Raw genomic sequence first — 144179 nt, forward strand, 5'->3', positions numbered from 1 at the left:
GGTCACACCACCATGAAGAACCTGCATGGCATTGAGGCCTTGGCCACAGCACACACAACTGCTCTTACACAGTGGGTAGTGATGGTGTCCTTAGAGGACAGCCCCATGGCTGTGACTGTCAGGTATACATCAGAGGAATTTTCCCTTATCCAGCTACAAGGCTGATAGGGCCTATCTGTACTACTGCGGCCCTTTTGCTTGTTGTAAAGGGGCCATAGCTGGGGTGAGGATCCTGCTCAGAAAGTCTGGCACAGGTGGAGGGTAGAACCGTGCCTGGTTTGGACATTGGCAGGGGCAATTTTATGGGTCAGTGATTCCCTTTGGGCAGAAAGGAGGAAAGACTTTCTAACTGGTTAATTTTATTTTTTAAGTGGTAGGTACAGAAACTTAAAGACCCAGGATAAGTTAGTGGGCAGAAGGCAAGTCAAGACAGCAGAGATGCGTAACTCAAATCATCACATGGCTCTACAATTCCTCACATGGTATTACCTCCACAGGATGTGGTGTATATCTTTGCCACTGCGCTTGCACACACAAATATACAGCGTATGCAGGTACATAGATCTGATATTTCAATAGTGCACATTATCAGAGTTTTTGAATAACACTGCACGCAACTTGGTATAATGTGTCATATGAATGGTATCAAATAAAATAATGCAACCTCTGTGTGATATGCTCCAAACATATCATATATATCCAGGGATAGATTCTCCATAGCTGGCAATTTTAAAATTGAGATTGGATCTTTTTCTAAATGTTATGCTCCAATTATGGTATGCTTTAATTCAATTAAGCCTACACATTTTATACAGGAAATCAGGCTACATATTTACAGTTATCCATTCTGGCCTTATAATACATGATTCTTCACTTCTGATCAAATGAAGTTTTTCCTAGTCATCCAACATGAGGTCCTCTCTCCATTGTGGTTCCTGTGCTCTACACGTTCTAATTTCAAATCTTAAATGCACTGCAGACAGTTAATGAGTTGGGAACAGTCATCCCAGGATTGGCTGACTGAGTTACTTAGAAGACATTTCTTAAAGAGCAAAATGCTGCTGGGCAAGCACATATGCCCTCTAAAAGACACCACACAGGCACATAATGCATTGGGCAATAATATTCATAACTAGGAAGTCTGGCATCTACTTTTTTTCCATTAAGAGGTGGTTAGACAGCCAGGCATACTGAAAATGCTGTTATCCCCTCCCACTACTTGCAGACTTGCCACTGTTTCTTCTCCCGCTCCAATGTAGGACCCATCTTTGGAAGGATGCTGTGGGACTACATGCTAAAATCCATGAAGGCCACAGTGCAATTCTGTGCAAACTTACCACACAAACTCCCTGGAGGAGAGGGGAGAGAGGCAAGGCAGGACAGGGCAAGAAACAAGAAGGGAGGGATTGTGGGAAAAACTGTGTGTAAAAAAAGTGGGGAGGCAGAAATCTGGCAATGTGGAGACAGCTAGGAGCTGGGGAACAGGAACAGGAGGAGACCAGGAAAAATATAGGGATAGTATAGGTAGAAGTTTGTATAACCAACCACTAGAGCACCCTTCCCTAGAGTATCTGGAAATAATCCTATTATTCCTTAGTGTCAGCATTCCTTTATGGCTTGCAGATGTCCATTTCCTTCAAGTGGCAATTACTCAGCTTAAGTAGTAGAGCACTGTAGTGCTGTACTGTCAATCTGAACACCCTAACCCTACTGATGTCTCAAATGGGTGTCAGTGTGATCCCATGCGATAGAATTTTTAGTTAAGATTTAAGAAAACTGTTAGGAAATGACATAAAATGTATGTTAAAAGTATACTAAAATCAAGTTCTGAAGTTAGAAAAACACTTCAATAGAGGTTGCCTATCAACTCTCAGATGCCCACTTGAACTCAAAATATCAGCTCAAGACCCCCAACATATTGTCAGCTAACCACCGAGAAACACCACTGACATTGCTGCACTGAATACGAATTAACTCAGTAGCTGGACTAAGAGACTGCTGTGCCTTCAAGTAACTCAAAGCTTTAAAGTCCACCCAGAAGCAGCTTACTAGCTGAAATGTAGACATCCCCGGGTTAAGTAGATCATAATATTTTCTTGCAGAATGTATTAGTGCATGCACTACATGCCAGCAAAAGCCTGCTTTGGAGGAGAGAAAGATCACAAAAAATGAATTGTTTTCCATTTATTTTCTCTCTCCTATACAGTGGTTAAGAGAAATGAAGAGAGCAAACATTGCACGACCATGGACAAGTTTACAGAAGTTATGTACAAAATAATAAAGCATCATAACAGAAGATTAATCTAGCAAATTAATTTAAAAAAGAAAGGATGCATAAACATCAACTTCAGTGGAATTGCAAGGATTAATTTAGTTTGAATTCTATGAAGTACTTTCAAAGCAGGAGCATACTATGAACAAATAAGAGTTAAAAAAAGGGCAATATCACCGAGGCAAATGAGAGGCTCATATGGACTTTGATGAAAGTCAAAGCAAATGTACAACATGTGAATACAATGTGGAACTGATTATTAAATAACATCAAAGTATCTCTAGTTATGTACACACTTATTACCAGAGAATGAGAGAAGCTATAAACAGCCTTACAGCTTGATGAACTATGTGGAGATTACCTTACCACTGAAATACCAGTTTTTCATATTTATACAGTATCTTCCATTTGAGACTTTCAAAAGGAACAGCAATAGTGTTGTTTCTATCTGATTCTTAGATACCAGAGGGCTTAGAACAATTTAAATACCTACCCAGACAGGAAAACTGAAGGCACAGACTTGTAAAGCAATTTAGTTAAGCATATACAGTGAGAAAGTGTGAGGAATAGAACAAGGGATCTTGATACTCAGTGGCCTAGTTTAACCATGATGGAAAATTAAGGACATGAACATGTGCAACTAAACAATTCAGAGCAAAGTAGTAAGCAAGAGATGTTATAGTCTACAATGGGGTGGAAGAGCAGGGAGGGGCACAAAATACAGCCCGTGGGCCATATCGGTCTGCCAATTGATCCTATTCAGCCTGCCAGCCACTGCCAAAAGCCTGAGGACAGAGGGCTGCGCCCTGCACTGCTCTGCTCTATTACAGCTAAGGCTGGAACAGGCTGCACAGTGTGCAGACACCCCCACCCCACCCCACCCCTGCTTCCTGTTGGTGCTGTGGCTGTGCAGACCTGGTACTGCAGCCACTAGCAGCCAGGCCTGCATGGGATGGTGCACAATGCGGTATGCTGAATAGCTGTCCCACCCAAGCACCTGCTGCAGTGAGTTGCTGTCGCTGTGGCACCACTAGGAGATGAGCTGGTACTGGCTGCAATGGGGGGTGGGGGGGCTCAGCCTGGAGCAGCCACTCCCAGCTTTCCTCCGCTGTGGACGGGTGGAGCAGGTGGACTGGCTTCTGGGCACACTGCATTGTGCCTTGTCCTGTGCAGGTCTGCCTGCTGGCAGCCGTGGTGCCAAGACTGTACGGTGCCAACGGGAAGCTGGTGGGGGGGAGGGGAAAGGATGGATGCTGGAGGACAGGAGTCTGTGTGTTGCATGGCCCAGCCCCAGCTGTGGCAGAGCAGGAGAGCAGCGTGGGGTGCAGCCCTCCCTCCTTAGGCTCTGGACAGCAGCTAGTGGGTCAGATAGGATCAGCTGGCATCTCCTTGGCCCCCACTCCCCTGGCACTCAAAGGTCACCAAAGCTCTAAGTGGCCTTCTAGCCCAAATAATTGCTCACCCATGGTCTACAAGTACTTAAGGTACAGATGGGAGAGATGAAAACAAGCAAAATATCTGAAAGCTAGTCTGAAAGGCTAACCCCCTTTCAGTAGACTGCAGCCAACAAGACAGATACAATGAGACACCAAACAAGTCCCTGTGAAACACTCTCTGTGACTTTCCTGTGTACCCACCTCTCTACAGTTGGTGGGAGTTTCGACTGTAGCAGACATCACCACCCCAAGCCAGGCAGCTTGCTGGCTCTTTTTGTGTGGTTACATTCTAGAAGCTTTTCATTGCAAGAGGCAGCCCTGGTGGTCTTTTTTACTCTTCCCTAGCCCATCTCTCCATGACATCTCAACTAATGTATTGTGTAGCTTCATATCTTCCTGTGAGCTCTTGGAAGCATGGCTCCATTTTCATTAGCTACCAGCTTTTGTGCATGTCAGAGATGCGTACATGGATCTCTGATGCATTCCAAGCTCCTGTAGTTTTATTTATCACTGGATGTATGATAGTCAGCTCCCAATCTCCCTGCCATACAGCAACTCTCGGAGGTCTAGAAGACATTAAATATTCTCATGGGACATTCACTGAAAACTGAGTTCTAGTAGATTTTTAACTGAAGAGTGCAAAATGGAGTGATTCTCTCCCACTTATGATGTAATATAGTGCATAAATTTTTAGAGTGGCACAAGAAGCTACAGTTATCTATAATGGGATTAAATTGAGAATGGCAAAATGAAGGCTGAATTGCAGGAAATACTTCCTGACAGTGAGATCTATTAGTCTATGAAGCAGTCTCCCAAAGGAAGCAATGGGAGGATACAGAGTGCTCTGGCAGAGCTAATATTAAGTGCTCCAAGTGAGGCGACTCCTAGAGACTGTCTGAGAGAGAGCGCATTCAGCTATACAGGACACTCGCCATTAGCTTACTAATGCACATCCTGGCTCAGCTGATTGCTTTTAGAAAAGAGCTCATTGATTTTAAATTTCATTAAAAACCAAAATGTTAGAAAATAATTTTTTTGAGGGTGGGCACACTTATGCAATATATCCTTCCATTATAAAGCAAACTAGCAAGACAGGAGAAAACAAAATCAGGGGAAGCTTAAGAGCACTTCTTCCACTAGTATTTTAAATAGATTTTCTCATTCACTTTTTCTAAACTAGATTAAAAAAGGTTCCTCAAATGTTTGAATCCATGATCTTACCTCTTTGCTGCCAGAAGCCAGATGCTTCTCTATCTAGACTTTCCAAACAAAAACTACATTACAGTGAGTTAAAATTGACAATACATATTACTAATATCTGGGTAAATAACGTAACAGGATGCTGTAATTATCTCAAAAGCAAGCATGACAAAGCTAGGACAGTTAGAATTAAGGTTACACTAAAAAACATAAGCACATTAAAGAAACATATGCACATTTAAGATACTTAAGATCTCACACAGTGCTAACCCTCAAGAAAGAAGTGCAGATTGATTGATTGAACATGTGGCATGTTATCATACAATAAAAATGGCAAACCAGCCACAAAGATTAAACATGGAACTTCTTTGTGGCTGGCTTACATAGTACTTTAATTTGAATATGTTACATGGAACTTCCTGACCCCTTACTCCCAGCACATATCTAGCCAGCTGTACATGCACCACATATAGGTTCCCAGCTGCCTATTTTGAGCAGACACATCATGGGATCTGAGGAACTTTATCCCAGATCCCAACTGCCATACATCCTGCCATGCTAGATCCTGAATGTCTAGCATGGCAGGATGAGCTCTTTTGGGGGATCTAGAATAAAACTCCTCAGATCCCATTGCATGATTAATGTCTGCCAGGGGCCTAGACAAAATCTAGATTAATTTGTTTTTAAAGACACTGATATAGGACTACAAAGATTTAAATGTCTTAATTGTAATCAGTATACTACACGTCACTACAGGGTAAACTAAAAGACATTTGGGATCCTTAACAGTGTATTTCTTACTTTAACATATTTGAACTTAAGTATAACCTTCATTCTGAATTTTCTGGGTTTTAATGTTTGCTTTTGGAATAATTACAACAGCCCTATTGTTGTTGGGTTTTTGTTTTTTTACCCTTTGTTGCTGGTGTATACTTTCAGTTTTAATTTAATTTAACATTGTTATCTTGTCTTGGAATTATCTTAGCTTTTAAAAGTGTGACAGCGACATACCCCCACAGGCTCAAAAGGAGACGAGGGAAAACACCGGGGGGCACAAAACCCAGAAACAGACCCCCCCAAGGGGAGTACTTACCTCCGCCCGGTTCAGCAGCACAGGAGCTGGGACTGCGGCAGCAGCTGCAGCTGCGGCCACACAAGCCGGCATTACGCCAGCTGTTTAAGCAGCTGTTCCCCGTGCGGGGAGCAGCCAGACCAATTGCAGCGGCCAGCATGGCTGCTGTGGGAAAGTTTAAAAGCCCCGACAGCACCCACGGGGACAGGAAGCCAGAGGGAGAGAGTGTTAGCGGACAGCATGTCCGGCGTGCTGAGGCTCCTGCTGGAAAGAGATACCACATAGCCAGCGCAGCACCAGCAAGCGAGGCAGGGGAAACCTGTGAGCCCCTACGCCAGACAGAGCAGGGGAAGTATGGCAGCTTCCTGTGGGAGGCTTGCCAGGAGAGACAAGCTCTGCCCCTTGAAGAGGTAGAGCAGGGGAGGGGACCTGAGCCCCCTGTAGACAGCTGGGAATGAGGAGGTGGCTCCATATCCTGCTCCTTCCCAGGAGAATATTATTTCTGAAGACCACAGGAAAAGAAATAAAGGAAAGGAGGCAAGTCCAAGGGATAGAGAGAGAAGGGACACGAGCCGGCTAAGTCATTCAGCTGCATGCTCTTCCCTCCACCCGAGGCAAGCCTGCAAGATCAAGGCTAACATCAGACCAACACGTAATTGGCTGGTGAGTGGACAGGGTGTAGGGGAGGCGAAGCCCCATGGAACACCGTGCCTAACAACCGTGAGTACAGCTGTTGTTGGGAAACCCCTCTGGGAAGATCTCCACTGAAACCCTCTCGTGATAATTTAACAGCAAAGTCGTGGCAGGTGAGTCGAGGGGAGGGGCTACCTTACTGACAACCTGTATTACCCATAAGGCAAAAGATGTCACAAAAGTCATTAACAAAATAATGCATGGACACTAAACAAGACACACAATGAAAATCCTAATACATACCACCTGATATTTCTAACATTTTGAAGGAATGAGTACATGCCAAGACATTTCTTAAGGGTACCTTCGCTGACATGACACAGCAGCTGCAGTGCATTGGTGAATTTGGTTCTTCCCTTATTTACAAAAGTTATTGGTTTAGAAGGTAGTATTAATGGTGATCATTAATGAAGGGAGGGCAAGCAGAGGCAATCCCAGACTCCCTCTGCTTTCCTTTCTCACCTTCTCCAGTATGACATGGCAGTTCCCAAGGGGTCCTTTCAAGCACTGATGTGTGAACTAGTATGCAAACAGAACCTCTAAGAAGCAGTAATTATTGGACTGGTTAATCTGCCAAAGAAAACTCAACAAGTGTCCAATCTTCCCCATACCAAAGTCATTCCAACAAATGGAAGAGTTGCATACTATTGAGAAAAAGGGTGGAGACTGGCTGAATTACCTCTGATATCACAATGACCCCACTTTAATTTACCTGAGCCTGTCTGTAGGCTATATAGACAATAACGAGTAGATCCATCATTAACAATCTAGCTTAATTATATCTTTTTTTTTTTCAGGCATAGGCTTTGTGTAAGATTTCAATCGTCTTTAATTATATAGAAAGTGTGAAGATTCTTTTATTCCATTGTTAAGCTAGTCTCTTCTTTTTTACCCAAACTGATGGAGGATCCTACTTTCTTTGAGGACCCAGTTTTTAATTCATGAAATAATTAAGGGGTTTACTTGTAAATGCTCAAAAAACATCACTCTGTACCTCAGATAGTGTCATACATCTGGGGAAGATGTGTTGTCTTTCCTCAACATGAAATTAAGAAGCTAAACCAATGCTTTGAGTAAACATGGGATTCAGCCTGATCTACTGAGTCACAATCAATGACTCCATAAGAAAGGAGTGCCCATTTCTGGAACCCTACCTCAAACAAGGAGCAAGGTAAGATTCAAAGTTGGATTTGGAGGGGGAAGGTAGGCGACATCTAGAGCTAAGAGAGACCACTGAAAGATAACCAGTTTTGAAACAGAGGATGAGCTGCATACTCCAGCTTTTAAACCAACCTTTAATTAATAGTTAGGAAGAAATTTGGTCCGATGGCAAGTTATCACCCTACCTGCCATCTGTGGGGTTTCCTGAAAAAAAAGGAAAAACCTCGGAAGCATTCCCTGTTGCCAGAAACAGGATATTGAACTGGTTTGGCAATGTTTTAAATGCATTACAGAACTCAGTTCTAGTTGTTGGGTAGAAACTACTGGGTTGTTTCCATCTACCTTTTTTGAAAAAGTGTTGGTGCCAGGATCACTGTCCTCACTAGTAGTCTTAGTACAACACTCCATGCAGGCAGGACGGTGTTAGTGTTGTAGGGAAATATTTTCCATTCAAGATTCCAGTAACATACTGAAAGGCAGGAAAAAAAATTAAAGCAACTCTGGCCGTGAGTGCTTTTTTAATAGCATTTGCCAGTGGGTGCTGCCAAAAGCCTTTTCAGAACATTTTTTAATAGTTCTTTTTGCCAAAAGGTAACAGGGGGCCCTCTAGAGGCAGGAAATACAGAGACCTTTCATAAACCTCTAGGAATGTACACATGCCTCTTGCATACCAAAGGCCTTGTTCTGCTGCCTCAGGAAATGAATAGCTTCCATTGACTTTTATAGGGGCCCAGAAGCTCTTGATTGTATTCTGTTTCATTCAAGTCTTCTGATTTGCTTAATGACAACTGCTCTGCAGTCACGGCTAGGAACACTGAAGTAATTAATTAAAGAAAACCAGATGTTAGGAATACAATTCATCTTACATGAATCTTGCAACAAACTAACCCTCAACCTTGGCAATAAAAATGGATTCTTAGCTCTTCTTTTTCAATTGGGTGATATCCTAGTCTGGTGAAGTTTGTGGGAGTCAAACTCCTCCCCAGGGTGATTTATGGTTTTTGAGTCACTGATATTCATGAAGAGCTTTGAGACACTCAGAGTGAAGTGCCAATTATTACATGCTGGCATTTTTTAAATTCTCTTTACTAAGACTAAGATAGAATAATATGATGTGTCTGAAAAATCTGACACTGCTAAGTAACAAAGTGGAAACTCAGGGCTCTTGCAGTGAAAGCAAACAAGCAATATGCACAGAAAGTTCACTCTGAATAGAACTGACGGGAGTGTAGGCTATCCCATGTAACTGTTTCCTGAAGGTATTTACTATGCAGCCCAGAGTGAGTTAGAAAATATCTCCTTTTACATGACAGTAGAATCTATTTCAAGATCAGGAAGACAAAATATCAAACTTCATGCCCAAATACTGTAGCTAATCTGCTCCATTAGGAAGTGGTTAAAATCTTTTTGGCATATACAAAAAAAGGCAGAGACATTTTTTCCTGAAGGGAAAAAGGGACAATGCACCCTGGTATAAGATGGCCAAAACTATTTTTTCCAAGCCATTCAGAACACTTCTTTCCAAGAGCTGTTTCTTGTTTGAAATTTAAACAACAGCTGCACCATTTTAACTAATATCTTCCTCACCCTAATGAATAATTACATTCAAACCCCATATTCAGTTCTAGTAAATAACAACCTTAAAAAATTATTTGACAGTTTAATAAAAAGTAGTCAGCCACCATGCAAAAGGGCCACATTTAAATACCTTTTTTGAAGACATCTTGATTCTAGACACTGGAACGTAGACTGCCTATTAAGAGATCCATTAAGAATTTTGAGTATAACCCTAGCAATTGGACAGTTGATATCGAGTTGTCTCTGTCAGTGACATGACACCCAAGGAACCTTTCACTTGATATGATCCTAAACTAAATCACTCATATTAAAGCATATTATCAAGGATGATTGTAATCCATACGAATTAAACCAGAACTGTCTGTATGACTATCCATCACAGCGTTTTCTGGAAGACCTTTTCCCTAGTCTGTAAATGGGAATATAAGAGATCTGAGGGCACTTTGTCTATGGGAAGATCAAACAAACATGATTATTTGTTAGCATCTTGACCAGGGCAAAAGGTAAGGTGGATCATATTACACTGCCTTGGGCAACATGCCCATTTAATGTGCTGGAATAAGTCAGCAGACCTGCCCACATTTGGCTACACATTGTTTTATTTCAAAACTCACAATGTTTTCTTTGATAAGGAGACTTCGTTTCTTGCTTGAGTTTCTCAGAGCTGCAAACTGATTGCAAGGTGAGAAGTTAGCTGTGGGCCATGGTTTTGCTAGTTGTAGTTAACACTTGGCCAGGAAAAGCCGTCAAAAAGGGGAAGCTAGCACACTGCTAAAATCAGCAATGACTGTTCCCACTCTGGCCAGCTGGAAAGCCAGATTAGCTGGGAGAGCAGAAGCCAGGCACCAGTAAGAAATAAGAGTGCTGAGATCTGGGGCTACTGTTCTTGAGGTCCATGTCTGGCTGCAGCAATGGGCTCAGAGCAGCGCAGGGGAAGATGGACCACTCTGGAAAAACACGCGTCTGACATGGCATGCCGTTGCCTATGAAAACTTAGGCTTCTCTGAACCAGTTAGTTGATAAAATGCAATTCTGCCTTGCCTTCCTAAGTTTTATAGATGCACACTCTGTTTCATCATCCAAGTCACTGATGGAAATGTTCACTAGAAGCAGAACCATGACAGTCCCCTGCAGGATCCAATCTGAAAGTGTCCTCCCAGCTAAACAGTAAACTGTTGATAACTATGATCTGAGTGGCTTTTCAACTACTTGTACAGCCACCTGATGGTAATTTCCTTTAGACCACATTTTCTAGTTTGCTTTTGAGAATACCATGGGTCAGCTCCAAGAACCTAACCAAAGCCAAGACAGATAACATCTATTGCTTCCTCTTATCCACTACATCAGCTGGCTTGTCCAAGAAGGAAATTAGATTGGCAGTGCCTGTAGTAGATATTCCAAGTTTTTCTTTCTCTCCCCTTATCCTTCTTTCTTTTCTCATGCCCTTGTGACAAGGCATTTAGCAGAATTTGCACATTTGTTGAAATCTGACAGGGCTGTACTATGAGCACTTCTCCTATGGCCTCAAACTTGCAAACTCTGGGCTGTCAATTTAGTGCACACACCACCCCAGCCCCCTCTCCCTTTATCACTTCATAATTATTTAGGTGCTTGTAAATTCATAGCGTGCTCTAGTATCATTCCAGGTCTGAAGACAACCGAGCCTAGCTATGCTTCACAGGCGAGTGGCTGTGCCCTCTTCCTCCTCTCCCACCCTGTTAAAGATGGAATCTATATTTGCTCTTCTCGAGTCCTCTGGAATCTCTGCTATCCTCACATGGTTCTTAACAATAAATCCCAATTGTTCAGACATTGCTTTGACCAGATCCTTAGGTACTTCATGTCACAAACCCAACTGCAGGAGGCCCCTAGTCTGAGCCCTGAGTTTCTCCCTTCGGTGCTGTCACTTGCACCAAGGAACAGACTGAGGGGGGCCGGAGGTAGCTCCTTACCCCAGTGAGCCTCAGCACCACTGCCCTTGTACCAGACCTTGCAGCTGCAATGAGGGAATTGATGTGCCCCAGGTGGCTGCCTCATTGTTTATGAAAGCATTTTTTTAGGCCCCCCTCTCTGTAGAGGGCTAGCCCGGAAAATCACTTGCCTAAAAATCACTCCTTCCACATGCAATCGGTAAGGGGCCAAACAACAAAAAAAGGTTTATTACACAGGATACAAGGATGACATGAGCAAAACTGACTATAGAGACAGAAAAGAAAAACAAGAAGAGGTCCTTACCCTCTCATCTAGATACAGTGTAGCTGTCCTGAACCTCTTGCCAGCATCACCAGAAGTCAGGCTTCCTGCTGATTTCTTCCAGCCCTGGCCATTGGGGTGTCTCTGACCCTTTGGAGCCCGCAGCTATCTGTCCGACTCCTTCCAACCAGCTCCCTCCCCAACCCCAGTACTCTCTAGAAAGTTCTGGTTTGCCTGAGGTACCTGGCATTCCTTTGGCTGGATGGGCCATTCTTCAGATGCCTTTGCTGTAACGGAGTTGATTTCCCCTTTACAGGCAGACAATGCCTTGGAGCCCAAACCCTTCTGCCTGTATCTGGGAGTGGCAATTCTTCTTGTCCTACAGTCACAATAGCAAGAGAAATTTAGCCATTCTGCCCATTTCCTTTCCTTGACTAAACCATATCGAAAGCCATAAAGACAAATGCAGACAGCATAACATAAATTATATAGTGATAAGTTATACATTGATACAGGATAATGTTGAATTTCCACTGAGACCGCATGTGTCATATCAGTACAATAAAATACAATAAAATACAAGAAAACATTCATGACACACTGCAAATTTCCAAAATGTAACAGGGTTCATGACAGTTCAGAGTGAATTTCACTAGGCCCCATGAACTTGAATACATCTATACATTCTCTTCTTCTTTCCCTCTTCTGGTATGCATTCCTATCCTCTTGGTAAAATTATTTACCACAAGAATCTGGTCCCAACTGATCTTCTGCATTAAAGCAAAAGGCAACAAATATTACAGCTTTCTCTGTATCCATTAATTTGCTCTCCTTGTCCAGAAAATAATGGGCTTTGTTTTCCCTGTTTGCCTCTTACCTATAATGTATTCATAAAACCTTTCCTCATTGCTTTTTGTCTCTTGATAGCTGTAACTTATTCTGTACCTTAAGCTTTCTGATTTGATCCCTATTTGCTTGTATTATTTTGTGTATTTATCCTTATTCTCAACTTCCAGATGAATACAATAATTTGTTTGCAAAAAGCTAGTTGGTCTAATAAAAAAAAATATCACTTCTACCATGAGTTTTGATTCCTTTTGCCTCTAGACCAGGGGCCAGCACCATTTTTGGGCAGTGCGCCAAAAACACCTGTGAACTCGACTTGTAAGATATCAGTGTTGGGGCAGATGGTGGGGGAGCCATGAGGGCCCCTGATCCTTGTTGTAGCAGTGCAGCCCTGGCCCTTCCCTGCCATCTGCCCCGAGGCACGTGTGCCAAGAAAAAATGCCTTGAAGTGTAGCTTCAAGTGCTACACTTTGGCACCTGTGCTGGGGGTTGCCTACCCTTGCTCTAGACCTATATGGGTACAACCTGACTCCTTATTCACGTATTTTTTCCCTACTGTTTGCTCAACCTTTTTGATTTTCAAGTCTTTTAGGAGCCCAGTGCAGCTGTACTGATCATATACTGTGCTTATCTTTCCTCCATAATAGAATAATAACGGCTGTTGTGCCTTTAATATAGTCTTTTAGTGACTGCCAGCTCCACTGTGGAGCTTATCCCTTAGGTTCTGCTATCTTTCCAAGAGATCCTGACCACCAGATACCTCAGTTTGCTGAAGATGAAAACATTACCAATATTCTGCTGTGCTCACTCCTCCTTTTCCTTGGGATAGTGAACTCTATAGTTTGGTTATCACTTTCATCCAAATCGCTTTCATATTTTATTTTCAACCAGTTCCTCATTAGTCAGAATCAAATCTGAAATAGCCATGCCCCTACTAGCTTCCTTTACCTTCTAAAGCAGGGGTGGCTAACCTGTAACATGGACCACAAGTGGCACAGGCAGCCTGTGGCACATGGCATATCAGGGAGAGGATAGGCAGCAGTGACAGATGGGGCAGGGTAGGAAGCAGAAAGCAGAGCAGCAGATAGGGAAGGGACCACAGGATAGGAAGTAGAAAGCAGAGCAGTAGATCAGATGAGGGAAGGGAATTGGAGTGGCATTCAGGGAGGATTCAGGGCTAATTTGTGGCACAACTGCTAAAAAGATTGGACCCCAGTTTATTCCAAGGACTTGTTTGACCTTGTGTCTTGCACTGCTGAGTTTGAATGACTCTCCAGGGAAGGAATGCATCAGAATATTAAGCGACAGTAATTTTTAAATAGCTACTGATTTCTCTAGCACTGCAGAATATTAGCTAATTGGGTTAGTAGGCCAACCTCATTCCTGGGAGCAGTATACATTGCTAGCTTCTGACTACAGGGAAACCAAGAACACACATACCGGGCTAGTAATAGAAGAAGAACACATGTCTGAGGACAGAGTTTGACTCACTGCTCAATAGCGTAACAAAAAACCCACCAGATTAAAGCCTTGGATTCTTTTTTTAGCTTAATCATGTTCTTTGTAAAAAGTGACGTCTAAATATTGTTCTCTGAAGTCCAGGTATTACTGACGGTCAGTTCTATGCAGGCCTTAGCTATGGTATTTCTTCATTTGCAAAACAGTAATTAAAAAAAACAGACTCTGTATTGCATGGGTTTTTTCCTTCTATTGTCTCCAGTCTCATCTCTTCCAGGACACGGATTACTGCGAACAAACCAAGACTTGGTCACATTCACCAGCCTGAATGCACAGTCTTGGAAGTCAGTCACATGACCCACATTTTTAAGCCACTTCTAGAATTAAAATGAAGACTGAAAAAAGAAAAATCTGTGAATCACTGTAGTTTATTAATACTTCAAAACAATATATGCTACAGTAAGAGCTCTTGTCCCCACTCCTATTTCCAATTACTGCTTTGAAACACTTTCTTGCAATATGCAAATGGATACATGAGGCACTGTGTGAATACAAAAGTGGCAATACAAAAAACCCAAGTAAACCTCATGCAATACATTTAAATACAAGATAATGTCAACACACACAAGCACAGTCAGAACAATCCACATAAGTGAACATACAATATGCATATAATGTAATGATTAATAACAACAGGTTTGTGGCTCATGCACAAATAATCAGTTAGCTTAAATTGGAAAAAAAAAAAGTCTTCAGATACTGGATAATTAGCTGAGCCACAGCTTTAAAAGCAAACAAACAAACAAACAAGCCACTGTATAGAAGTTTCCCCACTCCGGTTTGCAAGTGCAGGTTAATATTCAAAATAAATAAGGATTATGTTTAAGACACTCCGTTAATGGCTCCCTTATATTAAATCATTGGCCCATTTTGTTTTCATCCAAGGTTCATTAGCCAATAAAATGGCAAGAGGCAGTTGCAAAATACATCAACAGCTATGCACTCTTCAAACTACTTTAATACTGATAAGGATATGCATTTTCATCAAATTTGAGTAGTCACAAAATTCTTAACATTACTGTTAGAAGCTTGTAGTACTGTAGTTCTATTTACACCAGAAAATAGATTGCATGGGAAATTTGATCAGCAGCTTAATGTTGTTAGAGCAACTAGATTGTCTTTTCAGTCATCCTACCATTGGAGTAGGAAGGCAATAAAGAACTATACCAAAGCTGTCTCTTTAAACCAGTGTAAATGTCAAAACCAAAATGGATTCTCCAAGAGGCTGAGTGATATCAAAATGTGCAGCAGATAAAAGTAAAAACAACATCGCTCTTCATGTTTCAAGAACGAGACACTTCAGCTGCTGGAATCAGGACGAAACATCACCTGTTAGCAGGTTATTTCCTATTTTAAAAACTCTCTCAAGCTTCTGGTACTGTCCAATACCAGATACAGACCAATGGTCCACCTGGTATCCTATATGTGGCATTTTTTATGCTCCTATAAACAGGATCAGACCACAGTTCTGAACTCTGCCAGCAGAGTTTGGGAGCAGACCGACCAAAATTATGAGAGGGAACTGAACTGACTCAACTTCGGACTAGTTTCTACTCAGCGCCTCCCACAAGTTTCAAAGCTGTTTCCAAAGAAAGACCATTTTGATTTTCTAATTGAGGAAATGCATGGGAGAATGGGTGGGGAAGGAAAAGGATGGACTTCGATTTTTAGGACTAAGTAGTAAAGAGAACATGTATGAACCCTTTTGTGCCAGTAAAATACTCCCTCCCATCAAAGAGGACCTTTAGCAGATAAGGATGACTTTCATTTTGTAACATTCAAATACTAGAGTAATGAAAACATGAATAGTCTGGCACTAAGAGCTGAAAAGAGACAATATGGAAACAGAGACAACTACAGAAACCTGATGCCTAAAAAAGGCAGGGCTGGGAGAGGTCAGGGGTGGGAAGGGAAAATGTCCTTCAGCAGCCCTTTGAATCCCTCCCATCTTTTAGCAATAGCTTCTCTCACCCTTGAAGATACTTTCCTTCTAACCAAGGAATGCATAATACTATCTTGAAAGTCAGGGAAGAACACACCATCCCATGTATCTTTAGGAGCCAAACATACCCTGCTGAGCTTTGGAGAGCAATCCTCTCAGGCTGGAGTTAAGTCTAGGTTGTTATGCATGGCAGTACATACCAAAATCACCAAGTTGAGCAAAGGCATCAATTTTATCAATAATAGATCACCACTTATAAAATTAAGATCTCACTGAGACTTTATGCAAACTGGCTCATTAGCTATGAAAGCAAACAATAAATCATATATGAACAAGTATAAACAAACACAAATACACAGAGCTCCTTGGAAAGTTAAATATTTGTCTACTCCCTTCATACTGAAATGTACATATCAGCAACAGGACATGAACCCCTGAGTGTAGGAGCTTATTAATAACATAAACAGACATTACAAAGCAACCGAAATGCATTGGCTTAAAAACAGTGGTTTCCTCAATTACAATACATTCTGACAGTGCTCTGCCAACTCTCTAATTTTTTTTGCATTCCATTGTTGTACTCCAAGAAGCTTGAAAACATTTCTTTCTCTATTTATTTTATTCGCCTCTGTTTGACAAACGTTGCCTCTCACTAAGTTTCCTATGCTGCCAACACAGCTGTCTTCTGTTTACTTTCCTATGCACCAGCAACAATATAAACAGCTTGGAAAATCCACGTATAAAACTGGTTTTGTAGAGTGACTTGGTTAGGGACGATGATTTTTAAGGTTTTTTGGGCCATGCCAAATTAGGAACTTTAAAATTACATATTGAACCCAAGGGGAAAACAACAAATTAAAATATGGAATTTCTTAGTCACATCACGGTTAAAGGCAAATCAAGGATCCTGTCAGGGTTGGATATTTAAAGGAGGACCTAAGCAAGGCAAGACTCCAGCTTCCTCCCCATTATTTTTGTAGGAAGCACAGGACTAACTTTGCCTTGTCTGTGTAAAGCACAATTTTCTCACAGAGTATCACCTTCCTGGTAAGAAACAGACTGGGTTTTGCAGCAGATATTCAAATGGAAACATTCCCAACTGCCACCCGTATGGAAATGAAGAATAGTGGTTCCCAGCTTTTTCCATACCATGCCATCATGTTACAGCAGATAACTTTTGGAGACAACTCTCTAAACAAGCAAGGAAAAGAGCTGCCTCCCTTCACTGTGCCCCCAAAGACCTCTTCGCCATCTTCAAAATGGTTTCCGAACCTGAAAGGGTATTATATACAAATACCTACACAGGGAAAATACCGGTAAATTGGTGCAGCTTCAGCAATTTTACACACTCTCAAATGGAAAAAAAAACAGTTTCCAACAGACAGAACAACCCTGTATGCATAACACAGACAGCAAATACTTTACAAACAGGCAAAAACTTTCTTCTGATAATGTTAGTAGCTCTTTACCACATAATGTTAACAGCTCTGGGAAGGCTCTTAAAAAGCAATAACTCATCTGACTCTGAATTCAGATAAGTGTCTATTAAATGCTATTAAAGTCATCACTGTGATTAACACTATTCAATTGCCAACTCTGCTGTAATGACTCCGTGGCCAATTACTCATCCTATGAGGGCTTACCAGCAGTATCAATTCATTAACACACTTCATGGCATTCACCTACAGTAGCAACTGCATGGTAACTAATAATCTGGGTGTATCAACTGCTCCCTCTTACTGCTACTTTGTACATAGTATGTGAAACAAAATCCATTTGTCAGTATTAACATTCAAGAAAATCCAGAATATCCCAGAAATCTAGGATGCTTTTACTTTGACCCCATTCAGTACTTTCTTCCTTTTCCCCCCTTCAACCATTGGAAGACAAGGTTACCACTCTCATCGTCATCTTTAAAAAGCATTTTTTTATTCCTTCCAGTTCTGATAGTTCTCTATAAGGAACTGACATTTGTAGCTCCATTTTCCAGCCCACTTCCCTTTTAAAATAAGCACTAATAATACTTAAACACATTTCTCTCTCTCACACACATTCTTCTGTCATTGTTGGAGGGTGGATTTTACTTAATTCCCCCTCCCCCACTGTTCTAAAAATTGTTCTGCTTTTCTCTCCTCTCAAAGGTTCTACAAAAAACTGCATGTCACATGGAAATGAACAGGCTGTGACAGGAACGCTTTTCGCCTTGAACAACTCTCCTTGTTTACAACAACGAGTTATGAATTTCTGGTCTTCTGTCTGTTTAGGTCAGACCTACAACATCTGACTTTTTTATTTCTTTGTTTAAAGAAAAGGGTGGGGGGAAGGAAATAAACTCAAGTGCTTATGCACAAAGGAGATTTTGTTTTGCATCTAAACAACATGACCAGAGCAGCTTTTCAAGTCAGAGAGAGGCTTTTTAGAGTACAGGCTGCTGTTGTGGTTCAGTGGTAGAGTCCTTGTTTGCTGCGCAAGAGACCAGGGTTTGATTCCCTGGCACACATATAACAGCCAAGGCACCAAGTGTCCAGACTTGATCTGACCTTTGGATTCTGTCTCCATGGCCTAAACAGGGGGTGGAAGGTCCTGGCAGCCTCCGCTCCTTCAGCTTTTTGCCTAGACATACATGTCAAAGATCCTGGTGACCTCTTACACATGCACCATAGTTTCATAGTTGTTAAGGGCTGTAAGGGACCTTACAGATCATCCATGATCCAGAAGGATTGACGGTTGCCTACTACTACTAACTACAGTGGAGCAGCAAGAGCTGCATTTAGAAAACAACTTCTCTCTCACAAATTTAAAAAAAAAAACTCAGACTACTGCATTTTGATACCTGGTTTTCTTAAGCTACTTGGTAGAAGGGACACCATTTTAAACTACTTTTAATTTAACTAATTAGCAGACATGACATCTTAGTTGCTGAACCAAACTTTCTTGTTTCTATTCTAATACTCTCCATCCCATTTTCCCATTGCCGTGTGAAAAATTTGCCATTTTTTTCCACAAACAGGGAAGCTGAACTATATACAAACAGGTGTCCATTGGTTTGGTGTTGCACTTGAGAAGACAGACAAATGCATTTCGCCCTTTCATCTTGAGACAGCTATAGTAATCTTGGATTGTTATACAAGGAGGTAAAAAGTTTCAGATTAAAAGCATGAGAAAGATGTTGAATATAGTCCTTTGAACTCCGATAACTACATCTGGAATGTCTGATGTTAAATATTCTTATAGCGCACTGAGGAATAAGCTTTTATTTTGTTTGTTTCTTTAAATCAAGGCCCTGCCCAGACAGTGCAAAAACTGAACTAAACTCTACAGCAAGACCCTTGGATGCTGCAGGCATCTCTTGAGTCAGACTGGAAATTCTGTAGCATTTTCATTTATAGGGTATGTACACAAATACTATTCACTTTTGTGTATGTTTTCTTAAACTAAGCTTTAAGCTATCCTGATATTTTCAGACTTTTAAAAATATATAAAAGTAAGTGACAGTTAATAGTTATGACAGGTAAACAGCAAACAGTTTCAGTTATGGAGATAAATACTTTTGCTACATTCATGTCTGATAAAATGATAAGTAGAAATAATATCAACAGAGTTTATACCCTAATAAGATGAATAAGCTAGTTGATGTTTCTTGGCTGCCATTTTTAGACAGTGTACAGTCTTAAGAAAAGAATGGTAAATTTCTCAGCTGCAAAATAATGTAACCTTTTGAGCCAGAGGCTCCTGTTACTGTACCAGGAGAACTGCAACAGCTAAGGCCCACAGGCAGAAGCAGGCAGATGAACTGGAGCTAGCTGCAGAAGAACAGACAGCTGAGGAGCTGGAGGGTAGCAGTCAACTCCCAGGTAGCTAGCTGTAGAGCAAGAGGTCAATAGGACAGGGCTCCAGGTAGGAAGGAGAATAACAACCGTGGCAGGCAGAAGAACACCAGTAAACTCCTCATTAGACCTAGGAGAACATCTGCAGCTGGTCATGGGGGCACCTGACCAGAACAGGAGAAGCTTGGGAAAAAAGCTTGCGTCCCGGAAGCAGAAGGACTGGTGCTGCCTTGAACCCCACAGATGGAAGAGCTCTTGCTAGCCTAAGCTGTCAAGGAGCTGAAGTTGCAAGCCAGCCCAGGAACTCCCAGGGGCCAAGGGAACCAGGAAGTGGGGAGATGGCTTCAGCAGTGATATGAGGGCCCAGAGTGGGCTTTGGGTTTCTTTGTTAGGAACAGTCTGCTTACATTTGCATTGCAGTTTAAACTGGAGGACTGGATAGGCATTCAGGGATGCCAGAGGGGCATTTCAAGTTCTGAGTCCTATCAGGGGTGGGTCAAGGGCCTGGACCAAAAGCAAGAGGGGCCAAAGGCTGTGAGGGCCAAGGGCCTGTACCCGAGAAGAAGAAGAGAGAGAGAGAGAGAGAGACAGACTCAGAAGTCAGACCAGAGGAACAGTGAGAGCAACCAGTGGACTAAAGCCAAGAGGGCTGAGGACTGTAGAGGCTTGTAAAGAGTAATACCTGAGAGGCACAGTTTAGTACTTGTGGGCAGGACTGGTGCCAGCCAGGCATGAGCCAGAAAGAAAGGAGGGAAGAGTAGACTGAAGCTTACTACAGGGCCCCGGGGGAGCCTCCCAAAGAACCAGAATATTCATAAAGGCACAGCAGGCGAGAGAAAAAAAAAAGGGAGGGTGCCCGAGGAGCTGAGGTGAGGCAGGCATAGCTTGGCCATCAGGGCATGTCACAGCCACCCTTGGTGGGGGGGAGCGAGAGCCTGCTACACATTAAAAAAAAAAATGCTCTAGTTGTAAAGAAAAGTATTAAATTTGAGTTAAAAGCTTTGAAGTTAACATTTCCTTTGTAACAAAAACTATTAAGTCAAAGTTTACAATATGGTGCACAATTCTAGTCTTAAAACATACAGAGTCCTTTCTATAAATTAAGATCTACAGATCTAAAATGAAAATTCACTTGGACTCGGAAACAATTCTGTTAGCTAAAAATCAACAAGAGAACCTAGACTATGTAAACAATGACCGGGAAAAAATAGCGGTCAGACAAATTAACAAACTAAAAGAATTAATCTGAAAATGTTCACACCCTTTCCATTACTTGGAGTGAGAGGGTAAAGGAAGGGCAGGGAACCTTTAAGCTGAAACATACTGGTAAGGGTTAGTTAACACACTGATCTGAATATTACATCTGCCCGTTTTTTTTAGCCTTGCTGGTTCTATTTAAATCTGTAGAAGCTGAAAATCTTTCAAAAGCCTTTAAGAGGCCTCTGCAAAGGTTAGAGGGTGACATTCTGACCTCACTAACGTAAATGAGGCCAGGATTTCACACAAATCTCCATAAACCCAAAGAACTCAAAAACCATAGCAAATGATCCTAAGCAATATGGAATTAGCTATACTCCCCAAGGGTATGATTTTTAGAATACAGAGTCTGAGCCCTCAGCCATTTTCTTTCTGATGACTTTCTAAATTGGGACCAAATTTTAACTGGTATCTCATTTTTCCTTCCATACCTGAAATACACCGTATCTTATTCACTTTAGATCTGGCTAAATTTGACCAGAAGTTTTAGGTGGATTTATTTCATTTTGGCAAAATTATTGGGCAGAATGTTATAAGGGCAAGACAGCTATCAAGCGCTTGGCTTTTAGAGTCTGCATGCTTGCCATAGTTCCTACAGTATGGGGGAAAATTCTGAAACCAGATTTAGCAGCCTGCCAAATGTTATGCATGCTTTGTGGATTCTGCTCATTCTGCCCGTAGTAAACCAAGAACCCAAGATGTTTAGGAATTCAGAACATTCTAGGTCTTCTCATTTCAAACTATCAGCACCACTCTTCAAAATGGACAAGCTGCAACAGACAACCCAAAGATAAAGTTTCTGGGTTACATACTGCAGAACACAAGCTATGACTTAAACTCAGTGAAATCTGCAAGTTTGGCACAAATCCCCTTTCTTTGTGCAAGCACAAGGAAGAAGGGGGAGGGGGGGAGCAAAAAGTATAATGGAAAAGTGATTATAGCCTTAACTATGGAGAGGCCTTTCCATAATACAATACCTGAGACCTTTTAAGTGATGTGGAGAGTTCATGTGGTAACTCCCTCAAGAAGTTACCATATTCAATTGTGCAGTCTTCTGAGGAATGCTAGCAAATAGTTTGAGTCACTGAATGATCCTGTATTAGCAAACAGCTCAAAGATACCATTGGTCCAAATTAATGCTGCTCTGCCTCCACTTCCCTAATCCCTTATTTAAGGCTGAACGAAGTAAGAAAACTTACCTTTTGTATAAGGGTTTCTTCCTTTTATATTCCCACTCTGATCCACCTTTAAAATAACCATTTAAAAATACTGCAGTCATTTAACCAAAATAAAAAGTAATATTGCAATCCTACCACTGGGGGCATTACTTCTGTTCAGTACAGAAGCTGACTAATATTTTGTAATAGCGCTTTCAGATCCTGTTCAGAATCATGTTGCTAATGCCAGCAAACCAGGATGGGGTTTGACTAGACATTTCAGAAGCGCTGATCATGACTATCAAAAGCCTACTATCCATGAGACTATACGTGCAATTATCAATGCATTAAGGGTCTATTAGTAGCTCAACTCATACCTCCTGAGAAAATTGCTGCATCCCAAAAGTCTTGTTAATACTACATAGTTAACTTTAGCATGTTAAAAATCAAGCCTCAAGCTCCAAAAAGTCTTGTAAAAAAAGTACAAAAAGTATTCTTTTTTTTAATTGAATGGGGCACTTATATCCTGCTGTTGGAGCATTTCGGGTTTGTATTTTCAAGCTTTTTCTACAATCTTCATTTAAAAAACGTTAAAATGAAAGATAAGATCATCATCAAAAATACGCTGATGACATCAGTTGGGGCATTTGAGAAAAATGGCAAATATTGAGACTTGCGATAAAAATCACAAGATTTGGCAACACTGCATGGAAGAAAAAAAAAAAGCATTCCTGAAAAACAGTTCCTGCTCAATCACACAGAAAAATTAAAGAGCTCTAAGTGCATTAAACATAGTAATATTATAAAAAAAAAAAAAATTAAATCACATTTTTTAAATATTATAATAGGCTCAATACAATAAGATAGAAAGACAGCCATTTCCATCCTTGGATGAAACACTTAAGGCACTTGAGGGCAGCCAGTTTTTTTTAAACCACTGACAATAAAAAAAACTATATATTTTTAAATTCCATTTTAAATAAAACCCACAATAAAATACAATCATACTACTACAAAAACAGTTTGCCCAACTATGAAGATCAACAAATTCGCAACAAACCCGCAAACTTTAGAATAAGAATAAAATACTAAATTTTGTTTATAGCACACCATGAAGAAAAAATGTGGCAGCAACAGAGCCTACTTAACTGGCAGAGAACATACACATTCTCTCTGGACCTTTTTCAAACACCACCAATAAATGTCCTTCTTTTTTCAGGTTAGCAAATAACCAATAAAGAGTGCGTGGTTGGGGGAAATAATCCAGCTTTAGGATAAGGTTATTTTTTCCCTATAGCAGTGCAAATAAATATTGGATTAAAGATTCATTCTCCAGAACATCCCAGAAAGGTAGTTGGATTGCAATCTCTTTCAGTTTGGGTCTTCCTTAATTTGTCCTCTTCTTCTCCTGAAGCATCCGATTTTATTTCCCACCCACATGAGCACACACAAATTTATTATCTTTCTTTAAGGAATGAGGTCACATTTGACAGTATCATCTTTGGTATGAAGTGATGAAGCTAATAGCATGTTACAGACAGTAACAGGATCCACTCCTGGACACCCAATTCTCTAGAACACTGGACCTATCCACATAGGCCACAAGCAATAACAGCTTCTTTGCAATGGAGGCAGTTCTCCCACCAGTCCTGTTAGTAACAAAACAATTAAGCAGCTGTAATTTTTTAAAGCACTACTTTAAATTATTCTCCTCCATTAGCTTATATGCATGTTCCCCACCACCTCCAGGACAGAGGGATATGAACTGAGAACCCTGGCAAAAACTTTAAACTGCTGTTTCAAAGAGAGAAGTAGCTGCACAGAACTTCAAGTCTATTTTGCTGCATCTGAGCAAGGAGGACCACTTTAAAGAGGGGACCAGAGAAAGGACTCTGACATTCTTGTGTTTTGAATTTTAGTCTTATTCCTGACATTTTGCTCATTCATACTTCTTCAGGGGAAAGAAATTCTTTAGTGGAACAATATTTTAAAGTCCTGGATTAGGCAGATCTTGTTGTTTGACTGTCACTCTGATTGTTTGTCTCAGAGCTGAAAAAGTTAAATGGTGAATCCTGTGCACCTTCACCAATCACAAGGCTTTTAGGGTCTCTGAGAAAGTCTGCCAAGATGTCTTGGGGGTCCCTTAGAAATACCACCAGGACAGTGATGTTGTCACTGGATCCATTTTCCTTTGCTGCAGCCACCAGTCTTTGTGCTGTCTTGAAACCATCTCCTTTGTTTTTCATTAAGTGATCTAGGACCAGGTCCATCACATCACATGGTTTAACAGTATCAAAGAATCCATCGCAGGCCAGCACCAAGTAATCTTCAGAACCTGTCAGCTCAAACGAATCAACGTCTGCGCTGCCAGAGACATAGGGCTTCTGATATATATCACCTAAATAGAGAAGTACAAGTCTTACTGTGTTAGTATTAACTTGTGCCTCCTCACCAATGAACTGCTGCTATGATTCATTACAACTTAAATGTTTTTCTCAAGAAGAGAGAAAATCTCAGAGCCAGGCACAGGCCTCCTGCAGAAGGTAAGCAGATGGAGGCTAAAGGGTTTGAGGCTCATACCATGGCTCATTATATCACTGTGCAAGATTTTGTGGAAACTCTCCAAGGAAATCCTCACCAAGTTTTCCTATCCAGGTATGTGTGTGGGAGAAGATGCTCTAGGCTTTATTTTGCCAAATATGCATCTTGCAAACTCCTTAAAATACTGGGTAAAGAAGCTCCTTTTCATTAAATGAAGATGACACGGATGCAACAAGAACATCCCCTTTCATATACAGTAGTACAGTAACCAAAATTATTAGTTCAGCAGTTTCAGCAATATGCATTCACTGCAACTCAAGCAATGACTATTCTCCTCAAAAAAGTATTGTATATATTATGCTAAATTGCTTCCGTTCTGCATTCAGGGCTCTGCCCAGGGTCTTTCCTCATTTTACTGACTTTAAGTGGCAAGCAGCCAAGAAAGATCTTTCCATGGAATTTGGGAATATTAGCATTTAACTGCCAAAATTTATGCTAAAAGTTTGCCATTTGAAGGATGACACAGCAATGTCAATTTTGAAACATTATAAAGAGAAGAACTGGTGAATAACAAGATGATGAAATAAATTATTGAAAGATATTCAGACATCAGATCTGTGGGCAGAGTGAAAATTCCTTTGCTGTTGTTTCAAGTACAACACACACTGCCCAAGCTTGTTGGGCAATTTTAACATGATGTATTAGTAGTTTAAAAAAAAGGAACTGAACTAGTTTTCCTCTCTCTTTCAAAATCTGCTAAGACTTTGCTGATCAAATAATTTAATATAGCATTACCCCAGCAACAACAAAGGCAATTTACTGCTTGGCCCAAGTTGAGCAAATAATCATTTCCTAAGATTTTACTAGTTACCTATAGAGCTGCAAGTTGCATGTTTTTATATATAATTCAGTTTGATTAACTTCAGTGGCTTGCTTACCAATAGCTCTGGAAACAGCAAGGGTTCCATTGACCCGCCAGCAGTCCAGGTAAGTTACATAGCCACCTAGTGCCTCAATACGTGTTCTTTCATCCTAAAAAAAAAAAAAGATAACATTCAGTTTTTAAATGCAGAAAAGCTTATTCCAGGTCTTGCTAATTTAACTGCTAGCCAGTGTTGCAAATTAAAATCTCAAACCTCTTCAATTTGCATACTTATGACAGGGATGCAAACAGCAAAAACTTTTATTTAAATAAATGGATATCAGAACAAAGTTCAGAGTAAGTGTGCTTAATGAAGCTTGAATTTCTTTTACAGGGTTCCCTCCATTTATGCTGTACATGCACTCCTGGAAAACAGTTAATAACTTTAATTTGCATAAAGGGAACAAATAGGGATATGTTCCAAGACCTTGACAGTACTGACCCCCAGACCCATTTCTACCACTTTTACAAGACAGTTTTGGTACTCACCAAAAGCAGACAGTACACACAATCACAGAGTGGTAGTGAATGTTACCATAACGGGGATAGCAACTACAGAAACATGTGTCACAGACAATGAGCGAGGAGCACAGATCTACATGGAGACTATATTTTGGTGTGTGTCACTCCCACAATGCGCGCAAAGCAGCTGACTGCGGGCTTCCACCACACTGTTCTCATATGAGTGGATTTACCTTGCATATAACAAATTTTTGGTATAAAAAGGGTCACTGCATAAGAGCGAATTCGCACATACAAATCCCACAAAAAGCGAGGGACACCTGTACTGTAATGTATAGCTGAGGGTCTTGAAACAAGTCACTTTCCCCATGAATGTATTGCTGCTTGTTCATGAAAAAAAAAAAGGACAGAATCCCCATCTCTACCACAATCATTACAGGAGCAAGTAGGATGGTTCCCCTCACCATTGTATGTTTTGGCTTTAGTTAACTCCGACCTCACCCTCTTCTTTTCAAAAGGGGAAATTGTAACACAACAGATAATCAATCAGTTCATTTAAAGTTTCTGAGCTAATATCAAGTTAATTACATTTATAAGAGCACAGCAGCAAAGAGAACAGTCTTACTTCTCTTTCAGGCTTGTGAGGTTCCATCAGGGTCACAGCTTTTCCTTGCCGCACCAACATTACCTGGGAGTCCCCAAGCCAGGCTATGTGTAATCTGTTCCCTACAATCAAGGCACACACACCTGTTGTGCCATTCCGCAGTCTCTACAAGAGAAAATAGCAGTGCAAGTCAATACTGTACAACTTAGATTTAACTAAATCTTGTTAAGTAGGCAAAAATGCATATCTTTGTGAATGGTATTCCTGAGGGCTACAAAAAATAAACGATAAGGTTTAAAAGAAATTAGTCATATTACAGTGAAAGCTTTGTTATCTGGCATGAGTGGGGTAAAAAGGGGGGGGGTGCCAATTTTCTAAGAATTCCAGTTATCCAATCACTTTAATGAAAATCATTCATATAAAGCACTATGAAGTTGCTACAGCGGGGGCGGGGAGGGAACAGGACACATGGGACAGGATGCTCACAGATACCCTGCGCAGACAGGATTGCAGCTGGCCCAGGCCGGTAAGTTTCTTTTGATCTTTCTTTTATCTGTGCACGAGGCAAGGGTGGGCTACAGCTGCAGGCTGGGCTCTGCTCCCTGCCTCTGTGCCCCACTGCCGCTGCTTCAAAAGTGATGTGGTGCAGGGAGTGGCACCACATGTGTCCCGCCACTGGGCAGGCCAGGCAGTGAGGCGGCCCAGTCCCAGCACCACCGCTACCCACCTGAAACACAGCACAGCCACCCCCGCTGGGAAGAGCCTGGCACTGCCCCAGTCCCAGCCTGCAGCAGTAGCCCGCCCTGCCCTGTGCAGATCCAGGGGCACACCCCCCCCCCCCATGCCTCCCAGGCCACGTGCAGTGGCGGGAGCTGCCCCCCCCCCCCCCATACCCCACCAGACAAGCTGCAGCTCTGTCCCAGCTGTGCAGCACCTGGCGGGGCAGTAACAGGGGTCCAGGGGTTTTGAGAGCCGCATGGGGGCGGTGGACCCCAGCCCCAATCCTGGGCCCAGTTCTGCTTCACTCCCTCCTGATCCCTGCCTGGTCCAGCCCCACTCCCCTGCTTCTCTTCCCCCCTTCCCCCCGCAGACTTTCCCTGCCTGGGAAACCAGAAATTCCAGTTAATAGAGTATTCCAGTTAGTAAAATGCCAGTTAACACAGCTTTTACTGTATATGAATTGTATTAATATGCATATTAAAATATTCTGAGTACCGGATCCTTTTCTCCCTTCTCCTTCATTAACTCTAATAACTAGTTTCAAACAGCTTAGGACATTTTTTTTTTGAATGGCTGGGAAGGGCATCTTTTAGTTTCAAAAGGTTTTTGCTACTAAAGTTCAAAGTGAATATCCCTCTATCCCTCCCACACATGACAAATGGATACAGCCACCCCATCTCTGCTTTACTGGTTACAAAGAAAACATTCCCAGACTGAGCAGTTAACAGTTCTTCACTGATCTACTACTGTCCATTACCGAGCCATCCCTGTTATAATGTTCTGACTCCTCAAGCTCCAAAGCAGCTACTAAGACGGAAGACCTTTAGCTCATTAAGTTTGCTTAGCTCCTTCAAACTCAAAACCCAATTTAAGTCATTTAAAAATGTCATCCTCCAGTTATTAATTACCTCTACCCCAATCTGTATCAATGTTCACATGAGGACCAGAGGAAGAAAGATCAGTGACTACATTTGGGGGGGGAGGTGGCGGCGGCAGGCAGGCAGGTGTTCCTTTTCCTTGTAAAACTATGTAAGATCACAACTGAAGCTCACCTTTTTCAGGGAAGCAGGAAAAAGGTTATTTTAATTACTTGGGATAAATGGATTGAGAATTCTAAATCATTCTTCATTCATTTCCAAGTTTCCATCTCTTTGATCTTGAGAACTTTTTTTTTTTTTTTTAAACAAAGGGGAATTACCTAGACCAACAAAATATTTTCACTTATGATTTATTAGTGAATCAAAAAGGCAACTGTACAACAATCGTCTTTGCATAACACCATTCATGCTTACTCTGTCAGCTGAGCAAGCCTTCAGTTGTTTAAACCTAGGAGGAACTATCTCCATTCACTCACCTCTCTTTTTGCTTTGAGAAGGAACATTTCATCAGTTTGCTGGAAAGAGCATTTTAGGGCCTCAGATGGGTTCTTAAGGAATTCATCATGGAGTGCTATGTTAACATGTAAATGAGTTGCTGCATAATTAGCGGCATCCACTCCACCATGGCCATCAAATACAGCAAAGTACGCACGATCAATGTCATCCTTTTGACAGGGGAGACAGGCAAATTGTTCAGAAATAAAAGTTAATTGCCAGACTTCATTTGATTCAAGCATATAAACATAAGTCTGTGTGTGCATGTGAAAGCTAGAGTGTGCAGAGATGTTTGCTCACACTATGTTATGTTAACAAATGTAACTGACTTCCCTTGGGAACAAAAGGGAAGACAGTGACATGACTTAGCAAACAGACTTAAAGAACATGTATTAGGACTCCCAGGCCCTATTTGGGACTCTTCCACCAACTTGTTGCTGTGTAAGCTCAGACTGTTTGCAATCCTTATGTAAAATAAACAACATATTTCACAGGAGCATTATGTTACCTTTCTTTGTTTACTGCTGATGATGTAACACCCCTGAAATAGACTAGAAATTGAAAGAGCCAGCTGGGGGGTTGTTTATTCCTGCTGCCTTTTCATTAATTCCCAGGTATCCTCACCCAGAATGCTACTTCTCATTTTTGCGCCAATTCTGCAAAGGCGGCAACCCCACCTTCTAGTTCCCCTCTCCATCCACACACCTTGTGTGGTACCATATTTCCACCAACTGTCTGCGATGTCAGGGCACTAGTTAGCCCAAGGACAGATATATAGCAGATCTTTGCTTCAGCACAAATTTAATAATGAACAGATGGCAAGGAATCTTTCACAGCACATCCTACAGCTCCTCAGCTACTAAGCCATTTGTGACTAGAAGTATTTGAATACTACAACTGACCTCTCTTGGCAGAGTGAGTTCTGACACAAAAACTCACCGTCATGCCAAAGAGCTGGTTGAATTCCAGGAGAGAAACATGCCTGTCCTCCATTTTTCGGCGAGTATTGCGTATAGCATGGATAGAAACAAGGAGGAAGCGCTTCAGCGGCTTCAGCAGTGGCAGTTGCTTCTGCCATTCGCAGCAGATGTCCCGGAGCTTATTAAAGAAATAACGCTGCAAGGAAACTCCATCCAGCACTGACAATGCAAAGACAAAAATATAACTTGGTTGTATGTTTGAGCGTGAATTTATTCATTTTTCTTCTCTCACTTATCTACCCCATCATTTGCCCCTTATCCTTTCCTGCAAGTTTCCTTCTACAGGATTATGCGTACAGTCTCAACATAATCTATTCAAGCAGGTCTCTGAATTAGATGCTGATCTCCATCCCTCCCCATAATCCACAGATTTTAGAAAGAGGAATGCTATGGTTATACAGTACGTTGCCTCCAAAAGTCATCATCTTGGGATACCACAGAAATCATTATTCCAAAGAGGTTATTTGATTCCTGCCAGGTATTTGAGCCCTATTTTTCTTAAGCATGTGTCAATTTATCCATATGGATCAAATTTCTGGCAGAAGTTGAGTAAACTCTTGAGAATAATGGCAATAATGGGCAACAGTACAATATTATGGGTAACAAAAAGCTTTCCTTCATCAGTTTACTAGAAGTTACCGCTGAAGTTCAGAGGCTATCCAACAGCTAAAAGCTCTTAACGGATATAGACTAATGAACATCACTATAGGGACCTAAATCTATTTGGAAAGTTAGACATGCAATGCCCATCATAGGGAATTACAAGTCCAGTATGCTATGCATATTGGTGGAAACACACCCCTTTATAAAAGAAAGCAATTGGGTGTGGGTAAGGATAGCCTTTAAAACTGTGAGGAGGGTTTATTGCTGTCCTGGACACAAATATTACCCTGGATTAAACCTGATTTTTGTCCAGCTGAACTACATTCACTGAAAACAATGGACAATTTTGGGGTCAGCTGTGCAACAGCCCAGAGCCAGACTATAGTTGAGCTTCATAGTTTAAGCTATTGTCCTCAATCATTTTCACAGCAGGTGGATTAGAGTATGGTAAAACCAGAAGGGATAGAAGAACATCTCTGCCATGTTGCCCTTTTGCCATTACAGAGCAGAATTACACCACCATAGACTGTAAAATGAAAAGCACACCAGACACACAAATCCTTTCCTGGACACATCTCAAATGTGATTAATCCAAGTTTATTGCTCACCAGACTGAATAGTGTGGTATTTGTGATCACAACTAGCTTAGCAAGGCAGGGTCTCTCAGACTATGTCGCAATTTAAAGTTTTGTTGTGAAAGCAAGAACTTCGTGATGAATCAACTGGTTTAAAGAGTTTAAGGGGAACATGCATACAGCTAAAGCACGTTGCTAATCATCTGAGTGCTTTCTATTTTAGTCAATAAAGAACTTCAGAGTTGTAAACTACCTTCTCTATTTCTATGCTATAGTGACCCTTGCTAACACTGCTAACATTAAGGCTGCCTCAGCATTCCCTTTTCAACTCGTTTCTCAAGCATTTTTATTTCATCCAGAACACTGGATGTCAAACTTCAGATAATTCTTTGTTCCTGAAGAATGAACAGAATTTTTATTTAATACATCATCCAATCACTTTTGTTTGCTTATATGCAAAACTTTAATAAGCAAGGTATTTAAATACGGCTAATGTAGTGAATGTACTTCTCAGCCACATTTACATATAATATGATCACTACAGAAGCTGGCCTATATATACAGTTAAAGATAGTTTAAAAATGCAAAATTATTACTCTCTAAGACTGAGGATACAGTTCATTAACCAGTATTCCTTATGCATTTAAATTCCTTAGGCATTTAAATAGCATGAAGGTAGGTTAATACTTTCAAGTTTTTTAAATGTATTAAAATAGATTTAATTGAAATACCAATGGTATTTTGGTCCATCATAATACTTCTCTAATCCCCACTCAAATTCTTTTTAAAAGAGTTGTTAAAATAATAAATCAATACATGCTAGTTACTTGTATTACAGTAATACCTACAGGATGAGATGCTACTGCACTACATACTGTATAGAGTGAAAGATGCAATCAGAAAACAGGGCAAGGAACATGCAGGAACGCTGCTTAGACCGGGGGTGGGCAAAATACAGGCCACAGGTCAGATCTGACCCGCTAGGCCATTCTATCCTGCCAGCGGGGCCCCTAAAATTTTTTTAAAAATTAGTATTTATCTGTCCTTGGTTCCTGTCAAAAGTCACAGGAAGAGCCAGGGGCAGTAGGACCCAGGGAAAGCCCCAGTGGGCTCCTGCAACAGCAGGGCCCGCCCACCCCAGCCGGAAGCCCAGCCTGGGATCATGTGGCTCCTCCAGCACTGGAAGCCCAGGTAAGATAGGCAAAGGAGGGGAATGGGACGAGCTGGTGCCGAGCACAGCAAAAAGTGCCCCCCCCCCCCCATGGCCCGCGCTCCCTGGCAGGTTACAAGATGGTGCTGAATGTGGGGAAAAGTGGCCCTGCCTCATGCCCGGCACTCTGAGCTGCAGCCACTCGTAACCCATGTGGGGCTGCCTGTGCCTGCTCAGGACAGCCCCACATGGGCTGCGACCAGCTGCAGCAAGGAGCGCGGGCCATAGGGAGGGGGAGAGGCTGCTTTCCCTCATGCTCAGCACCAGCTCGTTCACTGCTGGTGAGCAGGGGGTCGGGGCTGCATGGTGACCCCTGCCTGTACCGTGGGGCTGGGAGGGCACCGAGAGCGAGTGGGTGTGGGAGCCAGCAGGAGCGTGGGGCCCACACCGGTGTCCCAGGGCCAGCGCCAGCAGGGCCCAGAGCAGGGCAGCAGAGGTACAGGGGTCCTGGCCAGCAGGGGCTCTATGGAGCTGGGCCAGCTCCCTCCTCTCCCTGCTGGTGCTGCAGCCCAGCCCAGCTCTACAGACCCCTGCCAGCTTGCACCCTGCACCAGTGCTGGCCGTGGAACATTGGTCCCAAGATGGTGACCCGGGGGGGGCGGCGGCGTGTGTGCGCAGCACCGCACCTACCCATGTGGCCCTCAACAGATTGCCAAAACTGGGTAAGTGGCGCTCCACCTGAAATAATTGCCCATCTCTGGTTTAGACACTGCAGCTTCAAGGTTAATGTTCCTTGCTGAGGCTAGATAATGCAAGTATTAAGAGTGGGCAATTTTACAGAGCATCTTGCATGGAACAGTTAAAGAAGATTTTGGCCCAGCCTTGGAATTTCACTGTCTTTATTGAAGGGATTAATGTCTGTCTGTGCAACTCCCTGAAGCATTAAAGATTACAGGGTAGCTAGGAACCATCAGCAGGAGTGAACAAGGCAAATGTGATCTTGCCTGGAAATCAGGCAAGATGTTTCCAGTAGAAACAGAGAAGCATTACTGACATTGTGCAGGCACTCGGCAAATCATCACCTGAAATAAAGTGTAAAAAACCTGGTCACTCATGTCCAAGAAAGACTTGTTCAAACTGGAGGATGCAGAGAAGATCTACTAGGATGCTATCTTATGAGAGGAGCCAAGAAGCTTGGCTTACCTAAACCAGCAAAAAAGGGGTCATAATTGTTACCTATAAATACATCAGGTGAGTGAATACCAGTAAGAAGGGAAGGAGCAGAAGAGAGGTGTGTGCTGAAGAACAATATTAACACAAGAACAAATATGCACTGGTGGGCTCTGAATAAGTTTAAACTGTCTATTAGAAGAAAGTACCTAACCATAAAAAGGAATGGGGTTCTGGGACAAGCATTCATTAAGGAAGAGTAGGAGGCAAATAACCTAACTAATTTTAATATGGTGCATGATCAGTTTATGAAAGGGATTATGATCATTTGGTTGCCTAAAATGCTGGGTGCAGAAATCAGTGACTCAGAATGTCCCTTTCAGTTCTATTTTCCTTCTGCCATTTGCAGGAAAACAGAAGAATAAACAATGGTAAAAATCTCACAAAGATAACATAGCTACATCAGGACACTAGATGAAAGCTACTCATTTGGCTTTTGGAAAAATGTCTGTCCTATGGACATTTTACTACTCTCAATTCCTAAACAGTGATAATCTCTTTTTGGGCTACATCAGATAGACAAGATCAAGAACAGGTTCACTGATCCAGGGTCCACCCTCTCCAAAGTTAACTAAGGGCCGAGATGAAACAAAAACGCAAACCCAGTAAGCACAAGAGAACATGTAATCTTGCCATGTTGTTATGTTGCTGCTGCATTTCACCTCATAGATGAGTGCACTAAAATTGCTGAGGAGAGCTACACAGAGACTGCAGATCGCTCTGTTGACAGTTTGTCAGGTACTTTGGGATCTTTCTAGATGAAGGGTGCTACTGTAAATGCAAGGTCATCAAGATCATCATCATGCAGTTAAAAGGGAGGGCAGCAGTTAGGAAGACAGTTTACTGGAGCATGAAAATAGAATGCAGTAAGATTCTCTTCTTTACAGCTTCAGGGAATCTTTACTTTAATCATTTTAGGCAGTGCAAGTCTAATGAATTACTGTTTCTCTCATCAAGCCTTATTGTTCTACCAGTTGTTCCAGAAAGCCTCTGGTTGAAGATCCTTACTGTGTGAAAGATCAGCACCTGAAGTTCCTTCGATCTTCTTTCATGCCAGGAACACACTCACTCATATAGCTCATTTTCTGTTTGGCAGGCAAGGTCCTTTGGGTAGATGTGATATCTTTTATTCGACCAACTAAATAGTTGGAAAAAAGTTCTTTGCAAGCTTTCGAGCACAAGCACCCTTCTTCAGGCAATCGTTTTCCGTTTCACACCACCACCTCCCAGAATTTTGCTCCCCTGCTTTTATTAGTTATGTAAGCTTTATACTATTAATGGACTGAGTGCAGAGTACCAGTTATTCTGACTCAAGACCTTCAGCACTTCTGTTTAAATTGATGGAATGTTTGCCCATCCTCTTGGATGGTTTGCTTTTCTGGTATCTCTTTCAGATTCATAAGGAATCCCCTTATTTAGATGTACTCAAATTCTACATGGGGCCCAATAACAGATCCACAATTTCTACTCAGTGTTTTCCCAGCTTATCTGGCTACACAGCTCTAACCTCAATGACCTCTACCCCCAGAACACAATCTCTAAAATTTAAATCAACTGATATGAATAAAGGCAAACCTGCATTAAGTCATTGGCAGGCAAACTGTACCTCCTTGTCTTTGTGCAACAGTTTACTACAGGGGGTACTTGAGAGGCCCTAGGGCAGGGGTCAGCATCACCTAGCACGTGTGCCGAGCATGGCACGGAAGGCCATTTTGCTCGGTACACCACCACTAGCCCGGCCTCCAAGCAGCTGCTGCCAGCCACAGAGCTGCTCCTAGCAGGCAGCTGGGAGGCTGCAAGCCCTGCTGCAAGCAGACTGGCCTGTGGGCCAGCTGCAGCCAGGAGGCTGCAAACAGCTGCTCCGGGCTCCAGCATGTCGGCACTCTGGCACCTTCCAAGGTAGACATTGTGGGTTTTTTGGCACTCTGGCTAAAAAATGTTGCCTACCCCTGCCCTAGGGGGTACGCGTGGGCAGGCAGGGATGGAGTGCCACCACCAAAGCCATCCATCCCTAGGGGTGTGTGGGGCCCAGGGCATATCAGCCCAGCTGGACATGAGGGGCAGGGGAAGCTCACACGTGGTGGCTGCTACTGCTCCACATTCGGCTGCGCACCACTCCCCTTCCCCGCCCCGCTCTGTATCCAGCTACTGTGGGTACACTGATCCAAAAGGGTTGAAAACCCCTGGTTTTACTAGAAAGAAGATTCAGCCTGGAGGACAGCAGTCAGCAGGACCAAGAAGGCTTTACTTTCCAGCCAGACTCTAAAAGACATCTTTTAGTAGGGGCTGCTTGGGAAAAAGAGTTTGTTATATCTCCTCCCAGCTAGTTCTACCTACTTTGGAAAGTTGCAGCAATTGGCTCTGGATGATCCTTACATCCTGTAAAAACGCCTTACAAAGCATGGGCAGCTCGCACCCTTATTCCCCTTTCTAGACAGGCTTTAGGTTGCAGCAGTTTGTAGAATACAAAAGCCAGATTTGCTCAAAAGGTCAGAAAATAGTTGCAATCTGTAAGGAGTGACTAAGAATACCAGAGCTTTACACACCCTTACTACTTGTTGCTACCCTTACTCATATGGGAGAGTTACTCTTAGTAGTACCTTTGCTTTTGATGAGACTGCTCATAATATAAGGTACAAATCAAGTAAGTACAGATAACAAAAGCTAGGTCAGTGGGACAGAAGACAGACAGTATTGTGACATATTGACAATATTCTTTGGCGTACTGGAAGGCAGAACCAACCGCTATAAAGAAGCACATGAAGCTCTTCATGAGAAACAGGAACATTACTCTAGGCCAGTAATGTTCCAAAAAGACTCAAGGCCTAGAGTAATTAAGAAAATGCTGGCTCTTAGCTTTTGACTGGAAAAATAACAGAGCAATTCTTCTGTTGCAAGGAACTCAGAAAAACCATAACAAGTAAAAATGTTTTGAACGCTTTGAATTTCTATTTGAAATCTCTTGGTTTATCTTATGAACCATGTTTACAAACCTAATTGTGCTAATATAGCATGGCACCCCATAACACCCTTGAAGGGATATCACAGCACTCTTGCTGAGAATCACTGCTCAGCCTTCTAAGTGACCTGCAGTTTTCAAGTGCCACAGCAGATGGAGCCAACTTACAATATGAACTCAATTCTGAGACACCATGCACACAAAATGAATAGCTTCTAGTGTTTACAGTGGAATTAGAGAGCTGCCAATACCTCAAGAAAACTGTCTATTTAGAAACAATTGTGTTTATTTCTTTCCCTTCCCACATTCTCTGTTAAAGTCTACCACAACATCATTTTTATGTGCTCTGGAGGAGGAGAGCAGCACTTGCTATTTAGATCCCAGCCAAATAGATATGAAACCAGTTCTTTCCATATGAAGAGGAGGACGTGATAATAAGTCTGCAAGACGCATGAAGGAGGGAGAGAATATATTTAGGGTACTGGAACAGGCATAAATCCAAGTAACAGTCCGACACTGAAAAGCTGATGCACTGCATCAAGACTTTTGGACACTGTAACACATAGCCAGTGGAATAGTCTCACAATGAGAGAAGTGGAAGCTCCATTATGTAGGTCTTTTAAAACAAAAGTGGAGATAGCTATAGTAAAATGTGAAATAACAAACACTGTCTCCTCATCCAGGATGGACTAGGTTAAATAAGAGATTTCTATGCCTAACTTCCAATTCCTGAAGCATCCAATCCCCAACCCAGTTTGCAAATGTCAATAGGAAATTCAGTAAAACGTAGAAGTCAACATTCTAGTGACTTAAGCGTGACAGAAATATCTGTTACACGGGGCTCAAATAATGCACGATGGTATGGTGTTATTTCTGCCCCAGTTTCAGCAGGCCGTTATGTGAATGGAGGCACTAAACAGAAAGTTTAGTGGTCAAGACAAATTCACACACGTTATCACCTAGTCCTCTCTCTGGAGACTGAGACAACAAACATTGTTGAAAAGCTTGTTTTCCCAGACAATGCTAGGGTTTCAATATAATTTGGACTACAGACGCTACTATCATGACCCTAAGTGTGGGTAAAAGGATTTAAATAGATTGAATTCAAGATGCTTAACAGATGTGGAATAGACACTTCGTTGACTCCACTGCAGTCTGAAAGGCACATTAATAAACTGCCCCAGTTCAACATTTTAAAGTGAACAATTTATTTTTTAAGAAACAACTTTTTATAATTTTTCAGAACGTTTAACATCTCAACTGAAAACTCATTTAGCAAGAGAATAGCTTTCTTAAACCAGCTAGCTGTACTTGGATTCAACTCTAATTTTCAAGAAATGGGGGGCTTTAGCACTTTATGGAATCAGATCCCATTGAGGAATATATTTGGACATCCCAAATCACTAGCCACTCTGAAAAATCTTAGCCCTGGCCTCCGGATTCTTTTTGGATCTTAAGTGCAAAACCATCCTTAAATGACATGCATAACAAAAGAGCAATAAAAACTCTCCTCCTCAGTTGCTTGCCGAAACATCCTAACCTGGTACTCTAGGAAGCATCTCGATCAAGTGTTCCAGGAGTCAGCTTGTGGAAAGCCACAAAGAAATCTACTTACAGGTCAACCTCTGTTGGTCTCCCTGTTCTTCTTCCACACTTGATTTCTCAAAAGTGGACAGATCAGTTTGTAGCACTTCATCAGTTGCTGCATGAATCAGTGCTGCTGTAAGAAGAGGGGGTGCATTCCTGCTGGCAAAAGAAAGGAAGAAAGAGCAAAATATATGGTATTAGTTTAAACTGAGCTGTGGCCTTAATTTGATGTCAGCAACATTGCAGCTTACAAAGCTGGGAAGCTCTATGAGACACCAAAAATTCTGACTCTTACATCAGGAATTTAACTCAAAACCAGCCTCTGAGTATCTGTGATATGTAGAAGCTTTTACAAAGTTTTCAAATCTAACACCTGCCTTCTTGAAAATGCAAGGTTAGGAGGTACATGAAGTGCGATTTGAACTGTTCCCTCATTCTTACTCTTTCAGTCCCCAGATATCACCTCATGCTCTTACATTCTGTGATGAGACTGTTACCTGTTAATACCAACAAGACTCTGAACTCAAGCACTTAGTTCTACTTGTGAGTGTCCATTTAATTTTTCAGCTGCTCTAAAGGTAAATCAATTTACCAATTATTTATCAATTAGCATAGAACTATTCACAACCTCCTCCCCCTTGCTCTCCACAACACATTTGCAATACAGTATAATCTCATAAATCCAGCACGCTCTGGACCGAGCACCTGCTGGATATTTGAAAATGCCAGATTTTTGAAACCCTAGTAGTGACTGGTCCCGGAGCAGTGGCCGCACGTGGAACAGCAGCATGGGGTGGTGGATGGTGGCAAGAGTCACCACATGCAAGCTGACCCCTGTGTGTCCGGGGTGGGGGAGAGTGGCAGACGATTCCGGAGCAGTGCTAGATTTTTGAGAATTCCGGCTTTTTGAGATTATACTGTATTTTGTTGTTGTTTTTCCTCTCTCCTGATTTTTTGCTTATAAGTAATCAAGATTTCCCTGTTAGAGTCCTTATGTCTCCATTCCCTTTCCCCTCTACCCCTCCAAAGAAAAACTGAACTGCAGTACAAAAAACATTTGGTACACAATTACTACCAACTTGAGCATGATATAAGTCAGTCAGTGGCGGAGCATGCCTCGCACATTCACCTCTACCATTTTAGCTCCTAGTTTCTCCTGACCTCAGGCATCACAAAGCCAGTGCAAAGTAGACATACACAGAGCACCCACTGGGAACCTGGCTTTGAAAACTCAAGCCGCATCCAGACAAGAGCAGCTGTGTGGTGTGCGGTGCTGCAGACATGTCTACAGTGCCACATACCGCACACCCAGCTGTCCTCTGTGCTGCAAGGGACCAGCACAAGGTTGACCCCTGGATATTCTGGGGTTAAAAATATCCACACCAAAAAAAGCAGAGTGGTACATGCAGGGACAGCGTGCGCTGCTCAAAACCAGAACCTGGCCAGCTGAAGCCATGCTCCAGCTGCCAGCCAGGCTCTGAGCAGCAGGATCACTGCTGCTGCAGCTCCAGAAGGCCCCCCAGGACTCCAGTGCTGGCCCCAGACTCCCCTACCCCACCCGGGATAACCTGCGTGCCTAAGAGAGCACTTGGTACAGGCATTCCCCAGGGACAACTAGCGACAGCACAAGGTGTCCTGCTGCTACTTGTCGCTGGGGAAACAAATGTCCATGCTCATGTGGACACAGCCTCAGTCTTGCATTTAAACCAAGACTTGATTAGACCTCCAGAAGTACATGACCTAAAAATCATCCCACCTCAAGAATCAGCAGCATATGCATACTGCAGACTGTATAGGATGCATGTGTAAGACTTGCAATAAGGTTTAAAAGAATGTTTTCAGACTCAAGACAAGTTACGTCCAACCTGTAGTCCAAATTATATTCACGACTTGAAAAATACTTGTTCTATATTCAAGAGAACAAAATTTTGCTGCTCTTGGCCAGAAGGACAGCATGAGATTTAAGTAAGGAATTTCATTAACAGGGCTTCAAACATGGCTTCTGATAGCTTGGATACCCATAGAGACGCACAAAGCTCTCGGGTCAGAGGTGATATCTTTTATTAGACCAACTAAATAGTAGCAAAAAAATCCTTTCTTTGCAAGCTTTAGGGCACATGCACCCTTCTTCAGGCTGAGGAGAATTCAAAGATTGTAAAAGTCCTCCTAGGTAGAAAAGAAACTACATTTTGCACGGGGGAGATACACAGGGGAATAAAATTCCATTTTCTATCTCAGAGTCCTTTTGTGAGAGTGTTGCTCTGTGGTGTGCAGATTAGGCCATCTTCTTGCCTGGAGGTGTTTGATGTCAGACAGGGAGGTTAAAAATCCTTCTTTCTTGGTTAGCAAAGAAGTTTACTTTTCCAAATGGCTAAATAATATATCTTTCAGGATTCATGGATCTATGTTTTAGCCATGTTGGTCTGAGAAAAAGAGATACACAAAACTCTTGGGTCAGAGGCAATATTTAGTTGGTCTAGTAAAAGATATTGCTTCTGACCCAAGAGCTTTGTATATCTCTTTTTCTCACACCAACATGGCTACAACATAGATCCCTGGATACCCAGAGGACATTAAGCAATGCATCCGGAGCAAGCAAAACAATAAGCTATCAGCAGCAGGTCAAGAACAGATTTGGAGCAGAAGTTGTCTTGCCCAAATTTTTTTTTGAAGCCTCACATAAAATTAGCTGACTTCAAGATAATAAATGCTGAAGGTATCCTATTTCTGGAAAGGATGAAAACAGGTCATTTTCAGTTTATATCACAAAACAATATGCATAGTTCCTATTGGCACTGACTCCAAACGTATCTTACTATGCACTTAATGAAAAAGGCAGATCCTATCAAATCATGTCATCCAGATATGAGTGCCTTCTGTCACAAAAAAAAACTTCTGTGTTCATTGGTAGACTACAGCATAGAAGCTAATTTAACTTGCATGTTCACAGCAACTGTAGCTTGCTTTATTTTGTGAGCAATTTCAGTACTTCAAACAGATGGAAATGTGTTTGCAGTCCTTTCAATGACAGCAGCAGCAGCAGCTTCAAAGCACTTGAAAAAAAATCAGAAGCTACTTTGCTAGTTCTTATACTGTATGGGTAAGTTTAAAAGAATCTTTTCATTTTCCTACCCGATCCAAGAAAAATCACATCTGCTTACTAAGAACATGCTGGTTTAATGCTGAAAACATGAACAACTAAAATTTTATTACAGTCTTTCAGGCAAGAAAATACAACCTATATGGAAATGTAACAGCAGCAGGTATGCATTAAGATGAAAATTGTCTACTTCCCTCCTTCTAAAGCTGCTGCAGAAAAGCAGGAGAAAAGTCAGGTGTTAAGGCCTTGGTCTAAACAAGTTCAGAAAAAGTGTACTGAAAATGAGAGAATGCAGGTAAACACTCACCCCCACCCCCATGCTTAAAATTTGCCCACTTAATTTATATTAAAGACAACATGCCTCAGCTACAGTGGCTTTTAAATAGTTTAATAGCCTAGTTTATTAGCCTAGATATGGTATACCAGTAAGAAAAACAGCAAGAAAAGGAGCTGAGAAACAGGCTGAATTAATAAAAAACCTAGCAGATTTAAAAGGACTATGAAAAAATAGATTTAGGATCACTATAGTATGTCAAAATGGAATTTCAAATGTAACTCAGGTTTTTAGCTGATATTATAGCAGCATTCAACAATTAAAATTGACATTTGTTGCAGTTCTACCTTAAAAGGAGTTCTGGCTCAGTGTGAAATGGGTTCCTACATAAACCTTAACACAAAGGAAATGCTGTCATTTACAAATCTGAGACATTTAGTCACAGGAAACCTGTAAAATTCCAGGCTGATTCTGCTACAGAGCTGACCCATTCAAGCAATAGAAGCAAATTACAAATTAAAATGTCACATCCTTTTAATAACCACTTTCTCTCCAAAAAGGAAATGTACTGAAGATCCCTTAATATTAGCTCTTCTTCCTACCCTTTTTCCAATAGGGCTCAACAAATCTAAATAAAGCCCCAATAAGCAACAGTCTTTTTTGCCATTTTGCAGCCAGCAAAAACAATTGTACAGCTGCTACTGACAGGCTGCAATTTTACTGGCAAAACTAATAAAAATACCAGATAGGGAAACAATAAAACCTCCAAAATATGGGTTATCAGATACAGTTATGTCAGCTTCACTTTCAAGGAGCATACTGGTAAATTATTATCTATCCCCATCCAATATTCCTGCTCTTTATTCTATTTTATATTAATTAGCCTCCATGGCAACACTATTTGCTGATCAAGTAGAGTGTTTACAGGCACCAGCCCTATCTTCTCTAAAGCAGAGAGAGTTATGTACTATAGAAGGGAGAGAGAGAAAGAGAGTCTTTTCTGGAAGGGGGGGGGGGGGGGGGGGGGGGGAGGGAAGCGAGACTGCATCTATTTTAGCAGGTTTAGGAGAAAGAGTTGGGGGCAGACGTGCTACTCAGGATGACCTGACAAAAAGGTATTGGTGTCCTGCTGCAATTACACACACCGCCTCTTTAAAAGGGAGACATTCTTTTCTCTAACCATAAACAAACAAACAACCCACTCCTTGGATGTGAAATTTCTGCCTTTCAGTACAGACTTTTCCTAGAAATGAAGGCTATCCTGCTGACAGGTTGTAGGAAGTGTAAATTAGCCTTCACTGCAGTGGAGAAAACAAAAGTAGACACATTCCATGTGGGAAACCAATAGGAAAAAAAAAGACAAAACAAAGACTACCTTCTAGCACAGAAATCTTGAAAACAACATTTGTCAGCCTCGTTTTCATGAGGCATGAAAGACTGCAATTGCCTAAGCTCAGCCCACACGGACTACGAGTAAACAGTCCTGGAATTTCTTTGCTGTAGGCTATGTCTTCAGACAAAAAAGGGTGTGTTTAGTTACGGCATAACATGCATTACTATTCCACTATGTTTTTTCCAGTGGAAATGAGGCAATGCAGTTTATCAAGAAGCCAAGTCAACCACAGGTGGGTGGGGTGTAGAGCTGGCCTCACCTCATTAATTCCTGGTAAACAAAACAAACACTCTCCCCCCCCCCCCCCCAACCTGTCTGAGATAATTATTGCATACATGTGTATTATACAGCATCTCTCTTCTTGCAAAATCGAATAGCACTTTACATGCTGTACACCTATAGTAACAGAATTGCATCCTTCTCTGGGCTGAGAACAGACAAATGCCTTGTTTTTATCTGGGCTCATGGGTAGATGTACTGTCCACCCAGGAAAATGTAGAGATTCAGCCTAACTGTTTTTTCATCAAAATATGGATGGACAAGGAAGGGGACAGGATGGAAGAACTTTCTAGGTATCAGCTGCCCCAGTAACTGTTTTGAATGTTCACTCTATCCCAGAGAAGAGTGAAAACTAAACTACAATCATTCAGAAGCTGTTTCATTCAAGAGTAAACTACCTGGTTTACTTTGCACTTCTAGCAGGATAGAACAGACACAAAGTTACACAGTAGCTGATGTACATTAAGCCCCAAAGCTCCAGTCAGTCTCATCACTACACTGAATTTATAAACTGATGGAGTCTTACACATCCTAGATCCAGCCCAAGGAAAGAGGTCAGTTTAGCTTGCTCCTCTTCACCTTTTGATACCATGCTTTCAGTCCAAGTTTAGTTACTGACTTTCCCCCTACTTGCAAAAAAGTTGCTGCCATTGCATCATAGGCAATACACAATTTATTCTTATGCATCAGAGGCTACCATAAACCTGTCACTCCCCACATTACATTCCATACTCCTCTAAAAAGAAAAGAAAATCTGTATGAAATCCCCACAAAGTTTCTTCTTGAAATAAAAATAATAATAAAAACAGCCTAGATAAAATAATCCCCGTCTGTTGCATAGGCAAAAGCCTCTACACGGAAGGTTTCACCGTCACATCATACACCTCATACAGATGAAAGTAGGAAATCACCAGAAAAAGATCTGGAGTATCAGATGTTAGGCTACTGCAAGCTGTCCAGAGTCCCTGTCTCACATATGACTACCCTTCCAGAAGGGCTCTCAAACCATATGACAGACCTTCTGTTGTGCTCTGTGCCCACAGATTAAAAAAGCATAACAGCTTAAAAAAGCATAAAAGCACAACAGGTAGCAGACACTGAACAGCTGCTCTCCAGCACTTTAAACACGGAGGAATGCCCTGTGCAACCTGGTAGAGGGTGTTACAAGGCTTTGCCAAGCTCTACCAAACTTTTTGTTTATTTATCTCCCCCAGATAATGTCAGGAGATCATTTGGTATGTAGCCAGACTGTCCTAAGTAGTTACTGACTGGACCTGTGAAGTCTAGCCTGTCAAAGAATGGTAGGCTAGACACTTGTCAAAGTTCACCGCCCCCCCCCCCCCCCAACAGCACATGCTTATCCTAGAAGTTAGATTCATAGATGCTAGGGTTGGAAGGGAGCTCAACGGATCATTGAGTCCAACCCCCTGCCTAGGCAGGAAAGAGTGCTGGGGTCAGATACCTACTCAGCCTTCTCTTAAAGACCCCCAAGGCAGGGGAGAGCACCACCTCCCTTGGGAGCCCTGGTATTAGGTACCAGTCATTATCATACTACTGTGAGAAGTGTGGTAATGATGTCAGGAGAAGGCTGCACTATTACATTTTTGTTGATAAAGCTATATAGATCAGGATTGTGAGAGATGCACCCCAACTGACAGAGCTGTGCCAGTAAGGCTCCCCACATATATGTAATTCAACCAGCAAGCCTGCATTTTTCCAGTATAATTTATATCATCTGGGTAGAGAAAGGTTGGGCAGGCCTAAAACAACTGACACAGGAAAAAACAAAAGCTCAAACTAGCAAAGCAGCTCTGGCACTTGTTAGTAGAGCTCTGCTTTCAAGATGCTTCTAGCATAGAGATGACTTAATTTAGGCATCTGAGCAGATCTTTTGCTCAAAAGGGAACTGCCAGTATTTACAAATCAAATCTCCAGGTAAACAAAAGCTGCCTTTGTTCAATACTTTCCTTTCCCTACCCCCAACTTTGTTTATTTCCCTTCTGGTCTCATAATTAACTACAGAATTATTTTACTCAAGTGAATCCAAGGTTTGCAGGAAGTACCCCTAAAACCTCAAAATGACCGCAACCAAGATCCCACTGCGCTAAGCAACATAGAGACACATACCTGTCAAAAAGAACTGAAAGCCTCTAAATGGATAGAAAATAGCTGCTGTATGAATTCAGCCTGTTAACTGACTCCTGTTGACTAATATTTACTTTAAAAAAGAATAAGAATGAGGGATTTTTAAAAGATACATGCAGATTATTCAATAAATGCACACTTTTGATAAAGCTGTCAAAATTTTTGAGCCCAAGTAAATTTTCAGGACCAGTCCTGAAGCCTCTTTGACAGTTTTGCCCAAAAAGAATCCTGGGTGACTATTACTTCAGAGCTGAGTGAGAACAATAAATAATCTCACTTCACTCCTATAAAAATAAATAAATAAATAAAATGGAAAAAAGCACTAAACATACAAGGTTACATGGGGGAAGTGGGAGGGAAATGATCAACCCTCCTGCACATTCCCTCCATTCTCTGCTGAGTCAACTCAATTTCAGGATTACACTTCTTATTCACAATGTCAGTTTCCAGGTTTTAGATGGTGACAGGCTATTGATCAACAGTGAATCTGCCCTGGAAAGTTCCTAACCTTCCCTCTAAAATTGATAACATTAATCATGAGCAGCAGAGACTGCAAAAAGGGAGAGGGTCAGGCCTGGAACCTGCAGAGTTAAATGGAGTCAGGCACATTCACTTCAAGTAAAAATATACACCAATATAGTCATTGCAAGGAACCCATCATCTTGTTTTTATTTCCATCTAACTCATAAGCATCCCTTCCTTCTGGCTATGCTCAAAGTTTTAAACAGACCATGAATGCATTGCTAACAGCAGAAGGCCAAGCACAAGATGATCAGACCTTAGTTAACTAAATGCACCCTTCAAAGCTAAATGAGACAGAGCAGAAAGGATTTAAACAGCAATAGGAAAGTTATTGCATGCAAAACTACTAGAGCAAGGAATGCAAGTTCTCCAAGGTAAAGTTGAATTTGTTTCCTCCAAGAAGCCAAAGAACCAAAAGTTTACACAGTTCCAAGTTCACGTACTTTTTTTATACTACTTTTATCTTATTTTTGGCATTTCTTCAAGGTCTTCCCCTCTTTTCTTCCTTCCGTCTTCCTATTTCATATCCTAATAGCTGTGGCATGTGGTACATCTAAAATTTGATTGAAGTATTAATCTGACATAGACAGTAAACTGACCACACATTAAAGCCTTATGGCATGATAATATAGCAAAATGAGCCACCAAGAAATAACTGCATCAGTATCAAATTATATTAATACATGCTGTTATGATGCAACTGTTATATATGTATGCAGAAGCACTCAGGCAAGTATATTAAAAAAAAAAAAAAGTTACAAATGTAATGTGGTTCCATTTAGGGTTAGGTTAGAGCAAGACTGGGCAAAATGGCAGATCCATCCAGCAGCTGGACTACATTTCCCAGCAGCACATGTCCGGGCCACTCCTGGCCACTCTCCATGGAGACCCTGGGAACATGGGCCTGTGACAGCATGGAGCTGCAGAGTCGGGGCTGAGCCCCACACCACCATAGCCCTGTGGTCCCATGGTCTCAATAGAAACTGCCCAGGAGTAGTGCAGTCTGGGTGGGGAGCTGCTTCAGGGTCAAGGCCAACACTGGGCCTGGGTTGGGGCAGAGCTGTGACCTACTCCCTGCACGCCCCTGTCTGCAGAACTGGCACTAATCACAGGGGGATGGGGGCAGCAAATTGTGGCTCTGCCCCAGCCCCACTGTCAGAGTCCCAAGATCCTGGGGTTTCCCTGGCCCCACCTGCCTGTCTCACTCCTGGCCACACACCCTGCCTGCACAGGTCCCGCCCCCAGTGATGGGTGTGGGGCAGGCAGGGCAGCGTGCCCAGGCAGCAGAGGCTGGGTCTGGTGGCAGCATATGTCGTGAACCATCGCTGCAGGGGTTGCTGGGAAATAGGGTCCACTGCAAGCTGAATCCAACTGTGGGCTGGACTTTCCTGCCCCTGGGTAACAGCAATTTAGCTGATTTGTATCACTAAATCAGGTACAATGGTTAGTGTAGCAGCTGATGCACCTCCCCAGTGACAGCTCCCTCACCCAAGCCTGCTTTTTAAAGCTGTTAGAAGTTATATTAGATCTTTCAGCTCATTGTTAGCAGTTCTCATGATTTTATTTCAAGTCTCATAACATTCAGTATTCTATTTAAATCTACAGTTCCCCACATGGAGCACCTCATAGCTGGTGCAATAACAGGACCTCTCCACTTCAGAATGGCAAAAAAACTACTTAGAAAGATGCAAGTGGGAATCAACACAAGCATATACATTGAAGTTATAATCATAACCCAGCTTTGGTGAAGGAATTTTAATACATATTAACTATGACTGAACCACCTGTAATAAAAGACACAGTTAATTCTTCTTTCTTGAAACCTGCTTCTTTGATCATGGATTATTGTAACAGCAAATTTACTAGTCAGTTTAGCAAATGGTATTAATAAATGACAATGCCTTAACATGTCACATTTATCTTGTGCACATGAGACATAAGCAAGACATCCAATTCTAGCAATACCAACCATGTGCTAGTGCAGGGGTAGGCAGCAGTTTTGGCCAGAGTGCAGAAAAAACCACAATGTCTACCTTGTAAGATGCCAGAATGCTGGCATGCCACAAAAAGAGAACTGGCGCAGAGGGTACATGGCAGTATGCACTGCATATTAATATAGTTAATAATCATAAATGTTGCCTTTTTTCCAACAATTTTCTAAAAATTCCAAATCTGGTGGCAATAAATCAAACTTCATATACACTACCTTTCTTCTTGTGTATTCTTTTTTGTTAAACTTGTTATAAGAAAAAGGAAAAAAAAGAAGAGAAAGAGAGAGAGAAAATAGGGAAAGAGAAAGAAAAAAGGAGAGAGAAAAAAGAGAGAGGTAAAGAAAGAAGAGAGAAAGAAAAAAGAAAAAGAAAACAGAAAAGAGGGGAGATAAAAAAAGAAGAGAAAGAAGAGAGAAAAGAGAAAAAAAGGAAAAAAAGGAGAGAAAAAAGGAGAGAGAGAGAAAGAGAGAGGAAAAAGGAAAAAGAAAGATGGTATGTCCTTCACTGCCCATGTCTCCCACCGCTATGGCTTGGGTCTGCTAGTCCAGAGCAGTGTCCCATGAAGGGAGGCAGTGACACCCCAGCAGCAGCTGCCAGGGCCAGGGCCAGGTCCATGTCCAGGGCGCTCAGGCCTCACGGATGGCCCCAGAGAAGGGGGGGGCCTGGGTGCAGGGCTGGGAGGGAGGGCCCAGATGGTGCAGGGAAAAGCAAGTGCAGGGGGAAGGTGCTGTGGGTAGGCTGGCCTGGCTGGGCCCCTGGAAAGGCAGCAACCGGAGGAGAGTGGGGGCCAGTCAGGAAGCGGAGGCTGCCTTGGGGCTCTTCAGACTCAGGCCATGGCAGGTGGGTGTACCTAACAGCACCCGAGGTGGGGCCTGGTCTGGCCTGGCCCGTGCAGCTTCACGGAGATGGGTCACAGCCGCCCTGCCTGCAAAGGGACACCACCTGGCTGAGGCATGACACCAGGCTTGGGGGGCTTTTGGCTCGGCCTGTGTCCTTGGGCCATGATGGAAGCCCCTCAGGCTTTGGGAACAGCGGCCACAGGCAGTGCTCAGGGCCAAGTTGGCCACGAGCCTACAGTGTAGAAACCCTGCACAGTGCCTGCACCAGCCCTGGCCCCAGCCCCAGGAGAGGAGCTGCAGGTGGGCAAGGCTGGGGCACAGGCATGGCACACCCATGGCAGCTGTTCCTGGGAGCTCTTGCAGCCAGGCCCTTGCACCAGGGGTGGCTGGCTCCACCCTGCTCACATTGTGCCCAGTGTCCTGCCCCAACCCAGGTGGTGTCCCCTTGCAGGCAGGGTGGCTGTGCCCCATGCCCATGGAGCTGCGTGGGCCAGGCCGGGCCTATCTTGGGTGCCACCAGCCACTCAAGTCTGGGGAAGCCCAGGGCAGCCCCCACTTCCCACCCAGCCCCCAACTTTTTAAGGGCTCAGCTGGGTTGGGCTGCCCGTGGCACCTCCCCCTGTGTCTGTTTCAACTCATGCTTCCCAGATCCAGCTCCAAGTGTCCAGCACTGCCCCTGCCAGGGTGGGATGGGACATCCATCTGCTCTGTGCAGCAGTCCTGCACAGTACTTACCCAGGCCCTGTCCCTGCCCTGCAAAATGACCACGGAATTAGAACTCTATGCTGTGATCAACCCACAACAATTGGTAAGCACCCCCATGATTTAAGTAGACCACTATCTTTTATCCTAACAATGACCCATCCTGGAGTTGCAGATTAGAAAGCTGTTTCATGCGTGATATCACCAGTAAAATACCTCTTTCTGGATCTGACAGGAACAGGTAGACTGAATGGTGAAAACAGTTATAAGATTAATTGAAATGGCTGCCTCTTGCAAAAACGTCAGTGATCACACTAGTATAGGGATCGGCAACCCCCGGCACACATGCCAATTAGAGGCACACAGAGATATTTTTCCTGGCATGCCAGGAGGAGTGCAGGGAAGTTTTTTGGGGTTTTTTTAACATTATGTTGCTGCTCTGGGCTCTCCCAAGCAGTCATAGGTCCCAGCGCCATGGCAGGCACCAGGGGCAGAGTTGGGAGACCACAGGCAGGGTCACAGTCTGCGTTCTGCTGCCCCTGCCCCTGGGCTGTGCCCCCCAGTCTAGCCTGGCCCCTAGAAGGCAGCAGGCAATTGCGCACTCCCCGGCAGCAGCCAGTGAGTGCAGGCTTTTTTTTTTTTTTTTTTTTTTTTTTTTTTAAGAGCTGGGAGAACAGGCGGAGCAACCATTGAGAGTGGGTGGGAGATGGAGCCAAATCAATTTGGGACAGTGATTCACCGAATCGAATCACTGCCCCCGAATGGCCGAATCCAAAGCGAATACTAGTCGCTTCACACAGGCCTACTGCGCAGTAATGTCCGAAAATAACTGCGTGGCAACGGGATTGCGCAGTAACACTGGTTACTGAACAGTCATTTAGTACTTGGTAAAGAAAGTACTAAATGAACATGGTAACAACTGCACAGTTGGCCACTCATGTAGACATGGCCAGTATGACTCAAAGAGATACTAAGCAAAGGTTGGCAATCCCCAGCATGCATGCCAGAGCATGGCATACAAAGGCATTTTGCTTGGCATACACACCTCAGGGCAGACAGTGGGGAAGGGACCGGGGCTGCACTGTCACAACAAGGATCAAGCCTCTTGCAGTTCCCTCGCCATCTGCCCCTGGCACGCCAACATCTTACAAGTCAAGGTTGGGGTGCTTTTGGCACTCTGCCCAAAAACACTGCTGACCGCTGTACTAGAGAGAGCTTAATTACACACCCAAAACTTGTTAAAAACATCACTGAAGTTGTGAACTCAAGCACTCAAATGAGAATACGTCTTACACAAGATGGAACCTTCGTTTGGCTGCTTTGTGTACAATCTTTATGATAAAATAAAATAATGTAAATAAAAATGTTAATTCTGACATTTCTTAATTTTTAGAGGGCTCTACTTTGCAACCCTGATGTTCCTTTAATGTTGTTTTAAACAACAGGCTGAAAAAAAAAAAAATCATACTAAATTGGCACCAATACACACCATCAACAGGGTTGGAACCAGAGTCAGATCCACTCCACTGGCATCTGCCACTTGAGCTAATGGAGTATCTAACAACAGCATTCTGACATTCTCTCTATGGACCAGCACTAAAAGGAGATGGGACATTAAGGTTTCACAGACATTTGCTGACAGGATAATGTTAAGTTTCAAGAATTGTGGGCCACATTGCAGACTCACAGATTATATAGTCAGAAGGGACCACAATGGATCATTGTGTCTGAATCCCTGCCCCTGGCAGGAAAGAGGACCAAGGTCAAATGACCCCAGCCAGGTGACTGTCAAGCCTCCTCTCGAAGACCTCCAAGTTAGGTGATAGTACTACCTCTCTTGGAAGCCCATTCCTGATTCTGGCCACCCTTACAGTAAAAAATGTCTTCCTAATGTCTAACCTAAATCTACTCTCCACTACTTTGCACCCACTATTCCTAGTTACTGCCTGGGGCGCTCTGGTAAATAGCACATCACCAATTCCCTGTTGTCCTCCCTTGATAAACTTATAGGCGGCTACAAAGTCACCCCTCAGCTGTCTTTTGTAAAGTCTGAAGAGATCCAGATCTCTCAACCTCCCCTCATAGGGTCTTTCATGGAGGCCACTAGTCATGCGACTGGCCCTCCTCTGAACCCTCTCCAGATTCTCCATGTCCCTCTTGAAGTGCAGTGCCCAAAACTGGACACAGTACTCCAACTGTGGCCTGACCAATGCCGCATCTGCTACTACATGACAAAGTGCGATCGGCTTTGTTGATGGCCTCATTACACTTCTGGCCCATTTTCATCTTGGAGTCAACTATGACTCCAAGATCTCTCTCAGCCTCTGAGCTCCTGAGGACATCCCCCAACCTGTAGGTGTATTGGGGATTCCTCCTTCCTAGGTGGAGTACCTTACATTTATCTTTGTTGAACTGCATCCTATTTTGCTCCACCCATTGATCCAACCTGTCCAGGTTGACCTGTATCTGCTCCCTGCCCTCCGGTGTGTTAACTCTGCCCCATAACTTGGTATCATCTGTGAACTTGGAAAGGGTGCTCACCACACCCTCATCCAAATCGCTGGAGAAGATATTAAATAACACCGGTCCAAGGACCAAACCCTGCGGGACCGCACTGCCCACCTCCTTCCAGGCCGAGAACAACCCGTCCACCACCACTCTCTGGGTGCAATCTCTAAGCCACTTAGCCGCCCACTAACTGGACTGGAGGGATTATGTTCTACTATAGATTTAAAAAAGAAAAGTAATTAGATTCCAGGAAACTATAGACAAACTAATCAAGGATAAACTACACAAGGTTTGCACGCGACTAAGATCCGTCAACTATTTGAAAGCTCTGCCATTCAGAATATCTTATGGGAAACGCCACACTACCTGGGCCCAAGGACTTGGTAGCAGAAATCACTTAGGAACTTTTGAAAATTTTAGCCAAGCTCCATAGAAGGGAACAAAAGACTGCCCTGGCTGAAAGCAAAGATTTCCTCCCTCCCCCCACTATGCTAAGACCATTTCCAATTCTGAGAATTCCAGTCACTTCCAGTTATTCTCTCCCCAAAGCAACTGTACTCAGTACCGGATGTATAGCAATACGACTGCGCCTTTTTCCTCCCAGATACTTCCATATGACATACACTGCATGGTCTTGGTTTGATTAATACCTGGCTGTCAGAAAAAATAAGATGGCATGCAACTGCGAAACTGTCAAGACAGAAACACATAAATTCTTTGAAAAAAAAAATACAATAAGAGGGAGCACTGAATCTATGGATGCAATGTTACTGCATTACACTGAAACATGTCACTACTAGCCTCAGAGACAAGTTAAAAAAACAAAACAAAAGGATTAAAATAACCAAATTTTCTTAAAAACAAGCAAGCAGATTTTGAAAATGTAGTGCCAGAAAAAGAATAGCAACCCAGAGATGAAAAACACAGGTTTCAAGGGAGTGAGACTCGCTTCCTGTTCTGACAACTGTTATTACAGTAGTCTTCAAACAGGAAGCCTGTTTGAATTTTACATTGTTTCTTGGTTACATACAACTATCTTCAGATAAGTTATGTTTCAAGTTAATTAAGAGGATCTAGAAATGTTTCTGGATAAGGTAGTTACATTTCAGATCAATTTAAATCTTTAAAGTCATTTGTGGATTCCTTACAATTCCAGTTATTTTCTGTAGGTGGTGTTCAAAGCACAGTGGACTTTCACCCCCAAAATGCATTTTCAATAAAAATCCTGCAAAGAGAAATTATCTGGACAAACACCAATCTGCTGAACTTTACAGAAAGCAAGCACAGCAACTGACTTAAATGGGACTACTCATTGTATAAAAGTTAAGCATGTGTGCAAATTCCTACAGAATCACTGCCTTAGACTGCAAGCTCCACAGGGCAGGACAAGTATATGACTCTTTGTAGACTGCTGTGAATATTTAGTTATGTAAAGCTATTTTAAGCATCACCTGCAAAGGCAACTAACTATGGTTTGATCTGGTTGGCTGTTTCTTCACCCTGAATGGCAAAACACTTGCCTTAGAAGACTGCCAATGCTTGGAGCTTCTTGCAGAAGCAAATAAAGCCCACTCCTTTCTCCACTTTCCTCAAAAGCCTTACCTAGCAACCCTCCTGCAGGTCAAGGTCAGACTACTGCTCCCTCCACAGACAACGAGGGTTGTGGCTTACAGCAGACAGAAGTGGGGTGGGATTGAACATCACTTGATGGACTCCTCAGTACTTGGCTTGCACCCTGCTCTTCACACTGATAGGAATGTAGCAACTAACAGAGCAGAAATCATTAACAGCACTGAAGAACTTCATGCAGAGCTTAACTGCATGGTGCACTTCGAGAGTCCTCTAGATCAGCATTTCCCAATCTTTTCCAAACCAAGGCACACATAACATTAATAAAATTTTTCTACAGCACACCTGTTAAGGCATTCTGCATCCACATACTTAATGAGCTCATTGTAGTTCACTGCTGCAGCAAAATTTCATAGCACAGCTGTTCAGAGGCTCATGAACTGCACATCCCCCACAGCCAGTACATGCGCAGTAGATTTCATAGACATTAGGGCTGGAAGGGACCTCTGAAGATCATCTAGTCCAGCCCCCTGCCCAAAGGGCAGGAAGTCAGCTGGGTTCATAGGATCCCAGCAAGATGAGCATCCAGTTTGCTCTTGAAGGTGTTCAATGTAGGCGCTTGAACCACCTCCGGTGGCAGGCTGTTCCAGACCTTGGGGGCTCGGACAGTAAAGAAATTCTTCCTTATGTCCAGCCTGAAACGGTCTTGTAGTAGTTTGTGACCATTCAACCTAGTCGTCACCCCTTGGGGCGCTCTGGTGAACAAACGTTCCCCCAGATACTGGTGGTCACCCTGATAAACTTGTAGGTGGCCATCAGATCACCCCTGAGCCTGCGCTTTTCCAGGCTAAAGAGCTCCAGGGCTCTCAGCCTGTCATCGTAGGGTCTGCTTCCCTGACCTCTGATCATGCGCGTGGCTCTTCTCTGGACTCTCTCAAGCTTCTCCACATCCTTTTTGAATTGTGGAGCCCAAAACTGGACACAGTACTCCAGCTGCGGCCTCACTAAGGCCAAGTACGAGGGGAGAATGACGTCCCGGGATTTGCTTGAGAAGCATCTATGGATGCAAGCCAGCGTTTTGGTCGCTTTACTAGCCGCAGCATCGCACTGCAGGCTCATGTTCATCTTGTGGTCAATGATGACCCCCAAGTCTCTTTCTTGCATAGTGCTAGCCAACATAGCACTGCCGAGCCTATAAGGATGCTGCGGGTTTTTCTTCCCAAGGTGGAGAACCTTGCATTTTTCGGCGTTGAATACCATCAGATTCTCATCCGCCCACTTGCTGAGCCTGTCCAGGTCAGCCTGGATCAGCCGCCTGTCTTCTGGTGTGGATGCTTTTCCCCAAAGTTTGGTGTCATCAGTGAACTTGGCCAGTCCGCTTCTGACTCCAGTGTCCACATCATTAATGAAGATGTTGAACAGTATGGGTCCAAGGACAGAGCCTTGGGGGACCCCACTAGTCACAGGACACCACGATGAGTGACTTCCATCAATTACTACCCTCTGGGTCCGACCCCAGAGCCAATTTTCCAGCCAGTGGATTGTGGAGGACCCAAGGCGACAATTGGCCAGTTTCTCTAAGAGGTAATTATGGGAAACCAGGTCAAAGGCTTTTTTGAAGTCAAGATATATGACATCAATCTCTTCTCCCTTGTCCACGTGATAGGTCACCTGGTCGTAGAAGGAAATGAGATTGGTCAAGCAAGACCTACCCGCAACAAACCAGTGCTGGCTATCCCTTAAGATGTTGGCGTCGGCCAGTCCATTAAGGATGGCCTCTTTAATAAACTTTTCTAAGATCTTCCCTGGGATAGAAGTCAAGCTGATGGGCCTATAGTTAGCCGGATCCACTTTCCTCCCTTTCTTGAAGATAGGCACCACATTGGCCTTCTTCCAGTCTTCAGGCACTACACCAGAGCGCCAAGAGTTTTCAAAGATCCGTGCTAGAGGCTGGGCTACGATGCTCGCCAGCTCCTTGAGTACCCTGGGGTGAAGATTGTCAGGGCCGGCTGACTTGAAGGTATCCAGCTTCTCAAGATGTTCCTTCACGAAGTCAGCATCAATGGAGGGCAGGGGATCACCCTCACCCGGACTTCCCTGTCCCGTAGCCGGCATGGGCGTCCCATGGGATTGATGAAAGACCAACACAAAGTACCTATTTAATAGGTTGGCTTTTTCCTGGGCGTCAGTTGCTCCATCTGGTTCAGCAGGGGTCCAACGTTGCCCCTGCTTTTCCTCCGGCTCCCCACATATCTGAAAAAGGACTATTTATTGTCCTTGATGCTCAAAGCTAGCTGGAGTTCAGTTGCAGCCTTGGCTTTCCTGGTCTGCTCCCTACAGGACCGGACCAGTGCAGAATAATCCTCCTTGGAGGTGACTCCCATCCTCCATCCTTTGTAGGCCTTTCTTTTTAGCCTCAGGAGGTGTGCTAGGTCCTTGGAGAGCCAGGGGGCTGCTGTGCCCTCTTGCTGCCTTTCCTCCAAGATGGAATAGCATTAGCTTGTGCATTGAGGATCGCTCCCTTGAGGAGCAACCACTCTTCTTGAACTCCCCTCTCCCCATGGTCATGGTCCCTTAGGGCCTCACTGACAAGCCTCCTGAGCTTGTCAAAGTCAGCTTTCCTGAAGTCAAGGAAATGATGAATTTCCTTCTGCTTGGCTGATGCTTTCTCTCCCTCACAGCCAACACAGGCGAGGGTCTTTTGTAAATAATCTCATCAACATGGCTTATTCGTTAGCGTTAGGCATCTGGAGAACTTTCTTATTACTATTCCAAAATTCTCGCAGCATATCAAGGAGCTCTTCACAACACACTGATGTGCCATGACACACCAGCTGTAAAGCACTGCTCTACATTACTAGAGATCACAGAAATTAGATACTAGATTGCCAGAGCACTACATAAAAATCCAAAGAATAACACAAAGTCAAAATCTTCCAAGTTTAGTGGCCCACCAGGCTAACTTAGTTAAGGCATGTCATTTTCTGGAGCCAGTGGCACACAATGGAGTGCTGTAGCTAGCATCACATCCAACTGACCTTAACTCCCAGCTTGAACAACCAGGAACCCACGTACAGCCGAGTCAACTGGGATCAGCCTTCAACATGAGCCTGACAGAAGGCTCAAACTCATGCCTCCGGAGCCATAGCAAGATGCCTTAACCTGGCAGATACTAGTGTTTTATGGTCATAACCCTAATCTTATGACCATAAACAACTATTTCTGGTCCTAGGCCATGCAGAGTATCTGAACATCTTTTGGACTTGCAATTTTGCTTCAACTCCATCTGGGATTGTTATCCCTAATTTGGAAGCTGCCATCTTAACTACTCTAACACCATGGTCCAGCAACAGAAGAAAGTACCGAAACTAAAGAAACCTACATGGTCCGATTAAAAGATTTTAACTGGGTTAAGCCTCACAGTATGGAAGTCTATTCCCAATGGGCATTTGCCTTAACCTGCCACCTGCCTTTAGGCATGTCATAATTATATTCCATAGCAGCAGGTAATCTATGCTGCTGTGCGCTTGCTCTGACTTGACAATATCCCTGCTTACTTGTAGACAAAATACCAATGCCTCTTTAAATAACCACTTATCTGTGCCCTTAAAACAATTCCTTTTCTCTTTCTTCCCATATCCATTCCCCCTCTGTTCTTCTCTTATCACTTTGAAACTGAAACCAGAGAAACACATATGTACTGCGATTCTTGTTCTTTGAAGCTACATTATAAAAAGAATGAGCAGTGCCTCACCGGGTATAGGATGCATAATGAAACCCAGTACCCAACAATTCAGATGTAGCTGTACTGTGCCTAAAAACAGTGTCCAGGAAGACTGCTTCACCTTTTGATCAACTCAGGCAGCCAGGAAAAAAATATGAAACTACTGTGTCCCACATTTCTGATTTTTTTCCAAGTGTTTACTGCCTAGAAGAAAGCATGTGTAGGAGAGTCTCTATGTCTTTTTTATATTGCTCTGCTTTTTTTGTAATTGCCTTCTCCCTCCAAGTTTTTTCCAGCAGCCAACCAGAATAAATAACCCTAAGGAAAGACAGATACTAGACTGAGGACTTATGGAGGCCCAAGATGCTAGCTGTCTAATCAGCACTGGCTGCAGAGGAGGTATGTGAAGAATGCAGCTGCTAACATGCTGGTTCCTTTCTGTGCAAACACCCCTAGTGACAGGTGGGATAAAAGCACTGCAAAAGCTGCATGGTTTCTCTGCTTTCACTGACTGCCCAAAAGCTGCATGAAATTTGAATGGCACTAAGCAGAGAATCCTCAGTTCTCTAGATTGCTTCTTGTGGAGACACCCGACAACTGCAGAGCTTCGCACCTCCTCAGCCAGGATCCTTCCGCCAACAGGATCCCCACGCACCTGGCAACTGGCTTCCCTCTGCCCTGCTCTGAGATCTGGCCCACAAAAATGCTCATCCAGATCTATCCATTTTCCCAAACAGTTTAAAAGTCGGGGCACACGATGAACTTCAGGATCTTGCTTAAATGACACCACGCTCATGAAAACGCTGTTCTGATCGAGGGCGATTCGGTCCCGAGTGAATAAACAGGAACTCTACAGTCGTCTTCAGCTGTGACCTCAACAGCAATTTGAATGCACATTTCTAGTTTCAAGCGAGCACTAGAGCACCAGCCCAATCCACCCGCCGTATTAGCACGACATCCGCAATTGTTAGGCTGGTCCTATTAGGAGTTTACATAGCGCGCGCTTTTAAGCGAGGAATGAATTTGGCAGGGGACAACCTAGATCCTTTCAGCCAGGCCACTTCTGAAAATAAAGATCACCTTTACTAAAAAAAGCAGGCGCAGAAACAAGGCCAGCGGCTCCTGGGCTTCCCAGAAACTCCCCCCGGTGGCTTTGTGCGCCTTATTTTCACCAAGAGATTTAAACCAGACTCTTGGCTTTCATGAGGGGATTTCAGCACCGCGGTCCATGGAGGTACGCGTGTGTGCGGGGGGAGGGGAGGCGAGGCGACTGTCCCCCCCCCGAGGACACGCAGCCAGGGCTGGAGCACAATGGCGATAAAACCAGCGAGATAACGGGGCTGTTTGGGCTGGGCCGAGCGGCACCGCAGCGCCCGCACGGCGGAAGCCCCCCGCACTAAGGAGACCGCAGCGCCCCGCCCCCCCCCAACGGCTCCCCAACGGCCCGCGCCCGCGCCCCGCCCCCCCAACGGCCCGCGCCCGCGCCCCGTCCCTCTCACCTGGCGCCCAGGAGGGCCCTAGCCAGCTCGGCCAGCTCGCCCCACGCCTCCGCCCTGCTCAGCGCGCCGCTGCCCCGCGGGCTCCAGGGCGGCGGCTCCTCCGGGCCCAGCGGCGCCGGGAAGTCCCGTAGGAAGGAGCCGAGAACGCCCCGGGCCTCCTCCGTCTCTGCTTGCAGGGCCATGGCCATGGCCGCGCTGCGCGCCCGGCCACCTTCCCCGCAGCGCCAGGCAGGCGCCGAGCAGAGCGCGGGGGCGGGAGGCAGCTGCGGCGGCGGCTCCTTTAAGAGAAGCGGGAAGGGGCGGGGCCGGGGAGGGGCCAGCCCCGCCCCCGCTCTCCTCAGCCTGTTGGTGCGCTGCGCTGCGCTCGGCCTTGGCCGCGTCACGTGCGTTGCGCAGGGAAGGAACGCGCGACGAGCGTGGCTCGGCCGCACGTGGTCCTCGCGCTCTGCGCGGAGAAGAGCGGCGCTAGCGCGGGGAAGTGGCGGGGCTTGGTGGGGGGAGCTTTTCCCTGGGCTGCTGCTGCTGCTCCCAACTCAAATCCGAACCCCCTCGAACACAAGGGCTTCCTCAGCCTGACGAAGGGTTTTTAAACATGAAAGCTTGCTAAGAATTCCCTCCCCTCCCCCCCCAGCTGTTGAAGTTGGTCCAATAGGAGCGATCAGATTCACCCAAAGAACCTCGTCCACCCGCCTCCAGAGCACCCCAGGCTCCGGCGTGGTTCATTTCACTTGGAAGTGGAGGGCTGCCCCTTGTGGGAGGAAGTTGCACCCCCGTACCGCAGTCACTCGCAGGCCCGTAGAGGAGTCAGGCTGGCAGGCACCACCAGAGCAGCCTCCAGTCCAGCTGCTGGCCCGAGGCAGGATGGTCCCCATCCAAACCGGAGGCAACGTGTAGGGGGGGCACAGCCCCCCGCCCCGAGATTGGCTGTCGCTTGCTTCTGCAGGCAGTTGCCGCTAACGTGGCTGCTGGCAATTCCCCGCTCGCCACTCATACCCCCTAACCTTCACCGCCAATGCCATTGTGGTAGCCTGTGGGTGGTTCCCGCTCACCACCGCCATGCCCCCGTTACCAACACTACCACTGCCTGCGGGTGGTCGCCGTGCCCCCCCAGCCTCTGGGGGCATGCGTCGTTCATGATCCAAACGATCTTGTAGAAGTCCATAATCTAAAATTCTCCATCAAGCCTGACAACACCAGATGACACCCTAACCTGCCACAAGCAAAGCAGGGGAGCCACCTGCTGCTGAGTTCAATGCCACTGATCACTACTTAAAGGCAAGTGATACTTTCAGAATAAAGGCAAACATCTTCTAGTTCTCTACCAGCCCTAGTGGTTCAGCAGCAAACATTTAACAGTGGCTTCAGACTCATCAAGAACCATCTATTTATACACATTGGAAACATCTCCGTACTACACTACATCTTTAAGATCCCACTAGGGGATCTTGCAAGACAAGCAAGAAAGGTAGATTCCGAGGCCTAAGATGATGGATATGTAGAAAGTTTTACATATTTCAGGTGACAACCCTCTTCCCAAGGGGGACCAGGGCCCTCAGACCCCAACATATTTGGCACCCCTGAATACAGAGTTGGTACTTACCTGCAAGATCTGAGCCACTGCAGTTTGGAAATGGAGCACTGAATCTTGGACATTTCAGCTTCACTTTTCCTAGATTCGCTCAAGCCAAAACAACATCCCTCACTGGTTTACCTTCTAATATACAGTCACTTTGAAGGTTGTGCAGTATAAACACTCTCCACCAAAATAACTACTGCTATAATCTAACAGAGCTAGCATTTTGCTCTAATGAAGCGAGACAGATGGGACAATTTCTTTTTTTCCTTACCCAAGAATTGCTGGAATATTGCCTTGTACTACATAGACTTAAGAAAAAAGTTTCTAAAGATTCTGTCTCTGATACAATAGTAGTTTTGGAGGTAATCAAATATAATGGAGTAACTTAACCCCTTCTAAACACAAGTATTGTTCTGGTGGATGAAAGCCACAGTGCCTGTGACCATCACTCCAGTGTAATGTCAAGAGCCAGGAACTCCAGAGGGAAACTAATAACAACAACAGAGAGGAGACAGATTGCTTGAAGCAGCAACACGCAAATTGGTTTTGCTGGCCATCCTGGGCAGCCTTCAACAACATAATAGACAGTGGTCTTGATCATTTAGTATTCATCTAGAACAGAACCAACTAAAGCAAAGCAAAAACTCCCCTATAGGATGTACTACACATGCTCAGTAGGTTTATACATATTTTTGTTCAGTTCTAATGGGAAACCAGAGAACAAGTAAAGGAAAATTTTAAACTACCAGAAGTCTCAACAGCCTCATTAAAGCAATTGCTTTACAAAAAGCTGGAATGTTCTCACCAAGATTTTGTAACTAAGAAGCTCTGCCAATACCACCAGAAGCAAGGCTTCATTTATATCACAGCTTTCACCCAAAAGGACCCTGATGCACTTGGAAATTATTTGCATAGAAATCACTTTCTCTACTAAAATTCAGCTGTTTTGGGGCTGGAACATGACAGCTGTTTAACCTCAACAAACACCACCACACCACTTAAGGCAAGCTGCATATAATATCAGGCCAGAGCCTCAACCATAGTAAAAAGCTCAATGCAGCAATAACTTTAATAGAGTTATGACAATTTACACCCATTGAGAATTGTATCTAGTTAAAATCTACCAATGAAAGAGTTCTATTTGTGCTAGTCTTCCACACGAGCTGTTGAAAATGGGTATTTTATGGAACCTTTTGTGGGTAAGTATTTTTAGAAGCCTATAGAAGGAGCTGCTGTCTTGAATAGGCAGTATGAGGTTGCGTTTCTTCCACAAAAAAGCCACCGTAAATGGACGCGTTTTCAGTACAAATGGTATCTTTGGAAACAAAAGGGGAAGGAGCATCTATGCTTCAAAACCCTGATCACTTCTACACTTAGACACTTTCACAGGGGATTTTGTGGAACAAATGTTTGGGAAGTTCCCAGAAAACTTACAGGACTACACAGAGACCTGGGTCTTTAGAATAATCTTTATCCCCAAGCTTTTAGTTAGATGTTGGAAGGCTTAGCTCTGAGAGAGGCTGAGCTCCCCAAACTCTTAAGTGAATGGGAGTTCAGGGTTAAACACATTGTGACATCAGCTTGGAGTAGCCATAAACGTATGTAACTTGGAAACCTGTGCTAATTTTAGGTGTTCGTACCAAGCTTATTCTTATTTTGGCAATTCCATTCTTAACACACGCACCATGAATAGAACAGACTACTAGCAGCTATGGCCCCCATCCTGCGAGCTGCTTCACATGAGCAGACCTTTGTGCCCACACAGAATTATATGAAATCAGAAGGAGTATTAACTCACTAGGGTCCACCTATAGTATAGTAGGTCCTATGCAGTGTAATTTAAGGGCTGATGCCCAAATATGAATCTTTAAATTCTTCCTCAGATGGCATTTACTGACAGAGTTTAAACCCATACAGAGCTGCATGTTGATTTGCAGTGTTGCAGAACGGTGGTGTTATGTCAAAAGCTGGGCTAAGTTTGTAGAGTTCAAAGCCAAATCTGGTTTAGGCCATGAAGTACAGAGTTCAAGTCAGATCCGACAGCAGCATGATTGTTTAACTGCTTCTTCTATCTCTGCACAGTTCTTCAAGTGCTTCTAACAATTCTAGAAAGCAAGAGGGAGTTTTGTTTAAGTTGGAAGATAGATTCCTCGGAAGTATGAATCTGTCCATGAAGTCACCAATGTTTCAATCTGCCACCTGCAGTCTCAGTCCTCCCCAAAGTTTAAAGGGAGGGGGGGAGTTATATACACTAAGTTTGACTAAAATATCTAGAGACGGGACTAAGTAAGGTGGGTAAAGAAGTGGCAAGAATGACTGATGCCTGCAGCACTGTTCATCTCATTCCATCTAGTTTACCTCAATTTACAGATGTATAGAGTCCCTAAACACTGGGACTGCACCTGGAAAGTAAATTCTAAGGAGACAGACTGACAGGCAAACCCAGCAAATCAAACCTATGTAGGAGGGAGCAGAGAACACCTGCCCCCACCAGTAACACACAGGGACAAAGAACAAAAAGCTACCTATTAACAATTTATGGGAGCAAACTTGAGCACAGACTCATTTAGTTCCATCCTCAGTATCTGCTCCTAATTAATTACAATGCAAATATTCCTTCTGCTCAGCACTGTATCCTTCTTCCTTTTCTGGAGTCCTTTGTTCTTATGCATAAACTCCCATCCCCGTATTCCTCTTAAATTCACTGCTTATCCGCCTGGTATAAACACCAATGATCCCCAAAGGACTGAGTTACATTCCTGCTGTAACTAATAGAAACAGACCTTTTGTAGGACTACATTAGTGCCTCCTCAGGCACAGATAAATATGCAACCCAGCAGTATAAATTAGACCGTTGATTTTTTTTTCCCTCCTGAACAAAGCACTAAAGCAACTCCATTTCAGATGCAAGTAGTTTTCCCTCCTATCAAGACAATCATCACAGGAGACACTTTAAATTGGTTTTTAAATAATAGATGCATGAAAATATCCTCACCCTGTGCATTACATTTCTAAGGTAAAGTAGGAAAGAACAATGTTATAACCTGTAGCTCCTCTGTAGCTTCATAGATTGATTTTTCCTTAATCAGCTGTGCATGTTTCATGATGAAAGATGCATGTCTGGGAACCTAGTCAGCTTGTGAACTCTCTCACTGGTGCTTTGTAAGCTACACGCCAGAATATGCCTTTGTTCATTTTACATTTTAAATGGAAACTTGAACATGCCCATCACCCTCAGCATCTCTCCAGCCCCTTCCTGGAAGACAATTTCCAGTGACAGGTCCGCATGCAAACCACCATGCACAGAAGAGGACCATGAAGGATGCTGTAAGCTATAAGCGGTGCCTTGCTGCCCTCTGCTGGACTATTTCCACCCTACAACAACCAAGCTCCAAGCCCCGCCATGGTAAAGGAAAAGGTGTGGGGATTCAGTTGAATTGATGCAGTACCATATTACTTTTTCTAATTTTAAGATGCCGGCATACAGAAGTTTCAGGAATTAATGGTTAATGCATTTTAAAAGCCAAAAAGGAATAAAGCTATTAGCAAAATTACAAGATAGAAGAACAAATCTATGCAGTTAGTGAGAACAGGTGATCACCAGCAGGATCAGTTGGAGGCCCTGCACAGAAAAGAAGGGAAGAGGTTGTGTATAGGTGGCCAGAGATAATAAAAACATGCTTAGAGGCAAAAAGCATTTCCAGGCACTGTTCAAAAAACAGTGAGCAACGGCCAAGACACTGAAGGAGATAACAACTCTGCACTCTGTGGGGTGTTGCAGCACAGAGCCAAAAGTATCATAATGGAATCTGTTAACACAAGATGCAGATCAAGAAAGCTGAGAAGACTAGAGAAAATTAGAACAAAGTGGAGCAGAGATGATTAGCAGGGATCCTGGTTTTTCCCAATTAAAAAAATTGCAAATTATGTAATAAAAAATGGCAATTTCTCTGCTTAAATCCCCCCAAATCCATGATTAATCATAGAAATAAATGTCTGGAAGGGACTTTGAAAGATCATTGAGTCAAACCCCCCTGCTTTGGGCAGGAATACTGCTGAGATCAAACAATCTCAGCAAGGTGTCTGTCCAGTTTTCTCTTGAAGATTTCCAAGGTTGGGGACTACACCGCCTTCTTGGGAAGCCTATTCCAGACTCCAGTCACTCTTACCGTAAAGTTCTCTCTTGCATCCAACCTGAAACCATCCTTTAACAGTTTATGGCCTCTGACCCTTGTCCACCCCTAGGACTCCCTACTGAACAGTTTTTCTCCCAGCTCCCAATAATCACCCCTTACACACTTATAGACAGCCACTAAGTCCCCCCTCAGTCTTCTCTTCCACAGGCTGAACAGTCCAAGATGCCTTCGTCTTTCCTCATAAGGTTTGTCCTCCAGGCCTTTAATCATTCTTGTGGCCCTTCTCTGGACCCTTTCAAGATTCTCTTCATCTTTTTTGAGGTGTGACACCCTGATCTGGACACAGTACTCCAGTTGGGATCTCACCAACGCCAAGTAAAGAGGAAGCATCACTTCCTTAGCCCTGCTTGTGATACATCAGTTAATGCTATTAGCTCTGTTGACTATAGTATTGCACTAGCGGCTCATGCTCATCTTGTGATCAACCATAACCCTGAGGTCCCTTTCAGCCATCATGCTGGCCAAGACATCTGCTCCTAACCTACCTTGGTTATGTCTGCCAAGATGGAGCACTTTGTATTTATCTTTATTGAACTGCATCCAGTTCTGCTCCATCCACCTTTTCAGCTTGTCCAGGTCCACTTGGATCTGTATCCTATCCCCTAGCATGACCGCTTTTCCCCATAACTTAGTATAGTCTACAAACTTGGTCAGCATGCTTTCCACATCCTCATCTAAATTGTTGATAAAGATGTTGAACAGCATGGGGCCAAGAACTGAACCCTGAGGGATACCAGTGGCCACTACCCACCAAGATGACACAGACCTGCCCACTAACACTCTCTGGGTTTGAGACTTTAGCCAGTTCGCAACCCATCTGACTATACCAGCCCACAATTCCCATTTTTAAATTTTTCATAAGAGCATCATGGGAGACCATATCGAAGGCCTTTTTAAAATTCAAGTATATGACATCAACCATGTCTCCCCCATTTAAGTGGTTCATTACTTGATCATAGAAGGAGACAAGGTTGATCAGGCATGACCTGCCCACAATGAAACCATGTTGGCCATCCCTCAGCATCATGCTTTCTGCCAGTCTCTCACAAATGGATTTTTTTATAATTGTTTCCAAAATTTTACACAGTATTGAGGTCAAACTGACCGGCATATAGTTTCCTGGATCCTTCCTCCTCCACTTCTTAAAGATTCAAATGAAAGGCTGCTATATATCTACTAGTCAACTGCCCATCAAAAATGGTTGTGGGGTGGGAAGGGGGCAGCCAGGGACAGCGGCCTGTGTCTGGCCCCACTCCCCCTGCACCTTGCGGGCTGGGCCTGCTCCCCCTCACCCACCTACCACTTTGGAGCTGGGGCTAGGCCCTGCCCCCTGTCTGCTCTGTTGGCACCACTTGCAATACTGGGGGGTGCGGCCAGCGGTGCTGGTCTTGCTTCCCCCCCACCCATCCTCTCTGTTTTCACAGCCTACAAGGAGCAGGAGGAGCACCTCAGTCTGCTCCATTGATGCCTGTAGGGTTGGGGGGCCGGGGCCAGCACCACTGGCCCATCTACTGTCACCTGCTGGGGGGAGGGGGGGGAGAGGGGGGACAGGACACAGACCTGGGGCCAGGCTCACTCCTCCTATCCTTGCCCCTGCTGCTTCGGGGCTGGGGCCAGGGCTGCTTCCCCCAAACCCATCCGGGGAGCCGGCAGGGACAGAGCCCAGCGTCCAGCCCTGCCCCCCCAATCTGTGCTCCCGCTGACCCTGTTCCCCCACCCACCTCATCACTTCAGGCCTGACCCTACTCCCCCCAGCAGCTTGGGTTTGGGGCCACTTCCTGTCCCCCATTTGCTGCGGCAGCCCTGACCCCATGCCACCGCCTCCTCCATGGAGTGGAGGGGATGCTCCCTCTTTCCCCGACTCTGCCACGGGACTGGGCCTGGTTCCCCACCCTCCCCACTGCCGTTGCAGGGCCTGGTGGGCCCCCCCATACCCTCTGTTTTGTGGCCAAAGCCAGGCGCCCCCCTTCCCCGCCCCCCTGCTGTTTCAGGGCTGAGCCAGTTTGCTCCCCATCCCCCGGTTTTGCGGTTGGGCCCGCTCCTCCCACCCCCTCAATCGGCCCAGGTCTGCTGCTCCCTCCCCCCCCTCCACTGCTGCTGCTAAGTCAGCCTAGGCCTGCAGCTCCCCCCACTTCTGTATTCACTGGCTGCAAGGAGCAAGGGGGGAGGGAGGCTGGCCTCAACCCCACCTCCAAGGGTCCTCTCTTGGGAGTGAGCAGTGGTGAGGAACCAGCCCCACCTGCCCCCAGACAAGCCACCTATGACCCCATCCCAGTCTCCGCTGGGGCCCTGCAGCCATGCATTCCGGCCCTGGGCCCCAAGCCCCACAATCCCCCCGGCTCTAGCCCTGCCCAACTGCCTCCCTCCCTATGGGGGCCTCAACCCCACCCTCCCACCAGCCATACCTGCAGGAGCTGCTCTCCAGGCTGCCTGGCAGCCATGTGCATATACATGCATATGATGACCCCTACCTCACCACTCTTCTCCTGCTCCTCCCAGCCCCTTGCAAGCTAGAACTCTGCCCAGCCTGCAGAGAGCTCTTTGCAAAAGTGCAAAATCTGCATGTTTCTTCATTAAAATGAAAAATCCACACTTTCCTCAGGTAAAAGGGGAAAGCCTAGATTCCTGATGATTAAAAATGGAGTGGAGTGAATGAGAGCCCCTGAATGCACACCAAGATAAACAAAGCTCAATCCTTACAATCTGGACACACGTAAAGAGTCTAATTTTCAAAGACTTGTTTTACACTTTCCACAGTAGAACAGATTTAATCAGCTGTTAGACCCCTGCTCTCATATCACTGACAAAAGCCGCTCGAGAATGACACAAAAGGAGAGACTTATTTCCTTTCTGCTATGCACAACTAGTTCTTAAAAGTATTGCTTCCTGAATTTTCCTCCTTCTCCGTATAAGTGCCTGGACAGATACTAGCTTAATTTTTTTTTAAAAAGTAAGGCTTCTGAAACACATACTTAGAAATCAGTCACCTACAGAGATTTTCTAACATTTCTAGGTGTGTGAAAAAACAAACTGTACAATGACTCAACTTCTTTTCTTTTCTTTAAAGGTAGCAATTTAGCAATAAGCAACATTTTAAAAAGAAACTGAGGAAGGCCAACTTTAATAAGAGGGTTTATTTTTCATTCAATATTGTGGGAATCATACAAAGTAAGCAGCTAGGGCTGCCATCTTGTCCTTGGGTTTCTTTGGATTGGGTCTCCCTCCAAGCCTTCTGCCCTTCCCTCTTCCTCGACCCTGCCTTTTCCCCTGGCCTCCCCGGTGCATAGGGTGCCTCATGGCTGCATGCTTCAGCTCCACCAGATCTTGAAACACAGGGTCACAGAATACACAGCCTGAATGCTGTGTCTCATCCCCAGGAAGAGGAGACTTGGCTTTATTAAAATCCACATCCACAAGAGCTGCATCGCACACCTCACAGGTCTCTGGTGATACTCGGACTTTGTGGGCATTCTCAAAGAAGTGCACAACCACATTGCATTTGTTGCAGGCCATCTTCCACTTGGGACCTGAAGTTGGGTCCAGCACCAGAACCCCATTCTCACATTCCACACACTGCCCAATTCCTAGCATGCTCAGCGAGTGCTGGCATGTGGGGTGAGTGCATTCATTACAGCCCATTCCTAAAGAAACAAAAATAAAATCAGGTAATCAGAAACTTCTTGCATCACAATCTGACCCATGTACAAGAAGATATGATATAGGGTTTAAACAGTGCTGAAACATAGCCCCTGTTCTTAGCATCACTGTGCAAGAGAACTACACCACGTAAGACAACACCGGAGCTTGTTATCATTCATCAGATGTCCCATGTGGATGTGCAGTGCTCTTTGTACTACAATGTCTCTCAGATTTCTCCATCCATGTCACTGTACAGTTCAAATATTATGCAGCAATTTATAAGCAAATACACATTAAAAACATGTTTATTATAAACCAGTGGTGGTTTATCTTATACTAAGTGACCTGGAGACTGGAACCACCTTTCATTACCAGTATGCTGTAATACAGGAGCACAAAAGAGGTACTGAAACCCAACTGAGGCTCCTTAGTGTTACCTAATATGATCATGAAATACCAGTGTTTTAGCCTCAAGTCAGTGTCAGTTATCAGGCTCACTGCACTGTGACTCCCTGCCTTCCCAAGTGCCAGTCCCCACCCCTCTCAGGTCCTGAGACACCACCCTTGTCAGGGTGATCTCATAACATTTTCCCACTCTGTGACAACTGTGATCACTTCAGCAGGCCTGACTCAGGTTCAGTACCTGCAGTTCTCTTCCTTCTGGAAACTCTCCCTTCCCAAAAAGCCTCTAATCAGTTAGGATCCTTTTGATTTCTAGATGCCAATTCAATCAGAACAGCTGTTTAACTTCCAGCTATAGCTTTCTAAGAGCAGTGTCCTGTAATTGCCTGTGTGTGTTTACTGGAGGGCCTTTTATCTAGTCATTGTGTAGCCTTTATCCTTTTATTTCCAAGAGTGTACTATTAAGCCAAATCACATAGAAAAGCCCAATAAAACCAATACTGCTATAGTGTGACACTTCCATTCTTCATGTGACCTAAAGTGCATTACACAGAACTTCCATAGGTGTCAGGCAGATTTCAGGAATTTCTCATATTATCTTGAAAGTTATCTTCATAATGCTCACAAATGTATTACACATCACGGAGCGTTATGAAAAGTATCTAGCATTTGTGCACAGATGGTTACTAATTTAGTCTGAATTACAAACATCTTTATAGTGGCCTATCCAATATTCTGAATGTCTATTTTATAAGTAAGGTGAGTTACAGTAAACTGCTTTTCTTATTTAAGAGAAGCCTGATAGGGGGCTATTTCACAGCTGTCTCTACACTGCAGATCTTCAGATAAAGGCTTGATTTTTTAATACAACTGGTCAAATATTAGACTGATTCATTTTTCAAATGCATTTTTTAAGCTTTGAAAAATATTTTGCCAATATAAACAAGCTTTGTGAAGTTTTATTCTAATAAAATAATAAAAAATGTTTTCATGAGTAGCTCTGCACTAAATTTTAAACATACTCCAAAAGTTAATGAAATAATAAAATACCTTTAAATTAAATCCACTCTTTTTTCCCTGCTTTTATCTCACTCCTTCTCCAGCTGTTGCAAGCTTCAGAAAAAATTACCTCCCTTCAGGAACAAATGGAAATTTCACAGAAATCATCAGAAAGTTTTAGTATCTTAAATTTAATCTGTAAAGCAGGACTTATTGTAGAAACTCTGTTTGATCCTTAAAAACAGTAATGGTCAGAAATGTGACCAAGCTGAATTAGTACCTTCTTATTCAGATGAGTTTCCATATGTATCAAGTCATACCAATTATTTCTAGCCCTTATGAGCTCATAAAACTTGGAATAACTAGTCTAAGGTGGAGTGGGGGGGGAGCAGCAGCCCTGGATGCCACTTTTGTAGGGAGGGGGGGGGTGCAAAAAATAGCTAGGACTACAGCGGCAGCTAATCATGCCACTGCCATCAGCACCACAGCAGCTGGAGCTGCTGCTGCCTGGCTAGCTCTCTGGGAATAACAGGCTGGACTGTACTATTCCTCATACATACCACCACTCAAACTGTCAGCTAAAACCCAACTACAGAATCTTTATTATGTTGTTCCTGCCCCCTTGTTACAAGCGAGTTGGTTTTTAAGCACTTTGGCAGGAAAATATTTTTTTTATTACAAATTCTGGTAATTTGATGTGGGGCCTGTAGGAGACATCTGTAGGCACCTACAAATTTTGTTTTCAAGTCATTTTTCTGACTAAAAACTGGTGCAATGTAGTTATTCCCCTATGTGTCAATCAAAAATTCTACCTTTTTTCATGTCCCTGAAGGGGGGATGGTTGTAACAGTACGGACAGAGTGGGTAACTCTTTCCTCTGGATCCAGAAGACCACAGCACCAGCTCAAAGTCATCTAGGGGACAACGCAACTCTTTGTAGAGCTTGATAGTACCATTCTGCGGAAGGCTGTATGTTTCATCACAGTGAGAGCAGTGCAGACGACTTGGCTTGGCCTAGAAACGGGATAAAAAACTATAAACAAGCTGCACTTCAAAATTCACTGTTTGTGAGGTTCAAAACCTCTAGTCAGCTGGCAATCAAATAGTGATTACTCCCTAACCTCCTCCATGTAAAAAGGAGACATATTATTTTATAGAGATGTGTTTGCAACAAGTCACACTGGAAACCCAAACATAAAGGATATTTTAATATGCTAACCTTCAACAAGTTACTTTTGAAAGGCATATACAAAGATCTAGGTGACTTACCTGGATGTACTTCATAAAACGATGGCATTTGCCACAACGGGAAAGAGGTTTGCCTGTGTCGGCTAATGGCGAGAAAGACACTTCCATCAATTCATCCATACCTGCAGAAAAGAAGTCAGTGTTGGAAGAAATTACATCTTTCAGAGAAACGACCCTTTTCTTTACACACAGCCTGGGAAAATCTCTGGGCTGGTGAAAGAAAAGTTACCAATGACTAAGCAGTGTAACTCGCATACAATGTGTGCACATTAAGTAGATGCATTACAAAGGCTTCTAAAAGAGCAGCAACAAGCATGTAAGAGATGCTACCAAAATATTTCAGCTTGTTTTATAATTTTATTTTTGAATACACAACACTACATGTTCAGAAGATGGCTCTAAAGTGGGACTTTGTTCAAACTACAAGTTCATATGACGAGAGCCTCACTTCTGTGTATCTTTCCAAATGAGAAGCCCGGCCCCTAGAAAACTGACTGAAGGGTCATAGGCTAGTTATTATTTCAGGTGTGAGGGAAGCCTTACCTGCAATAGAATCAACAAAATAGTGAAACTTCCTTTTGAAGATATCAAGGGTATGCTCCAGGACCTGGTGATAATTGGCTTTGCCCAAAGATATCAAATTGAGCTGCTTCTCAACTGCACTGCGGATCGTAGGAAGCACCAGTTCCGCATCTAAGCAGAAATGGGGAGGGCATAAGAGAAACCACAAAGAAATGAGGAGAGATTGATTGACAGCATGGGGAAAACTGACCAAGTGCTGTCAGATACAGGAACTAAAAATCAGACCATTCTATCACTCACTGTGGTCTTAAGAATTACAAGTATCCCATTAGGTACACGACTTTCAGCCAGAAATGTCATTTGTAAAAGGCCAACTTCAGATCTACTACCTCACATTCCCCCCGCAAATCTCTCTCCCTAGAGATGCATTGCACTTTTCCTCTCAGAGTGGGAAGTGGCTCTTTCCAAAAAGGAGATTAATCACTGATGCTCCAAAGATGGAGGAAATACAAACCACCACTGTAACTCAGCTTAAATCTGTCCTCCTACCTTAGGGCTGAGCACCACAGACCTAGGCAGAGAGTTACCCTTAATGTATTACTATCTATAGCTAGCCAGGAATATAATTAAGTGCTAAGCCAATGAGAAAAGAAAAAGCAACAACTGACCTATTTTGTAGTACCCGTGAACCAGAACGATGCCAAGGTTTGTAGGTTTTAGTCTGCGGCCACTCTCCACTGTGACATAGTTTCGCTGGCAAATGTTGTTAATGTGGACTGGAATACTTGCATCAGTTCCTGTCACATACACAAGATACTTTTCTTATTCTTACTTACTCTTAGGTTAAATTATTCTAGTTTCTTTTCCCTCTCAGGTTGCCAGAATTGGAACAAAGGGCTTTCCTCCGAGGGCATGGGGTACCACTCAATTTTTCCCATGCCCTTCTCCACTGCCCAGCTATTTGATCCCTTCTTGCTCAAAAATTCATACAGTCCTTTATAAATTGGTGAAGGCACAAAGCACCTTTCCAGTTCTGATATTTCTGCAATATATGCTTTGATGTTAAATGCTTTAACTGCTGCCAGCAAGGCAACCGGCAGGAAATTCAGAGGGTGGGAGCATAGTCTCTTTTTTTCAAAGTGCATTCTCTGGCTAACTGAGGACTGATGAAAATGGTTTATAGAAGACATGGTGTTTAGCCATAAAAGCAGTAGCCATGAAAGAAACAAGCATGTGGATGAGCGCCCATGCATGAATGCGAGTGTGTGCAGGAAACCATTACAGCACATATTTACAGAAACAGCTCAAGTTTATACCAGGCCATGAGCGAGTTCAGAAGAGGTGGCCTTCCCACTCTTTTTAAGGGGTACTATATCAGCCTGTGAGAGAATCAAGTTCCTACCAATGCCATGTTTTTCCATCAGCGTGATGAGTTCCGCTTCAGTCAGGTAATCAGGCGGATTAGTCTGTTTCTCCAGCAGTTTTATCTCACTGATTGGGTAAATATCTCCTCTCTCACAGCTGGGTAGGCTCTCCTCTAATGGGATGCTGTGCCATGGCATAATCTCTGTAAACCCTAGAGGTAAATAAGCACAACAGAAACTGAACCCTTTGGCAGTTTTCCTTAGACATAGATACACTTTATAATTTTAACCAGGGCTTCATTTTACAGGTCAGGTTGACAAACTGTTGCCCCTGTCACAAAGGAAAACAGATGCAAGACTCCTGTGCCCTAGGATGGCACCGGAGACACTGAGGAAATGCCCTATTTTTCTCTTTTCCATATTCCTTTGGAGTTCCTTTCAATACCCGGCATCAATCCCTTTTTGTGGAATCCTGAACAGTACCAGCAGGCCTCAAAAGTCAGCCCTTCTTGGCTGGATCTAGGATACCACAAGATTGAATCTCAAAGAGGTATGAGGAGATTTTAAAAATAGTAAGTGTCATTAGGCAAGATTACAACAAAGCCTCAGTGAAGCTTCTGAATTATTTCCCTTTGCATGGGTGATGTTCAGCATAGGACAAGTCTCTATTTTTGAGTAGCAGACAGTCTAAAATAGGGATGTCAAAATTCAATTGGCTCTGCAAGCCAGACGCGTGATGCAGGACCAGTTCACGGGCTGGATCCAGCCCAGGAACCCCCTCTCCCACTTCCCCTCCCTCAGCATACCTGGCTGGAGCAGCTGCCAGATCAGTCTGGTGCCTGCACTGTGTGAGGTGCAGATTCTGAAGCAGCTAGAATGGGAGTTTCATGCAGCAAAGTCTGGCCAAAGTGACAGCCCAGCAGCACACAGTGGCCCCGCTGGCCAGACTGCTCCACACATCACACCTGCCCTGGCAGCACCAGGACTGCACTACACAGGGCCTACTCCAGCCAGTTTAAGATCCATACTGCACAGAACCTCCAAGCACTGTATACTAGCATCTACCGTTCCCACTGGACCATGCCACATGTGATGCTCACTGCAGCTGCTCTGGGATCTGCACCACTCACAAGTAACACAGGTCCCATACCAGCTATAGCAGCCACCAGATCAAGTATGATGGGGGAGGAAAGGCTGGGGAAGGAGAGGGGTGGTCCTTGGGCGTGATCCAGCCTCTGACTAGACCCTAGGGCAGCACCAGGGGCTAGATGGTGGGGCTCTGCAGGCTTTATGTTTGACACACTGATCTAAAGCCATCTTGTATGTATGAGCAGCATTTAACCTGTTTTTGGGTCCCACCACAAGGAAAATCATAAGCTGAGTCAAACTGGGAAATAAGTGTGGAGATGAAGGAAGCAGTTAACAGCAACAAACAACAAAATAGCCTTCAACATTTTCTCTTGCCTCAAATACTTTAATTCAGCTCCTCAACACCATTTTGCTAAAGGGAAGAAGAGACAGAGGACACGGGGTTACTAACTAAAAACTTTTACTCTCAAGCATTCCTTACCAGGTGAAGTAACCATTTTTCCTATACATGTAAAATGTTCAGGACCAATACTAAAAGATATGGTGGTCTGGAGGTATTTGCAGTCAGTGCTGACAGTAGCAATGAAATGCCTGGCAATATATTCATATAATCGCCATCCATCTCCACCTGAAGACAGACAACACCTTGTTATTCACATAATCCAATTCACATTGCTTCATAAAATATTGCTGTTAAAAAAGAAAACAAAAGAAAGCACCAAATTTTCATAAACTGAGCAGAAAAAAATTGGTCCCTGAACTTTCAAATTGCCTTCGTTTGGTTTTTTTCCCCTTTTAAAGATTGTTCCTTGAAGACCCTGTAGATGCAGAACACATCACTCCAGGAACACTACAGCAACTTGCTAGTTATAAGAACTTAATTCTTGCGAAAATGAGTGACAGGCATAACACAGGCAAACTGCACGTCTGCCAAAAAACTCCCACTCATAACACAACTAGCAGTCTTCGTTCAAGAAAGGTTAGCTTGTGAAATACTGTTACTTGTGTGAATCAGAGCAGAGATCCTCATTCTCTTTTCCCTTATAAAATCAAATCAGGATTTGAACTTAAGTGAGAGGTCTCTACTCTATTTCACAAGACTTAACCCAGTTTTAATCCAGTCATTAAATGCTTGTGGCTTAAGGCAACCTGCACTGAAGTCTTGCATAAAATAACTCCCTGTCCATTTTCAGTTTATCATAGTCATGTTACATTTAATTGAATACTCCATGCTTCTATAATAGAATTAATTAGCACAAAGTTTCTGCATCTAGACTTCATACACTTCAAAACAAATGAGTAAGTATAGTTCATCCCCAATATGGTGTTGGGAAATTGAGTGGCAAAGGGGCGACACCTATCAAACTTTCTATTGCAGGGATTTGTCTGTACCTAACTCTGCTTCTGATGCAGCTCTCATTGGAGTTATTGGAGGATGGTCCCCTGCATCATGACCTTTCCTTGGACGATTAATACCTTCCGATAGCAATGCTTTTACCTACAGAAAATGAAGGGGGAAAAACAGAGAGGCTGGTAATGCAGTGTCTCTCTACAGGGTCACTTGCTTTTCAGGTGTAATCTATTAGAATAGAAACCCCATGAAATAAATGCTATTAGCATGCAATACTTGCATTTTGTTTACACAATGACTACAGACCACCATGAAATACAAGTGGCATTTGAGGGCATTGACTTGATGTGATTTTTCCTAACACATTGACCAAGAAAGAATTTAACAACTCATCTTGTGCTTCATATACTTACTGTTTCTGCCCAGTAGGGATTATTGGCTTGTTGTCTCAAAGCTCCTTTCAAGTCAAAGTTCTCTGGATAGTGAGTAGTTTCTGTTCGAGGGTAGCTAATATACCCTTGGGTATAAAGTCGTTCTGCTATTTGCATGGTGTGCTGTGGACCCATTCCTGCAAGAGATCACAGCAATATGGCTTAATCTTTGATTTACTGACACAGCAAATATTTCTTCATGACAGGCGTCAAGTTATTCCAGGGTGCCCATTCCACAAAGGATCTCATGACCACGATTTGCTACATACATGATACTTTCACTTCTGAAATTCTCTCAAACTTCTTAGCAAATCAAAAAATGATGAAATAATCTTATATTACAAGTAGTTATCATGTGTATGCAGCGCTAGCACCACCTGAATATTCTGAATATTTTTTAAAATCATTTTCAAAACAAGAACATTTTTACTTTCATACTATCTACATACCCAAAGCAGAACTGGCAACTCGCAGCATTTCTACTGTGTTCAGTGCCAGAGGTCTCTGCTTCACTTTCTCCTTCTTACTCACAGATTCTACCTAAGACACAGAACAGCATTTCCACGGTAAATTCTGATGTTCGGTGCAGGATAATTGCATGCATTTCATACCCCTCTAAAGATGATATAATATAAGGACATCATAGTTAACCATAGGGTCTGTCATGCATTCTGATGATGCCTTTTATGTTTTACTGGGGAATATGATCCCAAAGAATATCAATCTTTATCTCAAGGAAAAGAAGTTCAATGGCAAGGATGTAATACTAGGCATACTAACACAACAGGAACTACCGTTAGAAATCTCCATCTTTTATTCTGCATTTTTAGTAAATGGCACCAAAATAAGAAAACCCTGGATTTTCTTGTATTTTTCTAAGCTTAAATATACATATATATGTCAGAGGTGCACCAATACATCGATCTGATATTGGATTGGCACAGATATAAAGAAAATTGACTGCATCGGGGGAAAAAAAAAAAAAGGCCTGATGTGGCCGATAAATGCCACGTGCATGTGTGCAGCTGCAGCGCACCATGTAGGCAACGAGCAGCACAGCCCAGCAACTTGGAGAGCTGCATCCAGCTGGTAAGTCTGTTTTGAAAGAAGGGGAGGAGGGAGGGAAGGTGCATGGGGGGAGCGGGGACAGACGGACACAGAGATAAAGGCCCCCACAGTGAGGGAGGGAGTGGGGCTGAGGCAGGACGGAGCTGCAGGTTGTCTGTGGGATGTGGAGGGAGGGCAGCTCCCACTGCTGTGCACACCCTGGGAGGGCATGGGGTGGGGGGGAAAGAGGCGTGCCCAGTGCATGGTGGGGCGGGTTGCAGCTACGGGCTGGGGCCAGGGGCTGAACCGGGCTGAGCTATGGTGAATTTTGGGGTGGCTGCAGCCCAGCCCCCCCAGTAGCCCCTTTCCCAGTGCTGCTGCTGCCTGCCCTTAGCACAGCCTGGCCCAGCCCCTGCTGGGAAGAGTCCGGTGCAGCCCTGGCCCCAGCCCTCAGCGGCAGCCCACCTCACCACACGCAGATTCTGGACACATACCCCCCACGCCCTCCCAGGGTACACGCAGCGGCAGGAGCCACCCCCCTGGACAAGCTGTGGCTCCATCCTGCACCCTGCCCTGGCAGCACCTGTCCCAGCCCCAGTCCCTCCTTCACTAACTACAGGGGCCATGATTTACACCCCTCACACCCCTTTCCTTCCCCAGAACAGACTTACCAGCCAGACACTGGTTGTCAAGCTGCGTATTGGAAATCAGATCAAAATCCTTAAAAATTGGCTATCTATACTGGTCCCAAAAAATCTCTATCGATGCACCCCTAACACACATATCAGTACTTATCATGCAGTACAAGTTTTCACTTGTACTGAAGTGTTTCTTACCTTTGCCTCTTTTGCTAGCTTTGTTATGTTAAGGAACATCTGGGCTATCTCTCGATCAAATACCCTCACTCTATCCCACTCCAGAGTAAGAGAGCTTTCTTTTTCATGGTTCACCTACAGAATCAAAACAAGCGAATGCAACAAATAAAAGTTGTTCACTACTTTTAAAAGCTCAAGAATGCACACTTCTCACAAAAGGCACATCCTACAGCAGTTCACAATGAGACAAGAGTTATTACTTACAATTGGCACTTTCATTAAACTAACTGACTGCATGGCTTCTAGGTTGATGCCTTAGAGCAGCATTTCTCAGCCCGTGGGTCACGACTCAAAAAAGTGGGTCGCAAGAATATATGAAAGGGTCGTGAACAAACTTTAAAAATGGATTCTCCTTTAAAAAAGAAAAACATGGGAAACAGTGGCTTTTCCCTTGCAGGCTGGCAGAGCTCCAGCCTGCAATGGGCTGCTTGGGGTCCCCCCATCCCCCACACCCATCCAGTCCCTGCCCCACACACTGGGGGACTGAGGGGAACTGGATTGGGACTGGGCATCCACGTTCAAAAATGGGTCCTGGTACAAAAAATGTTGGAGAACCACTGCCTTAGGGAACAGGGCATCTGAGTTAGTGGAGTTCAAACAATTAGATTACTTCTCTTTTTAAAATAAACATATTTTAATTGTTTGCACAATGTGGCGATATACAGCCTGAACAAGCTGCAGATAACTCAAAAGATTATGTAAATATAGGCAACTAATCCATCAGGCATTCTCTCAGACAGCAATGGCTAATATAACTTGTTTAAAATCCCTGCGTCAGAAAAAACATCAAACCACTCTCATGGTAAATATACCATCAAACTTAGGTTCTTGGAAAATAGCAACAACCTGGTATCAGTCCAGGAGGAACCTGCATGCAGGTCTGATAAAGGCACCAACAGTTGGTACAAATTAGTTTTGATTTAAAAACAAACAAACAAAAAAAATCAGTTAATTTTACTGTCTCTCGCTCCTTAAAGCCTCACCAGGAACAAAGCAGCAATTTTGGGGTACAACAGAACAACTAAGGTGTCTCACTCTGGTTTTAAAAGCATGAATTGATGACTTGCCTGGGACTCAGGCCAAAGGCTGACCCCAGCTATAAATGGATTCCTGATTCATGCCGGGGAATCAATAGTCAGTCAGCATGTTGCTAGCCATCTTACTCCCTCATGCGCTGCCGGCTACAGAAACTGGCAAGCCTGAACTAGGCCAGCTCAGAGGGCTGCTAGGCATGGATGACATTTGACCATTTTGACAACAGTTATTTTGGTCCGTTCTTAGAACATGGGCAGCAGCAAAGCCATGAGTCTGCTGTGAGCTGCCAAACTATTCAGACGATTCATTTGCCAGTTCACATGATGAGAGTTACCTTTCCTCTCAGGATTCTGATACTCAGCAAGGCAAACGTTTGTTGCCAGGCTACTAAAAACCTGCACCGAGGTTCGCTAGAGAATCAATCTAGGGACTCGCTCACATAAAACAACTAATAAAAGGGAAATCATTTTGGCTCAATCTAAGATTGAATTTGAGAAGCCTCAAAATGTATGCAACCAATACAAATTCAGCACAGATGCCTTTGAATCTGTTCCACGACAAGTGATTATGTGCACTTAAAAAATCAATGAAAATCCATTGGTAAACCACAGGTATTCTCAGCAGTTAGAAGTTTAAGAGTTAACACACAAAGCTAAATAAGACTGCATTTTACTGATAAAAACATTAGCACGTGGCATAAAAAGTTACCTTGGCTTGCAGCACCCAGTAAGGTTCAGGTTTAAAGGACTGGATTTTATCATGCCTTTCAACACAGAATCCAAGTGTGGGGGTCTGACATGGCCCAAAAGAGATGAGGGAGCTGTCCAAATTGCCATATTTCCCCTGAAAATATTTAGTCTGAAATCTAAGAGAAAAAAGTGTTGAGGAAAAATAACCTAAGACATCTGCATGTTAAGTTTATTTGCATCAAAACAAAATTCTCCATGTTCTTAGGTTTCAAAGAGATGTAAAAATTAAAACATTATAAAAAAGGGAAGGATAATTATCACTGAGAAACAAACATCAGCTGATTTAGCGCAACAGTTTTGTCTGTCTAGTCCTATACTACTGGAGTTAAACCACTTTAATTCTACTACGAGGTTTGAGAAAAAATGGTTTAGCTTCAAATCAGAGCAGAATAGGAAGAGACAGATGAAGTAGAGCAGGTAAGTTTTAAGCACAAATAAAAAGCTTAAGCTGCTGTTCTGTCCACGTGCTTGTACCAATACATATGAAATACCCAGTTACATACTTGGGCATTATAACGTATATGCATGTGTTTTAAGAGTAACCAAGATGTTAATAGCCAACAGCACTATCTTATGAGATAAAGCTAATCTAACTCTTGATTAAGCCAGGAAGAAAGAGATAATAACCAGAACATCAAGCATTCACAAACGTGACCATAGTTCAAGAAGACTACTTAGATAGATCAGAATAGCAGTCAGGTACTATTAGCAGCTCACTATTGAGAGACGATATTAAACAATTTCACAAAATATTCAAAATAAAAAAAGACATGTCACCATTTTAATTTAACAAGGCTAAATGAATACCAACACAAGAACCATTTATGCTGTTACCTTGTAAATGCACAGCCAATTCTCAGATCTAACTCCTGGCGGGCATCAACTGACAGGGCCTCATTGCGATTGGGTTCTCCCAAATTGTTCATGGCATTGCAGATGTCGGTGTCAGTAATAGAACTGAACTTAGCTCGGTAAACTGTCCTTTCAGAGCCACGAGGTTTATTCATAACAGGAAGAACAGCATCAAGAACCTTACAGGAAACAAAAGTATGTCAGAAATCAACAGATGACAAGGGTTCTGATCTATACTCTGCATGTATATTATAGAGGATAACAACCAACCCATTATAGGTCTTCTTCCCACCAAGATCTCATATTGTTTTCTTTAATATACTATCAAGAGCTTTATTGCCCATATATATCATTTTAGAAGAATGCTATGGAATAGTATGTCTGAAGCACTGATTTCACACAATGCAACACCCAACACAGCTGCAAGAAGTAAAACACTGTTGCTGGAAAGAGCCAAAAAACACCATACGAGTCATTTTTGCAGAGCTGACTGTCACTGGGCAAAAATTCACCTGCTTTATCCCAAATTCACTTTGAGACCTCAAAGGCAATTCAGTCCTTAAGACAGTGCTACATTAATGCTGGAGATGAACACTTAGTATTCAATACACATCTGAATGCAACATAGCAAATTCTACCTTAAGTTAAACTTCCCATTGCAGGACAAGTTCAAAACCTGTGGGTGTACAGACCAATACTATCTTCTTATAAAAAACTTGTTAATTTTAATTATATACTTGCTGTACAGAAAAAAAATCCTTATGTTTCTGTACTTGAAAGAGATCTTTACCTTACTGAAAAGGAGAGTACTATGATGGCTAAGATTTTACAAACGAATAGCAGCTAAAACATAGTGAAACATAATGAGTTTCAAAGCATGAGAAGGCCTAAACACTTAGATGCATAAATTACTATATACCACAGATGAGCAAAATCAACAAATAGGCAATCTTTAGTTGGAGTCTTAGCAGTTGAAGATCCATGACATTTTCACTAAGCCATTGTACATCTTCAAAACCTTCCTCCAGTTTGCGTGGACCTTCATATGCATCCATGAACTAACAAAGATATCATTTTATTTATAAAACCATAATATACAGTGAACTTACATATGTTGCATTACTAGGCAACAGTAATCGTACCTCAAAGCAGATGTTTTCCCCTTCCTTATCACAATCCAGCCACAAAACGATGGAGTCGCAACCTCTTCCTTCCACCTTTAAGATAAATTAACAAAGTTAAAAATCAAAAAAGTCAGGTACCTCTTTATCCGTGATTTTACCTATGCTAGACTCAAAATCCAGTGGGATGAAGAAGAGAATGTTTTTTGGTGTAAAGACAAAGGGGATAGGAAGACAGTCTTGTGGCTAAAGCAGGGCCTGGGAGCCAGATAACCTGGAGACAGAACCTCAGGTAATGCAAGATACGGAGTTCACTGCCCCAAGATACTCTTCCTGGCTCTGCCACAGACTGCATGCACAATTTGAACTAGTCCAACTTCTGTATCAGGGTGGCTCTGAAACTTAATTCATTCTTTGAAAAGTACTCTAGATTCTCAGAACACCAGATGTGATCGCTATACATACAGCAATATAGCTGCCTTCTGGAGGATGCCCTAGTGTACAATGATCAAAATTTAACTAACTGCTCCTTTTTCGGAAGCCTGGGCATGCTATGAGCAACTCAAAGAAAGAAAAAGCATGAGCAATATTAAATCAAGGATCAAATCCTGGAAAACATGGCCAAATAATTCAATGGGGAAAACATTTTGGCCTAGCTAATTAATCTATTATATAAATGAAACAGCTGACTAGGTGAACTGGTCAAAGAGCTGCTTCCTATATTGAAGACAACAAGATTTAAGAACATGCTTCTGCCTTTTTCCCCCAGATAAGACTCCAACATACTGAAAGTCAAGGCTTCAAATTTACAAGAGTAAAGATAGCAGCTAAACATTTCACATCCTGCAATCCAAGAAGCATAACACAGTTCAGATTGAGGAAGACACCTGCCTTTGTAAGGGCAAAACTGGGAGGGCATGTCTGAGTGTCATGAAGGACAAAGTACCCTGCAGTATCAGCCTCAAAAATAAGATAAAGGGAAAGTGAGAAGAGATTCAATTCCCAGTATTTAACTAGGTACATTATTTTACATTAACATTTGAGACAGCTATGGAATTGTGCTAATTAACATGCAAGTGCACAATAGAAAAGAATAATGCATTACAAAATGTAATACTGGTCTTCATAACATTTACTAGTAAATGTCATATAGTGAATTTTGGAACATAAACAAATTTTAGTAACATGAGAATACATACAATCACTCTGCTACTGAGCCTATGCTAACAATAAGAATTGACTGCAGCGTTACTGTTAACTCTAAGTGTTAAGGATCAGTAAATCTCTGTCCTGACCAGTTTAGCAAATAAATGGGTAAAATAGACATGTAATAGGAAAAATACTGGTTTTGTTTTAAACCATTTACAAACTTCAAACTGTCTGCATGTGGGGATAAATGCAGCTGGGAAGAACAAACTTCCATCTCCAAAGGGTAAAAACTACACTAATGGTTCTCTAGAAATAAGAACAAAGATGCACACAGAAAGACTGGACTGGGCTCTGAAATAAAAATGTAATAAGCTCTGTTATAAGGACTTTCCACTAGCAGTATCCAAGGGAGAAGTTATACCTTGGACCTTAACTTCTCCCTATAACAGGAGTGTCAAATTAATCTGGCCCCAGAGGCCAGATGAGTGGTGCAGGGTCAGTCCCTGGGCTGGATGAATGGCATGCGACTGGCTGCATGGACCAGTTCAGGCCCAAAGAGCAACACCTACCACTCATGCCAAATCCAGCGCATGTGGTGCTTGCTCTGGTTGGTCCAGGATTGCACTACACACAGTGCCCAGGCAGGCCCAGTCCAGGATACAAACTGCATGCATGTGGTCACTCTAGCCCATCTGGGACCTATGCAGCACTTGGACCTGCCAGAGGAGAGGGAGCCACATGCAACATGGGTCCTGGACCTGCCAGAGTGGGCACTACATGGAGCATGTCCTAGACTGGGTGGAGCAGGTACTGTGTACAAAACATGTTCCACACCAGCTGGGGGACACGGCCTATGTGTGGCTCAGGCCTTGAGCTGCCCTGCATGAGGCCACTCTAATACACACCATGTGCTGCAAATAGGTCCACTCCAGATGCAGAAGCAGAACCAAGGGCCACATAATGGGGCTCTGAGGGCCAAATTTGACCCATGAACTTTATTTTTGACACCCCTGCCCTACAAACAGAGGTGACTGGTGCAGGATGTGGGGTAAGTCAGCCTGTGCGGGGCCCCACCTCCAGACACAAGGAAGGTGATGTCGGATTCGGCGGGTGGGGGGTAAGCAGCCGGACATGAAGTTGGCAGCAGCACAGAGTCACCGCTCCGTCCAGCTGCACAGGGCCCCACAAAGCATGGGGCCCAGGGCAGCCGCCCCAATCCGCCTCCCACCCACCTAGGGACAGCCCTGCCTATAAGTAGCAGCTATTTGGCTTCATTCCCTACAGAGACAGAACAGACAGTGGATGACTAAAGAGGGTAAGCTGCAACAAGTTTAAAAAGCAAACTAAACCAAACAAAACAATAAAACAGCTTTAAAATAGATCTCATAACAAAGTACCTGTAAAAATTTCACCATAGTCAATTTGGGATTAGCTTCTTTCTTTTCTGTTGGTGCTTTACTAAAAAGTTCTGCTGGATCCACTTTGTCCCAGTTGTTATATTTGCCTAAAATGGGGATGCATATTAGCTGGAGTTCCAAGATGTTTTAAATAAAACATTAATTGTACACACTCATGGCTTTCTAACTTTCACTCATGGGGTAACCATTCAACCTCACCTATTAGCCTAGACTGTCCAAAATTCAGTCCTTCCTACTACAATGCCAGGTAATATAATGGTCACTGACTTACAGTTAGAGCTGACTTGTTAAAGGTACAACTTCAAGAGAAAAAAAAGTCATAACTGTATTTAGTTATATTTAGAAAAAAGTAACTGCAGATTAGCATAAGCAAAATATTAGAGGGAGAAGAAAAACTCATTTTCACTGTTTATATATATTGTACACTTGACAGCCCCATAGTCACCATTGTTTTTTTTCCCACATACACTCAGTTGCGACCCAACCCTGTCAACCTGTTTGTCCAGACAGGCCCCCCTGCTCGTCAGGATCAGACTACTGCCTGATTTCCATTTTTCCTGCTCACGTAACTTGAAATCACTGCTAGCAGCAATATGATTTAATAGTTACATAGCACTGTTCATATCCAAAGCACTGTACAATCTCCTGAATGCCCACAGCATCTGGAAAGTAGTCGAACATTATATTCATTTTACTGAGAAACAAACGAGCAGCCCCAAGTCACCAGCAAGTCAGTGCAACACCAACCTGCACACAGAAGCTTCACGCACTGCACAAAGCAACCTCAGAGCCACTGCTTATTTTAGGCTGCGTCTTTTTAAATAGTAGGTCGCGTGCTGGGGTCATCAGGTCGCTGCCATCCAAGGATCTCAAAGCATTTTCCAATCTTGAGCAAATACAGGCTCTGAGCTCCCCACCGACAGGTAAAACACGGGCAGCACAGAGAAGACAAGCGATTCGCCCCAGGCCAGGCCGAGTCTAACGCAGAAACCAACCCACCGCTGCCCCCCTCTCTCCCTGCACCTCTCTTCCCAGATGAGCCGGGCGCCCAGCCCTGCTATTTCTTACTGAATAACTTGGAGGGCAGGGACCGTGGCAGTCGGGGCGCGCCGCAGATGGACAATACCTATGAAGTCCAGCGTCATCACGTGGCCGCACACGGATGTCATCTTGAAGTGGGCGCTCTGCCCGGCGAAGGACCCGCCGTACTCGTGCACCGAGCAGGCGCCGTTCAGCCCTTTGCGGGAGGTCATGTTTCCTGCCAGGGGAAGGGAAAGGCGAGTCGGCGGCTGCCACCCGGCCCCACGAGGTCTTCTCCTCGCGCTGGGGGCTCTCTGCCGCCTGCGGCTCACACCTGCCCCCGCCCCCCGAGACCCTCCTTCCCCCTCCCCCGGGCACCTCTCGACAGGATCCTGGCGATGGACTGCGCCAGGGACGGCTTCTCGGCCACCATCAGCACGGCCCGCATCGTGCCCCGGGAATGCCGCGGACCGGCTCCGCTTCCGCTTCCGGGGCACGTCGCCGGAATTCCCAGAGCAGCCCGTCATTCCCGCCTGTGCCTTCCGGCCCCGCCCCTCGCTGTGGCCACGCCCACCCGCGAACTTGCCCTTGGCCCCGCCCCCGGGCCCGGAGCAGGGGGAGGGGGCGGGTGGCTCTGGGGTTGGGTGCTGCAAGGGAGGGCTCTTCCGTGCACCGAGCGTCAGGGGTGCCCTAGGCCGGCCTCGCCACCCCCTGCCTCTGGGGGTGCACCCCTAGCGCTAGGACGCATTCCCCACCGCCGCCCTGCACCACCTTTGGCTTGAGAGCCTTCACTGGGGGGAGAAAGCAGAAGAGGAGTTAATTGTATTCCTCCGAACAGCATCATCCCTCACAGGAAATGCGATGGTGATGTGTCTGGATGCAAAAAGAAACTCCCCACTTCAGCCCTTAGGTCAGCGGTTCTGGCCCAGGGTGCCCCACGCCCCGGGGGGCCACCAGATCCCTGGAAGGGTATCCTGATGTGAGGGGATAAGTGAGATAAGCAGAGAAAGCTAAGATAAAAGCGGGCTCTGGCTTGTCCCTGACTGAACAGTCCCCCACGACAAGGGTTAGTTGGTTTGAGAGCCGTTGATCCTGGTGGAGGCATGAGAGGTCACCGAGGCCTTCGACGTGCCTAGGCAGGCATTAATTTGGGAGGTGGAGGCTGCCCAGACCTCCCATCCTCCCCGAGGGCACTGGGACAGGATCCAAAGGCCAGTCTGAGTCGAGACGTGTGGTGCCTCCATGGCTGTCGCTGTATACACAGATTCATAGACATTAGGGTCCGAAGGGACCTCAGTAGGTCATCGAGTCCAACCCCCTGCCCTGGGCAGGAAAGAGCGCTGGGGTCAGACAACCCCAGCTAGGTGCTTGTCCAGTCTCCTCTTGAAGACCTCCAGGGTAGGGGAGAGCACCACCTCCCTTGGGAGCCCGTTCCAGATTCTGGCAACCCTTACTGTGAAGAAGTTCTTCCTAATGTCCAATCTAAATCTGCTCTCAGTCACTTTGTGGCCATTGTTCCTAGTTACTCCAGGGGGTGCCCTAGTAAATAGAGCATCTCCTTTTCCCTGCTGCCCTCCCCTGATGAATTTATAGGCAGCCACAAGATCACCTCTCAGCCTTCTCGTGAAGGTGAAGAGATGTAGGTCTCTCCATCTCTCCTCGTAGGGCCTTGCCTGCAGGCCTCTGACCATACGAGTGGCCTCCTCTGAACCCTCTCAAGATCTCCGCATCCCTCTTGAAGTGCGGTGCCCAAAACGGGATGCAGTACTACAACTGTGGCCTGACCAGTGCTGCATAGAGGGGAAGCATCATCTCCCTGGACCTGTTTGTCACGCATCTGCTAATGCATGATAAAGTGCGGTTAGCTTTGTTGATTAATTTGTCACATTGACAACTAATGTTCATCTTGGAGTCAGCTATGACTTCAAGATCCCTTTCTGCTGCTGTGCTGCTGAGAAGGGCACCCCCCAGCCTGGGACTGTGTTGGTGGTTCTTTTTGCCCAGGTGCAGCACTTTGCACTTGTCTTTGTTGAACTGCATCCTATTTTGTTCTGCCAATTTTTCCAACCTGTCCGAGGACCGAGTCTTGTGGGACTCCACTGCTCACTTCTTTCCAGGTTGATATTGACCCATCCACCACCACTCTGGGTGTAACCCCAAGCCAATTTGCCAACCACCTGACCGTGTAATCATCTACATCACAGCCTGTCAGTTTATTTATGAGAACAGAATGAGATTCTGTATCAAAGGCATTTTTAAAGCCTAGGTAGATGACATCTACCTTGACATCTGTCACTAAACATTTTGTGACTTGGTCATAAAAAGAAACAAGGTTAGTCAGGCAGGATCTACCTGCAATGAATCCATGCTGATTTACTTTCAGCATTATTCCCCCTGCTGGGTTCCCACAATTGTGATCCTTAATGATTTTTTCTAGAGTTTTCCCAAGGATAAAAGTGAGACTAACTGGCCTATAATTTCCCAGTTCCTCCCTCCTCTGGGAATCAAACCTGGGTTCCTTGTATGGCAACAAGGACTCTACCACTGAACCACCCAGGACTCCTGTGAGGGGGGTAAGCACTGCAATAAATACATTCATTTTTTAACTTGGGTGCCATTCAATTCACAAGTGTTATGGAGAGGTGCCTTGAGGCCAGTGAAGGGTGCCTTGACTCCAAAAAGGTTGAGAGCTACTGCCTTAGGTATTACGCCCTGCAGCTGAACAGTTTTGCTTCAGTTCAGTAGAGGGCAGTCGTACACATACACAAGCAAGTCCAGTACTTGGTGTCAAGTAGTGTCATATTTTACAGGTAAATTACTTTTCAGCCAAGATACTGTTGCTGAGTGCACAGTGGTGATCTCCCCCATAAGTAGCTGAATTTAGTTCCATAAGCATTGTTTTTTTGGATATCATATTGATATATGTTGAAAACAGGTCTAATTCAAAGTTTTCGCATATATATGTTTTTTTCCTGAAAAACCTTAACTAGAAAACACGCAAAAAGCAAGACTGAATTAACAATACATCTGTAGCTAAGCGCCATGCCCCCCTCCCCTCCCCCCCTGCCCAAATCATAGAAAATTAGTGTTGGAAGGGACCATGGGCAACTGGTGCCTCCTGATCCTGGGGGGGCACCAGCGGCCTATTGCGGATGAGGGGGGGAGTCCCCCAGCAGCCAATCGCCACCACTGGCAGAAGTGTCAGCAGCAAACCCAGAAGTGCCACTGGTGCTTCTCTCAGCGCCCCCACATTCTCGGGGGGACACTGGCCATCGCCCCCCACTCTCTGGCTGGCAAGGGCCAAGTCCCCCCCATGCCTCCCTCTGCATCGCCTATGGAAGGGACCATCTAGTCCAACCCCCTGCTCAGAGTAGGGCCATCCCCAACTAGATCATCCCAGCCAAAGCTTTGTCTAGCCGGGTCTTGAAAACCTCTAAGGATGGAGATTCCACCACTTCTCTGGGTAACCTGTTCCAGTGCTTTACTATGCTCCTAGTGAGAAAATTTTCCTAATATCTAATCTAATCTTCTTTTGCTGCAACTTGAGACCATTGCTCCTTGTTCTGTCATCTGCCACCACTGAGAACAGTCTAGCTCCATCCTTTGGTTTGATTATCCAAAATAAGGATGTTGTTAGACCACTTCAACTGCACCTCTTCTCTCAGTTTAAAACTGGCTTTTAATATGCAAACAAACTGATATGAACCAATATAAAGAAATCCACATGCAAAAGCTGAATCTAATGAAACCCATTTAAGTCAAGCCAGTGCAACTTTGGTGTGAAATCTATTACTTAGTTCCTAGGCACTGATACACACTCCATAGGTAACCCCCCTAACTAAGTCTAACTTCTGAGATGTAAAGGAACACAGATTGAGTGTCAAGAGCTATTTTATTTTCTCCCATGCCGAGAATTAAATAGAAATAATTTTCCATTCAGAAGGTCAAGCTATAGGCGGCATCACAATTTATTGACTGTTTTTCCTTTTTCATTTTTAATCAGATGTTGGTTGTTTACTCACAACTTATTTCTACAAAAAGGATGGCATAAGAAGTGCACCTTTCCTATTGTGATTTTTCCAGCAGAAAGGAAATAGATCATTCTGGGCCAGATCCTAGAACCGATCAGATTAATTTTCTGCCAGGCTGAAGGCAGGAAAGGAATACTTTTCCCAAGCCACAGAGGGGCAGCAGAACCTCTCCACCTTTGCTACTGAGCATGGATGAGGCTACACTCCCCCTTCTCAGAGGGGTTGGTTAGTGGATCTGTGTATTTTCAGATCTGCCACTCGCTTGTCTCACCTCCTTTATGCTCTTATGTACTGAAGTTTGGGAATCTCCTGGGAAATGCAACTCTAACATACACAAGCCTTACAAACCCTTGCACAGGGTCCCACATCTTTGCCAGTTGGCCCTCATCCCTACCGGTGTTTCCAGTGGAACCACATCAGTTCCTCTACTCATGGGATCTTTTGTGCCAGGAGGCGGTCAGATACCACAGCAATGAGTACAGCATGAGAACCTAAATAAAGAGAACGGGAAGCAGCAGGGATCAGGATTTGCCTCTTCATGCACATTCTCTTGTGCAGGAGCAAACTAAACTGGGAACAAATTCACTCTAAGTTTCACTAATATGTATGTAGGTCTTATAGACTGATGATTAAAGTGACCAGTAACAGAAAAATCAAAATGAACAGAAAGTTCTCAGTGAGATGGCCACTCTGAAGTTGGGACTTGTTAAAACTAACACATTCTGCTGTTTCAAACTGCGTATCCCTCAGACATCTGGGGAACATCTGGAATAATCAGGATGCAAGTTAAAACACAGTCTTCAGATATGTCAGATACATATTTTTCAATTTCCTGTAGTAAAAAATACCGAGAGTATCTTTTCTTTTTAATGTCCAATTTAACATAGAAAACCTGTAACCTTCTTAGTTATGAAGATGCAATTGCGTTTCTCTAATTTGTGGCTGAGAACCCTTGGCCCTGATGTAGACACTTTATGCAGCTCTGGTGGTAGTGCTAGCTTATGTGACCACATGAGGATTTTCTTGCCATAGAGGACTATTCACTTAACACTGCATTGACATAACCAGCTGTATGCCAACCTCCCAGTCCCTACTCATAGGGTGTTTCAGGAATTCTGGTGATCCCCCATCTCCCAGAACAGTCTCTTCAGATTGCTTGAAGCTGAGTGCAAATTAGGGCAGCTTCAAGGCTGCTCTAATTTGCAGAGCAGGTCAAATTACCGGGTTCAAGGGACTACACAAGTGGCATGGAGCCACATTTGCCCCCTTTTTCCTACACTAGGTCTTACACTAAATTATGTTTGTCTGGAGCCAAAGATTAGTCCTTCAAACTAATGCTACAAAAATGTGCTGAATACTCAAGATCAGCATTTCTTTCTATGCCAGCTCAAAGGTGTGGAAAAACCACCTTACCTGGGATACTGAAGATTCTTCCCAGCACAGGGGACACCTTGACAAGTGTGGAGCTGTTATAGTAGTAAGGAAGGCCAAGCAGGACATTCCTACTTCCATGCCTCCCTGTTATCCTAGCTGCTGGAGAGCCCACTTTAGTCCTTTAACAGCCCTGTGGCTACTCAGTGTTGCCCTTCATGAAAGAAGCCTATATATACCCATCTCCTGAACTGCATTAGTGCTCTTAGGTTACAGCTAAGGCTCTGAGCTACAGTGTTATAAATTTTACACATGGACTGTTGATAGGGTACCAGACTGTTCGATTAAAGAGCAAGAGTGAAACTGGCCAAGTTGCTTTGTAATGGCAGAAGTATAATTCCACTTCATTCTAAACACTGACAAGATGGACCCACTGATTATGTAATTAATCTGATTACACTCCAAACCATGGTGTTAGAGGCACTATCAAATCATAATGAATTAAGGGTCAGATCCAAGATTAGAGCACAGGTCTCTTATTTCTATAGGCAATGCCAAACTTCAGAGGAAATTGTGTTCCAGGGCAAATCATGGAGCTTCTCTGTCTCTCTAAGTCAGTGATCTTCAGACAGGGTGCAGAAGCATTCTGAATTGCCTTGGGATAATTTCAGGGGTGCCATGGGGTGCCACACGTTGTTAGTCTTATTAGGAATGCAAACATGATTCATAAGATAAACCCGGGAATTTCAAATAAGAATCCATAGCATTAAAAGAAATCTGACCTGTTTTGGTCTTTCTGAGTTCTTTGCAACAGAAACATTGCTGTGTTATTTTCCCATAGTCAAAAACTGAGGGAAATCTAAGAGCTGACATTTTCCAAGAGGTGCCTTAAGTCTAACGAGAGGTGCCTTGAGCCCCCAAACATGGAGAACCACTGCTATGGCTTCCATCACAATAGTACAAGGGCATCAGTCATTGCCCTGTCATACCCTCCTGTGACAGCCCTGAGCAGACCTCTCATGAGACGTGAATTTTTTTAGAAAGCCCACACCATCTTATATTCCTCTTATTCTCTGAAGGTGCTTGTATGTCAAGAGGAAACACCCTCTTTAACCAATAATTTAAGCTGACAGGTATTCTGTACTCCCTGTCCTCAGCTTCTGTTGTGCTGGGCTGGGGGCTGGGGCTTCTCTGGTCACAGACTTCAACTATGGAAGCCCTCCCTGGAGGATGTCTCCTGGAGTCCATCCATGGCTGCTCTTCCCAGTCTACTTTTCCTTTGACCGGCCTTTTTTTTTTTAATCAGCTCTTCTTTTTCAGGAAGATCCTCTTCCACTTGCCCCCCTCATTATGTTTAGCACAGTAAATTTGCACATGGATCCCTAAGCTTGAGCCCAGGTTGATTTATCTTCAGCTATTTGTATACATTGTCCCATACACGAAGGAAGAAGTTCTGGAACCTGCACTTGCTACTGTATATTGTGGGAAGCAGTGAGAGAAGTGGCAGTAACTGCCCCAGTGGCAGGAGGTGATTTACTTTAATTGTGTCCGAGGAGCCTATATGCAGGCCATCGCCTCCCTAGTCCCAGAGAGTGCAGAGTGCTCCATTCTGTGTGGATTATTATTATTAATTAGTTTGCCTAGAGTAGTACCTAGTCAAAATCAGGGTGCCATTGGATATCAATACAAAGGCAACAAACTATTAGCACAAAATCCCTTGTGCATAACTTGGGCTGTAAACTGCCTTGCAGAATGCATCTGGCAGGCCCATCTGGCCTCAGATCTCCACTATGCAATATGCTGAACAACATCTCCGGGTGTTGAGCTGTACTGGAGCAAGCCTAGCGGATTCCATCCACTGGAGGGCAATGACACTATAATATACTTGGCCATCTCACCCCTTTCTGGGATCTGATAGCATTTTCTTGTTATATCTTGGAGTGACGATGTTGGAAACCTTTTTTTTTTTTTTATTAACAGCAGGAGTGGGCAAGCTGGAAATAATACTTCATAGAGATTCACACTTTACAGTGTTTCTCCGACTTTCCTCAGTGCTGTGTTAGTAACAGTGGGTCTCGCTCCAGTACACTGTAAATTCACACTGTTCCCAGTTGCATCATATCTTACACGGAAAACCAAACTGCTGCCTGAACACTGTCCTGCAACAGGCAGGACTTTTTCTTCAGCCTGAGCTGCAGGGAGATGCTTTGAGAGCCATAGTTCTGGTCTGTTTTTAAAAAGGGTGACATTGCAGAATTAGCATTACATCAGACATCAAAGTCTAAAGTCAGAGGTCTGCCTTAGCCGTACAGCACATCAGGTTAGCTGGGGCAGTGTCTATATCCAGTTGCTCACAAAGAAGGGATGTGGTTAGCCTGACATCCAGATCTGACTCCCCAGCTTGAATACCAGGTACCCATTTACAGCTGGTTTGACCTGTCAGCAGCCTTTGGCATGGGTGTAGAGCGGGGTTCCAAATCACGTCTTTGAACTGCAGCAAGAGGCCCTAACTATTCAGCCACTACCCCGCCCCCCGTCCCTCACCCCCCGCCCCCCAGCATCTTAGCAGATGTTCCAGCCTGTAAACTCTAAACAGTGTTATTGGTGCAGAAGGAAAGGGGCTACGTCCAGCTCTGTTCTTATGGTGACACCTACCACCATTCAGACCATCACTCCTCTAACGAGTGCAATTCAGCCAAGAGGTGACTTCTTGAAAAAGTGGCGCACAGTGTTAAATTGTGGCTAGAGACCTCCTCTCAATTACCCTGCCCCATCTGTCACCTTTGTACCGGGCGCTGGTTTTAGTCTGTACTAACCTGACCCTCTTATACTTTCAACTCTGGTTCTTGTCTTTTCAGTTGCTCTCTGTCTGGTGCAGCTGAGGGCCATAAAACGGCTACTCTAGAGCTGTCTGATGGGGGTACTATAAAAAAAAGGAAGCGGCATCTTCCTACATTTGTCTTCAGTGAGACAAGTTTTGTTCCTTGTTTAAATCATTAGCTGGATTTTTCTATGCCAAACTTCATGAGCCACTCACCTGCCGTCCTTGTAATTGAATTGATGATGCCAGAACTTTGGATAAGTGCTTAACAAACCAAACTACATCTTCTACTCACTGATACTTATCACCATTCTATTTCCAGCTCCTAGCTACTCTATGTCTATGTGCATCTGCAATGTATATATTGCTTTTTTCAAATACTGAAGCCTCCTGTGCAAGAAATGTCTGTGTCTTATGTCTCCAACAGTTACCAAAAGAGACAACTTGTCTAGTGCTTTTAGAGCAAGGAGTCATTGTAGCCTCATTTTCACCACTTATCCAGCATGTAATTTTGGTTAGCTCAACTTTTTCTTGCCTCTCATTCTCTCTGACAGATGGGGGTAACCGCTCCCCTACCTTCCAGGAGTGTTTTGAGTTCATGTTTGCAAAGTACATTGAGCTCATCAGATGGAAGAAGCTATAGAAATGTAACAAATTAGGAGGATGATTATTATTAATAACTTTGCTCCCCTGGACTCATTCTTGACCTCAACGTTACTTTTTTCCTGTTTGTTTCCAAACACTTGAAAAGATGGCTATGAAATTAACAAATATCGACAGCGGGGTCAGGCAGGCAGAAACACATCTGGAAGGAAGCTGCAGAAATTGCAAGTGAGGAAGATTCAGGTCAATTTGTTAAAACAGATTTCTTTTCTCCAACTGGAACTGGGCAGGCACAACAATATGCTTGGAACTGGGAGTATAAAATTTGTGTTCACAATATTTGTGGTGTGGGAAGGAGGGGACAGAGTCCCATCTGGTCCAGATATTTAGAAACAATATTACCTAAACTGGCCCTTGCTGAGAGGCAGTGGACAATAAATTGATAGTCATGCTTCATTCTGTAAAAAAATCTTTGAATCACAAAGGGGATGCAATGTTTGTCGTGCTATTAGCAGACATGGACAGATTCTTCTTAGGTCCCAGGAGGAAAAAAATCCAAGCCAAACAAGATCTAGACTTGATGGATCTGATATTAGACTCTTTTTCCACAGGAAAAAGTTAAAAGATAATCAAGTCTCTAGCCTATGAAACACCCAGGATACAGTCCTGTGTACATCCAGGATGCATCTGCAGTAAACAGTAATGCTCTTTTGGGACAGATGCTCTAGAATTAAATGAATGAAAATGAATCTGAGGAAAAGAAGTATCTGGAAAAAGAAGGGCTTGATTCTTATTTATATCAACTTTACTTACATTCACTTCAAGACCCCTTTACACTGCCCAAGGGGAGCAAAGAGGCTTTTGTTTAAATGAGAAAAGGGTCTGTGAGTATGGAATGAAAGAACCTGATAAGCATGTTGTATCCTTTCTGTTTGAATTTGGAATTGCACAATCCTGTAAAATGTGACTTAATTATATTTTCTTTCGTACATCATCTCATCTATATTAAATGTACCTTAGTTGCAGGAAACAATACAATTGCAGTGTTAAATCACAGCAGTTGAAAAGTGAAATCAAGGGGCATGATGTTGGGGAGCATGTAACCGTCGTCCATATACAGTTTTTCATATGTCTGTCTCTACTGCAATCCAGTGTGTGTAAACATACTGGATCTAGCCTACATTTAATTAGCCTGGGTACCGATAGAAGTGTAGCCATAGCAGAGGAGGCTTCAGGCTCCAAGTAAATACTCAGGTTCCCTGTCCGCCTTGGGCACTCCACACTGAAGCATGTCTAATTTGGGTATGTCAGTGCAAGCTGATTGCAGTGTAGGCATACCCTGACATAATTCTATGACCCTCATCACCACGGTAACTGAGCTTTTGGTGTATTTATCCTCACAACACCCCTGAGAGGTGAGGAAGTACTCTACAGACAAGAACAGAGGCACAAAGTGGCTGAGTGACTTGCCTAAGGTCTCACAGGAACTCTGTGCAAGAGCATGGAACTGATTCCAAATCAGAGGCTCGTGCTCTAAGCACTGCACAGACCATCGGATGTGAATTGCTAACAAAAGAATATAAATCACTAGCATTGTGCATATTTCCTGTTGAATTACATAGACCAGATGCAGAACTTAATCAGAACACCTAGGGCTAACTGAGAACTAAATTAACTGATAACATTTCCAATGTTACAGGATGCTTTAAAAGTAAAAAAAAAAGTGTAGCTACTGAAGAATACTGAAGTAAGTTCTGGGCTAGATAAATGAATTCCTATTTCTTACTATTCTTTACTCATTTTGGAAACAGTACTTTGTTCTGGAACGGTCTGTGTACATGGAATTTCAGCTTTGAAATAATGAGCTAAATCCGCAGCCATTGTAAAGAGTGGCTTCAGTGGAGCTACTTTGTTCAACAGTAACGGGAGATTTGGCCCACTGTTTCTGCTGACAAAGAACCTGCTCAATCATAACCTGGCACTCTCTTCATCTAGAACATGGCAGAATTCCTCCTTACAGTGATTCTGCTTTTGTTGACCTCCGTAACCAGGCTTTTATTAGCCTTTCCCTTGATTATTGCCAACACCTTCTGTTATGATGCCCTTACATTCCAACTCCTGATATCTCAGAGGATCTCAAGTACTGCAGATTAGAGCCAGACCACCCCCACTTTCCATCACTTCTGCAATCCCACCCAGAAGGAAGGGGGAGCTCAGCGACCAAAGTACCACAGACCTTGACTACTTAAAATGACGTATTTTCCATTCCCAGCAGGTTCTCCTCATTAGTTCCAGGAAGTTAGAGAGAAGTCTACACAGTTTAGGCAGAGCGGCTGTTTCAAAAGAGAGTCTTGTCTGCTCTGCACAGACATCATATACTTTGTGGCATTTTTTTAAAGGTTTGGGTGTGTTTGTGTCCTTTGGTCACATCCCGCTCACGCCATGCACGAGCATGCTGACAGCCTTCCTTCACCTCAGTGCTTTCTGCATTTCAGCGGTGCTGTGTATCTATAGTTTAGAAATACTCAGAAATCAAGTATTACTGTTTCAGATTTCCATTCACCATTATCCTCCCTGTTCTCAAAACTCAGCATGAATCAGAGGCACTGCACTTTGATGACGTTATATACCCCTTTCTCTGCTTCTCCATCCTCAGTCCTCTCTGTCCCCTACCCTTCCCTGTAACTTCACACACTTTTTAAGGAGTCACTGTATCACTTATCTGGTCTCGCCTTGAGCCACTGAGTCACTTCCTTGCTTCAAGTGTTATTAAAATGTTTTGCTTTGACCTACGTGTTCATCTCCACCCACTCCCTCTCCAGGTTTACAACATCCTTCTTTTCCCAATGTAACTAGTGTGCAAGCATTAACTTATTTTCTGTTTTTACTATGCAGCTTTCTTAGGCACTGCTGTAACACCAAGGTTTAAATTAGCTAGCTGGGCATCTTTAGCAATGTAGCCATGATCAGCTTGCCAAGGATACCTGAAGCTGGGTAAATACTTGGGTAGTTAGCCTTTAATGAGTTCCACACCATGACTACACTGCTAGCAATCCCGAATCAGCTAGTTTAAAGCTAGTTTGACTTTATCTACACAAGCTGCGATCACATCAGTGACTGCAGCGTAGCTATACACCAAATATATCCAACTCCAGTAGTTGTGAAGCTCTGATCTGTGCTGTTGTTTCTGCCACAACAGGAAAGCATCTGTCATGTCTCAAATGTTGATCTTCTTGCTCATAGCAAGCCAATCCATTTCTACCATTTTTAGATACTTTTTAGTCCAAACAAGCTAACAGATATGCCCCCCTCTGCACCCTGTGCAGCTGCTCACAATTTTACTTTGCTAGGTATTTCTGAGGTATAAACTGAACTGTGATCCAGTATGTAGACAATACCAACATTGGAGAAGTAGCAAACATAGATCTGTGCCAAACTACATGGCAACCTGAAGAGATTAGAGCAGATTAGTTTTTCGGTGACATAGGCCTAGTCCTAGGGAGACAAAAAAACAAAGATGGCTAGAAAATAGATGCTGGAGTAAAGGTGGGAACATATCTGCCAAGCGACACTGGTGAGCAATCACAGAAAAGGGGCACTTTCATTATCGCTTAAGATGGAACTTGGTGAGAATAAGGAAAAATCACATTAACTCAAAAGTTATTGGCCAGTATCCTCCCTGGCCCTGTATCATGTTCGGTGCAAAGTGGATCTGAATTTCCAGCAGATCAAAATGTCAGTGTTTTACATTCTTTTTGCACAAGTGTAAATGATACAGAGAATCAGGCTTACAATCTTTTTACCTTCTCTGCTTTCACTGCAGACCTTATGCTAGAACCTTTCCCAGCCTTTCTAAGCTGGCATCTTGCTACCACTTTCAAGAAAAAGTACACATTTTCACAGGAATATGCCTTTCTGTCTCCTTCCTCCTCTCTTACTATTACATTTGCACAACAATCATTGCTGCTCCTTTCTTAGAAAATGAAATCAGTCTCCTACACAGCACTGCAAAACAATCATGGATACATCTGGCATGAACAATCAAGGGTCTGATTTTCAGGGGTGCTGAGCATAGGCAGCTCCCATTGATTTCCGTAGGAATAGCAGGCATTCAGCACCTCTGAAAATCAGGTCCTATTATAACTATTTTATTAGAAGAAGAATAGAAACTTTCATGTGGTCTTTCTTCAACGCCTGGCAGTAAATATTCAACTACACCTGGTTAGCATGGAGAGTACAACCTCCATTCATATTACCTTCAATGAATTTGTTAGCACAGCAGTAACATCAATCAGCAATTATTTTTAGGTAGGGAAGTGACTTGACAGATTCTTTCAAAGGAGAATTAGGTTCCTAATTATCTGGGACCTTGTGTTTTTCAAAACCATTATGGCCATTACAGGACATAGTTTGTCTTTGAGATGGCTTTTCCGTGCTTTCTTTGTGTTTTCACCCATTCTATTACACTGCTTTTGAAATGAACTCCTTGGTAAATCAAACCAAGCCTCTCTCCCCCACCTCCCCACCTTGTGTCTTCCTGAGGGTCACAAATTAAATGTAGTTTGAAGGGTTATATGTTTTGAGATTAGTTGGGTTTTATCAATTGCTTGGGGAAAGAAGGTCATGAAGTATGCTGGCTTTTTGATAGTTTTGTGTCTACACAACTATTGGAACAGAGGTAGGCATATCTGTTAATAAAGCTAACAATCTGTTAATATAGCTAACAATAATAATGTGGGGGCATGGATTTCAGTGAAGGACAGCCTCCTGAGTTTGTACCCAGGGTCCCCAGGAGGCTTGCACTGCTTACATCATATCCTGTGCCATTAGATCTTTTCTGCTGTTGTACCCATGCCAGCTAGGTCATAGCTACCTGAGGTATGCCTGCATGTGCTACAATCCCATCTCACAGTTGTAGGGTAAGGGACAAGTCCTCTGTCATAAAAAAAAGCAGCATTGATATGCATCATGATTCCAGTCTCACAATTTTTTTGCACCTCTTCTTGGGTAATTATTGGCTGCAGTCAGCAAGAGGAGTGACTATAGTGAAGATGCTAACAAAGTAGAGAGCTTTGTTTGTCAGCAAAGCCGTGCGTGGCTGTGCCTGACTGGGTATTTTGAAATGCCATTCCATTTTGCAATGTGATAGTTCTGCAAGTATTCTAATGTGTGGGGTGCTGCCAAACATTTATCACCTGAAGTATGTGTTGGTGTGTGCAAGAGGTGGGAGGAGGAGGCTGGATGAGCCAGGTTAGATGTTAAATGCAGTATTTAACATATTCATTAGTTCTTCAAACTGTAGTGTACTAACATGAACCTGATATGAAAGAGTCATTGGCAACCTGTAACACATTCCTCAAAATGTTCAGAGTTAATTTTTCCATATTTTCAAAATAGCCTTCCATGTTAACACAGAATGCTACTGAACGTATTGTCTTTAAGACACTTTTCTTTCTTTCTTTTCTGAGCTTCCTTTGGCAGCTTGGAAGGTGAAGGAAGGGTTAACTGAACAAGAGGAGCAGAAGTCCTGAAGACATTTTCAGATACCTGGGGTACCTTCGACTCCACAGTGTTGACCTCTGACTCTTGAAGTTTATCAGCACATTCACTAATCAGGGGTGTTTAATGGAACAGCCACACGGATTCCTGGAATTCTTGAAACGTTATGACCCTGTCAGTTGTATGAAGACTAAAAGTCTCTTGCTTTTGAACTCACTACAGTTTGCACTGTCTTAGAGACCTTTGATAAATACTTGCTGGATTTCTTACCTAGCTGCTTTAATCTGCCCGAGGTCATCATTCCAGGAAAAAGGGTTTCATTTTGTAGGCATTTATCACCTCAAATGAATAAAATCAATATATTTTTCAACTGTTGGAGGAAAAAAACATTTTGTTTTATATTTACGAAATCAAGCAGATACCAAATTTATTTTCCTATAACACATGGTTTCTTTGTATGCATGGTCACTCTCAAAAGAGCATTAAAAAACAAATGTTAGATGCATGTTTTCCCCAAGATATCAACATTGCTTAAGTACCAGTATATTTTACAAAACATGTAAGGGTATTGCTGGCTAGAGGACACCGTGTGTGTTCAGAGAATTCCCTTCCCAATCAGCCCATGAGGAGAAGCTTTCAAACACAAAGTTCAGGGTAGTATTACAATTAGGGATCCACAAGCTAGACAGAATGAAATATGTGACCTGTACTTTGCCCAGGACTCAAATGGGCCCTTAACTAAACTTGCTGAGGTTTGAAGAAGTCAAGTGAACGTTGTTTAAAAATTCTTTTTTTTTAAAAAACAACAGTCACAACAACAATTTCCAAATCAGAAATGTTAGAAATGGAAAAAGACTAGTAAATCACCCAGCATGGCTAAGGCCCCAGTTTAGTAAAACATTGATATATGTGCATAAATCAGCAAAGTGCCAGAGCACAGGCTTATATTTAAGCACTCACTTGAGTCAGTGGGAGTCAGAATGCCCTCGAGTGCTTTGTTGAATAGGGATGGACTGTTGATTTGAAGTGTCAGTGTAGGGGTGTTCCTGATGCTTAAAAAGCCAGGCAACATTTGCAAAAATTATTAGCTATTCATTTGAATTCTGCAATAAATTAATGTTGATAGTGTTCATGATCCTGGGTCTGCCTTCTGCACAAATCCAAACAGATGAATTTACTGGCAAGAATGTTCACTGCAACTTGCTATTCAATACATGCTGACAGTCTCCTAAAACGTCTTAAAACAGTGGTGCTCAACATTTTCGCCCAGTGGGCTGGATGGACAATTCCCAGTCCGGCCATGGCCCAGACCTGGTGGTGATCCTGATGCAGTGTTGGGGCTGACGTGACAGAGCTGCACCCAGCCACACTAAGGGGAGTCAGGGGGCACCTGCACGGGGAAGGGGGCTTAGCCTAGTCCCGAGGGGGGAAGGGATGTGGCCTGGCCTCAATCCAGCCCCACGGGGGGGAAGAGGGGAGGAGGCATGGCCCTTCCCTGTTGTGCAAAGGGAAGGAGGTATGGCCTGGCCCAATCTGGCCTGCCATGGAAAGGGGACATGGCCCAGCTCCAAACCACTGCTCAGGGCTTGCGGTTTGGGAACTGGCAGTGGGAGAGGGTAGCTGTATTAATGGCCACTGCTCCCCCAACCCCTGCCAAATTTCCTGCCCCTGGAGGGTCCTGTAGCTCAGATGCCGTGGCTCTGTGGACCAGAGGTTGAGCATCCCTGCTTTAGAGGAACAGTGCAGTCGATTTGAGGAAAATATTTCCAATTTGGTCATGTGTCTTTGTATCAACAATTCATTTCCAAGAGTTATGCTAAAAGAAGGGAAATGCTTCAAAAGTACCTAAGTGATTTAGGATATTAAATCCTGTTTCCACAGGTAATTTAAGCACCTAGAGCAGTAATTTACTACCAGGGTACCATGGCACCCTGGAGTGCCTTGACATCCTTTGAAGGGTGCCACAAATTGTCACACAATGGCAGCACTGTTAGATGTGCAAATAAGATTCACAAGATAAACCCAGAGGTTTCAAATAGGAATCCACAGTGTTAAAAACCTTCTGACCTGCTGTGAGTTCTTTGCAGCAGCAGAGCTGCTCTAGTATTTTTCTATAGTAAAAAAAACTAGTGAAAATTAAGACCTGGCATTTTCCTGGGGGTGCCTTGAGTTTATCAAGGGATGCCTTGAGTCTAAAAAGATTGAGAACCACTGACGTATGGCTGAATCAAACAAAGGGACGTAGGTACCTAATTCCCACTGAAGTATATGTATTTTTAGCTCATAAGTCATGATTCTAAAAAGGTATCAGGACCCTAACCCATTCTCTAGGCTTAAATAACATATTTGCTTTTGAAAATGAGACTACGATTCCTCACTAACTTTTCAAATTTTACTCTAAATCTGGAACAGTAACATGTAACCTAATTGCCCCTAAATGCAAGTTAAAACTGCTTGAATTTTTGAGAACCAAATATTTGCACTGAGTTTCTTATGAATGAACCTCAGGTCAAGCCTGATTAGCAAATATCACTCAAGGAATCATTCTGAATGACTCAGACATGTGAGAAAACTGTGACTGGTTTGCAGACAGTTTTTACAAAAGACGTTGAGGCAGAGTAAGGAAAAATTCTTAGTAAACTACTAGATCTGAATGACTCTGCCAGCCCCAGCTACTGAATTGTCATGAATGCTGTGAGCAGTTAAGTTTTAAATTACTTCAGCAGTGGGACATCCACTTTTTCCTGAGAATCTATTCTTCAGTCTAACACACTTCACTATCAGGAGACTTTTCTTGATATTCAGTCAAATGTTAATTTACTGAATTTCATTCCATTTCTCCTAGTTACAGTCTCTTGTGCTCCCTTAAAGAACCCCCATTTCTCCTGCTGATGCCTGGAGATCAGTATTAGGTTCCACTGTTTAGCCAAGGTATAACTATTCAAGATGGTCAACACTAAGAGCCCAATCCTGTGCAGAGCAAGGGTGGGAATATCGTGCAAATAAAAAGCAGCAAGCAGGATAGGTTCATAGATTCATAGATTGTAGAGTCAGAAGAGACCACAATGGATCATCATGTCTGACCCCCTGCCCCTGGCAGGAAAGAGGACCGAGGTCAGACAACCCCAGCCAGGTGACTATCTAGCTTCTTCTTGAAGACCTCCAAGCTAGGTGATAGCAGCACCTCTCTTGGAAGCCCATTCCAGATCCTGGCCACCCTTACTGTGAAAAATTTCTTCCTAATTTCTAACCTAAATCCACTCTCAACTAGTTTACACCCATTATTCCTAGTCACTCCCTGATGATGGAGGGGAACCAACTGCTGCACTGATGATGAGGGTGCTAAGGTAGTGCTGACAACCTGAGGAGGAGAGCATGGAACTGAGTCACTTGTATGTGGTGATGGTCATGGATAAACCCACACCTGTTCAGGTGTGCCAATTTTCTACCTCTTGTTTTTGACCTGCCCTTTGGAAAGCAATGGACTGCTTGAGACTGACTTCTTTCTAGTACTGATAAATATGTCTAGGGCTTAATTTTCCTAGCCTCCACACAAAAACCTGCTCACACTTGCCCCGCTGCATAGCCACCTTGCACCTCCTGCTTTGCTTCACATAGAAGCTTCTAAACAGAAGGGAAAATTCCCCAGTACTCCTTCCGTATTTTTCTTGCCATCTATCCTGGCCTAGGATATAACAGTTCTCTTTCCCTAGGCCAGGTTTGGATCATATGTGACTTAAATCCTGTCCTTTACTTCTGATTTGTTTTTTCCTTGTTTAATCTCTGCCCTCTTTCAGGGCTTACCTTTTGACTGCTGATTGAACAAATATCTGTCCTTCTCAGCCTCTCATCCAAAAGCAAAACATCAATCGCTAGTAATATGGATGCACAAGTGGTACTGTTCTTCTAGTTCTCTCTTTCATTTTCTTCTTTTCCTATCTGTCCCATTCCTATGTTTTGCTGGAGCAATAACACAAATACATGGAACTATAATGAGATACTTAATTTACACAACCTCAGTTAGAAGTACACAGAGAGGATGACTCCACTTGGGTAGGTCTGAAGTCAGCAGTATTACAGTGGTATAATATTGGTGTAAGGGAGATGAGAATCAGTCTTGCATTGTCACAGGTGCCAGTCTTTTCCCACTGCCAGTCTGACAGCCCCTCTCACTTAATCTTCCTCCAGTAGGTTTCCCTCTCTCTGCCCTTGCACTAAAAATAAACAGAAAAAAATCTTTAAAATAAAGCAACACAAAATATATAGGCATGCCAGCTGGAGTTTGTAACACACACACACACACACACATACACACACACACACACACACACACACACACACACGAGGCCTTTTTAAAATGAATAATTTGTGAGGGAATAGCACCAGCAGAGCAGGAGTGCACACCTTTTCCTTCTGAGCCCTCACCCCATGAGGCGGGCAGGCTGCTGCGTGGGTCAAGCCCTATAGCCTGGCAAGCACTGTTAGCCTCTATGCCTTTCACTCCGACACACTTCTATACTGAGGCATGTCCCTTACGTGGTGCCCGCCATGCCGCAGCCTGCATGGAGTGCACCTTTTGTCCTTCACTATCATGAATACATGTTTTAGACTGATCTTCAAACACAAACTTGGCCTTGTATTATTATTTCATGGTCTTTTATTTCCTCGAAACATAAGTGGCCCACCCACCATAAGATCATATATGTAGCTAAAATGGCAACATGAGTCTGGCGATTTTGCAGTCCCAAACCCCCACGTATCCCCTTGAGCAAAACCCTTCTGAGTGATTAGAAAGACCTTGCAGTGAACCCTGAAAGTTCACAGACTTGACCAACGGGTGGGGTGAATTCCATAAATGAAGTCCATCTCCAGAGGATGCCTGCATTCAGCCCACCAACATGTGAAAGCTGAGGGTTGCTAACAAGTGCATTTCAGGTAATCTCCCTTTTTAGAAAGGCATCTCATTCTGACCTCACATATCTCAGTGTTACACTGATTTAACTCCATCAGCCACTCACTCGGTACTTATAAAAGAGGGCAGATTCCAGACTCCCACAAGAGAATGCAGGACTCTCCCACCCTGCCGGGGACTCAGTGCTGCGTAGGGATCATAACCTTAGATCAGTTAGGTACAATCTAGGAATCTAAGGTCTTGCCTATGTAAGTATTTATCTTAAGAAAACCTCTTCTGCTGTTTCTCTGCCTTACTTCAGCTCTACCAGTGACAGTACAGGGGCTAGAATGGCATGGGTGGCAGCTAAGAGGTATGGTTGACAGCCCAGAGGCCTCAAGTGTGAGATCATAGCAGAAGTGCTCACAGCCTGGCCTGCCAGATTCCAGCGAATCTGTGGATTCTGTTAAATACCTTGTTACAAGGGAAGTGGCAGTACACGGTAACAGTCATAGGAGTCACCTTAATTGGAGGCTTATGTTTCGTGGCTATTTGAGCTAGCATTAAAGGCAGAGCCACAGTTAAGTCTGGATTATGTCTCCTGTTATCATCCTATGCTCTGAGAAAGGTGGAAATTCCTGTTTACCGTTGTGATTTCCACAGCAGGAGCAGGAGTGTGGTTAATAATAAAGCCATAGCCCAAACCACAGAGGGCTTCATAGAGCAAAATATTGTCACCAATATAACTTGTATCAAAATAAAGCACGAGGAAACTACCACACCATGGGAAACACGTAGAAATGGTAACCACAAATTGTAGGTGAGAAAATACCATTGAAAATGCTAAGGAAGGGCTCATGTCACTTAGCACAGCTAGTCCACAGGACCCACTGCTAGTCAAAGCCCCCTCTCTACCCATTAAGCAATAGAAAACAACCCTTACCCGCTTAGCCACCACAACCCAACAACACTGAATGAAATTATTTAACCACTTGGCTAAATTTAAAACTTTACAAAAGAAATATAAAATAATTCATAGAAGCCACATCCGTGAGAGCGGGCAGCATAATGTGAAACATTAGCACAGGCATAGGGACACCTGACCTAACAAACACTTGGTTCTGCCACTTGAGAATTTTTAAGTGTAATTTCTAATGTGTGAAAGAGCTGCTCCTATCATTGTCCTTTTGTATTTAATGCAGGCCGGCTGCCCTTAGGAGCATTCAGGGGCCAGAAGAGTGACTCTAGTTACACAACTTTATTTTTTGCTATTTTAAGTTAACATGGACCCCATTGCTAAACTATATAGCCCTTCACAACCTAGCCTTACAACCACCCACGGTAAAGTAGGGAAGTGTTATTGCCATTTTGCAGAAGAGGCACAGAACAGCTCTGAGTCTGACCTTCATCAGGGCTTCCAGGGTCAGGTGGAAGTGCTACCACTGGTCAGGCCTTTTAATGTCTATAATATAAATGGTCAACAGATTTGAGCTTGAGGGGAAAATCGAGCCACAGCCTAATTCTCCATGCAGACATGCCCCAAATGGCTTGCTTAGGGTCACCCAGGTAGCCCATGGAAGCCCCCAGCAGAGTAGGGAGTTGGACCTGGGTGGCTTTGAGTGCTGGGCTGGCATACTTATTTGGCAGGTGGGCATCTTGCCTTTCACATCTGCCCTCCATTAAAAGTAAATTATATTAATAAAATAGGAGGCATACATTGAAATTCAGGGATCCTGGAAAATTAAGGAGGAGGATGTGGTTACTTCCCCACATTTATTTTATTTTATTTTATTTTTTGCCAGGGAAGGAGTGACAGGGCAGACTACTCAAAAAAACATCGTGGAAAACATTTGAAATCTGCCAGCCATTCGGAGATTGGAACCTTTTCAGTTCTCAAGAATGTTAATGGTTTAAGACTATAGGGCAAATTGCTCATTAAAGGTGAAGCCAGTGAAACGTTAATGTGTTCATATCCCTGTTAAGGCTGCAGGATACTTCGGCTGCTGGTGAAAGTTTAATCATCCGAGCTTAAGTGAACAGTTTAGCTAAAGTGAACAGTTGTTTTCATGCCTCGCTTACTGAAACGTTTTGAGCAGCAAGACTCCCCGTTTGCTGTGTTTTGCTTTATGTGTTGGAAACGACTCTTTTTGCATGTACCATTTGTATCTGCTCATTGATTCTTACAGGCATTGTAAAATATAACATTATTTTAAGGAGAGCGTAGAGAAGAAGGTCCAGAAGCAAGCAACAAAGATAATAAAGGGGTTGGAAATCAAGCCATATGAGGAAAGACTAAAGGAACTAGGTATGTTCAGTCTGGAGAGAAGGAGATGAAAGGTGGATATGATAGCAGTTTCCAGATATTTGAAAGACTGCTGTGTTGAAGATGGAAACACGTTTTTCTTTGCCGGATAAGGCAGAACAAAAATGTGTTTAAACTACTGTGAAGCTGTTTTAGATCAAATCTCTAAGAGAATTAGGACAATGTAACAAGCTATCTAGGGAAATTATATAATCTCCTTCTTTGGTGGTTTCCTAGAAAACATCTATCTGAGATGGTTTAGAAATGGTGTAGAGTGAAACCTTCATCTGTACAAAGCATTGGACTAAATGATCCTTGAGTGTCTTTTCTAACCATGTGATTCTATGTTCTTCAAGACATCTTAAGTTAGACAAGGATAGCTCAGTAAACTGGCCACTGCATAAGCAGTTGAAACACATGGATAGTACAAAATTTTCCGAGGAGGAGTAGAGCCCTGACACTACCAAAAGACTACCTGAAGGGATGTGTGGAGCACATTAGTGGATAGCCTGCGTGCCACAGCTGCTTTTTCCGTGATACATCCCTTACAAAATTCCCTTTACTTTTACTTCTTGGCCAAGAACTCATTGCTATCTGTTTAGGTATAGTTAATATTATTTCCACTCCTTCCGTTATGTATGGTTGTTGTCTGTATTCTGAATGGGTTTGTATATTTTTCTTCTGACATTATTGCTAGTACGTATAAATACATTAAGCTTTTGATGCATGCTACTCTTTGGACAGATGTATCTTGCTACAGCCTGTAAGAAAAAGGATTAAACTAGTCTACGGTTTTCTGCTCCTGTATCGTGTTGTGTTTCAACAGATGCCTAAGAAGGATCAGGAAGTTCCCTTGCTTCTGAATAGCTATGCTCACAGAATCGAAAGTAGTGATGGAAAGGACCTTAAGAGGTCATTTAGACCAACCCCTTGCCCCAAGGCATAGAACAATGAGGTCATTATAGTTATTATCATTAAACTCGCTTAAGAAGATATTGATGTAGACAGATTTTGCACCTGTGGGGAAAAAATTAATGAGACCAGAATTATAATGGAGGGCCTCATTGTAGGATACAATGAAACATTAGTAAGAGATAGTTTGTGGAACACCTATGTTTAGCTGAATTAAGTGATAGCAAAAATGTGATTTCATGATTTAAGGAAAAAAGGGAGAGAAAAGAACAAAACAAACCAGTGAAGTATATATAAATGTGGAGGCCTGACCTATAAGGCAGTCTCCTTTCCTTAAAAGGGAGTAATAGGAAACTGTTGTCTTGCCTCTCTATTTTTGTGGTGTTTCAGGACTTGTCACTATTCACAGGCAAAGATACTCTCCTGATCTGTGGAGATCTATGCATTTTAGTCCCAAACAGTGACTCCTGGGTTATGATTCCTGCTTGAAGCCCTGTCAAATATATCTTAATTTGTTAACGGTTTTGCTTCATTAGGCGGACTCTACTAAAAGGCTATAAAAAGTAATAGTCCATTTGTGAGTTTACTGCTATTAACTACAAGTGTTAATTCATGCGCAAAAACTATAGGGCTATATACATTCAGCTAGTAATGAAGTGGAGGAGATTACATAGTAGGTAAGGAAATTATTCCCATTGTAGATTTGGTGCGTATTCGTCTGTAAACAGTCGCCCCTCCTGCTTAAAAGAAAAAGTGATAACTTCTTGTTTTCAATCACACTCCGCCAGTTCTTCTAATTGCTTCACAAACAACATCCCAGGAGTGGGTAATTGGGCCCTTCAGCTTCTCCATCATAATATGAATGTTACTTTGCAGGGGAAGAAAACAAATTCCAATCCATTGCAAAGCCTAACATGGAGAACCGTGGGGGGAAGACTCTTGTGTGTGTGATTTATAGAAAGAAAGGGTCAAAGAATCAGGTTTCCAGAGTGCCAGGAAAGGTTGTATTCCACTTTCTATGTGAGTCTCAGTCTATGTTGGAAGGATCATTTTTATGTTTTAACACTGAATTAGCAAATAAGGAGAGGTATTGCAGGAACACGGTGCTTGATGGAAGCATGTAGGAGCAAGTGCTGCACTTGCAAAACTTCAAATGCTTGCATGGACTGCATGCTGCCACCTGTCTCTGCACATGTGAAGAAGGTCAGATGATTACACATACACACCCTTCCTCAGTCTGCTATCCTGGCTGTTCATCTTTCCATCATATAAGCAAAAATTCACCCAAGAGTGTCTCTAATAGCATTTTGTTTTGGTAGTACTTTTTTTTACCTTTTACACAGAGCTTCCCAAAACACTATATTGCATGCACGATTCTCCCCCTGTGGAGAAGATGAGAGAATATGAACATAATAAATACTAGACAAAACACTTAAATCCTAGGATCATAGTAAAGTAGAGCTGGAAGGGACCTCACAAGGTCATCTAGTCCAGCTCACTGCTCCAAGGCAGGATCATCCCTGACTAACTCACTCCAGCCAAGTGTCTGTCTAACCTGTTCTTGAAAATTTCCAGGGATGGAGGTTCCACAGTTTCTTTAGGTAGCTTGTTCCAATGCCTAACCACCTTCATAGAAAGTTCCTCCTTATCTCCAACCTAAATTTCCTCTGCTGCTCCTAGTCCTGTCCCCTATGGCCACAGAGAATAGTCTATGACCATTCACTTTATAGTGGCCCTGCAGATATTTGAAGACTGTAATCAAATCTACCTTCAGTCTTCTTTTAATGCACTACAGGGAAGTGCATAGATTCTAGGTTGAGGAGGGTGATATAAGACTTACATAAAATAATGTACAACCTCATGAATAAGTGTAACCTATTATAATGGTGAAGAGGTTTGTGTTGTTCCTGAGTTCCAATTAGTTCCATAGTCTCATACCAACCAAGGAAAAAACTCGGTCTCCTGCACAAAGGAGTGTTACCTTTATGGTAGAACTAACCCAGTTGCCAGACGTGTTTTGACTTCATTGTGATTGGCAACAAAGAAGCCAGCAGGTTAGCACCAGGTTGCATTTTGCTCCACAAGAAACGGTCAGAAGAAACTAAGGCTTGCCAGTGAGAAAGAGAAAACCAATGGAGAAGGCAACATTTTTTTCAACCTTTCTGGACATTGTACCATCAAAATGGAAAAAATATTTAAAAAAAATTAAAGTATATTAACAAGGTTTTTTATTTTGTATTTACATATTGCACTATTTGAACAGATTGCATCTGATGGATGGCTGTTGTTCTTTATGATTCATATTGTGTTAGCACCTAAAGCAGCCAGTTGCAGACCAAGAGACCCCATTGTACTAGATGCAGGGCAAAAACAGAATAAAAAAGGCAGTCCTTTCCCCAGACAGTTGACCATCTTCATTCCAGCTTCAGTTTCTGACATCTCATCTATCCCAAAAATCCTAATACAAGCCAGAGATATCAAAGATACATCCTGCAGGCCAGATGTGGTCCATGAAGCATATCATCCAGCCCTCGCTACTGACCATGGGTCTTGGAGTTCACCCACAGGCAGCGTGTGGTGCAAACTGGATGGGCTCTGCGTGCTTTATATGGTGCCTGCTCCAGGACCACGCCACACATGGCACTGCACATCCACTCCACGCTAGAGCCAGGGCACATCTGAGAGTGACCGGTATGGTCCCGGAGTGGTCAGTTTGGGCGCCACAATGCATGCATCACCTGCTCCAGCCACTCCGGGATGTGCACTGGATCCAGCATGGAACACAACTGTGCTGAAGTGGGCACCATATGTGGTGCAGTCCTGGAGTGGCTGGAGCAGGTGCTGCATGCAGCGTGGTCTCAGACTGGCTGCTCTGGCACACTTGCAGCACATAGCGCCCACTTTGGGCTTAATCCAGCCCACAGACCAGCCCTGCACCACTCATCCAGACCACATAACCAAATGAGTTTGACGCCCTTGACAAAAGCAACAACAAAGATTCTGGTAAAAAAAAAAGCAGTGATGACCGAGGGATGTGGTAGGAGGGAAGTTAAGGTGTGTCACAGCAGCTGCAGAAGAACAAGTCTGAGCCTTGCTTCAGACTCACACCAAACACTATCTCCTGGCGACCCAGCTGTAAATGGGTACCTGGTCATTTAGGCCAGGGACTCAAAAGTAGACAGATGTGATGCTAGTCACATTGGTCTCTTGAGTGCCATTAGTTATAGAAACTAGCTGCCTTAGTCACACCAGCCCAGTGGACTCTCTAGGCTTGAGTGACTTTTTTCATAATACATTTTGATTTTTCTGACTGATTGAAAAAAAATTGCTGAGCAATATTTTATTAATATTATACAGGACTATTGTCAACTCTGAGGTATTCAAAACAGGAATCCAAGAAGAGATCACTTTTAAGATATATGTTATATTTTAAAATAACCTTATGCATTGTAAGCAAAAAATCTGTCATACTTGGTACTAGATTTGTTCTCTGAAATACAGAAAGGATTTTTATTTGTGTTTCAGTGGCCACATCTGTATGAGAGACTGACTGCACAGTAGCTTGTTACTACTGCTCAATAGCGTCGCATGTCATGAAGCATGATGCGATGCTACTGCGCAGTAATAAAGAGCTACTGTGCAGTCAGCATCACCTAAAAACTGGTCGGCGATGCTACTGCACACAACTCTGGTTACTGTGCAGTCATTTAGTACTTGTGTATACAAATACTAAGTGATTGCTCAGTAACAACTGTGCAGTCAATGTCTTGTGTAGACACAGCCAGTATGGAGAAGTACAAGAAAAGGATAGCTAATGCTCTCAACATGAAAGCATGATCCCACTTTACCCTTTCACTAGATGGTTACACTGAGTAGAGGTCTGGGTAACTACAACAAAAAGGCCTGTCACCAAATCTGCAATGAACTTGCAGAGGTGTAGTTCAGACTTTTTCATGGCATCCTTTCTTCACTGTATACCTCTTCCTTCTACCCAACACAGTTATCCATAACTGAGCCTTAATATTGTGGATATTTATTGGTGACTTAATTCCAGGAAACTGGTGTCATGCTAATGTCTGATTGAACCAGCAGTAGGCAGATATAAGACTGACCAAAGAGTATCCTCATCTTTTATGGAAAAAAATGTAGTCTCCTAAATTTTTTTAATAGATATGGCTCTGTAGGTGTGTATATGTGTGTGTGTGTGTGTGTGTGTGTGTGTGTGTGTGTAACTTCAGTGTCTCATCATTGCTTCAAAATAAACCTCTTGTAGCAGTTTCCTAAATACACAGCAAAATAGCAAAAAAGATTAAGGCCCCAACCCACAAAGCACTTATCCATGTGTGCAACTTTAAGCACACAGGTAACCCCATTGACTTCAATCCCCAAGACTCTTGAGAAACATTTTCAGCTTTTCGGAGAAACATGAAGGCAGCATTGTAGCTCAGAGAGCAATTTTTACTTACGTTTAAGTAACAGAACAGGCCTGGCTAGAGAATTAGAAGAAAACAGGAAAGCAAGAAAGACCACAATGTAGATAGTTAAAACAGGACTGAAGTGAAACCAAATGGAGTAAAACAACAATGGTGAGTCTAAGCAGGGAAAATATTAGAAGAATGTGGATCATGTTGGGTGAAACAAAATGGCAAAGGCAATGGAAAAACACAGAAGAAACAGGGGGAATGTTCAAAGAAAAATCAGATATTTTCACAAGGGTTGTGTGGGCTGCACAACCACGAATAAATATGAGACCTTGCTAGAACTAGTGACAAATATGGACAAACAAGTTGTGGACAAAAGGTATTGTTGTTTAGGTTAAAGTAAATATGATAGGCCAAACATGATGATTGGATAGGCATATATTGGATGGTGCCTATCTTTAAGAACGGGAAGGAGGAGGATGCAGGGAATTATAGGTCAATCAGTCTGACCTTGATACCTGGAAAGATCATGGAGCAGATCCTCAAGGAATCAATCTATTGTGAAACACCTAAAGAGGAACAAGATGATCAGGAACAGCCAGCATGGAGTCACTAAGAGCAAGTCATGCCTTCTATTATAAGGTAGACTCTGTAGATGGGAAGAAAGCAATGGATGTGATATATGGAGGACACTTTCTACCATGACATTCTCATTAGCAAGTTGAGAAAATACAGACTAGATTAAAGTACTGTAAGGTGGATACATAACTGGTTGGACCATCATGCTCAGTGAGTAATAGACCAATGTCTAGTTGGGAGGAAGTATCAAGCAGGGTTCTCTAGGGGTCTGTCCTGGGTCTAGTATTGTTTAACATCTTCATTAATGATTTGGATGATGGGATTGAGTGCACACTTAGCAAATTTGTGGATGACACTAAGTTGTGTGAAGTTGCAGACACTGTGGAGGGTATGGCTAGGATCCAGAATGACCTGGATAGACTGGGAAAATGGGCCTCAATCAACCAGATTAAATTCAACAAGAACCAATAACTGCTGCACTTGGGACAGAATACTTGCATGCACAAATAGAGACTGGAGTATGACTGTCTAGTCTGCAATAGTGCAGAGAAGGACCTGAGGGTTAAAGCAGACCCTAAGCTAAATGAACAGTGTGCTCTTGCTGCAACCTCCCCCCAGCAGTATATTGGACTGTATTAACAGGAGTGTCACTTGCAAATCAAGGGAAGTGATTCTTCCACTCTGTTCAGCATTGGTGAGGCCTCACCTGGAGTACTGTGTTTGGTTTTGGGCCCCACACTTCAAGAAGGATGTGGACAGATTGGAAAGAGTACAGCAGAGAGTGACAAAAATGATTGGAGGCCTGAGAAGCACTACTGAAGAGGACAGGCTGAAAGAACTAGGGTTATTTAGCCTTCAGATACCTGAAAAGTAATTATAGATGGGATGGAGATAGACTACTTTCTGTGGCCATAGGGGACAGGACTAGGAGCAATGGTTTTAACCTGCATCACAGGAAATTTAGGTTGGAGATAAGGAGGAGCTTTCTGGATATGGGGGGGCGGAGGGGGTCAAGCATTGGAGAAACTACCTAGAGAAACTGTGGAATCTCCATCCTTGGGCATTTTCAAGAGCAGGTTAGACAGACAATTGGCTGGGATGGGTTAGTCAGGGATGATCCTGCCTTGAGCAGGGGGCTGGACTAGATCACCTTGTGAGGTCCCTTCCAGCTCTACTTTCCTATGATCTTATGAATGTGTCTGAAATGGGGAAAAGCAAGAAAGGAGTGAGGACATGAAAGAAGGGCCAAAGGAGAGGATGAAAAGAATAATGGCTGCTTACAGATGTGAGAAACAAAACAAACTGGTGCTTTATTTCCAGCTTGGTGCACCCCCATACTGAGCACAGCGCAATTCCAATAGAGGCATCATATTAGTTTCACCCAGCTCGCCCAGCATCTGTAAAAACTGGGAGCTTCAGTGGGGCTTTTTGGCACTTGTATCTAATAGCTGATTGAATCAACTATTACATAAAAGTGCCAAAAAGCCCTGCTGAAGCACCTGATCTATATAGATGCTGGAGAGCCAGGTCAAACTAACTCACTTTCTCTTCTGGTAAAGCACTGGTTTTTGGATTTTTTTTTCAGGCCTGCCAGTAGCCAATGTGGATATTTAAATGAGGGCATTAATGATGATCTGGAGGCCAGTGAAAATAGCAAGGCAGGGAACAAGCCTATTATAGCACTTCTCGAGTTCTCACACTAGTGGCACTGACTACCACTGACAAAATAGGCCAAACTGTTCTGGCTTTCTTTGGCTGTGAAGGTGGCCAGGATCTTTCTGGAGACCAGAAAAAGGAGTAAGGCTAGCTCCGCATTGGTGGTGCTTACTATATAACCAAAGGAGATGGGGAAAGAGACTGGAAAGGAATCTGGTCCCATGGATATAATAAGGCTTCAGGACTATATTCAAGGAAGCAAAGAACCAAGTATGTCCCCCATGAAGGTCTTCATACACACTGAGCTAGTTCTGCTGCTGTCTGTGGAGGGAGAATGTGAGAGAGTGAGATTGGTATTGTCAGGAAGTGCCAAGGTACTCCAGTGATATGAGTGCCTAGACAGAGGGAGCAGGCCTACTGTAGCAAGAAACCCACTGGCAAGGAAATGAGGGGAGAGGGAGGCAAAGGCCACCAAGCAACAGAAGTGCATGGGTGCTGAATCTAAGGGAACATTTCCAGTTGACCCCAACTGAGGAGCTAGCCTACACGTATTCTCCTAATATCACTTTTCTATTAAAACACTTGCTGTCATTCATTGCCAGAGGCATGCTACAGGTTTTGGAATGGGAGGGAGATTAGGTCCGTGCCATCACACTTGGTTGATAACCTCTCTAGTCACATGTGGTTCACATTACAATGGCACCTCAGTTACTGGTCACTGATGAAAATAATTATTACAGCAGTGACAGTTCAAGAGACAGAGAGACTGCTGGAAAGAACCTATTTTGACAAGTTTGATTCACTCTCTAAGCTGGCAGCCAGAGAAGAGGAAGAAAACATGCAGCAAGGTGATCAAATCAGCTGAAAATAAAATTGTGCAATGGGGGGTGGGGAAAAGGAAGTGGACAATGATGATTAAAGTTTTTCAAATGAGATGCAAAACAGAGGTCTGGACAGCTTGTAGTCACTGGAGATTCACTGCCATTTTCATTAGAGGAAAGGTACTAATCCCTCCATCTCAGCCAAATTCCAGTCCCTACTGGAAGTACATTCTGCCTACTTAATTTAATCCACACTTCAGTGTCAGTGAAATATCCTTCACTTCCTATTCTGGATTGTTGAGTAGTGAAGTTGTGCATAGTTAGGTAGCTCCTGCATTCCACTCCTGACATAGCTGCATTTCTGTGGGCAGGGGAATAATCCTGACAAGATCCTAAGGGGTTTGTAAAGCAGTTTGAATTTTTGTGGTGAAAGCACTAAAAGAATATAAAATATTATTATTTTGTGAAAGGAGAACAATAGATAAAGAATAATAGTTAAAGATAAGCAGCAATTTGCATAATGTAATATAGAGAAAATGAAATTAAGTAATAACTTTAAGGAGTCTAAAATAAATATGGAAAAGGAACAATTTTTCCAATGATTTAGTTGGTCTAATAAAAGATATCACATATACCCAAAGAACCTTGTCTGCCTATAAAAAGGGAACACCCTCTCCACAATCAGGGGCTACATTACAGGGAGCAGGAAAAAATTGGGGTCAGTGGAGGTTTGAAATTTTGAAACCTGCCCTGCATTTAAAAGCACAAGATAGCAGGTCCCATTTTGGAATGGATAAACAGAAGGACTTCAAAGCCAAAGGAAGTTATTTTGACTTTGCCTAGGGGCATGCTGAAAACATTTGGGGAATCCTGTGGGCAGTTTTTCCTGATCTCTCAGCAATGACAGTTGTTTGGTCCACTGCCTTGTTTGTTGGTACTTGCCTACATTTTGAGAGTGGGATTTTTTTAATTGTGGCTTTACTGTATTTTGTTTCCATTATGTCATACAGAATGTCTCTGTTGGAAGGTACTTCATAATGCAATGATATTAAATATAGTAGCTATGAGAGAACTTGCACTATTAAGGTGCATCTACATGAGACACTTTACTGTGCAGTAGTGTAGTTTAATGCACAATAAGCGTGCATGTCTACACATGTGCATGCTTACTGCGCAGTAAATCACTTTACTTGTGAGTAAATTTGCTACCTGCAAATGCAAGTAGAAAATGTACTTGTGAGTAGTTACTGTGCAGTAATGCATGTGTAGATGCCAACCAGGAGCAAATCTGCTCCCTGTCAGCCCTGCCACTAAGGCCACTAAGGCCAGCTACAGGGTTCCAGGCTGGGAGCTTCTCCTGCCCCAGGGCTGCCCCAGCCTCAGGCCCTTAAAAGTCTGCAGGTATTTTGAGCCCTGGGGCACACACAGGCAGTCTGAGGCCACAGGATAGCCACACTAGCCTGCCTGCGCCCCAGTGCCACTGTGCCACTGCAGTGCCATGTGGCTGCCAGGCCCATGCTGTCCAGGCCTGCAGGGTGCTGCAGGCTTCTGCTAGGCCTGCCAACACCCGGGCCCAGCTGCAGGCAGCTCCTGGCCACCAAGGCCAGTTCTAGCTGCCTGCAAGCCCACCTCCAGCAGGTGCTATGGGGCATTGCCTCACTGTGTGGCTGCCAGTCCTGCTCTGTGTCCTTGTGCTGGGCGCTGCAGGCAGCTGTCCAGGCCTGGCAGCACAGGGACAGCTGCGCAGAGGCCTGGACAGCTGAGATGGGAGCCCCAATGGCCTCATCATCGCTGACACCAGTGCTCGCCACCCAAGGCCCCAACTGGGCCATAGAAGAGATTGGCAACCTTGTGGCACTGTGGGGCAAGGCAGAGGTGCAGCTCCAGTTTGCATGGGGTGGGCACAAGGGGCTATCAGGCCAAATGTGGGACTGCAGACACAACCAGTCAGCATGGCAGCGCCACATAAATGTCATGGCCTTGTGGGCACAGTGGGTCACCATCACTGACCACAATCATCAGTCAGGGAGAGCCCACAAGTCCATGCCCTTTATTGGCAACTGACAGCAATCCCCCTGCCCCTGGCATCTCACGTAGATGCACCAGGACGAAGCAGAGCTGCCGGCCATGCCAGCCCTGGCCATGTGGTAAGCCCTGCACTATGGGGAGGGCCCTCCCTGCCCCAGCCCCAGCCCCTGTCCCTACCCCTACATTCACTCCCCTGGTCCCTGCCTGACCCAGCCACACTACCCTAGCCCGGGGTTCCCTCCCCGACAGCACACAGGGAGGCAGGAGACAGTGCAAAATTTTACTGAGCAGCCCATGTCCCCTCAGTTTGGTGGGTACGGGTTGCTCACATGCTGAGGAATGCATCAATGCCAGCAGTGATATCTTCCTCAGGCTCGCCATGGTGCATGCATCTGCAGGGGAATAGCCAGAGGCTGGGGTGCTGACCATCTGTGCCTGGGCTCTGGCCCCTAGGCACCTCCATCCTGTGCGCCCCCCCCTCCCCCCGGGATGGTACACAAAGCACATGGTAAAGAGTTTGCACAGGGAAGAGGGTGTTTTATTGTTGGGTGGTACAGGGGCTCTGTTGTTGGGCTGGGAGAGGGGAGCTCTGTGTTTTGGGGAGGTAGGGGAGTGGGGGGCTCTATTTGTTGGGGAGGCAGGGGAGAGGGGAGTCTATTTGATGTGAGGGGAATAAACCTTGTTCTTCTGAGATGTTTCTGCAGTGAGCATGGTGTTGGGGGTGGACAGAAAGAGTGGGGGGTCGGTGGGTGGCGGTCCAGGCAGGGAGTTCATGAGGAGGCCAACACCTCTTGCGCCCAGTGCCCTGGACCCTGGTAGTGGGTGTGCGGCTCAGCTGGCACCTCAGCAAGGGGGAGGGCCATCACTATCATTGCCACCACAGATGGTGCTCCTACTGTCAGGTGTCCTCCACCCACCATGCCTCCTCCACCCAGGCCTCAGGGAAGAGCTCCCCCCAAGCCTCACAGATGCTATGCAGCATGCAGACTGCAACAATGACCCTGACCCAGGGGAGATTGTCCTCAGCAAACTCGAGGCAGGCAGTGAGGGTGCATCAGCGTCCCTTGAGATGGCTGAAGGCATACTCCACCAGGGCATGGGTCTGGCCCAGGCACTGGTTAAAGTGGGCCTGGGTGGGGGCCCAGTTGGCTGGTGGAGGGCTGCATGAGCCAAGGCAGGAGCAGGTAAGCGGTGTCCCCGATGGGGAGGGGTGGGACCACCACAGCATCCAGGTGCAGGTCCAGCATCCCTGGCATGAAGCAGCTGTTCTGCACCAGGCCTGGCAGGGTGCAGCTGAGGAACATGTGGGCGTCGTGGGCACTGCCTGCCCAGCCAGCACTCACATGCATGAAGGCACTGCAGTGATCCACAATGGCTTGGAGCACCATGGAGTGAAAGCCCCTCCAGCTGTAGTAGGGGTGGTTGCCATGAGGTGGGCAGGTGATGGGAATGTGGGTCCCGTCCAGGGCCCCAATGCACTGGGGGAATCCCAGGACACAGAACCCTGCCACCATTGCCAGGGGGTCGCGCACCCAGGGCACTGTATTCCCCAGCATGGCCTGGAGGGCACCACACACCTCCAGGATGGCCTACCTGGCAGTGGCCTTGCCCACCCCAAAGAGATGGCCCACATAGTGGAGGCTGGTAAGTGTGACCAGCTTGAGCAGGGCAAGGGCCAGCCAGGTGCCCATGGGGAGGGGCAGCCATCAGTTGGTGTCCTGCTGCTCCAGGTGTGGCCAAAGCTGTTCTAGGAGCTCCCAGAAAGTGGCCTCTCTCATCCAGGATGCCTCCAGCCACTGCTTGTCATCCCAGGTCTGCTGGATGATATGCAGCCACCAGTCGTGGCTGGCCCAGCAGGCCCAGAGGTGGTGGGGCAGGAGGCTCAGGAAGGTCACAGCAGCCCCGGGGGTGGCATTCAGCAGACCATCATCGCCATCCCTGCTGGGGTCTGGCCAGCTCATTGGGGTCTGGGCAGCAGCTGCACGGTGGCGGCAGCCATGGTATGATGTGGACATCATATGGCTAGACAGGCGGTCACTGCATGTGGGGGAGCCAGGCAGGCCCAGATGGCCCTGTGCCAGCCAACGGTCAGGGTGGCAGGGCCAGCATGGTGGCCAGCAGGAGCCCAGGGTGTTGGTCATTGCTGCCAGGGACAGGGGCTGGAGCAGCCATGATGTGGGGAGGCAGAGGCAGCGAGGAGAGAGTTGTCGCATGCTGCCCCTACATTGTGCACCCGGATCCTGGCCAGGGAAGTGGCTGGCCAGGGAGCACAGAGTTGAGCTGTTTTTTCAAGACAAGCTCCCCCCGGTGGCGGCAGGGGCCTATTGCAGGGCCACGGGAAGTGGCACCAGTTTGCTGCTAAGAGCAGCAAATCTGCTGCCATATCTCTACACATGGAGACACCTGGCTGGGAGCGTTTACTCGCAAGTAAACTGAACTCAGATCAAATGCATGTGTAGATGCGCCATTAGAGTATCAACAGAAATGACCACTGTTTCAGAAAAGAGATGGAAAAGGGAAGAAAGAAAGGGGCAGTCAGCTGATATGTCTACTACACATACACAAGCAATGATTCAGAGAGGGGTTACTATAGGAGTAACACTAATGATGAGACACCACAGATAAACTAAAGGAGGTGATATCCAGCTCATTTTACAATCTGAGTATGTTACAAAGCTAATCAAGAGGAAGAGAAAGATATCATTGCTTGGAGAAGTGGGGGAAAAATGACAGTGTTCCTAGGTCATTTCAGGTTTTAGCCTTCCATGAATTTGATTGGAGAAATGTACACAGCAGTATAAAGTCTTCAGGAATGTTTGAAAAGCTGTAGAATATAATTTCTCAACTGAAAAGTTAAAAAAATACTGCAGGAAGAGTGGCTAGAGAGGAAAGGAATACACCTACCAGGGAAGGGACACTCAGCAATGGAAGATCAAAGGAATAGCCATGCTTGCTGAAGGGGCACCTGCATTCATTATATTAATATGCAAACTAGTACAGTCCAGCTGACCAACCTCTCCTAAACTGTTGTGTTGATCTGTGTGTATGTGTACACCTTCATTTTATCCCTCTTAAGTTTTAAGTTTTGGATCTGCAGCTGTCTTGAGACCTTGTTCTCCCTGTACAAAAATATCACATTAGTGCATCCCAAATGCTGTCCCAAGCACACCCTCTGAAGCACAGAGAGTTAACCATCCTCTGAAAGAGGCAAAGATCCAGTAGAGAGTAGGTGGAGAGAACAACCAACTAGGATTTGCCTCTGGGTAAAAAGTACATCAAGTTCCCTCTACTACTTGGGGCAGACTTTCTAAAGAGCTTGGTTTCCAGCACAGTGCAAAATTAGGTAGACAGATTTTCAAAAGAGTTCAGTGTGCTGGATGTTCATTGGTCACTAAACCTTTTGGAAATATGGAAATTTAAGTGCTCACCTGAGACTTCAACCCTTCTGAAAATCTGGCTAGAAATTACCCTGTGGGAGTTGTTGGATACAGAACCTTTCTAAAAATTTAGCACTTATGCAGGTGCCTTACTGAAAACTAAGCTCCTTAGAAAATGTGGCTTCAATTGTGGGTACTGAGCACTTGAAAATCTTGTCCTTAGATACTTTACTTTCCAAGGTCGTTGAAGCATATAAAGTACTAAGCCAGTTTTGTTTTGAACCATCAGAAACGGCTTGTTAACCAGCTGCAAAATGAATGTCAGCGTACTAAGCCACACCGTGAGCAATGGAAGATCCTGGCCGTATTTTCATAAACACATAGCCCCTTTGTAGAAAATGATATAAAAGCCCATGTAACTAATTCATCCTCTACCACATTTAGGAGAAATGCACTGAATAATATATCCATCACCAGACTTCATAGACAATGCATTATATTATCCTGCATGTCTTGTCATAATATATTCAAAGTGATATGTGACGACGGCAAAATCTGTTATCCATTAAAAAGGTGCTGAAGACCAGCTTGTCGGAAGACATATTTTTCTTCAATTTTGCTCCTCATTAGTTTTTGAAGCCTGGAAGTTATAGAACAAAGTTCATGTTAAAGGCTACCACTAATATTACCATGCTGCTTTAATGCTGAAGTAATCAAATATGTGAAAACTATATTCCCTGGTTCCTAGCACTACATTTTTATTCTAAACATTGGGAAAGCACACACATCCTGGAGAGAAAAATGTTTGCAGCTGACCAATATTTATCTGAAAAGTGTGATTTCCTCAAAAGCAGCTTGATGCGGCTTCCTGCCTGGATGTTTCCTAATGCCAGGAGTCTGACTCCAAGCCCATCTACTCCATACATTTACATCAAAACCAGTGCCATTTCATTGGCTTAAGTGGAGTTCCTCCAGGTTTACAGACTGATATAAATGAGATCAGAATTAGACTAGATTCAATTCTCTTTTTCTGACCATGGTGGTTTGTTTGTAATCCTAATGCAGGCAGGCAGAATTTCTTAGACTCTCTGAGAAAATTCAGAACAGGGCTTTTTGCAGGGAAGAGTTTGTCTTTCATTCAATCATCAGGTATTTTTCTCTTGCAGAAATAAATTTGATTCTTTCTAATGCAGCCTGTGCATTCAAAAGTTTGGGATCCTGATGCTTCACCATTCCTCTTTCCATCAACTAAAGAGATTCCTAGAATTTCTCCATGTGATTCTGCAGTAAAAAGTTCAAGTAACAGTGCAAAAGATTCTGCAGTCCCATCTTCTGGTTACCAGCGCTGCCAAAGAAAACATTCCCAGTCTTCTTGGCATCTTGACTCCCTCCTCTTTGCACTTATAGGTTGAGATATTCCTGATCAAGTGGTTCTAGAGAAGAAGCTGTTCACAATTCTCCAATAATCTGGGTTGGTTTTACAGATTATTAGCTGTCTGATGAAATTAGTGAACAGAGCCCTGATCCTTTTCCCATTGAAACCAATGAAGAATACTTACACTGGACTTTAGTAGGATGGCACAATTTTTCACAGAAATAATACAACTGATTGCTAAAGTGTTTAAGTGAGATGGTAGCAGGCCAAAACCCCAAATGTGGACATGCTTGAGCTTCGAGGTCTTTGAAATCTGGTCCAGATCTGTATTTTATGTCTTGATCTTATCTCTACTTTTTAATTAGTAGAGGAATTAAAGGCAATAGTCCATAGGGCATAGTATTCAGAATTGAACCTATCCTCAGAGTAAAATCAAATACCTTAATTATATATTATCAAGTCTTTACCAATACTTATAAACAGCAAATACTTGCTAGAGGAGCTGTCTCCTTGATTTCAATAGGATTAATTATGGAATAATTTACTACCCAGGGGGCGTGTCTTCACCAGAGGGTTACTGAAGAGTTGACTAATACTTTCCACGGTAAACACTAGGGCTGTGCAAAACAGCACTGTTCTGTTTTGACTTGTTTCGAGGTTTGAACAGAACAGCATTTTATTTCAAATTTCATTTTGAGTTGAAACAGCTGTTGCATTTTGCTCTGTCAAAACAGGGAGGCTGTTTCGACGCTGTTTCGCCCGACCATCACACTGGGGAAAGGAACTCATCCTAGCTGGGCTGAGTTCTCAGCCCCAGGTGGATCATAGGGCTGGGGAGGGGAACTGAGCAATTGGGCTCAGTTCCTTTCCCCAGCCCAAATGCAGCACTTAGGAGGGGAATGGAGCCTGGGCTCAGTTCCCTTCCCCTGTACTGTGATCAGCTTCCCGCAGCCCGGTGGCAGGAGACGGGGAGAGCCAGGGTTGCGCTCCCGGCTGCTGCTGGGAGCACAGCCCTGGTTCTCCCCTGTCTCCCACAACCTCACTGCTGGCTTTGAAACATTTCAAAACTTTTGAAATGTTTTGACTAGCCTCCTTTTGTTTTGAAGCTGTTTCAAAGCCCTTTGTTTTGATTCTATTTCGCTGTTTCGAGCTCAAAATGAGTTGAAACCGTGTCGGATCGAAACAGCTGGTGAAATTTTGCACAGCCCTAGTAACCATCTCAGCATCTATGTGTGGTGCTATTAGGATGGAGTAAACTAATTAATTCCACTGTAGGTTAGTTCTTGTAAACACAAGTACTATCCTGCAGTGTTTTTTACTCTGCAGCAATGCACATGTAGATGCTGACAGGTCTGGCTGGGACATGAGGGTGCTTCAAAACGGGAGCTGCCTGCTGGCTAGTAGGGCTGTGCGAAGCTTTGGGTGCTGATTTGATTCAGAGGCGATTCGGCCCGATTCAGCAACAGCCGAATCTCTGAATCAGATTCAGCTGAATAGATTCGGGACAGTGATTCGAATCACCAAATCAAATCACTGTCCCCTGAATCAGCTGAATCTGAATCCAAAGCAAATACTAACCACTTTGCACAGGCCTACTGGCTAGCCCCACACTGGAGCACCTTACAGCCCCAGCCAGCTGACCCACCCAGGGCCCCCTGCTAGCTGGGGATGCTCTGACCCAGCTCAATATGTTGTAGTCCCAGGCACACATTAAAACGCAGCACCTGGGAGCAATAAACTCTGGTGCAGTGTTGTGCATTAGTTGCATATGTAGATGTGCCCAGGGTGGCAAAATAGGACCAGAGTAAGTGGATATATCGGTTTTAATTTTACTTTTCTGGTCACTATGGAAAGGCTTTCCAAAGTAATCTAAAGTATTCCTAATTTCTATTTCCTATCAATTTTCAGATTTTGGAACTGAAAATGTTAGTGTCTAGGAAATATTCTCTTTCAATCTTACAACTGAGCACCCAAGTCCTTCAGGCAGCATTGCCAATCCTTTTCTTTTTTCCTGTTTTGTTACTTGATAGTTATTATTCATCATGCTCCTGTTTAAAAAATGGCAGTCATCCAATCAGAGCTCTGAATCATGTGGCTGTACTGGGGCTCTGAACTGCTGTGACTGAGGGGTATCACTGTAACAAGGAGGCAAACTCTCTTAACAGCTGAGGGAGGTAGTTAGCTATGCTAGTTTGAAGTCAGGGAGAAGGTAGCATCTCTGAAAATACAAGCCTCACAGCCTTGGGAACCTCTTTTCTGGTAAAACAATACACTGTACAGAGGGATGGGTATATTAAGGAACCCCTTTTCTGAAGTGACTGCTTCATTGTGTCTTTAAGGTTTCCCATATGAATTTTGCTTGACCCACCTTTACAAGGCAGTTGATTTGTCCTGGTCCTTTGAACAGTTGCTTGCAAGTTTCACTGCATTTTAAGGCTTGAAAGGGAATTTACTACAAAGAGGAAAACCCTGTAAGAAAAGGTCACCCAATGTCAACAAAGAATAAGGCTCAGGGGGTAGATTTTAAACCTCCATGCCCAATACTTTCATCATTGCCTTTTTTTTTATGATGTGGATGGGACCTTAGCTAGTGCCTGAAAGTTCCAGCATCATTCCAAAAGGTGGGGATGAGCCAAAGGGACAACTTACAGATATTATAGTTTATACTGACATAGAAAAAATGTATGCAGATTAATTGCTGGAGTAAACCTAGGAGTGTTTTCTTGGGAGAAGAGATAGTGAGCCAGCCAGAGAGCTCAAAACGAACCTCTTTGTGGCCTGACTTGGTTCCCTGCACAGTAAGATTTCTGCTATTAATATTATTGCTATCATTCCAGATAGCAAAGTAAAAGGCAGCAGTTTGCAGAAAGGCTTAGTCTAGAGTAAACTGAAAGGTACTTCTCAAATTAAGGTTCAGGGTGAAGCCCAAGGGGGCTCTTCTTCCTTTGAAGATAACCAGGAATGATCCACCAGTCCAATTATTATTATTTGCAGGACAGCGGTACCGAGACACCCCAAACCAGATCAGGGCTTCATTGTGCTAGACACTATAAACACATTGTGAGAGATGGTCCCTGCCCCAAAGATCTTACCTTTCAACTAATCAAGAAAGACAAATGGCAGGCCTCTAGGTACAAGTATGATGCACAATGCTCACTACCAAGCACCAGTGATTTGTTAATAAAACCAGTCCTCTAGCATATAGAAAGCCCTCAGCCCTCCTTTCCATAAAAATCATCCCCTTAGAGAAAGACTGGCTAAACACAAATGCCTTGCAATATTCCCTGAAAACCATCAAACCAAGGAAGGAAGAGAATTTCAGAGTCAAGGACCCTCTCCCAGGAAGCATCCCCAAACTTTACACATTCAAATCAAGGAAGAGTCAGATTAAGCCTTCCAGATAATCTCTGTCCTGGAGTGGAAAAAGATTGTTCTCTCAAAATGGGCAGGATCTATCTATACAGACATTGATCCCTAATCAAAACAATGCTAAAGTATATACTTAATTTAAAGCATGTTATTAAATGTTCTCCTGAGTGAGAATATTGTCTTGGATCAAAGCTTAGTGGAGGTCTAAATGGGCTTCCAGAATAGCTTCAGGCTAAACACTTGCGTTGATCCTAACTAGAGGTGACATTATGACAAAGGCATGGACAACTATGGTGAAGTCTCCACATCCATAAAGGAAGGTTCACCAAACAATAGTAGAGGGGAAAATATTACTTTTGGCCAGAGCTTCCATGGGAAAATGCAGAGGTAGGTGAAGGTTCAATTAGATCCAAAGATTCCAGACTTGAGTAACAGGAGGTGGACACATCCTCTGAGCTAGTATCATCATGATGTTCTTCTGGTCACTTCTTGCTTACAATGTTTTCTGGGTTGAGGGTCAGCCCAGTAGTTCTCATCCAAGTTTAGTTAACTGCACTGCTGTTGTCTATTTACACGGGCAGAGATAAAAGTCAGCTATGTACCGTTGGCATTGCAGCTCAAACCATTCCAGTTCCTCCCTCCTCGGGGGACTTGCACTGAGCAGGAGGGTGACAACAGAATTCCCTGTTATCCCTAGGAACCCTTGGGGCAGATGAGCAATCAGCCAACACCCCCGGAGAAAAGAACAAAGCTGCCAAAGCACAATTCTGTCTGTCCCAGACAGGGCCCACAGCTGTGTCAACACCTTGTGGTCAACAATATCAAAGGCAACGCCTGTGCTTTAACAGAATCAGCATGGATACTTGATCTTCTTCCATCTCCAGAAGGAGATCATCAACCAATAAGACTGGTATAGTCTCCTGGGCCTAAAACCAAACTGAAGCAGGTCAAGGAAACCTGAGAGGTTAGGTATTACCAGAATTGCCTTGATGCATTCATAATCCTCCCCCACATTAGGAAGCAGTGTTTTTGCATGGATTCCCACTCAGAAACTCTGTGAAGTCTCTGCTTATGTGAAGTGCAGTTGATTCTCAGATCCAAGTCTTTCCTGCAAAGAGGCCTATGACACCTTAAGCCAAGGGAGCTCCTGATAAGGGGATTCTGCATGCTGTGAGGAAAGGGGGGGATCATATTGCAGAGGTAACGCTCTATTCCCTACATGTTTGTAGCCCTTCCTTCCCACTTTTATTCTTTCCTGCAAAGTACTGAGTAGGGCAGCATGTAGCCCATGGTCTGTGAGGAAATGCCCTAGCGCTTCACTCTTGTGGAGACTACTAGCTTACTACCCCTCCAAAAATATAGTAAATTACTGCATGGCCTTGGCCTCAGAGCATCTCAAATTCTGCATGTCTGGGGAAGGGAAGGCACAAAGAGCTCTAAGACCCCCCAGCCTGACGTTCCACTAAACCTCAACATATCAAATTGAAATGGGCCTCTTTTTGCCCCTGGCTATTCCTATAATTTAAATGCTTTAACCTTATAAGGTAGCATTCAGGAATCATGGTACTCAAGTGTTAAAGCTAATTTGGGGTGTAATTTTGCAAAAGGGTGGGAGGCTTCAAGGGACTTTCACCTCTGAGAATTGACATTTTGTTTTAGCACAGGTCATGTGTGGTGCTCGTACCTACTGTTTAACCTTCCCAGGTTACCTCATATCACCAATTTCCTCATCTCTTGTCTTGGAGGGATCAACAGATTAGGAGCAAAGAGGATTTGAGGCTCATTATTCAGTGGTGCTGAGTGCCTGCTGCTCCCAGCAAGGCAGAGCGGAAACGTGGATGCTCAGTACCCTTGCAGAAGGAGGTAGTTTGTCTCTGTCAGGTCTGCTCTGGCATTTGCTTCTCAAGGTGAGTTCAGATGTAAACGCTGCATGTACTGAAATGGTGAACAGTGAATGAGTGAATATGTGGCCCATTGAAGCCAGTGTCAAAACTTTCTACTTCAGCAAGGCCTGGATTTCCCTGTAGATTTCCATCTATCCACAGGGAAGACAAGAAAGGCTCACAAGATCTTCTCTCCATCCTCAGCTTCTACCCTCTGTAGCCATCCCTTAAGTCTTCCTCCTCTGTCCTAGAGCTCTTCCTTCTACTTGGAGCCTGTGCCTTCTTAACCCCTCCCTCTCTCTTATTCCTACTCCTTTGTGCCCTCACCTCCACCTCCCTTATAAGTTATCACTAACCATTTAACTCTTTTCCTTGCACCTAAAAACAGACACATGTATGATACAACCTGGAAAAAGCCTTTTCCTGACTCCAGCTTCCCCCATCTCCTTCCAGTCTTCTGTCTCCAAACTCCTGGGCCATGTTGTCCTCTTCTGATGGCTCTGTACTCTGATCTCGGATTCCTTCCTGTCTGGCTTCTGCGCTTTCTACTCCACAGGAACCTCTCTGACCAAGAGGAGAGCTTCCTCTTTTTACCTTTGGTGATCACACTGCTGCTTTTGCCATTGGTCCCTCTTTCCCTCTCCTAGCTCCGACTCCTGGCTTTCCTTTCATCTTTTCAATGACTGCTTCACTGCTTCTTCATCTCTCCTCTGTTGCTCTAACTCTTGGGCCTCCATGGAGTTCTGCCCTTCTTTTTCCTTCTCATTAAGTTTTCTTCAACCTTAGTCCAACCTTAGCACAAATGATTCTCAGCTCCTTTACAGGAAAGAAAGGAGCTAAGTCTCTTATCATTCAGTCCTTGGTGTCTCACTATCAGCAAGGGACTAAGTATGGTAGTCGGCTTTGTTGTATGGACATCTGTCGGTGCAGTAAGAACTGGAAGAAGACCACTAGTTCTTTCCCTACAATGATTGCTATTAAATAACTCAATCTGGCATTTGCAAGTAATTAACATGACTGTGGAATTCACTGTATTCCCTATATAACATTAGTAGGGCACGTCTTCTGTGGCACTCACCGTAGAACTGAATAAATAGAACACTTTGCCTGCTCTAGATTTGAGCTAGAGATATACAGGTGAACAGCTCTCTAGTCTGTTACCAACCCTTGAGCCAATTTGTTTCTGTTCTGGAGGAACTAGCAAAAGCAAATATCTTTTCACTCATTCTATGACTATATATCACAGATTATATAGTTCAGTATGTTGTGATTGTTCAGTGAATCCTCCAAGAACAAACTCAGCCCAAGATTCTGCCTGGTTCTTTTCTAACAGTGTATACATACACAAGTACATATTTATCTAAGTACACAGCTACTGCAGTCAACCATGTAGCAAAGCTACCTGCTATATTTCTCCTTTTGTGCATGGCTTTTTTTCTTTTTCTTGGATCTCACTGGGTAGGTCTACATGTGCAATTAATGCAGCTGAAAAAATTGGTGCAGTTTGCACCAGAGTTTATTGCTCTTGGGTGCCACATTCACATGTGTGGCCAGGACCACAGCATGTTCAGCTTGGGCGAAGCAGCCCCAGCCAGCATGGGGCCCCGCAGATCAGCCTGCCAGCCTGGGACAGCTCTGACCTGGCTCAATGTGCTGCGGAGGGGCTGGCTAGGGTGTGAGGGTGCTTCAGTGTGGGGCTAGCCAGCATCTACACGTGCATTGCAGTGGAGTAAATAACTCCACCGTAGGATAGTATATATGTCTGGCAGTACTGTCCTATGGTGGAGTTAATAAATTTAGACCATCCTAATAGCACTGCACATGTAGACAGTGACATTTTACTGCAGAACTAATTAGTCAGTTCTGCAGTAAACATCTTGTGTAGATGCACCCACTGTCTACATTATCAACTATCATGCCAATATCTCCGGGTACAAGAGGATCCAGGCAACAGATTAAATTTATTAGGAGTCAGAGCTTGTATTCGCTTATGAGGGCAGAGCCTCCAGCCATATCTCTAAGGAAATATACTACAATGCATTCCCATTCCTATTAGCATGGGAGAATAGGACCCGCAGCACAGCCTTGCTTTCCAGTTGAAATGCTAGCCAAACAAGCAAAATATGTCATCCAGGAGACCTCAGAACAGCTTCTGAAAGGAAACAGAAGATGAATGAAATGCATTTAAAAAGAACAGTTTTAGCCCCAGAGTGCCTTGAGTTCTAGAGTAACTGAGCCCAGTGTTTCTGTACATCTCAAAGTTAGCTTCAAACACCAATGCCAGGTGATGTGTAGGGAGGACATGGGGGGGGGAGCATGTGCCCCCCCTGAGATTGGCCCTCACCACCTGGGGAGTGGGGGCACTGAGAGAAGCCCCGGCCAGCGCCCCCCTGAGATTGGCACCGGCTGGGGAGCGGGAGCGCCGAGAGAAGCACCAGTGGCACTCCCGGTTCTGCTGCCGGTGCTTCCGGGGTCGGCTATCAGTCACTGGGGAACCCCCCCACTGGTCGGTGGTTGGCCGCTGGTGCCCCCCCAGACTCAGGAGGCACCAGTCACCCATGCCCCACGTCATTTGCAAAAGATCAGACATCACACTGAACTAAACAAATGTTCTAGGTGATGGCAAAAGTTACAGCTTTGGGGTCCCAGCAAGACCCAGCATGAGGTGCAAATGCAAGGAAGAAATGACCATCCAGAAAGCAGTGTAGCCTTAGCAGTTCCTTTATTGCCTGTAGTTCTGTGCAGGCTGTTTCCATAAAACTTGGAGAGATTTTCAAATAGAAGGGATTTTTTTTTAAGTAGCTTTATGTTAAACAGGCTTCATCTTCCCTAAGTAGCTGTTTTCCTCTTTCTCTCTTACTGGTTAAATCTGGGTTGAGACTTGATTGCTGTAGGACAGAGGTATGTTAGGAAATTTGATGCAAAGGACAAGAAAACAAAAATCAGAGGTATTCAGCCTGAAAAGAGGCTTTGTCCCAGGCATAATTCTTGTGTGTTTAAGGACAGAGTAATAGATTTGGAAGGATAAGTCATATATCTTAGGATTTTCTTCCCTGCCCCCTTTGATTGATTAATTCCAGTCTCTTCAGATCTTTGCCTGTTCCCACAAACCTGGAATCTCAGGATTGTTTGATTAAGTCATGGTTACCATGACAATAAAAGTGCCTCTGGCCAGTTTGACCTTTGACTGGATTCAATTCACTGAGAGAAATGGACAGAGACTATAGAAAAAGCTTTATCTTCAGGCCCACTACCACATAAAACAAGCTATCCCATACTTGCAATAAATGAGTTTGTCTACCCTTTTAAAATATAAATAAGGCTGGAATTCTACATGAAACCTTATGAATTTCGGTTGTCAATTTATCTTTTAATATGATTTCATATAAGATATATGCAATCAAAAGACTGGGGGGATTATGATAACATTTAACATAATAAAAACAAAAGCCAAAATTCAGACTGCACATATGAAAGAGCCCCTTGCAATTATGACTGCATATTATGTAGATGTATATGTAATATAAAAACGCAACAGATTTAAAGGCCTCATTTCTCTTTACCCACCCTGCCCCCAAGCTTCGTTCTGAAGGCATTGTGTTGCTGTTGCTCATATAGATAATTATTCCTTTTCAAATACTTTCATTGTAAATCCATTTCAGCAAAAATAAAAAGGGGGGAGCGATTTCAAAATTAAACCTGTTATGCGATTTGTAAATGGGCCTGACAGAATGACAGCCGAATGGCCGTTGCAAGGCAATTCATGCATGCAGGATTTCCAAGATCCCTGGTGGGAGAGTATGCTATGCCTGTGTGTGTGGTGCACACCATTTGTACTGTTCTTCTGGCTGCTTTACTCACTGCACTGCAGCCCTCTGCGGTGGTGAAAAACATTTTTTCTAGTCCACCCCAGAACAAAAATCTGGATAAAGAGGTATGAGCTGCTTGGTGTAAGTCCCTGCACAATCCAGCAGGGATTCCAGAGGTGGTCTGCTTCCCAAAATGGAGTGGATTGGTAATGTGACTTTAGAAGGATAAATGAATCAAGAGCTTAAGCCACTGGGAAAGCGTGGATTTAAATGTACACAGCCACAGCTAACCACCACTAATATGGAAGTCAGAATGCTGCCCTTAGTTTATTTGGTCAAAGTGATCAGCTGACCAAGAATATGGCACAAAGCCAAAAAGACGGAGGAAAATAATTCCAAGATTGCAAAGCAAAATGGAAAAGGGGCTCAATCTGAGGCAATATTTGGGTTGGCCTTGCTTGAATAACAAACCATGCTAGTTTGAAACATGGACCTGAACAACAAAGGTGGGATCTAAATTTCCCCAGCATTTAGATTCAGGTTTCTGGTTTGAATTCACCTCTCTCAGCTTTTGAGAAGCTCACCTTCTTCTGCTTGCTCAAGGCTGTCTTAAATTCTGAAGTCATGTGCAAAGTTTCAGATGGATTCTGTGAGCGCCCACAACAGATGTAGCATTCCCTTCCCTTCCTTCCCATCTCCTTGGAGGAGAGTTGCATGATCTGGCATCATTCTGACAGGCCATTTCAATTGCTATATGATTCAAGCTTACCTAGAACTGGCAAGCTTTATTTATTTTAAGGCGGCCAATATTTTTATGGGTAAAAAAATGGAAATCCAGAAAAAAAATTCTCTCATCCTGCAAGAATTCTTGAGGATAGAAGGGAAAAAAATAAAATAATTTAAGTTCCTTAGGAGCTTCTGCTTGATTATCTTTGCATGAGACATGGGCTCTTGAAGGCCTGTGATGTTTTGAAAACAGTTTAAAGCTCTTGAAAATTTTACCCAAAGTCATCTTCTTTCTTGGATCATAAACGAATCTGTCTTTAGACTAGGGTGGTGGTTTTCCCTCTGAATAGATATCAGTACGGTATGTGATCACTATTAACTTGTTCACCATCTATAGTACCAAGACTGCAAAAATTATTAATGTAGAATCAGACTGTTCCATCTCTGTTTTTTTCTCTCTCCTCAGTCTTTTGATACTGAGCACTTCCAGTTGTATCCCTACAATCTGTAAACCCTTGACAATATTTTGTATTTCTTCTCTGTCTCTCTCTTTCTCTGAAAAACTTCAGCAGCCTATTAGTGTTAGAATGTGAGTGTTTATTAAATCCAGATATCTATTTATCTATTGGTCTATCTTTATGTAATTCATATACGTGGATGTCTGCAGAAGCAAAGTTCTGAGTATAATGTTCCATTAGAGTGAAATGTTTACATAAAGGAAACTGAGGAGTTTAGCTATTATAAACCTGGAGACTGTCAGTTTAGTTACAAGAATGTCATATGCAGTCTATGCTGAGCCTTAAATTGAGACCCTATCACATATCTCTCCTTTTATATTTGTCCCTTTTCCTCTTCACTTGTAGCCAATCACAGATGTACCATAGATTGATTCCAATGTACCATAGATTGATTCAAATGTGATGGGAATTGCAAATGAACAGCATGACTATTGACAAAACTTTGGTTTAAATACTTGTGTGGGTAACTACAAGACAATTACCGTCTTGCCCAAAATGACATCTCTCTTTTAGCCTCAAAAACACCACTCCAAGGCCCCAGTTCTAACTATACCTTCCCCAAACTAAATCCATAAACAGTCACTCATTTTTATTTTAATTTAGAACTGAAACCTATATAAAGATGAATTTCACCCTGTCTGAGGCCCTCCAGCAAACTAAGTTATAGTAAATTGCAGTATCCATTTATCTGTTATGGCAGTGTCTGAGACATACACAATCTTTAGCATCCCCCTGGGACACAGTACTATTATCTCCACTCTACAAGTGGGGAACTGAGGCACAGTGATGCTAAGTGAGTTACCCAAGGTCACAAGGAAGGTCCTTGTCCGAGTAGGGAACTAACTGAATTCCAGACTAGAGCCATGATGCCTGGATCATCCTCCTTCACCTCTCCTTTCTCTATCCAGGTTCTCTGCTCATTCCAAGTGACAGCATCCAAAGAATGATTTTAAGGGATGAGGAATGGAAAATCTCTGGGTGAGTCCAGGAGATGCCATCCACTGGGAAGGTATTTAAAAGTACCTGTGATGTGGTTCAATCAAGTGCATTCAAAATTGGTATAGTATCTTTTGAAGTACCTTTCTGAGTTGATGACAGAAGTCATTGTTGGCTGAGATGGCCACAGCTGAATCCAGAGAAGGGCTGAACTTCACTAAAGCACTACCAGCCCCCCTTCAGTTCTGACACAGACTGCTGAAAGCCACTGGGAGCAATCACCAGCATGTGAGAGTCATAGTTCATGACAGTATATTCTGAGAATTTTTGCCTCTGACCTATGAATGCAGCAGTCCACTGCCTGTCCAGAGTCCATAGATTTCCTACTCCAGGGAAAATGCATCCTGTTTTAACACATGGTAACTAAAATGAAGTTAAGCATTCAGACAGGACACAGAGCATTGTGTTTAGAAACTTGTCAACTGGTTATGGTTATCTCCAGAGTAGCCCTAGGCTTAATCACAGACAACTGACATGACTTTAAACACAAGTACCTGGTCATAATTCAGCCATTATGTTAGTTAATATGCATTGGAATTATAAAGCAGTTCCTTTTCCCAAGTCTCCCATTGCCAAGTCCCTTTGGTCACATGAGAGGATATGCACCATTGGAGACCAATATCATTATTTGTATATACAATTCTCTTCTGACCTACACTGTTGGAAAATTGTAGTATCTCTATAGTGGAGTTCCCCCTACCATATAGCCTCAAGAAAATAAAATCAGGACGTATGCACCTAAGATAATTTTAAGCCAATAAACCAAAATAAATGTTATTATATCTTATTTCTCCATTCTTGACCCACAAGTCTTTTTCCCTGCTTCCTTTCTAGATTTTTTCAAGAGCAAGCAAAACTTAGGACAAAGCAAAGGAAACCAAACAGGAATAAGGTTTGGAGTAGCTGGGTTCTCATCTATAACATGTCTACACATTCATTAATGCACCTTTGCTACTGCACATTAAGTTTATTACCTCTAATATAAGGTACTAATTAAAGACTAATGCACAGTAGCAAAGGCAAACATTATTTTGTGACACAATGCACAGTAGACTAATTCTACTGCACATTAGTGCATTGACATAGTTTTTGCCCTGACACACTGATGCGCAGTAGAACAGGCCACTGCGCACTAAGGCATCTCGTGTAAATACACCCCTGGACGCACAAAATGATTCCATGAGACTGAATGAAGGTAGGACCACCAATCAGCACAGCTGCTCACTGCTTTTGAACCCCCATTTGGACCAAAATATTGCTCCCCAGAAATGAAACAAGGAAGGAAAGAATCCTGCATCTGTCACCACCAGACATACTTCAAAGAACCTCTCTCTCTCCTTCCCCCTATACTTCTATCTCCCTCAAATATTAACGAAAAGGGAAACATAACACAAAAAAAGGAAAAAATAATGGAATCTTTCTCCTCGTTGGTATTTTTCCTACAGCCTCTTCTCCCTGCCTTGTTACTCTGTTAATCTCATCCCACTGGACTCATGGGTTATGTTGCACAAGCTGGAGCAAGGTGTCTGGGCCAGATTTAAAGAACCGTGTCTAGACTGCACATGTGTACACAAACATGCATGCATAACTGAGCCTGAAGTCTCTTGTGTCTCCTCTGTAAAAATGGTATTAGAGGCTTTTTCATGGCACAAATCACTGCAATATCTAGGCACCTGTCATACATTAGCTAATTTATCCTCATAACACCTCTCTGATGGGGGACTGAGGCTCACAGAGGTTAAGCGATTTGCCTACTGTCACATAAGAAGTCTGTAGCAGACCCAGGAGGAACATTTACTCCTGAGGCTCAATCCTGTGTTTTACACTTTTACACACAAGGGTGAATTCCTGGTTCTGTTAATGCCAATAGTGAAAATCACATTGACTTCAATAGGGTCAAGATTTCAAGCAAAGCTCTTATAATGGTTTCTTTTACAGAGATGTGTGTGTAACTTTTTTCATATCTTTACATCAAAGGCACTCTACAAGTACAAACACTAGTAGAAATAGAGTTGGTCAAGCTGTAATGATTCTTTTCTATTGAAAATGGGGACCTTTCCCTAAATATATTTTTGCTAACAATTGTCTACATATTGTCTAAAGCATACCACTTTTGCCAAATCAGCATTTTCAACTCTAAACATCTTTGCTGAAACACTTCATTTTTTACTTGCTCTCATTGCAAACATTAATAAAAACCACTTAATTCTTGAGTACCCCTTTCCATTGCAAAGGGAGATTCCAGTTATTTTCATCCACTCGAACACATTACAAAGACACATTCTTGCAGGTTCTCCCCTCTCCTTTGTTACAGATCCCTCCTCTCAACAGACTCGGGGGTTCTTCCCGTTCAACATTCCCTGAATTCAGATCGCTTCAATGGGGCTTTGGTAGGTGGTTTTTCCTTCCCCAAATGAACATCTAAGATCTGTGTTGCTCCTTAGGGCTTGAATATCTTTCACTATATTTTTTCCTCTGCTAATACAGCCATGTTACTTGCCTCCTCCCCACCATCTAGCCATCTCATTTTGTACTTCTTTTGGGGGACCAGACAAAACCAAAACCTTGTTACTCAGAAAGAAAACAAAACACTTTTAGTGGCCCATAAAAACTGAAACTGGGCTCAAACCTCCTTTAGTCTGGAGTTTTCTCTGTAAAATGTAAAGGAAGAGGTTTTGTGGTAATTTTAACCACTTTTTAGTATATTCTCTCCTTTGGTGTCCCTAACATTCCTAGTCTTTGAAGCATAGGTATCACTTGTTCAGAAATGTTTGAAGTGATTTCTGTTCTGAGTCCAAGGAAAGAACAAGCAGTGCTGGATGCAGGGTGGCAAATGTAATTCCCAAGCCATTTAACTGTTTCCTGTCTGATCTAAATGGTTTGCTAATCTCCTGCATCCCTCTAGAATACTCAAGGCTGAAGACTCAAGATGTCAAAATACCACTTGTCCTTTCCACCAACCCATTTGTAAGGAGTCTTGTGCAAACTTGATTTTGATCAAGTGGTGGGGTGGGGTGCCAACTTTTGAAAATCTCCTGTCAAAAAATGTAGCCCATCTATCCATAATAGCTACATTTCCTGGAGCAGTTCCTAATATGCTTGGAGATCTTCAGATGAAAGATAATTTACGAGTACAAAGTATTACTGTCCTTATTAATTTGGATTGTCAAGTAAGATTTCAGTTAATGCAGGTAAAGAGACATGGCTTGCTTCACTTGAGGAGGTTTTCTGCAATTTCCCCAATAGCAGTACCCAGACATAGAGTACCTTTACCTTTTGTGTGTTCCTTCATGAAATCATGGTTCCTTCAGAAGCCAGTTTTAGTTCCTGTAGTGATGGGAAATTATGTTTCACTGCAGGAAGGACTTTATTATTAATTACAACAGTATTAATTACTTCCTTGGTGAAGTCTCTGGTCCAGCCAAAACTTTTTTAGGGCCACATTACTCACAGCTGTCACAGTCTCCAAGTAATACTGCCAGTGTTATTCAAAGAGCAATCCACTAACAAGCTAATAAATATACTGTGTAGGTCTACAGTGTATTTTATACAAATACAATATATTCCCTTCAAATTTTCTTTTCTGTTCTTTCCAGGTTCTTTTCCCATTTCTATCTCCATGGTACAGAAGTACATTAGCATTTATATTTCATAGCCTTTAAAACACGGGTGTGTTAACCTTATCAATACCTCCCAATATTATCCCTATTTTACAGCAGAGGAAACTGAGGCACAGAGAAGTCAAAGGTGATCAGAAAAGGAAATGGGATATCTGTGGGATATACTTTTAAAAAGTGGAAGGGGCTGGGTTGCCTCTGTCTCATGAATTTGTAATATCCTCCCTGATGGCTGACATGCTTAACACAAGCCTTATATCCCTAGTGCTTACTCTACACTATTATTAACCAACCAGAGTTCAGCATTTTTCTTTAATTTCCCCTAAGATTACAACCAGGGCAAGTTTGCTGTTGCTTCAAAACAATGTTTCTCCGATTACAAGCTACGCTGACAATTATAGTGATTTAAAACCAAACTAATTGTGAAGTACTTTGATCATGCTTAGCACAACTTGTGGTTTGTAGGCTGAAAATAGTTAAAAGGAACCCTTAGAATCACAATTTCCTTTAATATCAATTTTATGGTGATATATAATGCATGATTTTAATGTTAAAATTAACCTTGTGTTTTTTCCCTATTTTCCACTTCTTATTTGAATATTGCTGGTGGTATGATTTTCTCTCCTTTAAATTAAAATTTCCTTTGCAATTTGTTTTTGTTTGAGCCCTATTTTCCCTTATTTATTTGTTTTTATCCAGAAAAATTTTGTAAATTATTTATAATTAGTTATAAATTATACTGATTTTGCACTCAACCTTGAAAGTTGGTGTGTGTGTGTGTGTGTGTGTGTGTGTGTGTGTGTGTGGGGGTGGGTGTGCATGTGCATGTGTGTGTAAAAGTAAACAACTATTGACAGTACAAGTAATTTTCCTGCGGAGGCAAAAACAGAGCTAGCATCCAACCAACCACAAGAGAGACTATAGCAGAGTGGAAGTCCCGTTAAGTTATATGTTGGAGGGAGTATTTTTATGGATATTTTAAAAGTTCCAGCAATGATTTGTATTAGGCCATTCATTCCATTCACTCCATTTTCATTAGCCTAACACAGACAATCAATCTTTCCATTTTCTTGGATTTTTTGTTGTTATGAACAATTCCATATTGGGCCTTTGTTTTTTTTAGCAATGTCAAAATATGCTTGTTGGTTGCAGTCTAGAATTATGTGCGTGAGTGACTTCAGCCAAGCATTGTATTTTATACGCGTATTTACTTGTTTGGAATTCTCCTTAAATGCAATTGGCAAGGTAGCACATGTAGGATTTTCTTTGAGTTAAAGTATTTTTAATTTCTCTTATTTATATTCCAGCACTGAAATCTACCTCCAGAGCAATTCTACATCCAGAGCTATACAGGGCTTTTACCATCTCTGATCTAGTATGCTTATTTTAAGTTTTATTTCAGGTATGAGTGCCTGGTTCAAAGGGAGGTGCACATGTTGGCCCCATCCAAGATCTGGCGCCTCTCTGCCTGGGAAACCTGAGAGTTTCTGTCCTTGCTTATGAACCGTGACATCTGTGCATTCCATGGGTGCTGACCCTGGGGGTCAGAGGTCACTCCAAGGTCAAGCAGTTTCCTCTTTCACCACCAATAGAGACCTTGACTAGAGGTAAATTATGTTGCAGTTTAAGGAAATAATTTGAAACACTCTTGTAATTATAATAAATTTTGCTGTTTACATTTTAATCTTCAACCCTTTCACCCTCTGGTCTCTAGTTAAGGAAAAAGGTGGGGAATTATATATTTAACAGAAAAATTCCTGCCATGGTGGACAGTCAAATAAATAGCTTAAGTTCCAATACACAGCTATCCCTATGTCTCTATGTGCGTCCAGCATGAGTGTGCAGTTTTGAAAGGGTAAGGTCTGCTTAATTTTCAGATCAGTATGTTCATGGAGTAATGTGGAAACAGAGTGTGGTATCAGGTCTATCATGTACTTCCTAGGACTCCACACTGAGTAAATGTAAAAAGTTCTGTGGGGGCGAAATCCAGAGGACCTTAGGCAGACAAAATTCCTGTTGGCTTCACTGAGAGTTTGTAACGAAGCTGGATTTCAGGATTTGACTCCGCAACTGTTACGTTAAAGCACCAATTGTCATTTTCTAATCGTTTCCTCCTTCTGCTGATGAGTACTGAAGGAGATGAGAGCTTTAATACAGAGGAAAATGTTTGTGTATGTTGGTCTGGAAAACAAAATCCTGTCAACTTTCAGATATATTTTCTTCCTCCATTTCCTATTTAAACTGCTTATGTTTAAACAAGGGCTTGCTCTGGGTCATAGGCAGACAAGGTTCTTTGGGTAAGGAGGATATCTTTTATTAGACCAACTCAATAAAATAAAATAAAAAACTGGCTCCTGAGGGTCAGATTTTCTTCTTTTACCTGAAGCACAGTGTCATCATCAAGCTGAATTTGTGACAACACATTAATTACTATGGCAGGAGGCAGTGCCTGCTTAAATACAGAATAAATAGACCATTGCAGAAAACAGAAGGATAAAGATGTTCAGGGGTGTAAAGTGCAGGGCTGGCTGTTGGAAGACGTGAGTCTGCCCTGGGTGCTGTAGTGCTGCCAGCTCTGAAGGACTGTGCTTGCTTACTGGCCAAGAAGCAAAGGAAGAAGAGACAAAGCTGAGACTCTGGTTCCCTTCCTGGCTCTGCTACTGGCTGGCTGTGTGACTCCAGGCAGCTCACAGGTCTTCTCTGTCTCTGGTTTGTGCTCTGTAAAATGGGCATAGTTTTTACTCCCTCTTGCAAAGTGCTATGGGATTTACAAATGGAAGTTGCTATGCTAGTTCTAGCAAGTGTTATTATTTTATTGCTATGTACTGGGGAGTTCTGAGATGATGGGTACTTGTGATAAAGGACCATCACCTCAGAAGCAGAAATAGAAATAAAGAAATGAATAACACAAGCTATTATGTTAAGGCTAAATATACTCATGAGTTGGCAGCAAAGGGAAATCCAACAATCTGAGTAAGGCTGCAGCTCTGCCAAACCGAAAGGACCAATCCCCACAGTCCAGAAAGGCATGCTGGGAAGAAAAAGTCTATATAAGAGAGTGGTTTTGTAGTGGGGAGGTCAGTTAGACCACACAATCAGTGGGGAAATGTGCTGCTTCTACAGTGATACCATCAAAGTAAAAAGTTTTACCAGGAGGAGCCACTATGCTAGTTGGTCATTAAAACACAGTCATGGGAATAATAGTAAAAAGCATATAGAAAAATGGCCAATGTCCTGATATGAATGTGCTTGTCTCCAAGTTTGCTTCAGCATGAAAGCCCTTCTTTTACATTCAGATATCAGATATACCCAAAGAACCTTGTCTGCCTTCTTTTGCATTGTAATTAGTGCAACAACAAGAAGGCTGTAGGGAAAGAATGAGAGAACAATGCCAGATTCTTCCCCCTCGAGCTGCCTTGCTCAGTGAGGCTGTATTGCTAGTGGCATCTCATTTCTGGACCCACTTAAATAACCTCTACTAAAATCCTGCCCTCAACTGATAAACAAGAAAGAAGGCAAGAGCAAGCTTTCACCTTTGCAGAAGTAGTGCATAGGCGTGAAGATGTAGGTAAAGCACCAGGAAGTGCTAAGAGGTAGAGGGTCAGCAGAGTGCAGGCCTGCCAGGTATATCTTCAGGGGGAGGTGGTCTGAGATGTGGGAAGGGTGTGTTGTAGCTAGTTAGTACCTACATCCCTGTTAGCAGTGAGCTGGGCCTGCTCTGCTTTTCTTCTATCATTTCCCTTTGCCCTTCCTGAGGACTTCTAATGTGGTCAGTAGGAAAACTGCCGTAGAGGATGGCTTAGTCAGCATTTGAGCTCTTATCTTGGCACAGGCTGCTGAAATAAAAAATAATCTTCAAAATAACAGCATAAAACAGACAAATATAAACTATTCCATTAAAGAAACAGCTGTTCAAATATTGAGACTTAGTTCTATGGGTACTAGGGCATAGACAAATGTAACAATTGTACTGATATCAAATGATATAGATATAAGCTGTTAGATCCTTTCTATAGCAATCTAAGTGTAGCGAAACCATTGGAACTTTATCCTGGTTTAATTCAGGGTTAGTTAGGGTGATTTACCTAAAGTGTACCATTACAGGCTCAAGCAGATAAGTTAAATGATAATTGATATGCACTCCTGAGCAATACTCTTCTTTGTCTCTGACAGTGATTAAAAAGTATATTTGCCATAACCATAAAGGAAGAGAGATGGGCTTATGGCAAAGGGACCAAGGAATGGACCTTGAATCTAGTTCTGTTCCTGACTCTGGCACACATTTTCTGTTTTAGTTGCTTGGCTTGTGTAAGGCTAAATTTACTGATGTCTATGCAGCATTTTGGATGGATGTGGCAATAGAAGTACCAAATATCTTGAGTGACACTTTGGATAGGAGCTTTGTTTCTTCTTCCCTTTCAGCATCTTGTGAAATTACAGGCTTCTATATAGTCTGACACTGCAACTGGTTGCTGTGAAAATTAGGCTGCTGCACAGAGCAAAGTAACAGAAGTTAAGGCAGGAGCAGAGAACTCTTTGGAAACAAGAAGTCATTTTTCAAGACAGGCATTTGCCAATAAAGAATGAAAGCAAGAGAAATATATACAACAGGTAGACCTGTAGGCACAAGATTACTTATGAGTAAATTGGCTTTTGAGGCTTTCCCCACAGTGTTGCTAGTTCATCCAAATATTGATAACTACTGATTTATAAGCTAAGTATCACTAAGTATCACTTCTGTGCTGGTATATTTGTGCTGTTCATGCTCTTCAGATTCTGAAGGCTGCAGATTCTGTGCTCTTCCCTGTACTCTTACCTTCTGGTTTTATTTTTCATAGGCTCCCTGGCCCTTCATCTCAAGGCTTTACAAAAACAGTCACACCGATAACCAATATTGGTGGTGGCATCAGGAAGCAACAGACCAAGTTCTGCTACCAAATACACATGGGACTTTCCTGTAAGTCAATGGGAGCAGGGGCAGAATTTGACCCTTGAGGTTCTTGACCACCTTACCTCACAGCTAAGGCAGGTAGCAAATTAACTGCTGAGTAGAGCACATTACTGTGCAGTAAGGGTCCTGTGTGTTGATGGAGCAGTAATACATCTCATGTAGACACACCCACTGAGTCCAAGTGGAAGCAGGATCAAGCTACCAGCATTTGATTAAATGGGCAAATTAGAAATTAACCAGCTATTCCCAGGTTAGCTGGGTTTTTGAGACCCAGCTAGACAAAGCCTTGGCTGGGATGATATAATTGGGGGTAGTCTTGCTTTCAGCAGGGAGCTGGACTAGATGACTTCCTGAGATCCTTTCCAACCCTCATTTTCTATGATTTTAGGTTCAAATAATTATGAAATGTGGGTTACCCTTGGCTTCCTAAAACATGACAAGGAAACTGAGTCATTCATAAATGCTGTGAAGTGGATCCTTTCTAGGCAAGAGTTAAGCTGATAAACTGCAAATTTAACGTGTTTTCCCTTTAATTAATAGATAACCCATTACTGCCAGCCAATGTGTTAAAGTGCCAGATTTGAGATAATTAACAATTGGTATAAAATAATGGGAAACAATGATTGGATCTGAAATATTTTTTTATCTAGTGCTCTGTTTCTGAGAGATTTATTTTAAAAGAAAAGCTACTGTAAAAGATATCCAATATTGGCTGGAAATGGATTAGATGAACTGTTAGGACATTATCTTTGTCTCTGTGATTAGAGTAGTATCCTGTTTCAGACAATGACCAGGCTAGATCAACCATTCCTATGCCCTCTAGGACAGTGGGATGATCTGTAACAGCAGCAAATATCTACAATAAGGATCACTTTTTCTCTCAAAGAATGTGCATTATAATTAATCCAGAACAACTCTTCAAGGAATGCACAAATGACGACTTTTCAATTGCAATGAAAATTATATTTTCTAACTTCTAAGAGGGTTGTAGAAAAAAGGAAAAGAGAAAAGTGTAGAACTATCCTTACAAAGTCTGATCATCCTCTTGTCCAATCTAAATGTGCCCATGGAGTCTCATTCTCTCTCCCCCCAAAAGTGTCCCAATGAATATGATTCTAAGGGCTTATTTCCCTGGAAATTCATCCATAGCCTTCAAAGCTGCCACTATAGTCCATGATACTGTAGGACTTAGCTTTTATTAATTGACTGTTCTCCCAAATGTGGTGCATATTATTGGGAAGGTTTTCTTGTAATAAAAATAACTGAAAGTCAAGAAATCTGGAGTCAGGATACACCAGAGCAAGAGAGAGCACTGTATTAACAATGTTATCAGTCTCAATGTTGACTAGCAAGGTGTGTTGACTAGTATTGACTGGTTCAGATACAGACATAGACAGCAGACTCAGACCTTCAGCTCTCTCACCCTTCCCTTCTTTGATGTGGAGAGGAGCATAGAAAAACACAGAAATCTAGCTTGAAAGCATAGAAATGAGGTGCAGAGTTTGGGTGTGTCACTCACATTGCCCTTGAGATAGCAGGTTAGAGAGGATGACAGGCTGGAGGGCAGCAATGGGGATGGCTGCTCCAGGCAGCACCATTCTCTGAGAAACTAGCAAGTGGTCAAGAGGAAGATCCAGGGGAACTAATATGCTCGTAGCAGTATTAACTCCCACTCATGATTTCCACACATCTCAAACAGAACAGTGTAGAAGCACAAACGTATCAGCTCTCAAGCTAGCTAAATCATCCGGGGAAAGAGAGACCTGAAGAGCGAGCAAAGAAGCTTGAATGTTTATTATCTAGGAGCCAGGGTCCTGTGCTCCTAGGGATGTTTGAGCTATTCACAGGTAAGAGGAGGGAAGCCAGGGCCCCATTCACATCACATCACTATGTCTTTGTCATTTTGCCCTTCTGCTCTGTTTCAAGCCTTTACCCTCAATACAAGGTTTTCAAGCTGTTCCCACTAAAAATAGTACATCCTTTCTTCTTGTATGTTTATCTGCCCCTCTCACCCTTTCCAGGTTATGCCCAAACCACATTGTATCAATGCGCCTTTGCCTTACATTTGATACAGCTATTTCTCTTTACAGATAGTTTTATCGTTGTGAAGATAAAGACATGATCTAATATTATCGCAGCTACCTCCTACTTCTTTGATTGCCACATTTGCCATTCATATATTTTAATGGAAATTCAAGTTTGGTAGTATAAGGCTCAGAAGATGATCTGGTAAGTCCTCAGCTTTCAAAAGATGATCGTATAATACACCAGCTAACCAATAGATCTGGCTCATCTCTGACTTCAACAGTTCCATGATACATGACAACTACTACACGTGCAGTTCTGTTGCTGTGCTGTAGTGACCCTAGTTGCCCATAAAGTCAGAAATGGATGAGTTGGGACAAATGCCTCATGGCCCAAACTTCAAAGTAGCCTCAGCAATAACCACTGCAAACCCATTACAGTTTAGAAAAAGGAAAGCAGCAGCCCAGGTTAAAGTCCAGACTTAAGAATGGAAGATCCATAGCTAGGATATATTATGCTCTATCCTGCCTTACGTACATGAAGGAATCCTTATTCCAAATGGGCATCTTGGTGTTGAGCTGAAATCACTGGAAACAATTCACAAGACGTTGGCTACTGCAATATGCAATCATATTAGCAACTCCACCTGAAGTGCCTGTACCTTTTGTACAGTATTGTATTCTCCATTGAGTCTCTTACCAGATTACTTTGATCCTAAATAAATGCAGATTATTTTGCTCCAATATTCTGTCTACCTGCCTGTCTTGCAGGGCAGTACAGTACAGATAAACGATGATTTAAAATGTAGATGATTTGTATAAGCATGACCTGTTCAGCCAATGGACTACTTCTGAACACTGAGGAAGCTTCCTGCTGCCTGAAGAAATGGGTACATTCTCCCTAGCCCACTATTTATTTTATAAGTGTCCTGCACCCAATGAAAGGAACAATCTTTCTTACCATCTGCCTTACTGAAAGGCACATTTTGTATGTTGAACAGTTTCAGAAAGTTAATGGCAAAGTGCACATTACTAGTCCAGCAGTGAAAGCATGTGTAAACATCATCATCATCATCATCAAAGAGGCTTGGAGCTGCAAAGGCTGTTTTTCGC

General features: G+C 43.5%; 2 protein-coding genes and 1 long non-coding RNA gene across 6 annotated transcripts; all 3 read right to left on the reverse strand.

Annotated features, from left to right (window-relative positions):
• Positions 1-11573: 11573 nt before the first annotated feature.
• Positions 11574-58654, reverse strand: PPM1F (protein phosphatase, Mg2+/Mn2+ dependent 1F). Of its 3 annotated transcripts, XM_059713479.1 has the most exons (8): positions 58404-58654; positions 37887-38017; positions 29714-29913; positions 28756-28944; positions 26703-26846; positions 25632-25725; positions 22195-22240; positions 11574-11984 (listed from the first exon to the last, which is right to left on the reverse strand). In XM_059713479.1, the coding sequence occupies exons 1-8, from the start codon at positions 58589-58591 to the stop codon at positions 11771-11773; spliced, it is 1206 nt and encodes a 401-aa protein (XP_059569462.1). In that variant the 5' UTR covers positions 58592-58654; the 3' UTR covers positions 11574-11770. The 3 variants fall into 3 exon arrangements, with proteins under 3 accessions (XP_059569462.1, XP_006269382.1, XP_019342127.1); XM_006269320.4 differs by lacking the exon at positions 11574-11984 and having other exon boundaries at positions 14320-24550; positions 37887-38014; XM_019486582.2 differs by lacking the exon at positions 11574-11984 and having other exon boundaries at positions 14320-24550.
• Positions 58655-67294: 8640 nt separating this feature from the next.
• On the reverse strand, positions 67295-84980 carry TOP3B (DNA topoisomerase III beta). Of its 2 annotated transcripts, XR_009455141.1 has the most exons (18): positions 84865-84980; positions 84593-84724; positions 83446-83552; positions 80921-80995; positions 79761-79957; positions 78886-79042; positions 77104-77217; positions 75670-75760; positions 75203-75357; positions 74831-74936; positions 73920-74066; positions 72388-72561; positions 71654-71782; positions 71007-71156; positions 70485-70585; positions 70028-70229; positions 69267-69349; positions 67731-67816 (listed from the first exon to the last, which is right to left on the reverse strand). XR_009455141.1 is itself a non-coding variant. In XM_006269317.4 (17 exons), the coding sequence occupies exons 1-17, from the start codon at positions 84932-84934 to the stop codon at positions 67335-67337; spliced, it is 2589 nt and encodes an 862-aa protein (XP_006269379.1). In that variant the 5' UTR covers positions 84935-84980; the 3' UTR covers positions 67295-67334. The 2 variants fall into 2 exon arrangements, 1 of the variants encoding a protein (XP_006269379.1); XM_006269317.4 differs by lacking the exon at positions 69267-69349 and having other exon boundaries at positions 67295-67816.
• Positions 84981-128367: 43387 nt separating this feature from the next.
• LOC109282957 (uncharacterized) lies at positions 128368-133465 on the reverse strand. The gene is made up of 2 exons (XR_002089974.2): positions 132558-133465; positions 128368-128577 (listed from the first exon to the last, which is right to left on the reverse strand). It is a non-coding gene; the product is annotated as an uncharacterized LOC109282957 (long non-coding RNA).
• Between the last annotated feature and the right edge of the window lie 10714 nt (positions 133466-144179).

This window comes from Alligator mississippiensis, chromosome 10 (assembly GCF_030867095.1).
Source record: "Alligator mississippiensis isolate rAllMis1 chromosome 10, rAllMis1, whole genome shotgun sequence".
In the NCBI taxonomy this organism is placed as follows: Eukaryota; Metazoa; Chordata; order Crocodylia; family Alligatoridae; genus Alligator; species Alligator mississippiensis.

What these genes read in the sequence shown, in the direction of transcription:
- PPM1F (XM_019486582.2), bottom strand. Translation starts at nt 58,591, where the DNA reads ATGGCCATGGCCCTGCAAGCAGAGACGGAGGAGGCCCGGGGCGTTCTC. An exon ending in ACCAGCTCTTTGGCATGACG is followed by an intron (nt 28,945 to 29,713) that starts GTGAGTTTTTGT and finishes CCCTGTCAAAAG; the next exon opens with GATGACATTGATCGTGCGTA. An exon ending in TTCTCAAAGCAAAAAGAGAG is followed by an intron (nt 26,847 to 28,755) that starts GTGAGTGAATGG and finishes TTTCTCTTGTAG; the next exon opens with AGACTGCGGAATGGCACAAC.
- TOP3B (XM_006269317.4), bottom strand. Translation starts at nt 84,934, where the DNA reads ATGCGGGCCGTGCTGATGGTGGCCGAGAAGCCGTCCCTGGCGCAGTCC. An exon ending in GGGAAAACATCTGCTTTGAG is followed by an intron (nt 79,958 to 80,920) that starts GTACGATTACTG and finishes GTTTCCTGTAAG; the next exon opens with GTTCTTGATGCTGTTCTTCC. An exon ending in ATTGGCTGTGCATTTACAAG is followed by an intron (nt 79,043 to 79,760) that starts GTAACAGCATAA and finishes TTTTTCTCTTAG; the next exon opens with ATTTCAGACTAAATATTTTC.